The sequence below is a fragment of the Diplotaxodon limnothrissa genome, linkage group LG18 (assembly GCF_057381915.1).
Source record: "Diplotaxodon limnothrissa isolate DT_005_m linkage group LG18, D_limnothrissa_male_GT1.1, whole genome shotgun sequence".
NCBI classification, from domain to species: domain Eukaryota; kingdom Metazoa; phylum Chordata; class Actinopteri; order Cichliformes; family Cichlidae; genus Diplotaxodon; species Diplotaxodon limnothrissa.
Window position 1 is genome coordinate 7,208,345 of NC_140613.1, and position 106,381 is coordinate 7,314,725.

The following is a 106,381-nucleotide window of genomic DNA, read 5'->3' on the forward strand; positions in this document are numbered from 1 at the left end:
TCTCTAAAAGAAGACGCTTTAGTCTTATAAATATGAACCGCTATTTCAAATTAACAAAAACCTCTCGTTCAACTTTAAAGCTAAATTCAAATTTTACGACGTCTTGTTGAGTCAAAAGTAACTAGATTTGATGAAAAGCAGCAGCAGGTGTTCGGTCTCCTGCAGATCAGAACGGAGCAGAACCGAATATTGAAACTCATGAACGGCATCCACTTTAGTGAAAACTGCTCTACCTATTAGCCAAAGTCTAATAGCTTCGTGTTTCTCAGTCTGCTACACGTCTTTCTCCCCTCTGTGAGTTTCCAACCCTTAATAAATTAGATGATCTCACAGAAAATTTCCCCCAAAAGTTCTCTGGGAGACACACGCAGCATAAGAAAATATATATGTCGCTGGATCTCTTCAATTCAACTCAGTTACATTTTATTTAAATTGCACCAAATCACAAAAACTGTTGTCCCAAGGTGCTTGGATCTCACAAAACAACCCTTTCCTGCTGCTTTCTGTGACATCACTAAACCTGATAAGTTTATGGTCTCGGCTGCCAGTTTCAGGCTGTGTTCAGCACAACATAACCTCCTAATTATAACAGCTATCAGTCAAAAAGGATCAACGGGATGCTTTAAGTCAGGCTCACACATGACCATCACTGCCCATCTAGTTTCACAGTCGCGTGCTCCTGATGTTTGGTTTCAAAAAAGCAAGATGGTGACAGCAAAAATGGTAAAGTCAGTTCAACACTAGACTTCTCTAACTAATGAGTGATGGTACGGTGGCTATCTTTTGTATTGGCAGCTCGGCTGAACTGTGGAGCTAAATCCAGTTTTCTCCATGAGATTATCAGTAATGTAATGACCGGCAATCATGAATGTCAGCGATCCCAAGTTAAACCTTTCTGACCTTTGAGATGGGTGACTGGAGTGACTGCTACCGACTGACACGCGAGGGGGCGGTAAATAGATTATGGGGTTTCCTAGGCAACTGAATCTTGCAACCTTCACTTGGGATCAATCATTAGATGTGGCTTCATCCTCCCACAGGTGAAGGCGATCCTGAAACCTGGCTTATTTTCTGTGAGACCAATCGTGATGTGACTCATTGACTTTTATTTTCAGGAAGTGTGAAATGCAGCAGCACAGGTTTAGCGGGCGGTCTTCTTCTCTCGGAGGCCTTTCAAGGACAGATTCAGTCTGAAAAACCATGTTAGAAGGAGTACACGGTGTTCTGTGTCTGAGCAAAGACAATGAAATCTTCAAATAATAAGAGAAAACTTAAACAATCCTCGTGGGCAAACTGAGCCCATTCAGCAGCAAATTAAACAAACCGCAAAAAAGGAAATGTAATTTAAATGATAATGGGTTTAAACGCTGCACCATTTGTATTATAATAATTTCACAAGTTGAGGTAAGAGTACGAGGGATTCATAACGAGCAGCTCCTTTTAAAGACTCAAGATGCTTTTCAGTTCTTATAAGTGGGTGATGCAAGTATTGCCACAGCGGGGCAAAAAGGGGGTTGACACTGAGAGTAAAGCAGGAAAAGATGAAAAGGGAGCTTTGCAAAGAGATGGTGGAGGAGGTGGTGTGGCATCAGTATTAATGTTAATGTCAGACTGATACTGCAATACATGTCATGTTGAAAAAGTCACAAATCTGACTCATGAATGCGCCGAAATGCCACTTTGTACCATTTGAAATCATCTCGATTGTGCGCCGTCTTTTCCGTTTTCTGTGTTTTTTTCTCCTTTTTTAATCTTGTAAAGAAGTAGAAAGCGAGGCTCATGTCAGTGCGACCACGGAACAGAACTCAATTATGAGTTTTTCATTGTGTCAGCAGAAAGCGTCTAAAAAGCTGCTCCGTGCTGAGGGAATCCTGATTTCACAGCCGCCCACATGCTCCGGTTCTGTGGAGCTCACACTCCTCTGGCTCCCAGCGGGGGGCGCGGGATGAATACCGGATTATTACGTTTACGATGATGCAGGATGTCGGCGAGAGCGTGACAGGCAGGAGGAGATATTTTTAATGTAAACTTGTTAAGTCAAGGAGGTGAGAGAAACAGAGGCGGCGTGAGAGGAGCGAGTGCATTATTTATGTATGAGTGCGCTTATTCAAGCTGAGAGAGAAGCGTCTGTTAATGCTGGTAAACATAATATACGTGACTTACCCTACTCATTTCCAGCTCTTTATTTCTGTTGTTGGACTCCACTACAGTAGCTTTGTATGATTCAGTTTACTCTGAGCCTTGCTGCACTCTTTTAGTTTGACGTCTGTGTGAAACAAGCTGCTTTAGCTCCGCTCCCTTTATGCCAACTTTGGTGTTCTGACTGGCCTGTGTCAGGAGGACTAGTTACCATTGGGTCAACCTCCCCCCAACCAAACAAACCCTCACCTAGTTTCACAGCAGCTGCCAGTATCAGGGAATACACGTTTTAGTGACCAGTGGTTGCCAGCCGCTTGCCAACTGGTTTTTAGACCTTTATAAAATAAGAGCAGTTCATTTGACTGACTAGTGTTTCTATCAAAAGCAGCAATAGTTAAGATTCAAGATTCAAGAGCTTTATTGTCAAGACAGCAGTATACACAGTGTACAGTGTACCGAAATGCTGTTTATATTTATAAGTGTATAAAAGATATATCTCCAAGAGATATATAAAACTAGGAATTACAAATAATTAACATGCTAAATTTCGGTAGAATTAAGGGCTAAAAAGGTACTAATTACTAACTATACCGTACTATACAATACTATAATGATAACTATACAATACTAACTGTACAATAAACAAAGACAGGACAGAGACTATACAAAGGGGATTGTGCAGTTGGTATTGAATACCAGGTTCAAGTCTTTACCAGGATATTGTAGACGAGTGAGGACGAAGACATGTGCAAGATGCAAAATGTGCAAATATAGTATAGTTTAGATGTGTGCTCAGTAACTATGTGACTGAGTGTGCAAGTAAGCATATTGTTCCCAGGTCCAGTTTGTAGTGGATTTGTGAAAGTTTTTGTTGTTTTTGAATCTTTTGTAAGGTGTTTGTAAAGGTGTGTATCAGTCCTTTGGTGGGAGTGAGCTGAGGGCTCTGACTGCTTGGGGGAAGAAGCTCTTGCAGTGTCAGGCCGTTATGGTTTTGATGCTGCGAAACCGTCTGCCAGATGGAAGGAGGGAGAACAGCACACGTGAGGGGTGGAAAGTGTCCTTCACTATGTTGTTCGCATGTCGGATGATGTGTTTGTTGTAGAGTTGGGAGATGGGTGGGAGAGGGTGATCCTCTGTGCTGTCCCCACTATCCGCTGCAGAGACTTCTTTTGCAGTTCCCGTACCAGATAGTGATGTAGCAGCAGAGGACGCTCTCGAAACTCCATCCCTGTTATAAACATCCATTCAACATTTTTTTGGGCAGACACTCAAATTTTAACACATTTTCCCCTCGTATTCCTTAATTTCACTACCACCAGGTACAGTGAGAGACCTATAACAGAAAAACAAGGGCTTTAGATTATTATTTAAATATAGTTTTAGTTTATACTGATGGAGAAAACTCTTGAAAACTGAACAAACTTTAACAAAAAGCTTTGAACAAAGTTCACATATTTGCAGCCATAAGTGGTTGATAATTTTGAGACCCATATTTCTGTTACAGACTTGGGTGTCGTGCAGCTTGTTTCACATACACATAAATTCAGATGCAGGCTAATTTATGTTTAGTTAAGTCAACACAAAGGTCTGGACTGAAGCTATGGTTGAGCTATTTCTGATTTTTTTATGGGGGCGAGGTTTTCTTTACTGAATGAATCATAAATCTGTAAATGAACTGAAGCAATTTCTGTGTTTTGAGTGCTTAAAGTACTAAAAGTGACTGTGGACGTCAACCTTGCAGCTTTTCAGCAGCATCACAGCCTAAACTGCTTCATGAGTTAGAGTCAGATTTAATCCCAGAGGATTACATCAATCCAGCTGTGTTCAGGGATCAAAGGAGCCCCAAATTAAATTATTTCTCAGCGGAAACAGTGTGAAGTAGGAAGGCAGCGTGGAAAATCCTATTTTACCCCAAGTGTGTGTGTGAGTGTGTGGAGAGAGCGAGAGAGAGCGAGAGAAAGGAGTCTGTGCTGCATCTGCAGGATTATTAATGTTTGGCGCCACCTAGCGGTTATGCAGATTTTGCGCAACGACTTTCTCGTGAATGACCAAATGCAAGGCATATTTCTGCTTCTTGAAGATTTGAATATTTGTTTACTAATTTAAACAATCAGCAATTGCACAACAACAGAAGGCTCGAGTCTCAAAATCATTTGGGTTTGACTTGATTTGGAGGGCAAAGATGTGCAGATAAGAATCCCAGAGAAATATTGAAAAATACGTATGCATGTACACGTCTTTTCATCTTATGCAACAAAAGCATTTTAAATGTATTTAATTACTTAAAATATAAACACTTTAAGTGAATAGTGTATCAAATTTGAATCATTTTAATAGCCTGCATTTCAAATGAAGAGTTTTCCTGATGAACACGGGTGGTTTACTTGCCCTAAAGAACAAAAAAAAACAACACCCATTTGTAACAACAACAACAACATTTTATGAGAACATACATACCCTCGCCGTTGTTTCCAGTAAACATAGAAGGACAAAGGTTCATTTGACTTCACCTTTATTTACCCAGGGTGGAGAAATCCAACGTGCATTTAAAATGTTTCTCGGGAACGCTCTGCTCCTCGCTCACACTGATGCGCACTGTTGCAGATCAGCCGCAGCCGTGGTTTGTTTGTTTTTGAGCAAATACACAGAAATATTTCGAGGTTAGGTGTCTTTCTCTCTCTCAAGCAACCAGCATCCGACTTCAAAACAGGCCGCTGTAAGACTTTTTTACTTCCTCTGCTGTGCTTTCAAAAAAGACGAATAAAAATCTGAAGTTTCACATTAGTGGAAGTGGAATTGTTCCTTACAGAAAATTAAAAATCAGACAGTTTGGTTTACTGATATTGTCAGTGACATGCGTTGGTGCTGTGTGTGTGAAGTAAGAGGTTTCTGATATTCACAGTAGTAACTTAAAGGTGCTGTGAAATGCTTTAAATTCATAGTGAAAAGCTTGCCAGTGGCAGTGCACTGAAACTGACCACAGTAGCCAGAGGCCAGTTTCAGCCACAGGAACACAGACAAAGTGAGACAAAACCATCAAAGTCACGAGAATGTGTCACAAAAAACGTGAAAGTATATTCAAATTACACAATAAAACTTTCTGACACTGTGTCATGATTACACACTTCCACTGTAATATGTAAACATTTGTTTAAAGGAACAATTCACCCCAAATCACATGAACTTATGTACCAAGCAAAGCAAGCAGCTAGCTACAGTATCATTACTCCAGACAAACACCGGGTGAGTTTCATGTGTTATTCTTTGTACGGGTTTGAATACAGGAGCATTTCAGAGGCAGTGTCTAGTCTGTACGGGACTTTTTTGGGCGGGGAAATTAACGTTCTTCTATCTAGCATCCTGCCCCTCCTCTTCTGCTCTGTGCAGTGTGAAGAAGAGCCGCTGCATCAATAAACAGTGTGGCTCCAACTCAACGATGCAGATTTGAGTAAAAGGCAAATAAAAACTGAAGCACAAACTTTTGTTGGACGGCCGATACCACTTAGTAGATTATTATCAGATAATTGCTTTAAAAACGCTCTAAAAGCACAAATATAGTCTCGAGGTCCAGTTCAGCGACTCCAATTAGCCGAGGTGAGGCCTCGCAGACAGCTGCACATGTTGGCACGTCTGTCAGTCCAAACAGCCACGCCAACTTTAAGCCTTGGCAAACACCCAGACAAGCGAGTTATGCAAAATTTTACTCACCGAATGTATGAAAGTGACTTTTGGGTGAAGTGTCCCTTTAAAACCCTGATTTGGCTGTGTGGAGTGAATTAAGGGTGTAAACGTACACTGAAACCTGTAAATCTATATATTTACTCAAGTCTCTTATTGTAATTGATCTGCTACATTTACAGTGTCAAAACAAATCTCACTGCCACTCGGTGTCGGGCCTTGTATGAGGACCTCTGTCAGTTTTCGGTTGACAAATCTGTAAAACAACAAACCAGCGTTCACCGACTCAGAGATCAGGGGTTAGAACCACCTGATGAATGGCCAGTTCACCCAAATCACGACAAAGATTTCATGATCTTAGTGGTATGATTTCAGATGTCTGCAGGCAACGTAAGTAACGTCTTTTTGTGATTTGAGTGGACTGACCCTTTAAATCTCGGTGAAAAGAGCCTCATGTGTCTGGACGGTCCAGCTGGAAACATCAGATCACGTTTGGCGGCGAATAAGCTGCATGTATGAACAAATAACGGTCACGTATCTCTGAAAGAGAAGTTTTTCACAATAACAGAACTTGAATATGTTAAAGTTGTGAAAACATGAAAGTAAAAAATAAGATTTATTAATTTTCAAGTCTGATGCAAATTTCAGCTGACATCTCAGATGCGACTGGACACGGTCCCCTCGCTCATCTTCAAAAAGAACGACTGCAGATTGCACAGCATGCACTTCTTCTTCTTCTTCTTCTTCTTCATCTTGTTGTTACTTTTCTTGTAAACTCCCTGATATTTTCCCTCTTCGTCGTCCTCCTCCTCCACCCATGGCACCCACGCTCCCCTGTGCTGGCTCGGGTTGGCTCGGGGGTCGTCGGGTGGAAAGTAAACCGGTACGGCTGTTTGGTTGTAGTAGGCGAGCCGGGCCAGCAGCTGCTGGACTACATCTGGCCTCTGGTCTGCCAGGTCGTGCCGCTCGTACGGGTCGCCTGTGATGTTGAACAGCCAGATGTTTTTGTGGACGGAGGATTTCTGGTAAAGTATCGAGCGTTCGAGGTTCCACCAGCGACCGGGTAGAGAGGTGGGAAGCATCTGAGGATCAATGTTTCAAATATTTGTTATAACAATCAATGTGAAACAGAAAAGTAGAATGAAGCTCTCTGAAGCATGCAGCAGTACCTGTGGGGGGACCCAATCTCCGTGGCCTGGATCACCTGTCAGTAGCTTCCAATCTCCAACTCTGATGGCAGCCTGGACTGAAGTGTCCCACACCGGCTGTAGTGACTCCAGCCCGAACTGGAGGGTTGGATGGGATTTGGTCAGTGGTATTCCAGGTTGGGATCTGTTCTGGTATGGGAAAAATGTCTGCTTGGACTTTGATTTTGAATGTAGTTTGAGCATCTTGGATTTTGGCCGGCTTGATTGTGACAAGTTCTGGTTCTGGGACGTGGTCCTCCTGAATTTTGTTTTCAAACGGGTTTGGATCGGAGGCGGAGATTTAGGACGGGATGTTCCAGACCCTGACAAAGTGCCACCGATCTTTGGATGCGGTCTGTGATTGGGCAGAGGCCGGTCCCAAGTGTGGGCTTTGGTCTTCTTAGCTTTAGGTGGGGGTTTTGATTTTAGGCGAGGCTTGAGCTTCTTTTTGAAGAGGGGCTTAGATTTAGGCTTAGAGGCATGATGGGAAAATGTTTGAGGTTTCTTGGTGGTCTTTGTTTTAAAGGCTAACTTTTGTTTTGGTGGCTTCTTCAGAACCTTCTTCTTCTTCTTCACCTTCTTTAAAACTTTGGTTTTTAAAGTTTTCACTGCCAAATCAAAGAAAACAGCGATCAAGATATATTAAAGATAAATTACCTCTTTTGTGCTCATATTTCTCTCTTTCTCTTCTCTCTGTATTTCCTACAATAAACAAACATTTTCCACCCTGGTGGTAAATTTAGTGACATGAGACTTATCATTTATTAAAAGATCATCTCCTACCAGTTTGAAAAGGTCACTGAGTTCAGTACATTCAGTTGAGAGTACTTCCTCTCAACTCATATATATATATATATATATATATATATATATATATATATATATATATATATATATATATATATATATATATATATATATATATATATATATATATATATATATGTATAAAGAAAGAAAAGAAAAGAAAATGAAACATTTGTTTTTCCAGCATTTTCAACACCAGCTTTAAACACCAATAACAACTATTATTCTCAAACTGTTTTTATACATTAATGCAGACTAAAGAAGCGTCCACACCAGCAGCAAGTTGAAACCAGTCAATGTCAATTAAAAGCAGCTGCTTGGTGAAGAGACGTGCAAAGTGGGCAGGGCATGAGATAAGGAACAGGCGCGGTGGTGCGTTGGTCTGATTCAGAGGCTACGTCGAGCTCTGCAGACTGTTGTTTTGTAGCTCTTCCACTAGGGGGCAGAATATGTGGCATGACTGGTTTGTGCTTAACTGTTTGTTGTTATTTTAGGATTTAATTGATTTGTCAGCATGGCTGCTCATTTTAAATCACTCCACAGAAGTCCTGTTATGTTTCCTTGCACTCGTGCGATGTGCTGGATTTTCTCCAGTGTGTCAAAACAGCAATTCTTCAACTTTATTTTCAATGGAGGTGGAATAAATCTGTGGGATTGCCCATCTGGCTAGGGCGTAAGTCCAGCTGGTGAACCAGGACTGTGTTGACGTGGCTAAAAACTAACGTGTTTTCAGCACGCTTTGCGACGATACGTGATGGCCACAGTTCAGGCAGTTTCCCTTAAATGAATCAGGGCGTTACAACAGAAGTCCACACTGGGAAATGGATTCTTGAAAAAAGAAGAGCCTGATCCTGGCCTCTTCACCTGACGTTACTTTGGGATGTTTCCGGCTTGGAAACTTTAGAGGTTTCAGCTGAAAACTGCTCAGCTGTAGCTGTAGATCCAGATCTCATCAATCTTGATTAGTTTGAAACAGAAATTACTGTTTGGTCTTTTTTTGAGTTGAGTTTGAGGTCTGAGGTAAAATCCCAGTTAAAGTAGTCAGACTTTCAGGGAGCGATCTAAAATTAGCAGTTGTGAAAAAAGCTGTCAGGAAATTCCTGAGAAGAGGACCTCGAACTGGAAACCAGCCAAATTTATATGAGGAAGTCTTGTGATTCCTACGTGCCCATTCCTGGACCTTTTTGTTCACACCTCATTAAAAAAAGTCCTTTATGGACTTTTTTTTGCCCCTGTAGTTACCCCAGTTTTCCTCGTCCTGGTTCTTCTTTTCAATTGGAGATTTGTGCAGAGGGTCGATGTTGTGAAGGATCTCCTTACGGGGCGACTCCCTCCCTTCACTGATGGCGGGCCAAACATCAAAACCATCCAGGCCCTGGCTCTGAACGGAAGGCAAACACTTCATTTACAGTAAGAGATTACAGAGCAGGGTAATGACGGGTATGCTGCTAAAAATACCAGAAGCAAGACTCATACATTTACTGGACACAAATAAAGAATAAGTAATTTACTTGTAAAAGACGCCACTGACTTTTTGAATTACTACGTTTCCTGTAGCCAAGAAAGCATTGCTTATCTGCTGGCAGCAATGCAAATCTATCCACAGATCAAGCCAACAAAGCTTTTTGGACACTATACACAGACTGCACGGACTTAGAAATGAAAGTAATTTATATCCGAACAAAAACACAAAGCATGTTTGAGGCCAGTGTTTGGAAATGCTGCACTTATCATAATAGGTCCGGCTGATTTATCCAGATGACAGTAAAAGTAGGGACGGCTTTACAGTAGCACTGTTCAGTCTGAGGCCAACACAGAGATGAATATAGGCAGAGCTCTACTTTCATCTCTAATAATGACAACGAATAAACTTAATCTGAAATTAGGGGGAGACAGTAAGCGAGCTGAGGGACCAGAGATTGAGCTCTTTGGCAAGACGACTGGAAAAACATACAGATCCTGAACGAGTTTACAGTAACAGAAGAGCTCGTATCGGTATCTCTCTCTGTTTTATAGCACAATAAAATGGTCAGTAACACACTGGGAGAGAGTCGTTTTTCCATGCTGCTTAACTTTTATCCTCCCATACTTACTGTCTAAGAAGAAACATCAGAGACAAATGCTAGAAAGTACAAGCAAACGGCTCCCACAGGTTATTGTTCTGATACAGGCCCACTGACCTGGCTGATGTTTCCTCCGGCCAGGCTCACCAGTGTAGGGAACCAGTCTGTGATGTGCATGAGAGCTTTGGAGACTCGTCTCCTGCGCCTGAGCAGAGGGCTGTGCACGAACCCCACGCCGCGGACTCCACCCTCCCAATATGTACCCTGAAACACAGCCAGCACATTTAATTTCATTCTGCTCTCTTTCATTTTGGTTAGCTGAGATTTTTTATATGTTATCTGTAAAACTACTGCAGACGTGTGAAAGGCCTCTGGATACTTCGGTTGTGAGTCGTCTGCACATCGGTCTTGTTCCTGCACATCCTACAGTTCACATTTGGCATCTGCAGAAGTTTAAGGGCCTAGCAAAGAGTTCAGCTCTTTGTTGTGTTCCTCAACCCACCCCTGCGCAGCTTTCTTTAGCACCATTTTTACATATATAAAAAAGACTGAATGGGTTAGCAGAACAACAGGACTAAAGTAGAGCCAGGCACGTGTTTTGGGGTTTTAGCTGGCTCAAAATAGGTCACGGCTGATCCTCATACAGTTAAGAAAAGGAGTCTGCTCTCTGATTTAAAAGAAGTTTGTGTATGTTATTGATATTTTTACCCATTTGTTAAACAAAATATTTATTTTAAGGTTGAGTGAAATAAACCCCACTTATAAAACATTCCTTAAAAATCAGTCCTGGTGATTTTCCAACCTGGATTTGCCAACTGTGCCTACTGTAGATACATTTTAGACAGTCATGTGTAACCACGTGGTGTGCATTACCAAGGGTGGATTGTGGGACATTAATGCTTTGCAGCAGTGATGATGTCATTTGTTACTGGCGCTCACACAGGGGGACAAGTGGACAGTTGGAGCAGATCATCCAACCCTAGTCTGCTTAGGACGCTGCTGCATGTCAATCCACACGAATGGCATAAGTCAATGTGTCCCTGCAGGACACTGCAGAGTAAGGAAGAGATCGATGTTGTTCACGCCACCTACACCTGCAAGTGGTTGTACATTTATAATGTAGGTATTAAATGAAATGATTTAACCAGACTAATAATATTATCACAAAGCTGATAAAAGGACATTTATTGTGTTTCTTCATTTAAAACCAATCTTCTGGACTGTAGCTCTTTCATTACTTCCCATATTAAGCTTGTCAGACTCATCTCGACATAAAAATCTTATGAGGGCAATTTCCTAATTGGTCACAGACTGTATATAAAAGATGACTGCAAGATCCTGATTGTCCATAACCTTAAACTTGCACTGGTTTTAATGGCCACCAGGGGGTGTCTTCTCCAGCTAAAAAAGGCATTACTGACTGTGCCTTATTTTCTGTCACTCTCACATTCAGAACAGCAGTTCACAAAGCAGTGAGAGACATCATTATGACTATGTGGACTTTTTATGAAGCCTTTATGAAGCCTATGCTTCGCCGTGCAGTTATTTTACCTTACGACCCCGCAGCGGCCAGTTGTTCCCGCCTGTGAAAGGCTGAGCGCCGTTGTCAGTGGAGTAGATGATGACGCTGTTTCGGTAGTATCCGTACTTTCTGAGGGCGTAGGTCACGTTTCGGACCGCTTCGTCCACCGTGGAAACCATGCCGGCGAAGTTTCTCCTGGGGACGTTGACCATGTCCCGGAAGGGGTAGATGTAGGACTCTGGAGGATTTAGAGGAGTGTGGACCGCCTGAAGGGAAACGTTACAGGATATTATTACATGTTTTTAAATTCTATCAACCATCCAAAATCAGCCGTAAACAACAAACATCTGGGCGGCGTGTTTTGAATTAAAACCTTTGAGTCTGTTTGAACAAACTGTCTCAAAAAAGCCAAACAAACAAACACTTCAATGTGGACCGTGCACTCTCTGAGCGCTCACACTCAGACATAAACAAACATGACATGCAAACACATCCTGTTGTGAACACTGGCCCCTCTGATCCCCCCTCCACCCCTTTTTTTAAAACTTTTTGATTGGCTTTAACGTAACCCATCTTCTAAAGATGTTTAATGTAACGACCTCAGCGCCGTACCTGGAAGGACAGCAGCAGGAAGAGCGGCCTCTCTGCAGGGTCGTGACTCTCCAGGATCTTGCGAGCTCTCTGTGTGAAGAGCGTGGTCGAGTATTTCCCCTCCTGGCCCCACGCTACGCCCTCATCGTCATGGAGATCGTAGCCACATAAGTCCTTGCCGTCACACGATTCATAACTAGACGCAGATGGAGAAATGTGAGTTACTGGAGTAAACACAGTAAAAAGACAGAGAGCAATCATGAAAACAGGTAATAATAGTAGTTGTGATTTACCTGTAGTAGTCCACACTTCCGGTTAACGAACCAAAGAAAGTGTCAAAACCTTTTCTGGTGGGCAGACATGCTTTCCTAAAGGAAAAAATGATTACTGATTACAGATGTTTGGAGGGTGTGTAATACAAGCCTGACACCCCAACAACCAGTTGAGCAATGTGGACCATTTTATAGAAGAAATGATCACAAATGATGGCCGATGACTTTAACCTCTGGGTGGTCTTGGGTCGATTTGTGCCATTTTTCATTGTTCGTATACACGCCATTTGCACTGTGTTGAACGGAATATAGCCAACTTTCCCAAAAAAAAGTCTGGTTACATATATTTCAAAATTCCAGTCTGACTCCCTTAAATTAGCTTCAGTGGCTGAGCTACAGATAAACTTACACTATTGGTCCTAGTGGTCGATTTGTGCCCCATTGAAACCCATTATAAACGCTATTTCCCATTCCACGGTCATTACAACCAAATAATGGGCCATCTTCCGAATGTTGGTGGTACTCGGGAGTCCGGGCCTTGGAATTGTATCTTTTGGGAAATATTTGATTTCTTTGTTTTTTGGGGCTAAAAAAACAGTGCGGCCATGTGACGAAACCGGGATATAAAGGGTTAAAATCTGCGAAATGTAATTAAAACTTGATATGAATATTTCAAGGAGAAGTAGGTCTAAAAGATTGGCTAATTTAAAGTGGAAAAAAATATTAATATATAGATATTTTATGGCACTTTTCATGGCGTGGTCGATTTGTGGCTCTAAGCCCAATAGTGTATGCATTTTTCTAGGACCCCCCAGAGGTTAAACGTCTTGAAAAATGTCAGGAACCTGATAACTGCTGTTCCCTTTTACTTGATATCCGTCCACTAACTCCAGTAAGTTAGATCATTCAGTGCTCTCTGGCTTGAATAGCCATGTTTCTTTCTCTTCATGCTGTCTATTGTACAGAATAAGCACAGTAGGGAGTGTTCAGCACTATGCCAACTCAGTTCAACGGTAGGAGAGTTTAAAGCTCCAGCGAACTGTAGAATAAAGACCGATTGTGTTGTCTGGCAAGTTTCAGCCTGTGGCCTTCTTCCGGCTGATTATAAAAACATATCACAGATAACATTTTAAACAGTAGAACATTTCTATTGGACAGGTCATTTCTTGTAGGCGCCTCACTGCGTTATATTTAGACGTATATGATTGATTGATTTGTACTGTTTCCACGCTACACTGATCATTTCTTAAAATGCGTCACTCAAAAAATGCATCACCATACACACTTTTAATTTTAAAAAATTATTGGTTTTACTGAGCGGTCTTTATACATGTAAAATGGCTAACAGCAATAGTTAGCTATTAATATATATTGGTTAACTAAACCGTTTTAGGTTCTGACTAATAAAAATAAACCCCCACTGCTTAGGACCACTGTGGGGTCTAGCTGTGAAACCTTTGATTTAAACACCAATTTTGCTCCAACTCCTGTAAATTTCCATAACTTATAATGCTACATACTTCTGCTTGTCATAGCAGGAAAAGCACAGGTGCAGTCAACAGTTACATAAACGACTCTATTATGATGAGTCCAAGTAAACCATAATTGTGAGCCAGCATGCATCATACCAAAGCCCTGAAACCTTTAGCCAGGTGTGTGGAGACAGAAAGGCCGGCAGGGACTGGTCTCTTTTTTAAAAACACAGTATGTCACAGCTGAGATAAACAGAAAGACCGTCCTGCGTCATCTCATATTTTAACTAGTCATGAAAAAAAAGCAGAGTATCTTTTCACGTTTTTAAGAATGTGGACATAATTAAAAAATCTTCTTGTCCTTAGCACTTTTTAAAATCAGGTAAATTCAAAGTCAGCTGAACAACACCACATAATAACATACTACACCATGTTACTATTTACTTACAAGAAACAAAGTCAAATTGCAGAAGTAGTGTGTGAAAAACTAAGTGAACCCTTACTGCTTCCATAAGAATCCATTGGTCCATAAGTCCCAGCAAATTCGCTTTAAGGTGCAGAAACCCCAACAGTTACATCTTAGACTCTACAGGCCTCAGTTAGCATGTTAAATGTCAAAGTAAATGAGAGTACAATTAGAAAAAGACTGAAAAAGTATGGCTTGTTTGGGGTGCAAGGATAAGGCCTCTTCTCTCTAAAAGGAACATGGCAGCACTGCTTAGGTTTGCAAAGCTGCATCTGAACAAACCACAAGACTTCTGGAACAATGTTGTTTAGACAGACAAGACCAAAGTGTAGATGTTTGGTCATTTTGCAGAGCATCACATTTGGTAAAACCAAACACAGCACATCAGCACAAACATCTCATATCAGCTGTCAACCATAGTGGTGGAGGGGTGATGATTTGGGTTGCTCAGAGGATCTAAGCAGCTTGCAGTCATTGAGTTGACCACGAACCCCTCTGTATACCAAAGTACTGTGGAGTCAGATGTGAGGCCATTTCTTCGACTGCTAAAGCTTGGCCCAAATTGTGTCACACAAAAGGACAGCGATCAAAAGCACGGCAGCAGTCAAAGCCCAGACCCCAATCCAAAAGAAATGCCAAGGCATTGTCATGGCAGTGGTACATAAACAAATGCCAGCAAACCCCAACGGACTGGAGCACTCCTGTAAAGAAGAGTGGGCCAAGATTCCTTCACGATGATATGAGAAACTGATAAAGTCATACGGAAAAAGATTACTTCAAGTTAAGTAGTCCAGCTTCTGAATCATGACTGCATCACTGTTTCTCCACCATCTTTGTGTCAGCAGACTTTTCACCAAACAATATTTCTCCAAGTTATACTGAAGGCTCCCTCTCACCTGTAGAAACCCAGGTGCCACTTGCCAACCATATGTGTGGCGTAGCCGGCCTCGCGAAGCCTCTCAGGCAGAGTGTCCATGTGCGAGGGCAGACAGCTGGGCTGTCTGGGTCTGATAATGGAGTGCTGTAATCCCGTGTGGATCTGATATCTGGAAGAAAGAAAAAAAGACCTGTTAGTAGGTTTGTAACAGGCAAGCCGCTCAGGCAGGAGCTTCCGTTTGGCCTCAGAGAAGACGCGGGGAGCTCATTATTAATCCTGGCTGCAGCTCAGGGCCTAATCAATAAACTCATTATTCAAAGCAGCTACCTCATTTGAAACAGGAGCTTCACATGCAGCCATTTCTTCCTCATTTCACACATTTAAAGCCCTCTCTAATTCTTTAACGTGATTCTTGTGCTTCTCTAACATGTGAATTTAACTGCTTAGAGTGAATAATATCCTAAAAAATGAGATTCTTGTAAATAAATGACCCACAATTTAATGTGTTGATTTAAAACTGGCTTAATATGAGTGTGGATTAAAACAATTGGCAGTGAATGAAAAACCGCTTGTTGGAGTTTCAAAATCCAACAGAAAACAGATGCCTTCAAGAAAGATTATTATTGGTTCTACTGGACGTTTCTTCCCGTTAAAAGGGAGTTTTTCCTTCCCACTGTCGTCAAAGCGCTTGCTGAAAAGGGGTCATATGATTGTTGGTATTTTCTCTGTTTTATTTTAAGGCAACTCTTGTTGTGATTTGGTGCTGTACAAAGAGCATTTCATTGAATTGTGCTATCAAAAAGCATTCAATCTAAATGTCAAGCTACAGATGTGGTGAAAATGCAATTAGTACAATGTGTAAACGGGGAGGTATTGCCCACAACAAATAAGAACTGCTGGCTAATAACTGCTGAGCACAAATCCTAAAGGAAAACCTGACACAACAAGCACAGCTGGAAGAAAAATGGAGAAAATGCCAAGACTCAAAGCGCTGACGCGAGAGCAAAGCTTCAAATTAACCCATCAACAGGGTAGCTTAAGTTCTGGAAAGAATGTGGATGCACTTCAAACGCTTTTTAATGTGGTAATGGCTTAATGTTGTAAATCTCTTACCATTAAAATGGAACAATCTGACAGTACATCCAGACAAATAAGACCAGAGGATATGAATTATAGGCAAGGCAAGGCAAGGCAAGGCAAGTTTATTTGCAGTTACATGCTATAAATTAATTAATGAGTCAATATTCGGACAGCTTTGATAATAAGATAATGATTTAAGATCTTTTTAAGTGTTTTTTTTTTAAATACTGAAACAAAGAGAAAACAATATGTATTGGTGTACATGAGACAGTTTATTAAGAGACTGGGCTAAATGTTGTCAAAATTTAATGTAAAGACTTCCGATATTTACTGTAGGAGGTCGGTAAAGGTGTGTTTGTACCTGCCGGTGATGAGCTGACTGCGCGACGGCGTGCAGATCGGCTGAACGTAGTAGTTTTCCAATTTCACGCCCTCTGCTGCCAGTTTGTCCAGAGTGGGAGTCTTGATGGTCGGGTTGTGGTAACCGATATCATTGAAACCCTGCAACAGATTCATGATTGCATCAAAGACTTTGTGTTTTAGAGTGTCACTTTAATTTGCCAAATACATACTCAGTGGTTCCTATACTATACTGTAAGGAAGTAATGGGTCCAGGTGTGTGCAGCCTGCCTTTCCTTGTGTTTGTTTTGTCTGTACTTTCTATGGTACAGTTTTGTTTGTGAGCTGGAAACAGTGTTGCAACAGTTCCAGAGAAGCTCTATCAGAAGCTTCATTACTCAGCCCCACACTGGTTGGTTTTTAAGGCTTGTGAGTCATTTTAAGATTCTGGGTCCTGTTACAATACTGTAGGAAACAATACTTTCTGCTTCTTGAGAAACTTAACAATGACCTATAAATCATTTAACCATCATCAAGGGATGAACCAGTGTTGTGTCTGCACATAACAGACCACTTTAGAAAACAACCTGTTTTAAATAGCTTAGCTTTAGGCACTTTCTTTCTAATAGCCTGTCCCAAAATACATAATTTGTTCCCATTTCGTTAGCAAGGACATTCTCACAGCGCCATTAGCCAAAAACTTGGCACATCGCGCCATGGTGTGCAGTGTGTCCTTAAAAAAAACGAGGTAACATGAGAAGTGGAGAACAAAATAAGAAGTGAATTCAGAATTAAAAATTTAGTTTCAAATTGTCATCAGTATGAAGCAGGTCAGGAGAGATGTGAACAGCAGGTGTCTACACAATACACAATGCAACACTATCAGTGATGGATTGGCCTCCCCAGAGCCCAGACCTCAACTTTAATGAAGCAATGTGGGATAACCTCGACAGATTGCAGAGCCAAAGGCAGCCAACATCCAAAGAAGAAGGCTGGAGCACTTTTCTTGAAGACTACTCGCCTAAGAGAGCTCAGGCTGTGTTGAAGAATGAAGATGGTGATGTCAAATATTGACTTCAAGCTCATCAGATTTGTAGAAACTCTGTTTTTGCCTTACAGACTGTATTTGAGGCTGCATTTCCATGTTTGCACCTTTCAATAAATTGCTGCATTTGTTTCCCATTTTCGTACCAACATTTAAAGAAATTTTGTGCGGCTCAAGACTTATGCACAGCTCTGCACATAAAATGGTTTGTAATAAACTTGATCTAGCTGTTAAGTTGGTCTTAGTAAGGACCAGTCTGCAAAAGCGTAGTCTTAACTTCACCTGGCCTCACCGATGACATGATGCTTGCTTCCTAGCAGCCTGCGCTGTCTTGGTAATGTAGCATTTCTGATTTGCAGCAATTATGCAAAATCAAAGCTAAGCTAGCAAAAAGTCAATTTCACCAACAGTGTAATGAGAAAATTAACAGAGGTGTACAGACAGCAGCAAAACATTTGGTTGCTAAGCAGTCTAAATGTGATCTAAACAAGAAATCACAGGAAGTGAACAAACAGTTACTCCAATATGGAGGTCCTTCACTCAGAAAACAAAAACTGAAAACAAAACAAAGTAATAAAAAACAGTGGAAAGACCTCCTTTCCAGAGACATCTCAAAATCAGCTGCTCGTCAAGAGTAGTATTTGATGTAGGAAGTAGAAGGTCAAGCTGTGTAACTTTTAGGCTGGACCCGTGTCTGCTTGGTTTTAAGTAAGCGTGATGGGACCTGTGGATTCATGTGTCACTGCCAAAAGGCTGCAGCTGTCACCGGGTCTGTGGGTTACTCTTTCTTCTTTGTGTGGTAATCTTGATCCTTAAGCTGAGCTGCTGCGTGGCGAAAACGAAGAAGTCGAACCATACCAAGTACGTAGAAACAATCAAAACTGACCACTGTGCGTGCTTCTAATGCGTGTATAAACATTCAATCGATCTGACTTACGCATAGTGTCCTCACTGTTTGTTGGTTTTTTGGGAGGACTTCACGCGAGCACCTAGCCACACAGTCTTCAATGACACTGCGGTGCAACATACTGAGTTTAAACAAGCACAACAGGAGTGTGTCTCTGTGGTACCTGCAGCTATCGGCGTCCACGACTAAAAATAATCCCCAGTTCGACACAACAACTTATGACCGACTAACCTGAAATCCAAGATTGTGAATATCTTGTCTGTAACATCTGTTTGCATGCGGTGGATACGTGAAACCACATTTGAGACGGACTTGCCAAATTGAAATTCAGGTTTAAATCAGAGAGGTTATACTCAGAGAGGCGTTAAGTCCTCCTATGCTGCTCTCATGCGTGCTGTTTAATTCATTTCACTGCTTATAAACCAGATTTTTCAGCTACTTTCACACATATGGTTGTAAATGTTTTAGGAATGATTTGATTTCTATCCCCAATAATATATATTTATGTAAATACTATGGTGTGTTTCCTCGTTTCAGTGGCACCGTCCAAGCATTTTGATTCAAGAAAACGCACTCGCACGACTCTCACACACACCTGATCGTCGGTGAGGATGAATACGATGTGCGGCTGGTTCTTCTTCTTCTGTGCCGTCTCGTCAGTCTGCTGCTGTATCTGGTTGTTCGGGGGCCGATGAGCCAACAGGCAGTCGAGGGTGAGCAAAACACTCAGCGCAGTCAGAGCCGCAGCTGCAGCAGCAGGGGCAGCCTGCATCCTTACAGCAGGAGCTCTGCGGAAAAGAACGACAACAAGAATATGACAATACGGCGACAACTTCTACGAACAAAACACCAGGGAAGAGTAGCTCAAAAATGTTAGACTCAGCACAAATTCACACAACCCTGCCATCAGTGGGGTGACTGACTGTAGATCACGAAACCACATTTGAGACAGACTTGCCAACTTGGCTGCAAATGTGATCTGAAACACTTCCATCTGGTGGACAGAGAGCTGAAACTCCGCGGAGGGCTTTCAGCTATTTACAATCTCTGGAACTGAGTAGCATGAATAAAAAAAATAAAGAAAAACGATTAGACTATTACCCAGAACCGAGAGAGAGCAGAAACAGGGCATTTGGAAGTGCTGGAAGAGGGTTTTATTACTTTTCTTTGATCATTTGCTGATTTATTTCACATTTTACACCCTAGGAGTGTCAAACGGGGATAAACTCCTCTGTCACTGGGGATATGGTGTTATAACAGCTGGATGATCACGGTCGCGCTTAGGAATGCACCGATGCTTGGAGCACGTTACACGCTTTCTAATGTCACGTATCAGACCTTTCCAGCAAACTCCGGTTAGTGTTTCTCAGATGGTCACAAAGAAAAACTGCCTGAATTAATTCTAATACTTGAAATGCATGGCTATCACAGTCCTGTGTTTGCACTGCTGTATTTCCTCAGAGCAGCCAGATTTTCATGTTCATGTAAACTTCCTCTCTTTCAGTTTAAACCGCTTTTTCAGGAAGTAACCTAACTGATGCCCCGATGGTCCAGAGACAACAGAGATTATGTAAGGCAAGTTGATTGGTCAGCAGCTGATGGTGTTTCCAAAACCACACCCACCCTTCACCCGTAAAACAATCTGAATAAAGTGAACCCTCACTGACTTCTAACTTTTGTTGCTGTCAGTGTTTTCACATTATACGGTGTGATGTTAGTGAAAGAAAGACAGATTTCTCTGTAGTGTGGGAAACACAGCATGTGCATCAGGAGTCAGATTTAGGGCCAAAAAGGGAAGCAAATGAGTGAGTCTCTCTGTACTTTAATCACAATCTAAACCTTGATTAGTTTTATCCCACCACTAAGACAAGCCATCTTTCCACCTTTTACATCGTGACAGAAAAGCTGATGCTCGTTTCATTTGGAACGATCTTAAAATGCGGCAGATTTCATGTAAATGTTGCTCCATGCTCTCAGCATGAATAACTGCAGACAGTACTCCACTACATTTGATCAAAAACGTATCCTGTCTTCCTTCTCTCACCCCAACCGGTCGCAGCAGATGGCCCCGCCCCTCCCTGAGCCTGGTTCTGCTGGAAGTTTCTTCCTGTTAAAAGGGAGGTTTTCCTTCCCACTGTTGCCAAAGTGCTTGCTCATAGAGGGGGTCATATGATTGTTGGGGTTTTCTCTGTATGTATTATTGCAGGGTCTACCTTACAATATAAAGTGCTTTGAGGTGACTGTTGTTGTGATTTGGTGCTGTATAAATAAAGTTGAATTTTCAGATTTAAATCCAAATCTAAATTGAGTAATAACGTATGTGATGCTATTATGGATCATAAGGTATATAAAGTACACAGGATTTCGCTGCATATAAAACTTTTTGGTGCTCACCTAAACAATGTTTTGGCCTTCCGCTAATAAACATAAACATTTTTGCTCACCGAATGCTGAAACACAGCAAGAAAATGCACATACTGGTTTTAAGTAAGGTGAAATAGACTCACTTTGTTAAATAAATGCAGGCCAATGATGTTTGAATGCATATTTACACCCTCAACTTCCCACCAGAGCCAGAAAAAACATGATACAGACACGAAAACTAGCTTGTTTACGCGGGTCAGTGAAGGTCTGAGCTGCAGACGGGGGAACCAGTGGGTAAAATGTTATTTTGTAACCTGGTGACAATTTAATTATAAACTTATAAAGCTGTAAAAAGACTAACTGACCAACATCTTTTAACAATAATTTCTTTTTTTTAAACAAGCCCGCCTTCTTGGCTGGAAAATGGCTTATTGTGAAATACTTGACCACATTCATGGAGTTTCAAACATATTTTAGAACTATGTGTGCCATGTTTCTCTTCAACTGTCCGATGTGTAGCCCATTGTTTACTTTATCTTGGTGAGTGCGTCTCTCTGCTGGCTCACACTGAGGACCGCTGTCAGTCCTGACTGATCTGATGAGTGAGTCACTTGTTAATAGATGTGTAAAATAACCTTTACAAGGCCCGAATGCTCTTTGATACTTCCTCGAATTGCCAGTGTTTAAACAATATTAAATTATCCATGACATTAAATAGTAACAAGGTTCAAAAAGGATCTTTTTAAACTCTCTAATCTTTATTTTCTCAAAGCAAACTGTAACCGAGCGCTCTTTAAGAGGAAGGGTAACCTCAGACTGTTTTATCTGTATCATCTACGACATGTTTATTAACGTGAAAGCCAAGAAGACCATGTAATGTTGATTTTATATGTAAGCTGACGAAAAGCAGCTGTCTCAGCTTGATTGTAGAGTACTGGTTTCCAACTACTGGTGAGATACAGGTACTCATGGGAAAAGAAGCAGAGTAGTCTGAGTGAGTGTCTTAGTTAAGAAGCTCTGACTAACCTTATATAGCCTAGTTTTGCTTTGATGGAGTTAGTATATATTTAAATGCAGTATTTATCAGAAATAATAATAATAATAAAACTGTAATAATACTATATTAAGTCTGGTATCAGAGTATATCCAGGTCGAGAAAACTCAAGTCAGCATCGTTCATCTTATCCTCACCTCTGCTGTGTTATTTCAAAGCCAGGCCTGAATCAATACCTCGATACAAGGATCAATGGGAGTGAACGGCTCTTCTCCCCCCTCCTCTTCTCTCTCCTTCTTCTTCCTTTTCAGTTCATTCCTCACCCTTCGGCTTCTTCTTCTTCTTCTTCAGCTCGGAGAAAGCCTGGTTTGCAGAAAAGTTTGCAAAAGACGCCGCATGTCCTTTGAGTTTCCACCAGAGCCTCCTTCCTCCAGTCTGAAGAGTGCCTTCTCTCCCCGCAGATGAAATATGAGCGAAGGACAGCCGCACACAAACGCGCTCCCACCTCCGGCCTGACTCGCCAAAATAAAATACGCTCGACTCGTCATTTTAAAGTCACACAAGTCATTTTAAACTGCTGCTGTGAATGAAATGAAACCTCCTCCAGTTACCATAGTGACCACTGCAGGGCCGTAAATGAACCGTGATAACGTCAACAGGCTGAACGTGTAAACTGTCACAATAAAGCATTATTAATGAAATACAACTCTGATATCACTTAAACAAATGTTCCTGATAAACAGTGAATTAACTTCCTGTCCTGTAATCAGCATTTTCGTTGCCTCGAGTAGACAGTATATAATAATTAAGTCATATGGTAAGGTGTGTTATGACCTAAATTTAGCTAAATACCACAGATCCTGAATTCAAATCTTTAAAAAAACGTATTTAGTCGGTAGACGTTATAAAGGAGTTTTATCGGAGTTGTTTGTTGATGTATGGCATTTTTATGTCCCAGTGACGAATTGAATTTCATTTTATTTAGATAATAATTTAAAAAAACGCCTAAAGGCTGTCCAGCTGCAGAATAACAGGACTTCAAGGACTGCTCCAGATGAAATATTTGCTAAAAACAAACAAACAAACAAACAAACAAACAAACAAACAAACAAACAAACAAACAAAACAGTCTTCGTTAAGAGCTCTCGTTAAGTTCTGTATTAATTTGGAAATTTCCCAGCTTAACATCCGCTCCTCTTGACTTTATTTCTGTAACTTAACGCTCATGGAAACCGGTAATAAAGCCGCAATAAATGCCGTTTCTTTCAACGGCGTTAAGTCTCTTTAATGTGTTTCTTGTAGTGTCAATACTGACACCGTCACTTTGTTCGTGTCTCCGGGAATAAAGGCAGGACTTCAGCCGAGCAGCCTGCCTGCAGACCGGACTGTTACAGGCAAAAGGAGTCCGCTGGCACTCGCAGGAAGCCTGGAATTTCTTTTAGGGCAACATGCTGTAGAAATGCAAAATAAGGATCAAGTGATCCCAAAATATTCAGGATGAGGCAGGAAAATATGCTAGACTAAAAAAAAAATACCAGCTCCATTCAACCCTTATTAAAAATCAGGAAAAAAAGGATAATACCAAACATCTAAAGACCACGTGTGCAGACAAATATGAGAAAGGTGGCATTTAGAAGTCTGTGTCCAGATGGAGTCTGTTATTTCTAAATGCACCTACATTGTAGACGGTGGGTCTTACAAAACAAGAACACATGTCATCAGTATGAGGTCTTCATAGTGCTTAGTTGCTCGTTTTAATCTTTGTTTCCAGCTTTGGATTGTCACATTTGGAAACGGTTTTCATTTAAAACGCTCAGTTACTTTATTATATAACTGAGACGTTTGTTTGATTTAAATTCAAACCTGGCAAAGTTTTGTAGAGAAGGTTGTTCAGATGTTTTGCTGTGATGTCTTTAGATATTAGACTTTACACTCATAGAGACAATAAGCACAAAACAAGGGCGCCACAGAGGCTGTGTTACTCAAGACATGGAGCTGTTTCATTTGGCCCCTTAATTTATTTTGAAAGTTAAAAGAGAAATCATGTTTCTCCAAGCTGTGCCACTTTTGTCCATGGATGGATGGATGACTGACTGGTTATTCAGAATATCTTAGCAAAATCTAGTGAGACTCTTTTATCTTGGTGGAAGGAGCCTTTCTGAAATCCCTCTTTAAATGATACTGTTTTTTCTGTCTCTGTCCAAATAGTCCCGACTACAGTGGGACCCTCTGCCTGTGCTGCGTCCTGTGCCAAGTTTCCAACAAACACAGCGTTGAAAGAGGCTGTGCGTGATTTATTAAGGCCTGATTCACTGGCAGTGAGCAGTACATGCAGGAATACTACCAGACATTGTTGCTGCTCCCTCAGTTGCTCACCCAGTAAGCCACAGAATTTCTGTCCCTAATGTTCCTAATAAAACAATATCAACACCCAATCTGGGAATTCATGGAGATTATAATGTGCCTATAATGGAATTTATCCATTGCAGCTACTGAAGTCCATTTCTGATATTAAAAAATGTGAGAAGTTAAATGAAACGTCATAGAAATTGTCATCATTTTTATTATTTTCATTAAGTCAGTGTTGACTTTTATTTTTTAAAATAGACGCTGTATCATAGTAAACAAATAGTCAAGCCAACATTGAGCTAAGCTAAAATATTGACTTTCTCTGACGTCCACAGCCCCTTTGATCTTAAGTGGGTCAGCACAGTGAAACTCCTCTTTCTGTTTCTTTACAGAAACTTACATTTAATCAATAAGATTTTTTAAATATAAGAAAAAGAAGCACAATTACAACTGTGCATTTCATGTTTTCTACTTGATAAAGAAACGCTGCTGTAGTAAATTAAAGAAAGCTGTCCACATGTAAGAAGTAAAGTAGTGTAAAGTAATAAAATAACTTAATTACTTGGGTTTAGTATGTATGTTCATGGGGGAGATCATTATCAGTAGGAAAAGCTTTAAAACTTGTCAAGAAACAGTTAAAAATTCAAAGTTCATGTACAGTGGGCCAGATTGGAGTCTTCCCCTGGCCAGTTAATGGTCCCAGGGCCTTATGTTTCACACACCTGCTATAAGCAGTCCATTTATTGACAAAGAAATGTATGTATTGGGTCAGGATTATTAATGAAATTCCACTTCCAGACTCTAAAAACATATTGTAGTTTTGATTCAGCTGACTGAAAAGCTAATACTAGTCACGTGTACGGATTTTAAATTCTGATTTTGACTCACTTTGTATTTTGATTTCTTGAGCAAAATCAGCATCCATGTATTTATTTGTAAAAACAGTTTAAATAGTGTGTTAGGGATTTCATTAGTCTATTAATTAACCTTTACCGATTAACTTTAAATTTGTTCCTTTTTGTTAAAAATGTAAAATGCTGCATTACTTTATTTATATGATAATAACCTTCGTATTGAACAAATAATAGCAGATGGATGAGTGGAAACCTTTCTGTCTAATTAAACAGCTCAGCGTTAACTGAGGACCTTTTCCTGTCAGCTGTATTCTGCTCATTTACAGCTTCAAACTTTTATTAAGTGTGCCTATGCCAAGAGGCACACTTATTCTTCTTGGACTGTATTACTGTAGTTTTGAATAAGTCACATTTATTAGGGATGTGCCCTCTGTGACATCATACAGAGCCAAGAGTAGAAAAAATATCTAAAACAAGTTTGAAGCCTTTTATTGTCTATAAAATAAAAAGTTTCCTAATTTTTAATATCAGTATCCACCACTGTACCACTATATATACAGTACTGTGCAGAAGTCTTGAATCACCCATTTTATTTCTTTATATTTTGCTTCCAAGGAGCCACACTTGTAATTTTTTTAACAAGATCTTTTACAAGTGATCTTGAGCAGTAGCTTTCCAGGCTTTCTGGAGATTTTTCAATGTTTTTCATTCATTTTTACTCCAGTCCTTGTACCATTTTTAGATGAATGTTTTTGTTTGTTTCTTTGTAAAGACACTAAATACTGATCTTTCAATTGTTCCACCGTGAAAAAGCTCCATAATCAAAGCACATAAAAGACTTAATCTAGCAAACAACCAATTTTAAATGATATCTTTAAGCACTTTGTTGCCAGCAGCTTTCCTGAGCTAACTCTACAAAACAGTGTGACTGGTATAAAACAGCATTTTTGCTCCAACAAAAATGGTGATTAACAAAGAGCTAGTAGCTGAAAACCTGTCAGTGTGTCCGTAAAAAAGCAGGAAACTGGACAAGTGGAGGACAAAAGTAGAAGTGGCACAGTACAGTGTCTGAAAATCATGTTCTTAAGAAAGAGAACAAAAACCATTAAAGAACTGACACCAGAGCTGAGAGATGCTTTAGCCCTTCAGTTTATTTATCTACTGTTTGCTGAAACTTCAGAATAAGTCTCAGTGGAAAGGTGGCTGCCAAGAAGCCAATCCTAAGGAAGGGAAACAAGGAGAAAGGGCTGAAGTATGCCAGATTATACAAGAACTGGACTGAAAATCAGTGGCAACAGATCTTTCGAAACCAAATTTGAATATGTTGTTTCAAATAATTGTCAATATGTGTGGAGGAGGTCAGCCATCTGTAACAGACTGTGGGGGATGATTCATTTTTCAGCATAACAATGATCCCAAACACACAGACCCCCCCGAGTCCAGACCACAACATTACTGGAATCATGATGGAATCATCTTGACAGAGAATAAAACAGCAGACAGCCAAAATCTAAAGAAGAGCTTTGAATGTCTTTCAAGAAGAGTGTAGAGAAATGACAAGAAAGCTTCCCCAACAGAGTTCAGGCTGCGTTGAGAAAGAATAAAGAAAGAATTAAGCTTTGTTTTCATGTTTTGGTTACATTTTTCTTTAATAAAACTGGTAAATTTCAAATTATGCTTCGTTTTCTTCCAAAGACACAATTTCCCATGCTGCCTTTCGAGGGGGGCGTCGTCAGCGCACATGTGCGCACGCCGAATAGCGAGCATGTACTGAAGTGTAAATAACCCGTCAATATTATTTGCACTTTTTCCCGGTTTGCCAGTCGGTCCCGTCGGACAGCATGGCCTCAGAGGAGGACGACGTGCTGCTGTTTCTAATCTACCAGCACCTGAAGGTGAACGGCTACCAGAAAGCTGCCCAGGTGCTGGAGAAGCACGTTACCCAGGTAAGAAGTTTGGCTTAAATTTACAGTCTAATATTTAGCGTGCAGTCGGTAGACTGGGTTCTAGCTCGCACACGTTAGTTAAATGTGAGTAAAAAGACAATTTTTTTTTATGTGATTTCATCAGCTGACATGCGCATCTTGCTTGTTATATAACAACTTAAATATAAATGTGATGTGTGTTTGCTTCAGTGTGGCTGTCGGTAAGATGCACTTCAGTCTGTGTGTGTGCGCGACAAAGCGTGTGGCTCCTTGTTCAGGCCTTCTGGAGGAAAAGAACATTATGTTACAGGAGCTGCACAAAGCAGCTCTGCTCCTGCGGCCTATTGCTGCACGCTGTCACCCCATTCAAAACCTCATCACCTTTTCATAGTGTTTAGTGATAACAGTTGACCTTTTTTATCTAAAGCTCCTGGAGCTGCTGTGATAAGTTGATTAATTGATTATTTCATCAATTTAAAAATAATCGGCAGCTTTTTTTCAAATTAAATAGCCAGCTGAGATGAACTTCTACTTACATATTTTTCAAATACGAGACCTGGATGCTTTTCTCTATATTTCGCTGTAATTCACTCGTTTTTAGAATTTGGGGTATTTGGACTGTTGCACATAATCACTGCAGCTCTTGATTATCCAGTAGCTGTGCCGATGACATCTTATGATGCAACCAAACACTGTAAAATAAGCCTTTCTGGTATTTTCTTTTTTAACAGGGGAAATCTAAAAAATAATATTGTCTTATTCTTCCTAAGTCTGTCTGTTAGGAAACATGCGCTTAGGTGTGATGTAAGCTTTTCCTGCAGAGCTTATGAGATAAAAATGTCATTGTCAAAAGTTGCTCATACTTACAGTGGCGGGTGCTCATATTTAACATGATAAAAGAAAATGTAAAAAGTGAGATCAGAGTCGGTACAGGTACAGAGAATCACAAGGGTTCTCTGTTTGCAACAGTTCTTTTCTATTTTGGCTTCACAGGTCTGAATGCAAGTACATAAACTCCGCCCACCTGCAGTTCAGACCTTCTGTTTACAGGGACGGCCAATCTGAAGAAAGTTGGCTTAAAGGGAGAGTGAATTAACTGAGCGGTCTGCTGAAGTTCATTATAAGATATCATTTATCTTTTCTTTCATTTTACTAACCACTTATCCAGCATTGTGTCGCGGTAGCTGGAGCCTGTCCCAGCTGTTACAATGCCAGAGGCAGGGTAAACCCTGGATAGGCTGGTTCCTAACCATTAAAAAGAGGGGGGAAGGGTTTTTCAGACACGGGATGAGCTGTGGGCTCCATCAAAACATAAAAATAAGGAATATTATACTGTCGTAGAGTTCAAACATAAAACGAGAGCTGGAAAGGACATAAAACAACACCTTAAAGTCTGAATGAAGTTACAGCAGCAGTCTTATTAGAATTTACTTACGAGTGTCCTTCACTCCTCTATGTGAACATTGTGTATTCATCATACTCTCTTCTTTGGCATATTTTACATGAATTCACATCTGGAAGCTTGTGGCAGCATTCCTGCAGCACAGGAAATTTGTTATTTCCCTTTGCTATCTGTGTTTTTTTCCTTTCTTCTTTTGTCTATGTAGTTATGGGACGCACAGGAAGTTTAGCTGAAACAGAGACAGAACATTCAGGGAATCAGTGAAAAGGAGAAATTGTATTTTGAAAACACTCTTGAAGAGTCAGTACTGAGCAAGTTTTAGATGCACAGTATTTCTCAGGCTGTTGTGTGTTGTGTTGTAGGTGGAGACACCAGTGGAGAGCTCCTCCACCCTACATGATATCTACACAGGCTGGATGAAGTAAGTCACACCCAGTTACACACTTGTATACATAAATATATAATGCCACAAGTTACCAAAAAGAAAGTAATTATAAGAAAATTGTAAAATTTAACATTCTTTGTGCTGTAATTGTTATATGTGCTGCAAATTTTGTGAAAACTGACTGTGTACAGCAAACTGTACAGGTGAGCATGTGTAGATTAAAAATGTCAGCAGCTGAAAACAGGATGGGGCTCTCTGGCTCCCAAAGAACCTTAAAACAATCATTTAATGGTCTAAAATGAGATTAAGCCCAATGAAGTGCATAAATAGTGGCTTTTTCTCATCATCCTCTGTTTTTCTTTATCTCCACATTTTATGACTTCCTGCTTTTTTGGAGTCACAGCTCAGCAGGTAATGCGATTCAGAGACACACTCAGCTTAGGTGATTTGTAGACTCCACGCTGTCTGTGTGAGCAGGATGCGACTGGTACGGTTTGTGTGAGTGATTTCCTGGCCTTGTGCCCAGTGCATTCTGGGATCACCTTCAAATCCCTGCCTCCCTAATGAGGATTAAATGGGCATCAGATAAATGGCTAAATCAATGACATCAGCTCATTTAAGAGATAAGATAAGATAGAACTTTATTAATCCCTCGGGTGGGTTCCTCTGGGAAATTCGATTTCCAAAAAGCACAGCAGAATCAGAATCAGAATCAGAATGGGTTTATTGCCAGATGTTGAGGTTTACAACATTAGGAAATTGCTGCGGTGCTTCAGTGCAGACAATAAGAATTAAAGTGCTATGTAGAAAGAAAGATATGTGCATGAGATATACATGAGATATATACATGAGAATAAGAATTATGAGTGCTACGTAGAAAGATATATACATGAGTGCAGGTGGTGATCAGTGCCAGACATGAAATGATGCAGTGACACAGCGTAGGGTCATGTGTTAGTGGCGGGGACAGTCATATGGTTATTGTTCATGTGTCCAACAGCAGAGGGGAAGAAACTGTTCTTGTGGCGAGAGGTTCTGGTGCGAATGGACCGGAGCCTCCTGCCTGAGGGGAGCAGGTCAAACAGACTGTGTCCAGGGTGAGAAGGGTCAGCTGAGATCCGGGCTGCACGCCGCAGTGTCCTGGAGGTGTACAGGTCCTGCAGAGATGGGAGTCTGCAGCCAATCACCTTCTCAGCAGAGCGCACAACACGCTGCAGTCTCTGTTTGTCCCTGATAGTGGCTCCAGCGTACCACACGGTGATGGAGGAGGTGAGGATGGACTCGATGATTGCAGTGTAGAACTGCATCATCGTCCGTGTTGGCAGGTTGAATTTCTTCAGCTGCCTCAGGAAGTACATCCTCTGCTGGGCTTTCTTGATGACGGAGGTGATGGTGGGCTCCCACTTCAGGTCCTGGGTGATGGTGGTACCCAGGAAGCGGAATGAGTCCACAGAGGTGATGGGGGTGTCAGTCAGGATGATGGGGGGGAGTGGGGCTGTGTGCTTCCTGAAGTCCACAATAATTTCCACTGTCTTCTGGGCATTCAGCACCAGGTTGTTGTGGCTGCACCAAGACACCAGACGTTCAACCTCCCTCCTGTAGGCAGACTCATCCCCGTCAGAGATGAGCCCAATGACGGTGGTGTCATCTGCGAACTTGATTAGCTTGACAGACTGGTGGGTGGAGGTGCAGCAGTTGGTGTACAGGGAGAAGAGCAGAAGAGAAAGAACACAGCCCTGAGGGGAGCCGGTGCTGATGGTCCGGGAGTCCGAGACATTCTTCCCCAGCCTCACGTGCTGCTTCCTGTCCGTCAGGAAGTCAGTGATCCACCGGCAGATGGGATCAGGCACATTCATCTGGGAAAGCTTGCCTCGGAGATGGTCTGGAAGGATGGTGTTGAAGGCAGAGCTGAAGTCCACAAACAGGATCCTGGCGTAGGTTCCTGGGGAGTCCAGATGCTGCAGGATGAAGTGTAGGGCCATGTTGATGGCGTCGTCTACAGACCTGTTGGCTCTATATGCAAACTGCAGGGGGTCCAGGAGGGGGGCCGTGAGGGTCTTGAGATGGGAGAGAACTAGGCGCTCAAATGACTTCATGACCACAGATGTCAGAGCCACGGGTCTGTAGTCATTTAGTCCAGTGATCCTAGGTTTCTTGGGGACAGGGATTATGGTAGAGGACTTGAAGCAGGCAGGCACATGACATGCCTGCAGTGAGGAGTTGAAGATGCCAGAAAACACTGGGGCCAGCTCGTTTGCACAGTGTCTGAGGGTGGCAGGAGACACACCGTCTGGGCCGGGAGCTTTCCGAGCATTCAGACTCCTAAACTGCTTCCTCACATCTGCTTCATGAATATGAAGAGTTGTGGTCGGAGGAGGTGGTGTGAAATCCTCTTTTGTGTGGGGTGAGGGGGCGGGTGTTGCAGGTGAACAGTTTGAAGGTGGTGATGGCTCTATGGAGGGGGGAGAGGTGGGGGAATGAGTGTCCAAAGTGCCTCTATTGTTGGGGTCGTTGGAGGTGTGAAGGCTGCCTGATGGCTCGTCAAAACGGCAGTAGAAGTCAACGACCGAAGTTACAGTTACAGAATTGTTATATATATACACACACACACACACACACACACACACACACACATATATAAATACAGAGACAAATATAAATAAAATATACAAAGGGGATAAATAGAATAAATAGGAATAAAAAATACAAGTGAATTGCACATTTCAAGTATTGAGTCTATTGCACTGTTGACTATTTACAAAAAGTATTGCACAAGGTATTGTACAGTGAGGTGAAGAGGCACTACAGCTTAGTTGTTCCCCTCTCCTTTGTCCTCCTGTTTCCCCTCCCTCTCCCCTCCAGAGAGGAGTTAAACAGTCTGATGGCGTGTGGGACAAAGGAGTTTTTAAGTCTGTTACGGTAGTTCTTGTCTTGGGGAGAAGCAACCTGTCACTGAACAGACTCTTCTGGTTGTTTATGGCCGTGTGCAGAGGATGCCCAGCATTGTTCATAATGTCCATCAGTTTCTTTAATGTCCTTTTCTCTGCCACTGTCACCAGAGTGTCCAGCTTCATGCCGACCACAGAGCTAGCCCTCCTGATCAGTTTCTCCAGCCTGGATGAGTCCTTCTTTGCTGTGCTGCTCCCCCAGCACACCACAGCATAGTAAAGTACTCCAGCAACCACTGACTGGTAAAACATCCTCAGGAGCTTCCTGCAGATGTTAAAAGACCTCAGCCTCCTGAGGAAGTACAGTCGGCTTTGGGCTTTTTTATACAGGTGCTCTGTGTTGCATGACCAGTCCAGTTTATTGTCCACCCACAGCCCGAGGTACTTGTACTTGTTGACCACCTCCACCTCCTCCCCCTCTATCTGAACCGGCAGTGGACCTTCTCTGGACCTCCCGAAGTCCACAACCAGTTCCTTAGTCTTTGAGGTGTTGAGTTGCAGGTGGTTTGTGTGACTCCATGCGACAAAGTTCCTCACCAGACTTCTGTACTCCTCTTCCTGATCACTTGCCGAAGTGAATCTAACACTAAAATAACAGAAATCTGCAGAAGTCAATGGAAATACATAATTATGTGCCAAATATAAGGCACCTCTGATTATCAGAAAAACACTGTTTTCAAACAGCTGCTCATTAGGGATAAGTACTCATAATGGTACTTAGCCCTATTCTAATTAATGCCACAATGCAAATGATCAAAAACCTGTAGTTCTTAGGCTTCTGAGATTCACAGAAATGTTTTTCTTTTCAAAAGCTGGTGAATTCAATTAAATATTATTTATATAGCGTCAATTTACAACACCTGTTGCTTCAATGTGCTTTATAATGTAGGTAAGAATACACTTAACCTCTCCAAAGTTAGCTGACACTTTGTAAGCGAGCACTTGGCAACCGTGGGAAGGAAAAACTCCCTTTGAACAGGAAGAAAGCTCCGGCAGAACCAGGCTCAGGGACGGGCAGCTAGTTGGGGGTTAAGGTGGGAGAAAAACACAGAATTGAATTACTTCACTGCACTGATAAAGAGTAAAGACATGTAAACAGAACAGTGTAGTCTATAGCTGTGCTAGCTATTTGCTTCCAAGCATAGCTAAATCAAGTCGAATGCTTGTTTACGTTCACGACCATTTAGGCACACCTTCCCAGTACTGGGTTAGACTCCTTTTCTGCTTTGAGAGCTGCCTTAATTCTTTGTGACATAGATTGAAAAATGTGCTGGAAACATTCCTCGGAGATTTTCCATGTTTATAGGATAGCATCACACAGTTCCTGCAGATTTATCCGTGGCTTGAGTCTCCCGCCGCATCCCAAAGGCGCTCTCTTAGATTCAGATCTGGTGCCTGTGGAGGCCATCTGAGTACACTGAACTCGTGTTCAAGAAACCAGTTTGAGATGTTTTGAGCCCGATTGCTTATAAAAAGATGGATGTTGCCACTGCAGCATCACGTATTAGTGCGTGTTGGAACACTAAGGCTCGCCATTTTGGTGTTGGTGAAACCGGATGTAAATGGCCTGTATTTGTATAGCGCTTTACTAGTTTTACTACTTTACTAGAGATATACAGATGTATGTTATGTTATAACAGTTTGGAAACTGGAGAAAAAAGTTAAATTATTAGCCATGTAACTGTTCCAAAATGCTCTAAACACTAAAATGGTCCAGAGTTCATTTCAGACTTTCTGGGCTGAAACTTGGCACGCTGCTATCAACTTAAGCAATCTGTGTTTGTAAATCTGCTAATTAAAGAGGCCACAGTCATAACTTTAAGCATCAGCAAATTCCATTTAAATGATTTATAATAAAGATTAGCCCTGTGTACAATTGTGATGAAGGGAGAAAACATACATGAGGCCAAAAATACTTCTCATACTAGCATGTAAACGTGTTAAATTCATGCCTGAAGTTGGACAATTTAACTCGGGAATCTGTGAGTCTGAGACTCACTTTTAGAGTCAGCCTCAAGTGGTCGCTGGAGGAATTGAGATTTGCATTGACTGCGTTTTTCAGCTCATCAGTTGGTGCTTTACCTAATGTATAAGCATAGCCAGTAAAAGAAATGTAATTCATTTGTGTGTGTGTGTGTGTGTGTGTTACAGACTGTACTCCCTAGCCCAGCATGCCAAACAGGAGACACAAGAGTCCAGTTACTCAAAGAAAAGCATCAAAGCAGAGGCTGCAGACACCAGGCTCTCCAGTGTCACAGGAGGAGATGATGTGGATTCCAACCCTCCACTCGGTAAATTTTATCTTTGATTGCAGTAGTTAGGACAAAATAAAGCCACTAATATGTGCACATCTGTAGCTGAAATGAATTTAATTAATTAAATGTCAAACATTTTCTAATTAATGCTTGTTTAAATCTTGTGGATCTCGATTTCTGGAGAATGATGATTTCCATTTTTATTTTTTCTGATGTTTTATAGATACATAGAGCAACAACTTGGCAATTAATTATTTTAGCAACCTGTCAGTCATACAGCTGATTCATTAGTTTATCTTTGGAAGATGCAAGAAATGAGGAAAACGTAAAACAAACAAAAGCCTCTCTGTAAAAATATGTTTTTGTTTATTTATCTAATGCTAATTTAAAGCTAATTTAGCAGTAAGCTGAAGTTTGTTCCACAATGGGCTCCTGTGCTTTGAGCCCACACTGCAGAAGTTGTAACAGTAATTGATTGTCTGTGATTTAAAAGTAATCAGTGAAAATTTTAATTGGGTTCTGTAGCAAATGGGAAGCCAGTGTAATTCTGCCAGGACTGGAGTAATGTGTGTCGAGTGTTTGTGACTAACCTCACTGCTGTAAATGGTCAGAAGCTCCTCTCCTGCGCAGCTAGCTCACAGTGTAGGAGACGTTTCTCTACTTTTAAGATCAGTCTTCAAACTTCCCTTTTTGATAAAGTTTATTGTTAGATTCTTGCCTTCTTTGTTCAAACTGGACACTTTTTGTTACTTCTCCACATCACCTGGACTTTTTAGGGAATGTAACTACTAGATCGGTTGACTCTGACACGTGCCTCAGTAATGCTGCTGGGTTACGTCTCGTAACTTGTTCATACAGGATCATCTGATTGTTGGGCTGTTATCTCTAATATTGTAGGGTCCTTACCTTACAATGTAAAGCTCTTTGGGGCAACTGTTGTTGTGAAATTGGCGCTACATAAAGAAAACTGAGTTGAACGTTGCATTTTATAAGTTATCCTTTTTTTTCACTCTGTGTTTATTTCTTTTACAAATCTTGGCACCGGTGACTATGAAGCCAGTCTAAAATATATTTGATTTTCTCTTTCAGAGCCTGGGCCTGATGTTGTTGAGCCACTGAAGGCAGAGAGCATCTCTGAGAGTGTCTGTGAGCAGCTGCTGGCTGCTGATAATAAATCCCAAGCAACAAACTCTGACAGCGAGAGCGCCGGCTCCTCTGACAGTGAAGTGGAAGAAGAAAAGATAAAGGAGGAAGAAACAAAAACAGAGCAACAGGTGAACATCTCACATATCATGAAAAATGGGTTTGAGTTTTTCTGTGCTAGCTTTGCCCCCTTTTTCTCAAAGTGAGGAGACAGAATACTTTCAGTTAGCGTAGCCCTGTTGTGTCAGTGCTAATGTGTGCTTCATATGGGAGAGTCAATAAGGACAAACTGAATGTTGAGCGTAAATGTTTGGTATTTAGGATGTGTTGATGAACACGTGCGCCGAGAAAACCAGAAAATATCCTGTAGCCTTCAAATGGTATTAAAATCACAGGAGAAATAACAAGATAAGAAGGAGAATCATTTTTCCCAGCTAAGATGCTAACAGTTTATTTCCTGGCATGACTTAAGCTTTAAAAATGTGTTTTCTTAAATTCAAAAGAGGTTTCTCAACAACAGCAGCTGCAGGAAGGCGTGGTTGTGGTTGGTCCTATGCAAAGTTTTGCAGCACGTCTGCATGCTAATAATCCTTCTCTCTGTCACCAAAGAGTTGCGTAAACAGACACAAAGGCGGCGCCATGTGTTCTGCTTCTGCAGATTAGCTTTTACAGGTAATAATATTGACATTCTGACACCCAAACAGTACACTATTATCTATAAAGACACATCTCCTGGATGCACTGGTACGCATCTTCAGTAATGTATCCTAGGGTCATCAGGTGTTTCGGGTCTCACAACATCATACACCCTCGCCCAGGCGACCCAGCCGGGGGTGATCAGGCCCCGACTTGCGTACCAGTAGCTACCCACGGATCAGCCCTCTTAATCCACAGCCACCTTGTGGCTTTCTCTGCCGCTTCACTCACAGCCTGGATGGCCCTCTTCTTGGTTGCCCCAGCCACGCCCAGCCGGCCTAGGACTTTGCAGAGTGATCGTCCTGCAAAGCCCCTACAACCCACTTCTATGGGCTCATAGAAAGTCTTCCAGCCCCTTCCCCTGCACTCTTGCACTAGTTCCTGGTACTTTCCTCGTTTCCTTTCATTGGCCTCCTCGATCCGCTCTTCCCAGGGCACTGTGAGTTCCAGCATGATCAGCTGTTTTGAGGCCTCAGAAATAATTATCAAGTCTGGCCGGAGTGATGTTTTTACAATGTTCTGAGGGAACTTTAGTTGTTTACCCAGGTCAGCCTGTAGCTGCCAATCAGAGGCTGTGTTGAGAAGGCCAGTTGTCAAATGTGGGCGCACCTGGGGTTTCTCTCCAGCCTTAATAAAAGAGATTGCCTTCCTCGGAGCATGATGGTGCTTGCTGGTGCTGATTGCTAAGGCAATCTTTTCAGCAACTACTCTGAGCACCTGGTCGTGCCGCCAACGATACCGACCATCGGCCAGGGCCCTTGGGCAGCTGCTAAGGAGGTGTTCTAGGGTCCCTCTTCCAGAGCACAGGGGACAGGCAGGTGTCTCGCTCTTTCCCCACAGATGGAGGTTTGCTGGGCTTGGCAGAGTGTCGTATACTGCCTGCACTAGGAATCGGATCCGGTGGAAGTCTGCCTGCATGATGTTTGCCCAGGTGACCTTGCGCTGCAAGGTGCTCTCCCACCTTGTCCATGCTCCCTGCCGCTTAAGGCCTACAGCTCTACTTACTCGCTCCTCCTCCACACCTGCTCGGAGTAGCTGGTGTCTCTCCTTTCCCTGTGCCCTGCTGACCTGGGCCTTTGGGACGTACCCCAAGCCTGCTCCCCCTGTTGCTAAGACCCCCATCAGTGTTTTCTGCCTTAGGCGTGACTCCGCCACCTCAACTGCCTTCTCAGCCTTCCACTTTCTTCCTGTCCTTACCTCAATGCCTGCTGATGCCACCTTGCAGTCTTTAGAATCTCTGTACTGTAAGGCTTCTCGTGTGCGAGCCACCTTGAACTCTTCTGTGAGACCACTGAAGGGTAACTGCACGCTGTTGCTTGTCCCATACAAGGCAGCGCTGGTGAGACTGCGGGGAAGTCCCAGCCACTTACGAAGAAAGCCACTGATCTTTCTTTCAAGGGATTCCACAGTAGTTATCGGAACTGTATAGACAAGCAAGGGCCACAGGATTCGGGGCAGGATGGAATGCTGGTAGATCCAGGCTTTAAATCTTCCAGGCAAGCCGGACTTATCCACCTTAATAAGCCACGCTCCCAGCTCCTCATTTGCCTTCTGAATAGCAGTAGAGTCTTTCAGGCTGGAGTCAAAGAGTTTCCCCAAGCTCTTAACTGGTTGTTCCGTTATGGATGGAATAATGGTTCCTGAAATTGAGAACCGGAACTTGTCCGTCACCTTGCCCTTCTTCAGTACCATCGATCTTGACTTGGAAGGTTTAAAACTCATCCTTGCCCATGAGATGAGTCTCTCAAGACCTTGCAAGATCCACCTACACCCGGGAACTGATGATGTTGTAATGGTGAGGTCATCCATATAGGCTCTGATAGGGGGCTGACGAACACCTGACCTTGTTAACGGCCCTCTGCACTCCACCTCCGCAGCCTTTACCACCATGTTCATTGCCAGGGCAAAGAGCGTAACTGAGATGGTACAGCCTGTTATTATACCTTTCCGGAGTCGGTGCCAGTCTGAAGTAACTGCCCTAGCAGTGACCCTAAGCCTGAAATTGGCATTATAGTCCAGGATTAGGTCCTTGATCTTACTGGGAACATGGTGGAGGTGTAAAGCATGCTCAACCAGTTTGTGTGGGATCGACCCATACGCATTAGTCAGGTCCAGCCACAATACAGCTAGGTCGCCTCTGTTCTCATGGGCTTCTCTTATAAGGTGTGTAACTACACCAGTGTGCTCTAGGCAACCAGGAACTCCTGGGATCCCCCCCTTCTGAACTGATGGATCAATGTAATTGTTTCTAAGGAGAAACTCGGTCAATCTCCGGGAGACAACGCTAAAAAACACCTTCCCCTCCACGCTCAATAGCGAGATGCTCCGAAACTGGTTTATGTTTTTCGAATCCTCCTCTTTGGGAATCCAGACTCCCTCTGCGCACCTCCACTGATCAGCAACTCTCCCTCTCCGCCATATCACCTTTAAGATCTTCCACAGGTGGCGGAGCAGCTCTGGGCAGCGCTTATAGACAAGGTAGGGTACGCCACTGGGACCTGGGGAGGATGCTGAGCGGGCTGCTTTGATGACCTCACACACCTCCTTCAAACTTGGCTCCGTCAACTTGAACTCTACTGATGGTGGGGCAGGGTTGATGAGAGCTTTGTTTGGTCCCAAGTCTTGTTCCCTCAAAGGGTCACTCATGGTCTCATGAAGGAAGTTATTCACCTCCTCTGCTGAGCACTCCAACTGCCCGCTTCGCTTAACCCCCAGCAATTGTTTGGAAAAGCGAAAGGGATCAGCAATAAAAGCTGCACGTTTCCTGGCTCTCTCTCTTCCTCGCCTCCTGTGCCATTCTGCTCTACGGAGGGTAAACAGTACATTTATAATCTGAAATAAGCTATGCCCTGAAGATAACAATCATATTTTCAAATATTAGCATCTTAAAACTAAAGTAGGCGAGGAATCTCCAGCAGACCTTATCTAATTAAAGATGAATCTCTAAATTTGTACGATTAAGCATGAAGTGAACACGAGTTATTTAAGTCTTATCTCATAAAGCAACTCTTGAAATAACTACGAGCAGGGAAAGATAAAGGTGCGACGTGTTAATGATCATTAACCCTTTAAAGCCGGTCTGAGCGGGCACGCTCCATTTTGCATAACTATTTTTAAATCCCGGTAGCTCTGCAACCACGTAAACTAGCGCAATAATTTTTTTTGCATATGAAACCGGAGGAGTTGTACTTACATCTTATGCCATCAGCTTGTCCTCAGTCACGGTTTCCTTCCACATATAGCTTTGCAAAAATTGCATAAAAAGCGCTTGCAGTAACAAAAACATAATATTCCAGAAACACGCTTTGCCGATCCGATCAGCTGTTTGTAACACTTCCTTCGTCCATCAGCACGAACTATCGCATGTCCGCCATGACCTGCCCGAAACCGGAAGTGACGTCATTTGCGAAAATGTAGTTTTTTACCATCAGGGCCTTATGAGCCTATACTGGTGTTTTTAAAAGTTATCTTTGACTTTATGACTTTGTGTCGTTTCTGGGATGCTTAGGACTCATATTGCACTGCTGGAAATAGTTTATTTTCATGCATATGCAGTTTTTTTTGCAAATTTGCATTATAAGATTTATTTTCGTTTTTATTGCAGTATATAAAAATTGGTGTATTTCAAAAATAAAACTATGAAGACACTCAAAATAAATTTCCTGTGGTGGGAAACTATTTTGTGCAACTTTTTTGTATTTACAGTTCTGAGGGATAAGCCTCTTAAATTTCTCTAACTAGAAATATATGTTAAAAAAACAAAAACGATTTTCAATTTTTTTGTAGTTTATTGCACTTTTTTGCAATTTATGTAATTACTATGCACTTAATGCAGACATATTATTAAAATTTGGGCTATAATGGTTGTATTGATGTATAGCAACTTGAAATGCTCCCAAAAATGGCTCCACAGCATGTAAAAATATAATATAAGCTCTGGCGCACTTGGTTCTATGGTAGGTCTTAAAGGGTTTTAATGTAGGAATATTTTTACTTGGGGTTTATGTTTTAAAGGTTTTCATTAAAGTTAAAAGCAAAAAGTAAAAAGCGTTCGAGTAAGTATCGAGTGCTGAGCGTTGTTACAGGAGGAGGAAAGCAGTGCCATCATGAACACACATAGCTGTTGTCCAGCCACTGTAATAATGTGCTGATAGATGGACAGTAGCTGCAGTGTTGTTATACGCTTGTGAAACACATTTCCACTCGTCTCATCTGTCCTGTATTAGTTTCCTCTGTTGTTATTACTGCTGTGTGTGTGTGTGTGTGTGTGTGTGTCTTGTCTGTTCTTTTGTGTTGGCCCAGTGATGCAGCAGATAATGCCGTGTGGACACAGAATTGTGTGCGTGTGACAACGGTAATCTTCAGAGACAAATTGTGTTGCGTGCTCGTTTCTGTGCGAACTATTCGTTGTGGTTTCTGTCGACAGCTGCTGGAAACCCTGATTGCTTTGTGTCTAATGGTAAAAGCACTGCGGCTTTCTTTTTGCTGTACAACAACAACAACATCACATTCTTAACGGCAAAGATGTTTCTACTCAGCAGAATTTCTAGTTTCTTTTAGTTGTAGTTTTCGCCAGCTGGTTGAATTAAATCTGCTCTCTGTGGATTAAAATGGACTTCCTGTGATGTGGAGCGGAGCTAGCAAGTGCTCCAGCGACACTCAGTGGAGTCATATTTTTACTTTTGGATTGCATATAAAGAGATGCTAGCATCTCCTCCTCACGTGCCTTCTTGGCCTGCTTGGACTTGATGGTGTTTTTTGCAGAGGAGTGTGGTTTGTTGGGGGTTGTTGAAGTAGCTCCCTTTTTATGTACTAAATATCATTGGAGGCTGGCACATGCAGCTATCGCTCTCAGGCATATCTGGGTTTGTTGTTGTGCATGCTAGGGGACGTAAACACAGGGTGTCTCTATCTATATAGTCCAAATATATTTGACACAACAAGTTTAGTCTGTGTGCGAGTATTTGAAATTGCTCTGTTGCATTGTTTCCCCCAAACGTAAAAAGCCTGTACACTGTTCTCAGTATAGCACCTCATTTGCAGTGAAATATAGTCTCCAATAAATGGGGTATACAGAGCAGTAAAAAGATCCTCGAGTGTCTTGGATTTGTCTTCCTGAAACTAGCAGATATTCTGAGTAAACAGCAGGATGCAAGTTCTTCTAACTGCCTGTACATATTTTCCAGTCAGCTCCAACTAAAGTGTATGCTGAGGCGTCCAATGAGGCAGAAAGCCTGAGCTCTGCCTCTTCAGACGCTGAGGAAATAACTGCACCCAGCCAGGGTAACAACAACCTGGTGTTACCTGATCAGGCTGAGGACCAATCGCAGGCCCCCGATCCAGCCGAGGCCTCAGTCTCAGGCGGTGACCTTAAAGTGGAGCATCAAGAGGGCAGTGATGATCTGAAGCAGGTTAGCTCATCAATTTCATTTTAAACTTTTGTGTCAGATGTTTATTTTTCTTTTCATCTCATCATATCTCGCAAAACTTTTTCATGCGACTGACACTTGAGCACATATGCATCACTCGTTCTACCTTGATGTCTTTAAAGGCCTAGTGTGCTGTTTAATTTTCCTCCTGGCGCACTGGATCGCTCTGCAATGAGCAGAAATGTTAATCACCTTAAACCACACTCATAAAAAAATGGGAGTAGCTGTTGATTCCTGGCTCAGCAGAGCCTCCTTCTCCTCAGCTCACCTCTGCACAGCTGAAACTTATTTTGCAGTGGACTGTTTGTGTTGTTACGCTTCTAGTAGTCAACACTGCAGACAGCCTTTCTTTGCTGAATTGTGAATTTTCTTTTAAGACTTTACTGGAACGTAAAAGATTGCGATTAAATGTCACCGTATTAGATGTTGCTCTTAATTAGTGCAACAAGTCGGTGCACTTTAAAACTCTGTATTCATGTTTAAATCATCTGAAGCTCCAACAGAAACAGAAACGTCAGATTTAATTGGCATTTGCATTGCTTAAACAAGCAATTTGGTGCCAGTTGTCAACAAGAAAAAGATCAAATAAAAAACATACAGAAATTAAATGTATGATTTTTTATTTTATTTTATTTTATTTTTTTTGGCATAAAGATGATAATTTGTGGTGCCACCTTTTTACCATAATAATAATAATTCTGCAACATTCATCTCTCCAAGTGTCAAAACAGGACTGTTTTGACACGTGCCAGCAATGAATAATTCATGTTATTTGGTCAGTTAAATAGCGTTGTATTTGCAAGATTTATTGCTCACATGTGGAAAGATGGAAGCGCCAGTAATAATAAATCGGACATGAGCAATCAAAAAGCTGTAAACAAAAACCCTGATCAGCCAAATATTAATTAATTGTCGCCCAAACTGTTGTAAACATCTGGCTCTGTTTACAGACTAGTGCAGCATGCTGGTGTGCTATGCATCAAAGATCATTATGCTTGTTCCTCTTATGCTCATATCCATAGATGCTTAGTTTATATCAAGTCTTAGACTATTTTTTTAGTTAAAAAAAAATATCTAAATTTAATTGTCATCTTCCACAAAATCCAGAGCATCTGGAAAAACAATAAATCGGCAGAAATGCAACTTGGGAAACAAATATCAGTCCTCTTGTTGTTATTATTGCCCGCATGCACACATCAACATAGACCTAAAACTAAAGATTATCACCTGCACTGGTATCTAATTTGGAGAAAAGCAACACACAAAAGAAACTGCATTCAGTTTTGTCCCAGCAGTCCCAGCTGTCCTCTTCAGCGAATGCCGCCATGCTTGGCAACCTTCAGAAAATGGTGCCGGCTGAGTTGTAAAGCAGATACTGGCCGGCGCTGGCACCAGCGCCTCCAGGCTGGAAGTGTTTAAACCATTATCCATCTGACTTCTCTTTAGTGATGCAGCCATGTTTCCAAGACTTAACTGTGGCTTCGAGTGCAATTTTAGCTTTTATTGACAAAAATGAGCTGTATTAATTCGCCTTTGTTTTCTTGTAGGATTAAATTGATCTTTCTGCTCTGTTTTTCTCCAGGAAGCAACCACAAACACCTCAGAAGACATAGAAGAAGCTTCGGCGTCACAGCAGACAGATGTTCCCACTCAGGAAGTCAGCGAAGCCGAGTCTCCAGAAGGTGAAGAAGCCACAGCAGGAGAGGTGCAGTACTGCTTCATATTCATATATTAATTGATACGAGTACAGAACCTGTGATTGCTTTTATTATGCATCCCTGAAGTGCCTGCATATTTTGATATTTCCACTACAATTACAAAGTATTTAAATAATTCGGTTAAACTAAGAACTAAATCAGTAAAAACTTGACTCGTCATGTCTGGTGGTGAAAGACCTCTGTTGACCTCTTGCAGATGCCCATCCTGGTTGAACCCACCACCTCTGACCTGACAGCTCTGGAAACCAGTGACCAGCTCGGAGATGATCAAGCCCCGCCCTCTGCAGGTATTAACAGCCAATAGATTTTTAATTACCGGTTTGTTCTTTTCCCCCTAAATGCATGGCATCTTTTCCGTCTCTTTCTCACTGCTCTGACAAGAGTCACAAGCTGTTGTTAAGAAACCGAGGCTTCAGTGCGGCTGCCTCTGCAGCAGGTTTCTTTTAAGTATTATGAAAATCAGTCTGATAACATCTGCCGTCCAGGTTTGTTTCCACAGTTACAAGAGTTTCAAAATTTCACATTTCTGCTCAGGCATGAAAATCACTGCAAGGTTGATTTAAGAAAGAAAGTGAGATTTGTCGTAGGGTTGCATCTGTAATCAGAATGTTTCTCCTGATTGATTGATTGATTTAAACTTATCACTAAATTCGTAGTTATGAGGACCCACACATTCATCTTTCCGTATATACGATTACATAAGACAAAGAGAAGATGCACGTGCTCATGACCGACATAATTAAATGATTGATTATAAGAATATTACACACATTCATGTAATCTCTAAAATTGGTTCATCTTTATAGCGTCTTATCTTTATATGTGAATATTAATGTTGTATGCTCCGCCCCTCCCTGAGCCTGGTTCTGCTGGAGGTTTCTTCCTGTTAAAAGGGAGTTTTTCCTTCCCACTGTCGCCAAAGTGCTTGCTCATAGGGGGTCATATGATTGTTGGGTTTTCTCTGTATGTATTATTGTAGGGTCTACCTTACAATATAAAGGGCCTTGAGGCGGCTGTTGTTGTGATTTGGTGCTGTATAAATAAAGTTGAATTGAATATGTATTTATGATTACTTGGACATCTTTTTCGTCATAAGTCAACAATAGAGAAAAAAAGTATAACATTACTTCTCACTTGGAGCGTGAGCTCAGGCAGCTCGATGCTCGTTTCGTAAGCTGTTGTGCCGCAATGACAAAGAGTTGAGGTTAAGTAGGATGCACTTCCTAACATATGGGCACAAGGTCTTCAGTTTTTCATTCAGCTACACCGCTGAAGGATCTGAAAACTGTGATGCATGAAGAGCTCAAGTCAAGGCAAACGAAAAGACCAGCTGTTCTCAACTGAAGAAGACTAAACGGTCTAAAAACTCATATTTCGTAGCTTCAAGAAGAAAGACACATTTCAACCGGTTGCTTTGCTGAGCAGTTTTCTTTTTTCCCCAAAAGTTTAATTAACCTGGGAAAAAACTAAATATTGTCACACCTGAAGCCCATCTGTAGCTGTGACCTTGGTGTTCGCCATTTCCTCGCAGGACACTCATTTGATTAAATCAACTGTGGTTCGTCTAGCATGACGCACACAAGGTTGTTGTGAGCTTGCAAATCTAGTGAGAATCCAGCCGCCTCTCAACACGTTTCTTGTGGTGATGTGACGACACACCTCGGGAACAGAAGGGGAGATGGATGTTGGCTTTATCTCGACTTGTTGTGGTGGAGGCGTACAGCTGTGAGGCTCGACTCTCTTTTCATTTAATGGCTGCTGATTTGGACGAACTGACCTAAAAGTTATTCACTGATATTAAAAAGCAGTTCCAAAAAGGGAGTTGTTGTTGGAGCGGTTTCCAACAAAGCACAGCTTCGTCGCTGTACTCTGGATTTACTTTTTTCCATTTATTTACAAGGGAGAAAAAAGGCATTCTGTCTTTTCATTTTTCCTTTTATTGACAGCACGTCATCTCCGGCTGTTTAAGCACAGAAGTTTTAGACAAAGTTTGAATATTTTTACCCCGAGGCAGCTGGATTCAGTGCCAAAACTTGTAAAAGAGTTTGACAGATTTCTGCCAAAGCCGGAGAAACAGCAGTTGTTTTTCGACGCCACTCACTTGTGTAACTTCTCAGAGGAGTTTGTAAAGCTTGTCACAGCTTGTTAAGTAAGCCGGAGTTATGACTACTCTGAGAGTTGCAATCATCTGGAAAACAATCGCATCTTTCACCCAAAAATTTGAAAATGATAGATGACGTTTGAATAGAAACGAAGGTTTTTCGCATTCTGACCTGTCAAACACGGAGGCAGTTCTGGATTTTACTAACTGAACTGCACAAATTCCTGGAAAGGAGCCTTTTGTTAATAATATTATTATCGACCTGAACTTCCTGCTATGACAAGTCCAAACATCTGCTGCAGAAAGGCTTCAGAGTTGGATTCCTGTGGGGGGAGAGGGTTCTGATGCTGCTATCAAGAAAAAAAATACACCTGGAGATGCTCGTCAAATAAAAGTGTTAGATATATCACAAACATGTCGTAGTGTGTGCTCTGCTCTCCACTTTAATCCTCAATACATCAGACAGAACCCAGCCTGAGATCCCATCAGGGCAATTTAAAATGTCTCGTTATCTTATTTTTCTTTTCTTTTATGACCAAACAAAAAAACTGCCGTATGACTCATGTCTCTTGCTGTTTTTCCCAGAGTTGCCACTGTAATAGACTGTCGACTGATTTTAAAAAGATGATTTTATTGAGTCTCACGTCATGTACTTAAATCTTAAAGCTCTGATCAGGTATAAAAGACTACAAATGTAATCTAATGTAGGCATTTTATAATGTTTTTCAGACCCTGATGGTGAATCTAAAAATCCAAAAGAGGAGGAGGATGACGTGGAGGAGACAAAGAAATCTGAGGTGATACAACTACTTAACTATTTATGGTGAAGATAGGTCTTTGCCAGAAGCAGATGGGGAATAATAATGAGTACATTTGCACTATCTGTAATGACTTTGTGTATATGCAGCATGTTTTAATTCCTGTATGTATCTCTGCACTCAGACGTCAGAGGTCGCAGATCTTTCCTCGGAGCTGGAGGGAGACACGGAGATGTTGAAAATCCCCGTGGACACCGGGATCCAGAGTGACCTCTCAGCCAGTCCAACTGGTATCAAAGTCACGTTGGTTTCAGAAGAGCGATCGGACCCAGAGGCCTCCATCATCATCAACATCACAGTCAAAGACGACGAAGCAGCTGAGCGAGAGACCAGCCACCTGTCCCCTGAGGAGACTGCCGAGTCCTGTAAAGACCGCAGCACTCCCAGGAAAAAGAAAAGGAAGAGCAAACAGGATTTTGAGACGTCAACAGCAGACGCATCGATCACGGACACACCCAGCAGCATTGATGCATCTACCCCAGATCCACTCAGTGACACTCCTCTTCCTAGGAAATCTGCCAAAAAGGAAAAGAGAGACAAAAAGAGACAAGAAGAGGTGACAGAGGATGGCGGAGATCAGGAGGATGAGGTTGAGGCGTCTCAGTTAGCTCCACCAGACAAGAAAAAGAAGGCTAAGAAGAGGAAAAGGGAAAGAGACGAAGAAGAAGAGAAGGAAGAGGAAACTCACACTGTCACTGAAAACAAAATTAAAAAGAAGAAGAAGAAGAAGAAGGCTAAAGATGTGGAAGAGGAGGAGCGTGAGGCAGGAAGAGCAGTAGAGGAGAAGGCTGAGAATCCTGTGAGTCTGGCAGAGACAATGGAGGAGAAAAAGAAGAAGAAGAAAAAGAAGAGAAAGGAAGGAGGTCAGGAGAACGAGGCGGTGCAATCTGAAGAACAACCAGCAGGGGGCAGTAATGGCACAGAGGAGAAAATGGAAGCCACAGGTAGAGAGAGAGAGAGGAAAAGCCTTTCCAGAAAGTTCCCTGTAATAAGACATTAACTTGTATTTCATGTGGCCTTTACTCTTAATCATTAGTGGTGATAAATCTAGTGTGATTTTTAGATAACTTTAATTGTGCATTTTATTTTCTTTTTGGCCTGCTCCTGCAGAGGGAAAGTCTTCTTTGGACTCCTCGGCCAAAAAGAAAAAGCGTCTCAGGAAGAAGCTCAGCCTGAAGAGGAGATTAAAACTTCATAAGAAGGAGAAGATGGCGATGAGGTTGATGAAGAGCAACAAGTTATCTGCAGATCAGAACCATGTGAGAAGGAAGAAGTGAGTAGTTTCTGCTTATCTTTGGCATATTTCTTCATAAAACTACAAGTGAAACAAAAGCGAAGCCAAACGATTGTAGAACTTGGCGCTGCTATCATTGTTTCAATGTCACCTTGCAGAATTTTGATGCTGTAGAGGTTCGTGCTACCAGTAGTACTTTTTACAAAGAGTATGTGCAGAAGGTTCTTACAAAATCACAGTAAAAGTTAAAGGATTACTTCCATTTTTCAGACAGAAACACCTACAAGAAGAAACAAAGTCAAGCAAAAGACCCAAAGTTGAGCCCATTCGGGAGGACGAAACGCCAAAGAAGAAGAAAAAGATGCAAAAACATGCTGACCTAGAAGAAAATTCGTCAAAGGAAAACCAACCTCCCAAGGCAAAGAAGGAGAAGAAGAGGGAGCTGCAGGCTGAGGATCAGAGCGGTGTGGCAGATGACCAGAGTGCTGCGATTCTTGATGATGCCGATACGTCGGCGCTTTCAAACGGAGGGAAGAAGAAAAGGAAGAAGAAGAAGGCGGTTAAATGCGAGGAAGCTGCCGAAAATGTGAGCCAAGATGTACCTGCTAAGAAAACAAGTAAGACTTTCTTCTTACTAAGTTAGCATTCATGTTGCGCTATATTAAGGGTGTGACAGTTCATGAAGTCTTGACACAAACATCTGCAATATCATCCTGCGGTACCATTGATCTGCAACCAGTGTGGTGAAAGCTATAATGTTTAAAGACTGCTGCGGTAACAGGTTATAACCTGTTACCGCAGCAGTCTTTAAACATTATAATATAGAGTATTATTGTTCGTCGTCATACTGGAGGAAGAAGAAACCATGACCCAGACTGTGAGATATGAACTGAACCATAGTTACAGCACTGCTGGGATAAACACGATGCTTGGAGATCCACCTTTAGCAGCAATAACTTGAAGTAATTGTCTTCTGTTGACTTTATCAGTCTCTCACATTGTTGGTATACACTTTGGTATACTCAGTCAAATGAAGGTGCAAGGAGCTCAGATCCTGTGAATGCAAAACAAGCATAAATCATCACCGTAACTGACAGCTGGTATGAGGCGTTTGTGTGTTACGTGGTGTTACACATGATGGCCAGATGTCTATATGTCGGTCTTTTCTATCCAAAGGACATTATTCCAGGAGTCATGCGATTTATGCAGATGCCGTGCTGCCATGTTCTCTTTAGAGTGAAGAGGCTTTCTGTCATCAATTTTAACATGCTAACTGAGGCCTGTAGAGTCTGAGCTGTAGCTCTTGCGGTTTCTCTGAGCATTGCACCGATGGAACTTATAAGTAACTTGCTGGGATATGTTCACTCATGGGAACATTGTGGCATTGCGTTGATACTCCCGAATGCTCCAGACCGACTGCTTTTGATCAGTTAAGTCAGTTTTATTAGCAACACCTAGCTGCTATTTAGCCTTGTAATTCCTATACAAACAGTAAGAATGTGCATAGTTTTTCAGGACACTACGTCACAACAGTGTGCAGTTCTTTAGACTTTAACTATATCTCACAGCCTGCTTTTGGTTTTTGAGGTTCAGTGACCTGCACAGGCTGAGAAAAGGACATGTCAGGACAGACTCCATAAAACTGTAATAAAGCATTATCATAAAGACGCTGTCTACATAAAATCCACAAAGCTTCCTATCAAAGTAAACGGGCTGGTGAGCTTACCGACAGAGAAAAGCTCTACAGCGCATCCACCTGAAGTTCAAAGGTCAGCTTGTTAACAGTCACAGTGCAAGGCTACACGAACTCAACAACCTCACCACAGGAGAGATGGAGCGATATCACCATGTCTTTAGTTTTTGATGCATTAATGTCTGAGAAGGACAACCTGCTACCCTCTGTAATCTTCCACTGTGGGGCCATCACCTCACATTTGTTGCTGGATGCTACATGAGTAGATTCAAGGTTCAAAATAATCCTTATTAGTAACAAATCGTGCATTAATGTCGCCCCTCGGTTCATACACCGTCTAAAACAAAGACGTAGCTGCTGTAGTTTTCTCTCTCGGCTCAGAGCTGCACATTTGTGCTGTTGCAGGCACAGCTGAGAGTACACTGCCTCTCACTGTAGTCTGTTACATGATATTGAATCATATTTATAACCTCTGAAGAGAAACTGGTGTATTCATATACAGAAGGGGAAGAGACAAGATTTTTAGTTCTGGTTTCTCTTTGTAATCAGAGTTCTAGTGACCAGTTGGAGGTTTTTGTTGCAGACAAAAGGCCCATGTGGAGAGCTAAAAGCATATATTTCCACCTGTAAACAATGACCGTGGCCCAGATGTCTTTTGGCTTTCTCCAGTTTATCTTAAGTACACCTCTGCCTGTGGATAGGGGGAAACTATTGCAAGATGATGCTTGCAATCATCCAGAGAGGTGAAAAAAATGACCGTGCAGGGGTTCCACACACACCACACTACCACAAAGTGCAGCAGTTCCTTTAAATGACTTCATAATGTGCTGATATTCACAGAGAAGAGCAGACTACAGGAGAAACTAGAGGTCGAGCCTGCTGCAGACACACACACTCCTCCAGCTGCTTCTGGGGTAAGAAACTCTCATCCTTCCTTTTAAAATATTCAGAGTTATAGTACGCCGCCGTTTACGTTTCCCCTCGTTAATGAGACTGACTGACAGTTTGAAGAGACAAGAAAAAGAAATCTTCGGTCTTTGCTTAAGTTTTTTTTTATAGATCTGTGAAGAAGTGTTGGCACTCATCTGGCTGCGAGGCATTTTAAAGTAAACTCAAAGTTTCCTCTCCAAATAATTTGCATGGAGAAGCAGTTAAGCAATATTATTATTTTTTCTTATTCCAGAAAAAGAAAAAATCTTCCAAGAAGAAGACAAACTGATTTAAATTTGGGTGAGTAGCTGCTCGAGCTTTCCACTTAAACTTTATTGAAACTAATTTGTGAATTTAAAACGCTGCTTTCAGAGGTTCAGCTTAACTCCTATACGGCCGTCTCCGAGTCACCGTTCAGGATTTTCTATGTGAAATGAAGCGTTGCTCGTGCCTTCACAGGCTCTTCAGAGGCCGTGTTCATGGGTCATCTCACCTGTGATTAAAAAAAGCATGTGCTTTTATTTTTTCATTTCAGAACTCCACTGCAGCCTCAGCGCTGCTTTTTCAGAAAACGTCAAACAAACAGAATCAGAAAATTGTTTCGTGATTGTAGCTTAACGCACAAGTCTGGTTTCTCTCTACAGCAGACGCGGCATCATTGTCTGTTTACTGAGGATTAATTATGACTTTCCCTTTTCTTCCCAGGGCGTACTCGGGAGGATGACTGCAACTTGGACCTGAAAGCCTAAAAATGTCAGCGTCTTTTCTCCCGATTATTCTGTCTGAGGTTCATTTTTCCACGAGAAACAGATTTCTGAGAGGTGCTGGGAGTAACTTCGCACTACCCTTTGTTCCTAAACTGTGAATTTAGCACAATACACACCCTAAACCCCCCTTTATTTAGCAGATTCGACTTTAAAGCTTTGTTGGAGGCAGACCTGCTCTGCCATGGGAAAAAAAAAAAAAAGCATAGTAATTGGTCAATGACTTTATTATGCATTTCATTCAGCGCAGCCTTTTTAACTGGAAGCTTTTCCCATTAAAGTCTCATTAAAGAAATGATTTAAATGAGCTGCCTATCGTTTGAAAGAATTCACGCAAGTGAAACATAAATTTCTATTTAAATCAAAGAATTAGATTACTAACAGGATTGCTGTGAATTTTTTTTTAAATCACAGTTTATCTCTTTAATCATTTGGCGTAAAATGGCCCTCGAGTTAGTCAGCTTGCAGTTAGTTTAAAACTGAGAGAAGATGGGATCTGAGGATGTTTGGAGGCTGTGAAAGATGATTAATACGTTTCTACTGCAGCGCGAGACACATTTCGGCTGCAGAGCAGCTCTGTCTGCAATCTGCATCTCCTCAGAACTGATAAAAACTTATAAAGGGGGAACTTTCACAGTCGTGTGTCTTCTTACAGTCAGAGGGGCTCACAAACCTCCACATCTTTGAGTTTGAGTTAGAAATAAGCTAATAAGCTAAGGTGGCTCGATTTTCTTTTTTGTCGGTTCTTTTCTTTTCATGTGAACTGATTGATAAACCAGCATTTGTGTTTGTTTGAGGTAGAATATGTAGTTTTGTTCTGATGTGCATATGATGCAAACTTTGTCAGCCATCAGCTATGCAAATGATTAAATCCCGCTGCTTTGTACAACTTTAACTGCTTAAATTTGCCGTTCCTAACGACGAGCACGTTTCGAGAACGCCGGTCGTTAATAGCTTTAATTCTGCAGCGGCAGTAATTTTCTTTGTTTTCCTTCCCACACTGTTACACGTGCTGTGTTTCACGGTGAAAGTCAAACTGGGAAACTGATCTAACTTGGGCATGAAATTATAAAGCAAATGGCATCACGTCAACAAAGCAGCGTTTGTTTCTTAGGCGATTAAACCCAGATGTGATGCTGTTTGTAAGGTTTGTGCTGTCGAAGCTCAGCAGGAATCATTTCACCTCTGCATCCATCCCTCGTGACATGAACACTGTTGATATAAGTGCTTCTCACGTCTGTTTCACAGTCGATCGCTGTAATCAAACCCTAAAAACTTCACATTTTTGGAAGAAATGTTTTGGTTGTGATTCAGTTATTTTGTTTTTGATTGCAATTTATTTTATTAAAACTAAATTCAGTCTAAATATAGTTGAAATAAGAACAAATTATACATATTCTGATTGGTTATATTTAGGGTTGGAGTTGTCACTCGGACCTCGCAGGGTCACTTTTTTCCACTTCAGAACTTTTGAATAGAAATCCTCATTGTTGAAATATGCAAGCAGATTAAAAGCTCAGGGAAAGTTTACATGAAATGCATTTTATAAGGTAAAACTTGAATCTCACTAAGATTCCTTATGCAGTATTTCACATTATAATCTCATGGCGATGTAATATTATATTTTATCCCCTTAAAAAAAAATCTGTCAAATCTGAATCTGTAAGCACATAAGTGGTGATTTGATATACCTTTAAAAAAGTAGTGCTGTGATGTGTTTTTGTAAAAAATTGGAGCCAAACGGCTCATTAACCCAGCTTCTCATAATTAGAAATAACTAATCTAATGCTGTTAAACTGAATGATTAGTCTGAAGTCTGCCTACATGCTGTTAACTTCCTCTGTCGCTTTACCTAAAGCGCTCTGAAACTTTGGTGTCTGAACTTGTGAGAGACGCAGCTTGGAGCCGATGCCGACATCGATTCGGAGAACTATGAGGAGAAATTAGGTTTTCCACCCTCGGTGTCTGTGTTTACTCGCCGCTGGTGACGCCGTCTTTCTTTCTTACACAAACAGCTTTTTTCCCTCTGAAACAGAAATCCATCAAGTCAATACGCGGGGCAGTTTGCAAACGCCACATCGTGACGATCAAGAAACCAGAGTTCAAATCTAATTTGTCCTGAATTTAAACAAAGTGACGTCAATTTTCCAAAATCCTGTTGTGATTTATGGATTATTCCTTGGAAAATTTTCTCATAATTTCCTAAACATTGTTGCTGTTTTAAAGAAAAATAACAGGCACTTAAAAAAAAAAAAAGTTCTTTATTCCCTATGAGATAAACAAATCTTAAACTAAGGTCCAGTATAGTAAAATGACTTAAGAACTGACAAGAACATCCATCTGAGTTTAGTGCAAATCTATGAGTTAAAAGATTAAAAAGTGGCTCTACAGTGTGTGCTCTGGACTCGATACATTGTTAATGTATGTCGAGTCATCCTCTGTCTCAACCGGGTCGTTTTAGTTCCTCTTACATTCTTCTGATTGGCTGCCCCTCACAGCAAGGAAAGAATAAAGGAAGGCCAAATTGTGCACTTGGCTTCTTAGCGAAATATCAGCTGTAAAGTCTAAGGAAATTAAGAGAAAAGTTTCCTAGAAGGGTAAAAATAAAGGATGCATTTAAAAAAAGTTGACAGCAGCATGATGAGCGAGCCAGTGTCTCACGAGTGTCGACAGTTCTCAGATTATCAAACAGTTCTGTTCGCGTTTTGTCCTGTAGCGTCTGTCAATAAAACGTTTTCTCACTTAAAATGACTTCTTTTGTTCTTTTTGTTTTTGTTTGTTTTTCAGTATCAGCAGCTGGTTCAGCATGTAACACTGATCGTTGACCTGAGTATAGTCAGAAACATGACTTTACGCGGGGGCGTGCCCTTTGACTGCTTTAATAAAACATACATGAACACGAGGAACATTCAGGTGATGTGTTGGCTGGCTGCGTGCAGCTGAAACTCATTTCCAGGTCCACTTATATTACAGTTATTCATTCATTTTAAAACCACTTCTTGAATTCGTGGTCATGACGATGCTCTAGCCTATCCCAGCTCACAGAAAGGTTCATATTTCTGCCCCATTAAAAACACTCAAATCGACCTGAGCAGTAAGATTATTTGCACTATGTTTAACCAGTATTATTTATTTATAACAAGTATAGCAAAATTGCTTATCACGTGCTGTCTTTTTCTAATATTTGTTAAATGTCTTCATGTTTTGCTTAAGTCTGAAGAATCCTGCATAAGATTTTTCCTCAAAAAGATTTTTACTTTTTAGGGACAAAAGTTGATTTAAACAGAAATTCAAACATTCTTAATACAAATATCCTTTTCATTTGGGATGTGGGGCACAAACAGGGAACCGTGTCCACTGCAATAAAGAAAGCTTCCCTTTTTATTGAGCAACTCTGCTGCTGATCAAAGTAAATACTCGCAAGTATTCATGAAGCACATTTATTCATCTCTTAAACGAGACTCATTGACCCAAACAAATATGGCAGCAAGGAAAGCAACAGCTCCCCACCCTGAGTTTTATTCAGAACAAATAAAGATGCTTAAGTTGGAAGAAATTGTATTTCATAGAATTCTAAAAGTCTGAACCATTTAGGTTATTTGCAGTCTAAATGGACACAATGGTTTTACGGTCGAAAGGGCGAGAATCTGGGAGCGCAGAGAATGATGAGGACGCCAGTTCTCACTAAATTTTGAGTGACAGATGTGTTTTAAAAGAGTTAACAAAGCAAAATCTCTAAAATGAATAAACGTACCTTCAGTCTGTTTGACTCCCGAGTGGATTTCCTGCTTCTCTCCCGTGTAATATGTACTCCCGGAGCCATTTTCCTGCTGGGTGCACTGGTGCGGTTTCTCCTGTGAACAAACGAGGCATCGATCGATAAATGGCTAACAATCACCAACTCTGTAAACACATTGTGTCCTGAAGGTTTTGTGTGTTTTCCAATAGATTTAAACCAAAAGTTTCATCATGACTTTCTCAACAGCTTTTCACATACTTTTGCCTTTCTGTCTTCTCCCTGCATGAGACACCCACACAGACACAGAGAGTGACACCATTACTCAGTGACAGTGTCTGGATTTGATATAGGAATGCTAACAGCAGACAGGATGTTCTTGAGTGTGATTATACATAATTACAGAGCTGATGCAGCAGCTGTGCATGGCCGTCTGCTTTAAAGTGGCCGTAATGACATCTGTGGCATAGTATATTGTTTTTAAACAACCATATTCGCCATCTGGAGGAGGACATTTTCTTTAAGGTATGAGTGTTGGACTGCTGCTTCTTCTCTCTGGACCTCTGAGCTGTATTATGACTACTTGTAAACACTTTTGTTGCTCACTGTAAATAATAATAAAGGCAGTTGTGAACAGGACAGATTATTTAATACAACCCCGATTCCAAAAAAGGACAGCGTGCAAATGCAATTCGTAAATCTTAAACTCATTTTATTTATTTATTTATTTTTTTTAAAAAAAAAGAGGAGCTTTAACAATATATTTAGTTGAATTATTAGTTGTTTATAGGTTTCAGTTGTAGTAAAATACTTTTTTGTGAGTATGCCACACACATTTTGATTTCAGGCATGAAGCAAGCAGCAATTTCCTGTCACAGACTCTATAAAAGATGGATGTACCTTCCAGGTCTCAGAAGTGGGGCCTGGGTAGCCCCAGTCTGGGGGAGCTAACTTGGTCCATGTTTTAATTTTCTTCATAGAAGTCTTTTGGTTCGCTCTTGGGAGACCCCAAAAATGATCCCTGACAACATAGCTCCTGGGATAACTAGGACACACAAAGGCCTCCAGGACGATAATCTGGCAATTCATGGAGTGGTCTCCTTGGTTTTAGGCGTTTCAGGTAGGAGGCCCCGGGGCAGTAGGACACACTGGAGAGATGACATCTCTTGGCTGGTTTGGGAAAGCCTCAGGAAAACATGTCGAGTGGTGTCCAGGGAGAGGGAAGTGTGGACTTCTCTGCTTAGGCTGTATAAATAATTATTTAAATAATTATTTTAGCTGATTAGTTCCATTCCTGTTCATTGAGAAACAGCTTGAGAGTCGCCACTGCTGCTCTCCCGGCTGAACTGCAGCCAATTTTCTGTGCAACAGGATTAGGAAGCAGAATTCATTAGCCTCTTGCTCACTTCCAGCAATGCAACACAAAAAAACCCATAAAGGAAAACCTGATGATATATTTTACATTTCCACTGCTGCACTAAAACGCAAGAGATGTTTTTCCTTTCTATTCAAGGTCGCAAGAAAGTCTGACAGATGGATTGGAAAGTACAAAGATTTTGATCATTTGCACAGCCACGAATATCCTGCCCAACTTTTTTAAAAGCTGCACATCAGCAGGACTTTACCACGCTTCAGTAACCGCTTGAGAAATCCTCCAGCAAATAATTCCCACCCCCCCCTTTTTCCTAATTGTTTCTTTCCTTCAAGGCAGCTGTTGCATCATTTGAAAAAACAAACCTAATGAGGTGCTGAGTCACAGGCAGATGAACTTATTTAGGGAAATATCCAACAGGAAGCAACGGTAACTTTAAATCTATCAAACGCTTCAAAAAGCTTCTACATTTTCAAAGTGACAAGCTAGAAAAATAAACTAGAAAAATAAAGGATACAGTTAAATATGGAGACACTCAGCGTTGTCCAACGATAGTTTGGCTGTTACATCCATCTGTTAATGACTAACTTTCAGGCGTGCTGCTCATTCAGCTTAAAGCTGCGTATACCACCATTCAGCTGTGGCCTGGAGTTAGACACCTGTGGTCTATAGCTAATCAGGACGCAGAACACAATGCACTCAAAATTGCATAAAAAAAAAAAAAAAATCTGTGAAACAGTGAGGCTGCGAAAGGTGAACTGCATTATACCGAGGGACCACTGTATATGTATCTGTAAATATATTCAGTAAATATATGCTGTAAGTCCAATGGAGTGAGTTCATTGTCAAAGTTTATATGGTCAGGTGTTCCAGTCACTTCCATGGTGACAGCGGTATAACTTTAAGCACCTTGGCATGCAGACTGCTTCTACAGACAGTGGCAAACCATTCTACCTTTATGAAGAGGAGCTAGAGGCATACTCTGATGGGTCAAGATAAGTGGCAAACATTTACCCTATTTAAATTTATGCTGGAATTATTGTGTGACAGCAGAAATGTGCATAAACAACACAACCGTTTAACAGAACGGTTTGTCAGATATCACTGAAAAATTATCCTAGCGGCAGCGATGTCTGGTATACCATCCTACAGGTAGGATAATCTTTCAGCTTCGTCTGGTAAACCATCCTACCGGTAGGATAATTTTTCAGCCTACCGGTAGGATAATTTTTCAGCTTCGTCTGGTAAACCATCCTACCGGTAGGGTAATTTTTCATCCTACCGGTAGGGTAATTTTTCAGTTTCGTCTGGTAAACCATCCTACCCGTAGGATAATTTTCCAGCTTCGTCTGGTAAACCATCCTACCGGTAGGGTAATTTTTCATCCTACCGGTAGGATAATTTTTCAGCTTCGTCTGGTAAACCATCCTACCGGTAGGGTAATTTTTCATCCTACCGGTAGGATAATTTTTCAGTTTCGTCTGGTAAACCATCCTACCCGTAGGATAATTTTCCAGCTTCGTCTGGTAAACCATCCTACCGGTAGGGTAATTTTTCAGCTTCGTCTGGTAAACCATCCTACCGGTAGGGTAATTTTTCATCCTACCGGTAGGGTAATTTTTCAGTTTCGTCTGGTAAACCATCCTACCCGTAGGATAATTTTCCAGCTTCGTCTGGTAAACCATCCTACCGGTAGGGTAATTTTTCAGCTTCGTCTGGTAAACCATCCTACCGGTAGGGTAATTTTTCAGCTTCGTCTGGTAAACCAAGGACACATCTAAAACATACAAGACACCGGCCCTCAAGTCCTGGAGTTCGACACCTGTGATTTAGAGGTTTTTTTAAGTTTAATCAGTGAGAGTGTGTGGTTGGGTGCCTCTTTCTGTTACCCCAGTGATGGAGTGGTGACCCGTTTGGAGTATACCCGCCTTGGGTATGTGGGGGGTAAGATTAAGCACACCCATGAGTGGAGGGAGTTTTAATTAACTTTACTGATACAATATGGAATACTTGTATAGAAATGAATTGTATTTTATTTATTTAGATTTAACTAAATCTTAAAAAAGGAACTACTGAAACTACAAAAAAATTTGAGACCATAAAAATTAAATATTGTATCAGTATTTATTTTACTACAAGCGCCAACCTTCTTTATGTCAGTGTGATCGTCATCACAGCGTCATGAATTCCTCAGGCACCCACCATCACAGATAAACCTCCTGAAATTAAATGTATTAATTTTACAAACAGATACTCATTTAGATGCAATTAGCAGTAGGCTCAAATGCCTGTCACAAATTTGTGTGCTTAATGTTCTCCTGCTTATACTTTGCGCGTTGACATTCAATCAACAGTACTTTTTTTTTTTCTAAGCCAAAACCCTCTTTTCGCAGACTTGGTGCGTTAGTAAATCTGGCATTAAGTCTGCGAAAAGAGCTTTACTTACTTTACAATAAGGTGCAAACCAGTCAAAAACAAGAAAGTCAGATTAGACCTTGGCAGAAAACCGATCTACAGAGTTCTGAAGAGAAAAATATGGAGGAGGAGAGACATGATGATGGCAACATTCTGGTAGACGTACATATAATTATTGTTTATTGATGATGGTGTGCAGGGCTGTGCTGTATACAAAAGCTGCAAAACTGCACTTCGGTACTTCAAAGCGCAAATGGACCCAAAGCATACTGCAAAAGCAACCTAATAGTTTCTTAAAGCAAAGAAATGGCACAGTCGCAGCCACCTGACCTGACTCCAGTAGAGTATGCTTTTCAGTGTCCGAAGACAAAACCGATTGCAGAAAGACCCACAAACAAGCAGCAACTGAAGGTGCTGCAGTAAAGGCCAAGCTGAGCATCTCAAGGGAGCAAAGAAAGCATTTGGTGTTATCCATGGGTTCTCAACTACAGTCCTTACATTTATTATGGTAGTTTCTCCAGTCAATTTTGTGATTCATTTCCCGTTGATGTATTTGTTTTTGTCAAAACCCTGAAAAAAAAAAAATCTGCATTTTACTTGCATATTGATCATTTGATTTAAAATCCACAGGGGTGGTAAACACAGGTAAAATATACTGTTTAGTCTCTAAAACTGTAATGAAAATCCATCCAAAACTTTTTAAGCAAACCTGACAAACAAAATCAAATAAAGTGCCACTTTTCTTTTGCAGGCATGTGACTTTTATACCATATTCTCCTGTAATTTAATTTGACACCTATACTGTCAATCTGATCATGTTTGAAAAAAAATAACCCACAAAAACAAACTTTGTTTAACTAATTAAAAAGCCTCAAATTAAACTTGCCCCTCAGTTTTGCTGCATCTTTCTATGTGAATTGTAATAGCCTCTCTTTGTAGTTTTGAAGTGACTGAATATAATCTTTTCCACACAATTGAGTTCTTGGATCCCTCTGACATTCCTAAAAGAATGAAAAAATACTCACTCTCATTGTGATTGATCGGATATGTGATTTTCAGTCATTTGAAAACATTAAAACATTTTGCAGAAGTGCATACAGCCGCCTCTACATAGCATTTAAAATGCAACTCTTCGTAATCTAACATTCATTTTTCTCACTGAGACAAATGAGAAATTATCTGCGTGAATGATTTTTGGTGCGGGAAACCAATTATGTGTAATTACAGGACAAATCTGTGATGAGATTGGGAGAGGGAGAAGCAGAGAAAAATAACCTGCTGTATGAGAGTCAGGAGAGCTTTACCATGGAGCACACACTCAGCTAAAAACAGTGCTAAAGGACAAATACATTAAGAAAGTTATTTTTTCATTTGTTTAAGTACTACAGCCTGAGGTGAAGTTGGTTTTTAGAGAGCAGGAGATTCCTACTGTAATGTCCAGGTAATGAAAATGTGCTCTCATAATGAACCTTTTACCCGAAGCAAACTACAACACAATGAAATTATAAATATGTAGTGTGGGTTGTTTTTGTGCAAATTAGTCCTACAGCAGTTTTCTGCAGTTATTGTAGATATATAAAATGCACCACTCTGCTGATGGGCTTTGTTGGAAGAAAACACATAAGTTTGAATGCTGAATGGATTCAGTGCTTTAAGACTTAAATAGAGACGAGTAAAGCAGCATCTGACAGTACAATGGGCTGATCATAGCCAAACAAGAGTGAAGCTCTGGCAGTGAATCCCAATAAGAGGTTATAACCACAACATTTCATTAAAGACATTTGAGTTTTGCTTTGATTAAGACATTAAAACTCCACATCACCACAGTGGATTTTAAATCCACTAATCAAGATGTGATTGAAATGCAGATTTTCAGCTTTAATTCAAGGGGTTTAACAAAAGTGTCTATTAATTGTTTTGGTATTACTGCTATTTTTATGCACAGTCCTTCATTTTCAGAGGCTTAGATTTAATTGGCAAGTAGTTTCTTGGCCATGTAAGGCCCGCTCCCTCATTAATCCATGACAAACTATCAGATAAACGATCTGGATTTGATTTAAAGAGTTGGATTTGTACTTGGGAGCCAATTCACTGTAATTTTCAATATGAGGCTCAATAAGATGCAAGTGAGGGAGGCCATTACTAGGGTGAAAAAACCCCCCCAAACCAATCAGAGAGTTGGCAAAAAGTTTAGTGGCTAAATCTGCAACCTGTTGCAATCATAAAAAGAAAGAATGAATTTACCAGCAACACCAAAGAGCCTGAAAGACCACAGAACACATTTAAAGTGTATGATCACAGAATTCTTTCCATGATTGGGAAAAACAGCCTCACAACATCCAGTCTGGTTGAGATTGTAAGAATGAACGTGTATCATTGTCAAGATCAAAGGGTTTACAACAAGGTGCAAAACACCACAGGAAGAAGAAAGACCTCTAAAAGAGTTCTGAAAGTGGTATGATTGTTGGTGCCATACAGGCAGTATTTTACAAACCAGCTGATCTACTGGGATTTTCCTCTACAATCATCTATAGCGTCTTTTAAACACCACAGCCTACCAAAGTATCATCACTGACCATGACTGATCCTTTTATAACCACAGTGTATTCATCTTTTAATCACACCATGTCACAAAGCTCAAATAATCTCAAACTGTCATTTTTTGTACCATGACAATACGTAACTGTACTCAAATGTTTTTCCTTCCCCATGTTGCCAAAGTACTTGCTCATAGGGGGTCATATGATTGTTGGGTTTTCCTCCGTATGTATTATTGTAGGGTCTACCTTACAATATAAAGTGCCTTAGACGGAGGGACTGCTCTTGTGATTTGGTGCTATATAAATAAAATTGAATTGAATAGAAATGTATACCTAACAAAGTGGCTGGTGAGTGTATGTTCTGGTGGAGGCACCTACTAATATTCATCGAGGTATAAGATCGATTTTACTGTCAGGATAAACTGAGATGCAGTAGGTGTAGATGAGACGTTACCACACGTCTCAGGAGAAACATGTTGAAGGCAGCGATGAAAGACTGATGAAATTTATAGTGACATGAACTGACTGCACATGTTTTTTTATTTATTTTTATATTTTTAATCTTACGTTTGTCTTTAAAGTCATAAGTTCAGCTGATGCGTTTGAGCCAGACTGCAGCTCTACATGTCAGCTGATAATCTCAAGACGTGCTGAGAGTGTTTGGTGCTGATAACGATATTGATTTAGCAAACTCCTCAGGCTTCCAATACCATCTATTAAGCATCTGATTAAAGTAAGTATTGAACGACAACTGTTGTGTCTTATTCAGTGTGGCACAATTGACGGAGCATCAGAGACAAATTGTTGCTGTCAGTCAGCTGGTAGAGGAAGGTTAAGGCAGGAAATGTTTGAATACTGCAGCAGTTATCTTAAATTAGCATTTTTTTAAATTTTCAAAAGCGTGTAGGCGTTGTTAATTTTCTTAATTCCTGGCAAATTTCTCTTTAGTAAAAAAAATGTAGCGACAATTTAATTAAGCTTTAATTAAGTGTTTGATAAATTTGAATCAGAAGTCATAGGATCCCATCGCTGCCCCCCTATAAAATGTTTGTTTTTCCAGCAAACATAGCTCTAAATTGGTAAAACCAGTATGTCAAGACAAAGGAGCTGTTATTTCTGTTCATCTCATGATGTCTGTACTTAAAATTCACTGGTAAACTCAGAAGGTCAAGCATGTGCTGAAGCGACTGCAAGTACCTAATTTTTATAGTAATTGATGCATCTGCACACATCGAATACAGATGCTTTCAGATGTTCACCTTCAACGACAACAACTTCTTCCTCTCATCTGCAAACAAATCTGTGTTTGCCGGAGTGAAGCAAACAAAGTTAGAGCGGTAATAACAAGCAGTAATTAAAGCTCATTTCACGCTGCTGCAGTTTGTGATGCTGCACACATCAAGACATTTGTCAAAATTTCTTAGGATCCTCAGAGGCACATCGCCCCTGTCAGTAAGTCCCATAACCTTTCCAGACACTGATCAGCCGATGCTCAGGTTTTCACTCACTTCATCCTTAATATGAAATAATAGGACAAATATCAGCTAACTAATCAGGCACTGATAAGCGAAATGAAAAACACTGATTATTGTGGCACCTGTTAGTAGATGGGAATAACTGAACATTTTGTCCTCAAAGCTGATGTGTTTGACGTAAGAAAAAGGATTTAAACAAGTTTCACAAAGGACAGATTGTGATTGCTAGATGACTGGCAAAACTGTTGCTGGTCTGCAGTGGAACAGTGCTGAACCACCGACAGTGCCACGTGCCCAGTGATGCACATGGGGAGTGAAGACTGTCTGTGCTCCCGTGTGGTCCAATCCAACAGGCGAGCTACTGTAGCTCAAATTGCCAAAAAAAATTGGTCCTTATAGAAAGATGTCAGAATAGTCAGTTTGCTGTGTATGCAAGCTGCAGACCAGACAGGGTGCCTATGCTGAACCCTGTGCACCACTCAAAGTGACAATGAGAACACGAGCATCAGGACTGGACCATGGAGCAATGGAAGAAGGCGGCTTGGTCTGATGAATTATGTTTTCATGCACCCTGCTCAGCGTGCATGATTTACCTGGGGAACCTGGCACCAGGATGCATGATGGGAAGAAGGCAAGCAAGTGGTGGCAGTGTGAGGTTTTTGGGCAAAACCTGCTGGAAAAGCATGGGGCATCCATGTGGATGTTACTTTGAGGTGTACCACCTACCTAAACACTGCTGCAGAGCATGCACATCTTTTCATGAGAATGATATTCCCTGATGGCTGTGGCCTCTTTCAGCAGAATAATACACCCTGCCACAAAGAAAAAAAAAAAAGTTCAGGAATGGTTTTAGGAGCACAACAATGATTTTGAGGTTTTGACTTGGCCTCCAAAACCTCCAGATCTCAGTCTAATTGAACAACTGTGGGATGTGCGGGAAAAACAAGTCAGATCCACGGAGGCCTTTACAGCTTAGAGGACTTCAAGGATCTGTTGCTAACATCTTGGTGCCAGATACCACAGCACACCTTCAGGGCTCTATGGAGTCTATGCCTTGATGACTCAGTGTTGTTTGGCAGCAAAAGGGAACCAACACAATGTTAGGTAGGTGGTCATAATGTTATGCCTGACCGGTGTATGCGTGTATAACTAAATCAAATGTTATCACCAACATCTAGATTTTAAATAGAATCACATTCTTAGAAAATTTTCTATCAAAATAATTCCTTCGTGTCTTAAAAGTGGCTTAAATGTTACCACCATTCTAGAAGCGATCTAGCTTCAGGTTCTGAAAAGTGAAGCCACAGTTTAAGTGCCTTAAACCTGTACTACTTTTAAGGGCCAACAGGGGGCAGCCTCTCTAACTGTAAACAGCTTTTTGGTACAGAAATCTTTGAGAAAAAACAGTTTTTGTTTGCTGTGCATTGAGATCTCTGTAAACACTTTGCTGATGAGTTTGAGCTCATTCACCAGTTTCACATCGTGCTGAATAAAATGTTCAGTTTGTAAATTGTGCTCATTGTTAACTTCAGAAAGAAGGATTATCCAGGATTTGCTAATTGGCTCACAACATGTCAATCACAAGTCTCTACCCAGTGATCGTGTGATGTCCACATCCACTCATTGTTCACCACAATGAGTTTCAAAACACCAAGCAGGCAACAGCAACCAGGGGGTGACACCACAGATCTTCAACACTGTATGTGAATGTAATTCTATAAAACTGGTCTCATTCAACACGAGCGGGCTTATGAATATGTAAATTGCTATTTAAAACCTCCCTCTGCTGCTTTTCTTGTTCACATTCTCAGTCTGCTAATACTTTTGCCACTTACAAGTTTTCTTGTTGCATGGAGGGAAACGCAGAAACAGTCCACATGTGGAAATGTGCGCATTAATCAAGTCAAGGAAATTCCAGAAAATGTATTCCATTCATTTGGATACAGAGGAAGTTGTTCAGTGGGTGAAACATTTCATAACTCATCCACTGACTTCTTCAGTCTTAAACTGACTGCAGGTTTTAATCTGTTAAGTGCCAAGAGCATTGCTGTGGATTACACACTGGAGGAAACCAAACCACTGGCTAAGCAGAGGGCACAATACAGAAGAGCCATCTCATCAGGATAGGACTCTGCCACCTACAGATGGTGGCTTCTCCTTTGGTGATAAGGATATGAACATCTAAGATGAGCAGAAAAAAAGAAATGACAATTGATAAACTGAGGCAGGGGCCAAAAGTTTTAATGCTGGAGAGAGGAAAAGGTGCTGAGGTTTGGGAAACCTGCAGTCAGCTAAGACTGAAGAAGACTGGAATGAGTGATTAAACATTTCTCCCATATCAATTAATCAGTCAGTCAACCAGTCAGTTAATCCATCCATCATAGTGGGTTGGTGGGTGGAGCTGCCATAGGGCAACACAGGTTACACCCTGGACAGGTCACAGGTCTGTCACACTGCTAACACAGACAGCCAACCACACTCACATTCACATCTATAACCAATCACCATTTAACCCATTCCCACTAACGGCATGTCTCTGGACTGTGGGAAGAAGCCGAAGTACCCGGAGAGAAGCCACACAGACTCTGGGAGGACACGCAGGCTCCACATAGAAAGACCTCAGCCAGAGAGCTGATTCAAACCCAGGATCTTCTTACTGTGAGGCAACACTGCAAACCTGCATTCACATGAACACAACCAACTTTCTGGCACATGCTAAGGTCTTACTTTTGTATCACAAGATGGAAAAAACCCCAGTGCCCAATGAGTAAACCAGCAGGTCTGGCACAAAAAGGTACCATTTCTCTGGGTCAGGGTGAGAAACTGTGACAGAATGTATAAAAAAGTAAATAAATAATCCCATGCTATACACCAACATAGTGCAATGTGCACTATGCAGAAAAACATTCATAAGAGATTCACACATTACACATATAATACCATCAAAATGTGAAAACTGCATTAAACTCTGGGTGATAAAGGACTATAATGATGCAGCTGGCTACTTTTGCATGCACTGACATTCCAGCTGGAGTTTGTTTCATATTATGGCAAACAAAAAAGAAAAACTATTTTTTCAAGTAATGAACATAAGTGGAGCGGGATAAACTGAACAGCTCAAGGTTAAAAGGTACTACAAGAATATAGGATACTTTGGCTAACTTAAAACATTTCCACTCAGGCTCACTGGGGGTGGGGCAATTTGTTAAAGACAGAAATTGCTGAACAATAATAAAAGCAACAAATATCAAGTAAAAATGAAAAATACAATGGAAATTAAAAACAATACAAAAAGAAAAACAGACATATACACTCTGGTGTCTTCAAACTCAATTAAAGCGGTAAGCCAAATGACAAAAATATATTTTAAGGAGGGATTTAAGTCCAAAGTCGTTGGGCCCGTACTGCAAAGACTCACCTTTAGTGACTAAACAAGCCTTCAGAATCACTAGCCAGAAAATGTCAAGCAGCAGCCAGCCTCATATGGAGCATCTCACAGACAGGCAGCCTGTGTAGGACTTTGAAAACCGACATTAAAATCTTAAAATCAATTCTAAAACTAACAGGTAGCCAGTGAAAGGCTGCAGGGACTCATTCGCCTGCTTTCCAGGCAGCTAGTCTATTCTTTACATCACTTCCTCTTTCTCACGCTGTCAAACTCAGCCTCCGTTCGGTGTGCTTTAAATCTCAGTGCTCTTCTGTCATTCTGCTTTCCAGACTCTGGTGCAAACCGCCTCCTCCCCAACTCTGCCCTATTCCCATCCAAGCCTCCATCTTCATCACCACCAGTGTGTAGACTCTGGGGAGGAGGGGTCCTGTCATAATTTCTGTTCTGCTATGTTGGTTAATCCGAGTTTAATTGTCAAATAGCTTATTAATCAAATTCTATATCTTAATAAATCATATTAAATTCTTGCAAATTATCTCTCCTTATTGAGCTACCTTTGCTCCCCGATTCTGATTCAAGTCAGAGTTGAAATTCAGAGTGTTTAATCCAGGCACCCCCACAGAGCAGACAGATATTGTTCTGAGGTGTAGTCTTCAGCTCCGCGGAGCTGTAATGGGAGTTTTCTGAAGATTTTAGTTTCCCAAATGCAGCAACTAATAAATAAATTGAAATGACATGTTGAAGTCAGTGTAACAGTTGTATTAACCTTTTCTTTTGCACTTTCGCCGATAAGCAAGAGCTATTAGGGAACAAACAGCATTTCAAGATAAGTTGGTTCTCATGAAGCTTCAGGCTGCTCGCTCACCGTTTCTATCATTCCTGCTGCACGGTTTCATTTTGATTTGTTGGTGAAAAACTCATTCAGCCCAACGAACCATAAAAGCTGAATTTCATCCCTGAGTGAGATAACTTAGAGGTATATTGACTGCATGGACATTAGAAGCAGGGGAAAGAGCATCACATAGAATCCACCTGTCTTACATCTCTGCGAGTCTCCTTTTTTCCTCTCCATTCATTCACTATGACCCACTGACCCTCTCACTGGGTGCTGTGAAATGGACAAATCTTTCAGTTTTTCAGTGTAATTGAAGACCCCAGCAGAGTTACAGGTTTTCCAGTAGGGAGCACTGTTAGTATGTGTCAGTGTGTAACAGCAGATGCCTGCCGAGGGTTGTCCCAGTGATTTGTTTGTCCTGCAGAATGAGTTTGCTGCCTGTCATTAAAGCAGCCAAGCAGGGAGAAACAGTCTGTCTGTCACGAGTCCCTCTGTGGCTGTGCCGAGTTCAGCTTTCCCCAGGCTCGCTCCGTCTATATCTGTCTGTGTTTGTCTCTCTGCTCGCCTCGTCCATCATGCTGCAGACACAATCGCTCCATCTACATTTCAAACATTTAGCTGATGCTGTCATCCAGAGCCGATCATAACATCTGCAACTTTACAAGAAGAAAACATTGTTTGCGTCCTATAACAAAGCTTTAACATGAGTAGTTCAATGATAAACAATGTATCACAGTATCTGCACATTTGAAGCCAGAAATTTGACTTTAATAGACTCGATACAGTTTGAGTGCATGTGTACACACTCACCGTCCTCTTTGACCTCATTCATTTATGCTTCAAAGGAGAAGTAGATAGTAGATACAAGTGGAAAGCTTTTTTTGGAAGGCTGTCTTGCTCAGCCTTACACATGGATTGATAAGACTGGTCACCTGGGAGCTGCTGCTTCTCCACATGAGCCAGTTCAGGTGGTTAAGGCGTCTGACTCCTTGTTGTAAGTGACATATTTTGGATATGTTCAACTGAGAGGAGACCCTCTCAGACTGGTGGGGTTAAGATTAAGGAGGAAAGGTGGGGGATGAAGAGAAGAGATAAAAGCATCTGTGTTAAGTTGGAAAGAAAAGCAAAACAAATAAAAGCTTGAAATGAACTGAAGAAAAACTGCATATGTTCTAGATAAATGAAATTATGGGGTGTCACGTACTGTTGTTCTTAGTAAAAAGAAAAAGAAAAAAACCCAGAAAACCCAAAGATGAATGGAGAATAAGTGCTCAGTGCATCATGGGAAGCTACCCAGCAACCAGACCTTATTGCAGCATAACTAAGGGATGGCTCAGGGTCACCTGATCCAGCCCCAAGTATAAGCTTTAATCAAAAAGGAAAGTTTTAAGCCTAATCTTAAAAGCAGAGAGAGTGTCTGTCTCCTGAATCCAAACTGGGAGCTGATTCCATAGTAGAGAGGCCTCATAGCTGAAGGCGATGCCCTCTATTCTGCTTTTAGGAACCACCAGTAAGCCCGCAGTCTAAAAATGTCGTACTCTGTTACTGTGCAGTCTTCACAGAAAGATACTGCAGCACACTGTTGCACTGCTATGGTATTTTGCCAGCAAGTGGTGCGCAATGTGGGATTTTAGTAGGATGAATGAAAGTCACTCACAATGTTGAATATGTGCGAATTAAAAATGATATTTGTACATAACAAAGTGTGCAAGGAAGAGCTTGATGAACACAGTGCAGCAATTACTATTAAAACACTTTAGGAGCACAGCAGTGTGCAGACTTATCTGGTTTTAAACTGATGCTCTCTTTTTGCGAACCTCCCTTTGGTGAAATTGTCAGTTTTACTTATGTTCAACTTGTCTCTGCAGGTTGAGATTACCATTGTTGTGCAGAGGGAGTGCAAACTATAACTCAATCTATGTTTTCTGCTGTATAAATGTGCCGAGGAGGGATCAGTGCAGTCTATTAAAATGATAAGATAGTAAAGTATAAACACGCAGCACTCCCTTGAGTTGTCATAGATTACTCACTATGCTTTGGGAATGTGTTTCATGCATATATAAGCTTTATGTGAATGTGAGTACATATATGTGTGTTCCTACCCTTTATCAGAACCTCCCAGCTCTCCAGAGATTTCATTTACAGTACATATGGATTATTGTCTGACAGCTCAGTCTATATTAAGGCTGTTTATTTCCATCCATTGCTCTCAATAATCCCCGAGGTGCAGCAGTGCTCTCATTTCTGCTGTTGCGGTGTCTCCCTTCTCCCATACATTGCAAATGTAACGGTACTTTCTTTGTTGAATGAGATGAGATCTGGGAGCTTTCCTCCCTGCCTGTGTGGGAAGCTAAGCAACCAATCTGTGTGCCTGGCTTTGCATTGTTATTGTTCAGCAGACACTGGAATCAATTTTAAAATTGCAGCAGGACAGTAAAAGCAGGAGCATCAGTAGCAGACTGCACTGAGCCCAACACCTTCCAAAATTTAATCAATAGCAAAGTCACATGACACCCCTCTTCACTCCATGACGACTGGAAAGAGGGCAGTGTGGAGTGTGATATAGTGGAAGGCTTATCAAAAAATGCAGCTTTGTGCAATCGCATCATAATGGTGACTGTACCTTCCATTCAGATGGTCAGAGATGACTCATCTCTTTCTTTATCACAGACACAAAAAAGTATTTTTATCCTAAACATAGTGAAAATGTTTGCGTAGATCATGTATTTGTCCACAGTTGTAGGATTGTCCTGCGCTCCAAAAATACCCTCGGAGCACGACTCTGAATACAGAGGCTGAAAGCAACGGGGTGTGGATGCTTTCATGCTTTAAAATGATTGGAAGCATTTTCAAATGTGAACGCTATGAGCTTGCGCTGCCAGAAACTGCTCATTTTTTCAGTAAATGTTATCACAGGAAGGCAGAAATTTGAGCACAGGACTTATAAAAGGGGACATGTCACTTGTATTTTAAAGAAGGAAGGCTTAAACAAGGGAAGTCAGGTTCATCCACAGAAACAAAGGCGCTTTTGAAGAGCAGCTTCATTGTAAATTTAGCACTTAGGGTGAATGCTGACCTATAAACTGATCATATATGATGCAGAAACTAACTAGAAGAATTGATTTGTAACCCTAATGTAAATAAAGCTCAGAGACACACTTCTCACTGAATTCATGGGTGTAAGAAAAGTAGTTATAGTAGCAAAGTTGGCAACAATTCAGTTCCTTTTAACAGGAAGAGACCTCCAGCAGAACAAGGCTCAGGAAGCAGTGCGATGTCTGCCGCAATGTTACAAGATAACATGATAGACAATAAATACTTACAAACACACATGGATTATCTCTTCAACAGAAAATTGATGAGACTTTGTTCATTTTACTTGGAGAATTTTGCACTGACAATGTAAAATAATTACATGAAAATGTTGTAATTTCATGTTTTCATTTTGCATTATAATAAAATACAACTTTAGGGAACTGGGGTGTTTGGTGAGATGTCCACACCTAAGACAAAGACTGTGGCACTGTTTTAGCGCACGCTCTGAGCGCCTTTTATAGAGGCACTCAGACTTGCTGTTGATCGATTAACCGAATTCATTTCGTTAACAGCACCTAGGTACTAATTGAACGTGATCCCGTAATTCCTACAGAAGCAGTAAGAATGGACTTTCTTTTCAGAAGAATCTTTGCTATCCTTTGTAAACCTATCCTTTTCACATGCCTGTATGTGATCAAAAATATGGAAAAACCTCAACAGGTCTATCAGATGGAGGATTGAGGTTTTTCTCCACAGCAACATGCATGCTGGACCTCCTGACTCCAAACGTGAACAGATGTTTACTTGTGTTAGGAATAAAACAGGGTAAATTATTCAATTTGGTGTTGTTCTTCTTATCAACTTGTATTAAGTTGTTTCTGTTTAAGTTTTAAAAAGTCTAAAATTAGATTTTAAAAGCGTGCAACATCCCTAAAACTCCAGGGATGGAGGAGACTTGACTGATTGCGAGTTAAATATTCTAGTGTTCCTTGTTTCAACTTGTAGTGAAACACTAGAGTATTGAATTATTGAAGTAATCAGTATGTTATTCTGCGCTGTGACCGGAGGCAGAACTTGGATTTTAGTACAGCGAGCTGAATAATACAAAGCAGACGGAGGAGAGACGATCAGAGGAAGAACGACAGGCCGCAGCTCGCCATGCTCCACCGACACTTTCTGCTTACTGCAATCAGGTAAAGATTTGAAAACGGGAGCACAGGTGCAGTCTGATGTGGAAGCCATCCAACAGGAGATAACAGAGGGCAGAAAGCTGTGCGTGATCACGTGACCTCTCTAAATCAATTATGAATAAACTTAGAAGGTGGCAGCTTTTTTTCCCCCCTGTTACTCAAACACAAAACCCCAAACTCTGGGTTACACCGGAGAGCCCAGGTTCAGTGGGTTTGAGAGAAATCGTCTATGAACTTCTATATAAATAAAGTTGAAATTTTCTAAGACAAGCGTCTTTGGTTTTCCACAGCAAATGTCTTCTTATAAAATTCTAAATTCCTCAGTGACATAATGCCACCCTCACACAAACATTTCACAGGTTTGATCTCAGCTGTAAAAGAGGAATCAGAAGCCATTTACCTGAGTAGACGTTTAGCAGCTTGTTGGCGTTGCTCTTCTTCTTCAGTTTTTATGCTACACACAACATTAAATGTGCACGCTGCCACCTACTGAAGGTAAAAACATTTTTTTTGTTCCACTTTCCTTAAACTTTATTCTAAAACAAAAACCTTTAAACATATTTGCATCTTCTCGGCTCATATTAAACTATTACTTTAAAAAAGTGTTTACATTAATCTCACATATATAATTTATTTACATAATGTCTTTTACAAAAATATTTGACTACATCTCTATAAAAAAACATTGGCTTTAAAAGATCAAAGAGAAAATGGATTTTTCAGTTAAAGCTTTAAATCTGTATTAAAGCTAGATTAAAGCTATTAATGATGTCCCCAAAACAACTGGGATGTTGTATAAAGTGTAAGTTCCAGTAGATTGCAGTGATCAGCAGATCACTCAATACATAGTTTATGGTACACCATCTGGTGCCCCTGGACACATCATTAGTGATGTAACATGGGGTCATTGGGGGTTTCGGGTCTTTCAATAATCAGACCCCCTCTCCCTGCGACCCAGCCAGCTCCAGCTTGTGTCCAGGTAGCGCTGCCCTACATGCCATGCCTCTCCTCTTTTGATCCACAGCCACCTCGATGCTGCTTCTGCTGGGTTGGTGACCAACTTGATAGCTATTCGCTGGTTAACCCCTGTGATGCCTAGCATTTTGTATGCCCTGCAAACAGATTGGCCCATGAATCCTCTACATCCCACTTCAATGGTTTGGCATCTCTGGCTACATTTAATTAAAATAGTACCAACGCATTCTCTGTTCTTTGAACAACAGTGTTTCAGAGTTGAGGAGACCTGCTGGTGCTGCTTTAAAGGTGAAAAGTTTCCCATTCTCACTTGAGCTGCTCAGCACTTTAGGGGCCTCTTTTGTCATAATACCGTGAAGGCTTTGTGCTGGATTATGGAGCAGGATGTGGTTTGACATTGTCTTGCCATCCCTGAATTGATGTTATCTGGATGGCTGCATATGTTGCTTTAAAACCTGCATGTTTTTTTTACTGGAACCAGTTCTATGGAACCAGCTTCCGGTTTGAATTTGGGAGACAAACACTACCTCTACTTTTAAGATCACCTTTCCTTTTTGCTAAAGCATATAGTTAAGGCTGGATCAGGTGACCCTGAATCCTCCCTTAGTTATGCTGCAATAGGTGTAGGCTGCTGGGGGTTTCCCATGATGCACTGAGTATTTCTTCTTCATTCATCTTTCTCACTCACTCACTGTGCATTGAATCATACTTGTTATTAATCTCTGTCTCTCTTCCACAGCATGTCTTTTATCCTGTCTTCCTTCTCTCACCCCAACCAGTTGCAGGAGATAGCCGCCCCTCCCTGAGCCTGGTTCTGCTGGAGGTTTCTTCCTGTTAAAAGGAAGTTTTTCCTTCCCACTGTCACCAAAGTGCTTGCTCATAGGGGGTGATATGATTGTTAGGTGTTTTTCTCTATGTATTATAAAACTGAATTCAAGTTGAATTGAATTGAATTAAAACCCACATGTACTGTTGAATATAACAGGGCATTCGCGGATGCCGAGTTTTGAACTGGGCATTGGTAACAGGTTAGAAAGTCTTTGGCCTTATTCACAATATCCACAAAATAATTTAAAATTTGTATTGGTCAGACCACAGGTTAGTTTCCCACCTAGTTTCAGTCAGATCAGCTATTCTCTCATAGATGAGAAAACATTATAAAACAGTATTATTTATCCTTACCAGTTGTAACCAAATTTCACCCAAAGTCACTATGATTCCCTTCAGAAAATAAACAATTTAAATTTGCTGTTAAACATCAGTTACTTCCTCTCATGGACATCAGGAAAGGCTTTCCTTGCACCAATCATCCCTTCTGTTCATCCTGAACATTCAGTGCAAGTGATAAACACAAAACACACAGTCCTTATTAAATTCCAAAATCGTTTTAAAAGTTTATCTGAAATTAAAACAGGGCTTCAGCAGTCTCAGCTAGACACATCAAATCCTCCTGCTTGTTCCTGCAACTTAAGAAAGAAACATAATAAGAAAATCTGGCACTTAAACAGCTGCAAAGCTGGAAGCTTAATTTATTTAATTAAGACTGCTGTGGGTTCATATTACCTTCGGATAAGCCCTAAAATACTTTTCTTCGCAAAACAGGTGCTGAGAGTTTTGCTTCCCATTACATCATTTGGAGGCACAGGAGGTGGGGATCTCTAAAACACACACTGCTCAGTGTTCGTGTGCTCCCCTCACAGTTACAAGAGAAAACCGTCAGCCTGTTTAAGCTCTGAGAAGAGAAAAAGGGTTACAAACGATAAAATCCACTTTACTGCTACAGTTTCATGTGGTTTTATCTGTCACCAGATGCTGCATTGGTGACATTTCTGACTATTTTTGTACAACTTCCATGGCCAGGTAGCAAACATGTTACCACAAACGGTAATTAGTCATGGCATAGATACATTTTATGTGGCCCAAACAAAACGACATCTGCAATTTGGCCCATATGAGATGGACCTGTGGCTGTTTGAGGCAGCCGGACACAAACCAAATCAGTCTGTCAGTCGAGGTCAAATACCGTCTAGGCAGACAGACATTCATTGCTGTGTGGGCAATGTTCAGCAAATGTTGCCATGTGACCAGGATATTTCAGCTTTGAATAAACTTTTGATTAATTTGTGTCAAATGTTTGGGACGGCTGTATGTATCAATTTAGTTTGTTAAACAGTGTCACTTTGAGTGACAGCAATACCCATAAAAATGTTTATTACGACATCAAGATGGATAGCTTTAAATCAGTGCAAAATATACCACAGTGAGATGTTGCACTGGACATATTATATTTATTTACAGCTCGATATCTTAAATATTGGATTTTTTTAGCGCAGCTTTGGATGATCGACACTCCTAAAATCATTTTTATCTTATACAGGGCCTTTGTGCAGCTGCTTATGATTTAAACAAGCTTCTTTTTCTTGATGGCCAACCTTGCCTCAAGCCGACCTTACTGCATCACCTGCAGGTTGTACTGAATGCAGCACTTCACCTTATATTAGGAAAGAAATGGTAAGATCACATCGCTGGAAGCCCTACACTGGCTTCCAGTCCATGTCAGGATCCACCCAGTTTAAATTTCACAGTTTTCAGCAGTCTTAGCGGTTTGTCACCACCATATAAACTGAACCTTTACAGCCCCATGCTTCTACTAGAGCGCTGAACTCTATGAACCAGCTGCTCTTTGAAATTCCTGGTTCAAGGCTCAAAAGCAGAGGAGATGAAACCTTTTCAGTGGTGGGTCCTACTCTGTGAAGCAATCTACCTTTCTGCATAAGAGCTGCCAAATCACTCCGTCATTTTAAAGCACTGTTAAAAGCCCGTTTTGTCATGCGTGCTTCCAGTTCTAGTTGAGCAGAGTATCCTGTTTTTTCATTGTACAAGCACAGACATATTTCCTTCTGTTACTGTTTAATTTCATGATTTCTTTTTACCAAAAAGTCCCACTGAACGACACAGGAAATCATTCCTGCCTGTGGCCATCTCCCTGTACAACTCCTGCATCCAATACACTGTAAACACTGCAATAGTTACATCCTTTTGCACACACTCTTTTCTGACTCTAATGTTGCTGTCTATTTTCTTGATATTTATTTATAATCACATCTGTCAACCCTGGATATTTATTATTTGGTGATTTGTATATATTGTGCTATTCCATATATCTTAACATATTGTATTGCCAATAGTCTAGTCTAACCCACATAATTTCCCTAGGGATTAATAAAGTATTCTGATTCTGACTTTTCAAATTAAGATTATAAATTTTATATTTTTAATTTATCATTGGGCAGTTTAGTCTATATTTATTTATTGTACTGACTGCTGTGTATAATACAGATTTTGCATAGCCTGCACAACAGGTCTTTAGTTGACTACTGAAGTTGTTTTAAATGCACTGTAGAAATAAACTTGAACGTCTTGACGTCTTTCTTCTGATTGGCTGTCCATCACAAACTTCAATTTCAATTCAATTCAATTTTTAGCCAAAACAGGAGAAATATGCTCTCTCTTTCTAGTCCCTGTCAGTACTCTTGCTGCAGCATTTTGGATTAACTGAAGGCTTGTCAGGGAGTTTTTAGGACATCCTGATAATAATGAATTACAGTAGTTCAGCCTGGAAGTTATAAATGCATGAACTAGTTTTTCAGCGTCACTCTGAGACAGGATATTTCTAACCTTAGAGACGTTGCGCAAATAGAAGAAAGCAGTCTTACATATTTGTTTAATATGTGCATTGAAGGACATGTCCTGGTCAAAAATGACTCCAAGGTTCCTCACAGTGTTACTGGAGGCCAAGGTAATGCCATCCAGAGTAAGAATCTGGTTAGATACCATATTTCTAGGCTTTTCAGGGCCGAGTACAATAACCTCAGTTTTATCTGAATTAAGAAGCAGAAAGTTAGCGGCCATCCAGGTCTTTATGTCTTTAAGACATTCCTGCAGTTTAACTAATTTGTGTGTGTCATCTGGCTTCATGGACAGATAGAGCTGGGTGTCATCTGCATAGCAGTGAAAATTTATGCTATGTCTTCTAATGATGCTGCCTAAAGGAAGCATGTATAATGTAAACAGAATTGGTCCTAGCACTGAACCCTGTGGAACTCCATAATTAACCTCAGTGTGTGAAGAGGACTCTCCATTTACATGCACAAACTGGAGTCTATTAGATAGATATGATACAAACCACTGCAGTGCAGCACCTGTAATACCTACAGCATGTTCTAATCACTCTAATAGGATATTATGGTCAACAGTATCAAACACTGCACTGAGGTCTAGCAGGACAAGCACAGAGATGAGTCCACTGTCAGAGGCCATAAGAAGATCATTTGTAACCTTCACTAAAGCTGTTTCTGTGCTGTGATGAGCTCTGAAACCTGACTGAAACTCTTCAAATAAACCATTCCTCTGCAGATGATCTGTTAGCTGTTTGACAACTACTCTTTCAAGGATGTTTGATATGAAAGGAAGGTTGGAGATTGGCCTATAATTAGCTAAGACTGCTGGGTCTAGAGATGGCTTTTTGAGTAAAGGTTTAAGTACAGCCAGCTTGAAGGCCTGTGGTACATAGCCGATTATTAGAGATAGGTTGATCATATTTAAGATCGAAGAATTAATTAATGGCAGGACTTCTTTGAGCAGTTTTGTAGGAATGGGGTCTAAAAGACACGTTGATGGTTTGGAGGAAGTAATTATTGAAGTTAACTCAGAAAGATCAATTGGAGAAAAAGAGTCTAACTTAACATCAATGGTACTAAGAGTAGCTGTAGATAATATTACATCTGTGGGATGATTTTTGGTAATTTTTTTTCTAATGATAAAAATGTTATTTGTGAAGAAGTTCATGAAGTCATTACTAGTTAACGTTAAAGGGATGGTTGGCTCAAAAGAGCTCTGACTTTTTGTCAGCCTGGCTACAGTGCTGAAGAGAAACCTGGGGTTGTTCTTCTTTTCTTCAATCAGTGATGAATAGTAAGATGTTCTGGCTTTACGGAGGGCTTTCTTATAAAGCAGCAAACTATTTCTCCAGGCTGAATGATGATCCTCTAAATTTGTGACACGCCATTTCCTCTCCAGCTTACGAGTCATCTGCTTTAGGGTACGTGTTTGAGAATTATACCACGGAGTCAGGTACTTCTGATTAGAGACCTTAGTTTTCACAGGAGCTACAGTATCCAGAGTCGTACGTGGTCAGGAGGTAAAATTATTAACAAGATAATCGACCTCTGTTGGGGTAGCGTTCAGACTGAGGGTATCAACTGCAGGTGGGTGGGGCTAAAATGCTCACAGCAAGAGAAGCGTGCCTAAAATTGTATTCATGCAGAGCTCTGACATCATGCAAAGCTAGGAGCAGAAAAAACATGACAGAAACTGCTTAATTGTACTTGTGTGGACCTCATAATTTGAGCATCCACCACAGTAACACTATGAAAATACGTCCACTTTAAATACAAATTTTTCTGAACTGATAGAATGAGGTTTTGACTCCATTGCTCATCATAGCCCTGTAATGGCTCCAGACTCAGCCCTCTGGCCCACTTCCAGCCTTAATCAAATACTCAGCATCATCCTACACCGCTAGCCTCAGACCCCTGCACACACCCTGCCACCCTTCTAACACTTTGCCCGGCTTCCTGCTTCACTTTGAGCTCCGGCTCTTACCCCTAAACTGTCAATCACCTGCTGCTGCAACCGTGGATCCAGTGGACCGGTGGTTCTGTTTTCCACCTCAGGCTGCAAAACCAATTAGTGTCCGACAGTTGGCTGTGGAGCGGCTCCTCAAGTTTCCAAACTCTGTTTTTATTTTCTTCTCTGCGTGACCACAAAACAATCTCATCCTTTGACCCGTGTCAGTGCAGGTCATGCAGAAAGGAGTCTCTGCAGGATGCTTCATTGTTGTGATTCACGTGTCCCCAGACTGTCCAAATCAGATTGTGTTTGTGTTTGCATTTCCAGAAGGGCTGTTTGAATCCTCTAATGTGGTGTATTTTCAACCCTAAAGCATTTTTGCATTTACTCACTAGTATTTTCCACACACAAGAAATCCCACAAAAGATGTAACAATCATCAAAATCACCAGCAGAGTTTATCTGAAGTTCCTAAGCTGAGATGAGACCAGGCACAAATGACCCTTGTGGAAGTGTTAATTTGCTTTAGCAGCGTGTGTCTGTGTTATTTGCATATGAAATCTGTTTTATTGTTCTCTGATGAGACGTTTAGCTTAGTGGCATTTAGAAAACACAAGTTTCCTCATCTGATTCCATTTGGCAAACACAACAGGAGCAGTTAGGGGACATCATGGCTAAATGTTTATCTCATTTTAAGCATACTGCAACATCTCCGTTACAGAAGCGAGGAAGTCTTCTCTGAGTGCCAGAAGCACCAGCCACTGAACTCAGTCTGCATTAGGGATCTGTTCAAGTCCTGGAGAAAGTTTATTGTTCAAAAGGTAGTTGTGTAACAGCAAAAAACACACAAAATTAAACCCAGAAAGCCATAAAACACATGTTTCTCTCTACTTATGTGCTCATTTTAAGTGCATGCAGGCCATGGAGGATGCAAATGTTCTTAAAGTGAAAACAGAACCTTGCTTGTTAAAGACTGTTTGAATGTACTGGGTACCTTTGCTGTACCTTGGGAGTAACACCCACATTTATTTAGTTTTTAGCTACTTTGACGAACGTGTTAGTTTTTATCAACATCTCCTCTAGTTGTTCTAATCTCCACCCAGTTGTTTACTCTTGTTGTCTCTCTGCCGTTTGATGCTCATCAGGTTGTGTGCAGTGTTTCTGAAGCTTTCGTGACAACAAAGAGAATGGTGGGCGGCAAGCTGAAACGTTGAAATGAAAACAGTTAATTTAAAGGTGCTAAAGCTCTACACAGGTTGGTAAGTAGTAGAAAATCTGAAGTCAGTGAAGTCTGAAGTTCACCAGTAAAAGTAATTAGAGATCATCATTAAAAGAGCTCACAGCTGTACTACATAAATCTAAAGCATAAGCTCTGACAGATGCTGAGAGGGGGAACCTGGTAGAGGAGAGGGGCCTGAAAATGAGCAGCTGAAGCAAACTTACACTTCCACAAAAGTCACGCATACTATAAAAACCAAAAGAAGATGCAAAGTGAAGTGAAACCCATTATGGGACAAAATCTGGAATGCAGCAGACACGAAATGATACAAAATACATGCAAGTTTCACAGCTGAAGACACAAAATAACCAGAAATCATACGTATGTGATTTCGATAAAAATATTTTTTAAAAAGATAAAATGTATAACTGGTTTTTAAAGCAGTCAAACTTTTGCACAACAAACTAAGAACACTACTGTACTTTTTTTAGGATGTGATTGTGCAAAGAGGGATTGAAAATGCAAAGCAGCTTTTGCCACAAACGGCTGATTAAAACGATTTCTGCTGCAGTATTTCCCAACATAATATACATAGAAATATAGAGGGCACTGAGGTAAAGCTGTAACAGATATAACAAGGTCATGCTAGTGGAGTCTGAAAACTTTTTGTGTCTGTCGTGTCAGACAGGTGAGTCATAACACCTGGGGAGGTTTGCTCCACTGAGGACAGCCTGTCTCTGACTTCGTATCCACAGCAGGAGTGCAGCAGAAAAAAAGAGAAGCACAAAGGAAAGGAAGGATCTGGCTCCGGGTGTAATCTTACTAAATTCTGGAGATCAGTGTCTGTAGTTGGATCACATGTAAGCAGGAGATGACAACAAAAAGGAAAAAGAGCCAGAAAAGAACAGAAGGGACAGTTGGGAAAGTAGAAAGAGACGCCTGCAGGAAGCATTAACAGAACAGAACAGACACAGTAACACAACCAGACTAACGGTAAAAAGAAAGTTGTCGAGTGTTTCTTTGGATTCCGAATAAATACCAAATGACTGGGACAGAACAGAGAGGTAAAAACACCACCAGGAAATCTCTTATTTGAGGCAGAGAGAAGCAGGTGAGAGGAAGAGAGATAAATGGAGAGCCTCTGGGGAGCTGCACAAAGGAAAAAGGAAAACTGTTACCCTCCTTCACCTTGACAGCTCCCTCCTCCTCTGTGAATTTTCTTTCTTCCTTCATCTGTGACGTCCACCTTCTCACACAGCACTTCTTCTTGCCCATGTTTCTACCATCTTAACCCTTTTGAGGGTTCACCCATTAAATTAAATCGCTGTCACAAAAATAAGACATGGTGTGCATAACTGCATATGTATTACAGCACGTATTTAAAAAGCTTGCAGGTTTATTATGCTTCTTAACAACATTTAAACAATGTTGTTAATATACAACACGGGCTTTTATTTTTAGTAATACAAGTTTATTTCACTAAGTGGATCTTAAAGATAAAATTTTTCACATATGCTTTGTATGTTAGTCTAAAATACATCAGACTAAGACATAAGGGAGGTCTGGCTTAATACATGCATTTGCAGCCATTTTCTAGTTATGTGACAGCTAGAAAAAAACGAGGAAGACTATTTGCTATGCACATAACTATCTGCCATCAGATTTCATCACAGTGCCAGAGAAATCTAAGCCCTGCTATCACCTTTTTTATTTATTTTTAAAAAAAGAGAATATATTACTGCAATTTGTCAAAACAAGACATTAAGTTTCCTCTATGTTGTCACTTTTAGCATCCTATAGAATTATTAAATATGTTTCAGGTAGCCAGCAGACATCTCTGAAAGATTTGACTAAAGTACATGTAATGTGTATTTTTGTAAAATAATGTATATGACATTTTACGTTCCCCGTTTGAACACAATTTGAACTGATGTGTGGCACTTTTCTGCAAATACTTTTCCTTTGCTCCCCACACAGTTTCCTGTTTATGTGCCGCAACCAAAGCCTGCGAAAAATGTAATTAGTCATATCAATATGACAACAAGTGGACTTCAGATGGAGTCCATGTTTAGCTTAGCATGATTTCAAGGAAATAAGCATATATGCAAGTAACAAAATAACAGAGGTACTCTAAAGGCTTACATCCGTTGAAATCATTGCTCCTCGGGTCTCTCATACATATTCTGTATTTATATGCTCTAATCTTTCCAAACTACGGTGTTAAAAAAAAAAAAAAAAAAAAGGTCTGTTTGAGTAGTAACATCAGGCGAACTAATGATCAGGCAAACAGCTTCAGGCTGTTGAACAGCAGCAGCAGCTGGACCGACTCCCACTGGACTCCACCCGAACATCCTCCAGCAGTCCAAACCTCATCAAACATTCAAACACTGATACCAGAACTGGACAGTCAACTGAAATGATTAATGGGACTCTGCTGTTTTCACACGAAAACGTTTCACAGCTGTGATGAAAGCGTCAACGGAGACGATAAAGGAACATAACATATTCTAGGAGTGACTTTAACCATTTACGAAAGAGAAGAAAAGAGTCAGAGTGGCACGGGGGGATAATGTGAGACAAAAGAAAGGGCTGACAGAGGATAGGGTCAGGAGGAAGAGGAGGGAGGCAGCTGACGTGGCTTCAGAGGCTCAGCTGGAAGTTCGTTCATTCGCTTGTCTGCTGATAGAAACATCACAGCTCCATCCTCTCTGACTGAAGGTCTGCTATCAGCGGGCTGCAGCCTGTTATGGGAGACAGAGAAAGAAAAAGGAAAAAAAAAAAATAGAAAGAAAGTGAGGCAGAAAGAAAGACGCAGGCGGGGATCAGCAGCTTAAAGTTCATTATGCAGATTGTGGAGCTAAAATGCTTCCAGTCTGCGAGTCTAATTTCTCTTTCATGGTCTTTGTGAGTGTGGCGTTCCTCCATTACAGGTTAGCAAAGAGCAGCGAGGTCAGAACAATCAGATTAGCAATGCATCCCTCTGAATTCACCATTTGGATTTTTCCATCGGCTTTGAGCAGAAGAACAGTGAGCACAAGTTAGAGAAGGCAGCGTGCAGGTCTCAGAGTTTTTGTTGGGCTTTCTTTAAAAAATGGATATACTGTGATGGAAATAAACATTCACACAAGCTCAAGGTCAAACACTCACACACACAGACTCCCACGCTCAAACAAATAATAAGCTTTTTATCTTCTTCCTTTACTTTTTTCTGCAGTCGACACTAATTTAATTCACTAATTATAATCAGCTTTCGCTTAAGGCGAACAAAGCAGCGCTGTACTGTATATGTGTTATGCTAATATAAGATAGAGAATTTAACTTGCAAAGCTCCTGTCTGAACATTGTTCTGCCTGTTAAAAAACAATAAGGTTGTGCTGTATGGGAAATAAAATATATGGGAAATAAAATATATGAAGTACAAAGAAAGGTCATCTGAAGATCTGAAAACTTTTCCATAACATATTAATCAAATTATAGAAGGTCCACAGTAAGTTATAATAAATAAAGTACAATAATTAATATTCATTTGTATATTTAATGTATTTAGGATAACGTACAAGCCCAATGAGTACTCTTTACCACAATCATACAGTTAGATATTTATCACAAAACCTGCAAATGTAAATAACGCGCTTCTTAATGCATGTCGACTTACTGTCCAATTTGCCAGTGAGTGGGCTGATGGGAAGGAGTGGGAGGAAAACTGATAATTAAAAAAGATTATGTTACATCTGGAGATGATGAGATTTAGGAAATATGCTTCAATTTCTTACAGAGAGAGAAAAAAAGATCAAACTGCTGATTATCTGAGTCTAACTGCTGGAAATGCTGGACCGACTTTGTTCAAAGGTAATAAAATCAGCCCATTTGATAAGTTTTCTACCTGCAGACAGCCCTGCCCCCCAAAAATCAGGTTTGGGGACATTTACTCTTATTCTTTTACCAGTTACATATAAATAAGTTACTGAGTGATATTTTCTTTTAAGAGGAAAAAAGCACCACATTTATAAAAGCCCATAGATGCTATAGTTCACAGTCAGACTTCCATCTCCATTAAATAAGCACCAAAATCACTTTTGCCAACCCTCTGAGGTCTCGGCTTAAACATAGTTGTGAGTTGGTCCTATGTAGAGCCTATGGACAGCACTGTGGGCCGTGGTCTACATGTTGTAGTTGTTTATTCCCACCAGGCTTTACTGTCACAAACACCAGTATGTGGGCTACTCTTGCTAGTGACCTTGAAGCAGCTGTGGAGAAGTGCAGAAATGCACTGAGCTGAAATGGAACCAAGCATTAAAAACAATGGACACTGTCCACTTTGCTGCTGCCTGTGCTTTTGGTGTCCCCACCTTTTTAATTTGATGCTTTTTCGCTCCCTTTGCTATCCTACGCTTCCAGTCAGGATTCAGTCTAAGAAGAGCATCATCCACATACATCTACACATGGGTTGCATACCTCTCTGGGTAGGGTCTGCACAGGCAACTATCTAAAAATGCCAATGTAAAACCTGTGTCATCAGTAATGACTCCAAACCAATTCTTCACTCTAACTGTAATTTTAGTTTTTATGAAACTGTTCTCCCAAATCTCAGCAATCAGGGAACAAAGAAAATAATCATTGTATCTGACAAACATCAGCAGTTATTCACATTTTTCTCCATCTCCATTCTGCTCTTCTCCCAGATGTGGAGTGTCTGTAGTTATCCAGCAGCCCTCCTCCTCTGGGTGGAGACTGGTTGCTCCTCTCTGGCCGGCCACCTGTTGGCAATTATTGCAGCAGCATATAAGACCTGCACGCTCAATTAGTCATTGCCTGAGCATCTGCTAACCCATGTTAGCCGTATCGCTCAGTCTAGATCTTGTGTGAAAATTTACCTGTTTTTTCCTGTCTTCATAGTCGGCTCCTGGAGTGGGGTTCTTGCCTCAGTCATCCCCGCTTCCCTGGACCTCGGTCACCTGCTGCTGGTAAACCATTGCCAATTCTTTTGTCACTCACCTGCTTGCCTCCCTACGCCTCTGCCACGTGCTCACCTGAACCTCGGCTCCACCCGTCCCCTCTTGCTTCCCTCCACCTGTAACCAAATAAGGTGACTCAGTTTGACTTTGGGAACTCAGATTCACCGCTGGACCACTCTGACTGTGCTCTCCTCTCATTTCAGTGGTCATAGTTTCCCCCCGGCCCAGCTGCCACCTCCCCACAGTCACAGCTGTACCACTGTATTCTAGAGCTGCCTAGTTTTCAGTTAAATGCCTTAGCTTTGATAGCACGCCAACTAATATAGTGTCATAGTTTAAATTTGGATTTTGTGTTTACTATGTGGGAAAATAAACTTTTGTTCACTTACTGCTTCTCTTCCGGTTTGGATCCTGCGCTTGTGTCCATCTCATTTTCCTTGGGCCGCTGGGCCATGACATGGAGTTATGGTAGGATACAGATCCAGAGTTACCATCTATCATGAAGTATCATCAAGTAAAATTGTTTGCTATGGTTGAATACTGTATTAAACTAGACCGCAGTGTTTTTGTCAAAACATAACCACAATAGAAAGACTTAAGCCTTGTTAGCTGGCAAATGCTAACACTGTGTCTAATATATTTATGGAGTTTAATGTAAATGAGCGCTACGTGTGTCATGTTATAATTCAGTTTGCCAGAATGTGGCCCTTCACTTACTTTAGCTTCATCAGCTAGCCCACCCCGACCTAGATCTCTGCGAAAGTGTTTTGAGCTGTAGTGAACCAAAGCTAAAGGGTCAGTCTGTTCCTGTTACTTCATGCTGTAGCAAACTGCAGCCTCAGCTTATAATCAGCCTTAAACAGCTCGAAGTCTGTGTTTGCATACTTGTTCTGCACCTTATAAAGTGTTACTCTTGACCAAAGAACTGGCTCATTGTCATGTTAATATCTGTCTAGTCCACCCTAATCACGACATTCTGCACTGGCAGTATGCTTGCCGAGAAAACACTGTGCTGAATTGATGAGGATTACTTCAAGCTGCACGGATTCATTTGTGCCCACAGCTGCTGGAGTAAACACGGAGATCATGAGACTGGAAAGCAGTGATTACATTTTCTCTTGAAATGTAATGTGGGCTTCAAAAGTCAAGACATGAAGCAGACTAGAGATGTCAAGACTAGGCCAAAAAAAACCCCCAACCAAACATAACACACTATTCCAGTTTGTAACAATCCTTTAAGGTTTTAGCATCATCACTTCCTCCTTGAATCCTGAATGCGTCAGACCTGGAAAGAACTTTTTTATAACCATTTTGGCCAGATAGTGAAATAATTAGATCAGCTCCCTGAATTACTGTGAAACAGTTAATTAAGGCTGAGTGGGAGTGGATTTGAGGTCTTGGCAAACATAAGATTAATATTCTTCTGTTTACTCACACACACACTGGATGACAGATTACCCATGAGCCTCTGGGGCCAGGCCAAGGCATGCAGGCAGAGTCGTGGGTGGTCAGTTAGTTGACACAGTAACAAGCTGCTAGCCAGCGGCCTTCTGGGAAGGCGGCATCCATGACAGCCTGCGGGCTGAATGAGAAACAAGCAATGTGAGCATTCAGACTCATGATTAATGGCTGCTGCTGGTTTTACAGCAATGAGGAATATGAAAGTAAATGATAGTGTGGGTGTTAGAACAGAAAAAAATAACAGCATGTATCGAGGCACAGAATCACTCGTTGATCCATACGTTTGGGTATCGGGCTGCAGAATAATGAGAAGGTCTCAGAAACTGAGCAGAAATGACCCAACAAGGAGAGAACTGAGTAGAGGTGAGCCTCCTGGGAAATCAATATAATGAAACCTTCTCACCTGAAAGCACAGACGGACCGGCCGCAGAGCGACTGCCTTTCATCAGGCCGTCTAGCTGACAGTGTGGACAAACACAGAGGCTTCTGACTGAGGATTTAAGCAGCCTGTAAGGACATAACGGTGGCTTTATACACTGTTTGATAGACTTTAACTGCTCTGCTGCTTTAAGCCCTGTGTGGGAGACGGCCTTGTATGGTTCCCATTGAAATGCTAAGGAAAATGGGCATTAAAGGGCTTTTTAAGGAGGCTCTTTAAATGGCAACCTCATCCTCATGTTCATTTAAAGATTTAAAATGATGGTTCTCATGTACTATATTGCCAAAATTATTCACTCATCCATCCAAATTACTGAATGAAGATGTTCCAATCACTTGAATGGGTGTATGAATATCAAGCACCTAGGCATCCAAACATTTGTGAAAGAATGGGTAGTCTAAGGCAGCGGTCCCCAACCTTTTTTGCAAAGCAAGGTGCATAAAGACGTGGATGAGAAAGTTTGGTGTTGAAGAGTCCTTCACACTACACTAAACTTTTGGCAGTATAATGCATGTGGTGTCTTTCTCACTTCAGTCTGGAACAAAGTGTAATTGGGTCAAATATTTGTAATTAAATTACTCAAAAATAGTACATGCAGAGGAAATGAAACAGCAGTTATACCAGGAACTGTATATAAAACATGAACGTAACCACCAAGAAGTAACATGTTGGTTTGATACTGGTTTTTACCAAAAAGTGGAGGGTAGAACCTGAGAACATCTGTGTACAAAAACTTGTCAACCATAATTTACAACATGGATATAATGTGTTGAATATAACTCGAACCTAGCATTTGAGACTCTACATACGCTCATCAGAAAAATACTTGGTAAAGTAATAAATCAAGGGAGAAGTAAGACTTCTATATAATTTGAAGTCAGGGGAGCCAGTCATTGCTAGCCATTACAAAAAACTGCAGGTTTAAGACACTTCCACATGCATGGGCTTCACTTTTTAGACTCAGTGGCTAGATCCATGGTAACTGTTGCCAGTTTGTTGTACAGTGTGGCATATACCTGTGAAAAGTATATCCAGAAAGAATCTATATGCCATTTGCAGGTCAAACTGCAATTGTGGCATGTGATATCATAGATTAGCATGTTATCTCTGTTTTTGCTGGCATCTCTCAGTTGATCATAAGTAACAAGCCATTTATAAACTACTCAGTAGCAGCATATATTTAATTGAAAAGAGGTTTGTGGCAATGGAATATCCTTTTCTGCAGAAGCATTCGTTTAAGGTAGGTGTAGGTGGGGTGATCCAGAGCAGGCTTAAAATTTAATGGACATGTCGTGCAGAGGTCAAACTGGAGCAATGTGTTACAATAAATATAATGAAATCATCCTGAGAGAACGAGGGCCGTCTGCAGCACATAAGCTGACGTCGTTACAGCTTGCCGGACCTTAAGAAGTAAATGAAGGCGAAGAGCTGGAAGGGCTCGGTCTGAGTCGGTGTCAGATTTAAGTGGCTTCTATAAACAAGCAGGCTGGTTCACATCTAATATACAGGTAATGAAAAGAGCTGCCATCTCCAGGAGTGGCCAGTGGGAATAAACAACCAAATGATGCTGAAATGAATATGGGTCAGATCTCATTATAGCTGCACATGTTTTCTTTCAGCCATGTGTGAATTTAATTCCTCTAATTAGTGGTCTGTACGTGCGGTGAAAGTAGAGTCTGGCTAGGTGTTAAATATGTGACACTTTTCATTTGAGCAGAGAAAGTTATTTGGTGTCAGGCGGCCGGTATTCCTGCTGAATGTGATTATAAAATATGTACAGCCAGATCTCTGCCATCTGCTCTGGTGGCTTCACTGGTTTTTATAGATCAGAGGAGGCAGAGATTAAACCACGGATGAAAAATACAGCTGTAGACAGGATGATATGACTGCAGCCACACTCTGCACGCATGTGTGTACAAGACAGCTTCCTGGTATGGTGTTAGTAGTGGTGATATGCTCAGTAGGGTTGTGTGCACATACAGTATGGGAACCACATTAACCATATAATGCTCACCTTTACATTGAAGACATAGTTCAAAGTCAACATCCTTGTTTTGCCTCAAATTGTGCACTTCCGCTTGCTACTTTGTTGCTATCTTGTGTGTTCACACTAACACGCATGGCTACATGCATCTGGGAGAACTCAGCTGTTGGAGGAAATCTAAGATCAGGTACGGTGATGCATTGGACAGCACCAGAACACTACAGGACCCAAAGCTGAAACCACGGGAGAATTTCACCAGTGATTTTCTGCCCACAGATTCTGTAATGAGTTTCTAACTAGTTAGCAGACTAACTTCTGCTAGCTGTACTACATAAAACACTGCATACCATATTTGGGGAAAACCAGTATATGAGAACCCAGATGGTGGCCTAACAGTTAAAAAGTTGAGTATGAAAAGCTGTGGATGCTTAATGGTCTAATAATCAATATACTTAATGGCATATTGACTGAACAGAGGACAAGGTAGCCAACCAGTTTTCAGTTGGTAGGAGGAATGATGGTCTGCACAGATAGCAAAGCTTAAGCTGTCTTAGATTATGCAAACAGTGATGTCAATGTTTTTGCCATCTTCCTGTTTTGAAACAGTTTTCTTCAAAAAAAGTGAAACTACTGATTGAGCCTGTAAAGTCATTAGGGTTTGCAGAGTGAAGGGGAAATCATGGTTTAGTGGTGGTTGGCAATCTTGCGGCAGTGGGGTCCGTCTACCTGAAGAGAGCATCTGTTGTCAGACTGGGGTTGTATACGTGGTACAATCAGCCTGTGGCTGTCTCTGACTTGTGCTGTTGTTGGTCTGTCAGCCAGCTGTGGAGAAGAGTAAAACTATAACATACAGAGTGAAATGGAGTGTTAAAAACAGTGAAAACTGTTCAAGTCTGTTACTGTGTGTACTTTTCTTACTGTATTTTGTAAATCTTTGATAGCTGCTCCATTGTATAAGGATTTATAGATTTGCCTAACAAGTAAAAGATTCCTGGTTTGATCCTACATGGAGTTACAGATTCCTTGTGGGTTGCATTAGGAGGGACATCTGGTGTGACAATCTGCCAAATATGCAGAGTTACCTGCTGTAGAAACTTCTTGTGAATAAAGGAGCAGCTGAAAGTAGCTTTTTGTTAATGTTTGAGTTTTTTTTGTGCTGCTCCCATTTCTGGTGAACCCAACTGTCGCTTCCCTGTTCTGGATCACTTAATTGCATTTTGAATAGTGGAATTGTACAGCGCTTTGAGGGCCCCGAAAAGCGCTATATTTCACTCTCACATTCACACACTGGTGGAGGCAAGCTACAGTTGTAGCCACAGCTGCCCTGGGGCAGACTGACAGAAGCGAGGCATATGGCAACTAACTGGCATTTCTAGCTGGGCCTACGTCCTCATTTAGGTTTGACAGCGTTTTTGTAGGTAAAGGTGAATGGCTTGGGCATGAATTGAGCTGCGGTTTGGGGAAGGCCTCGAAGGGGACTGGCGGCAGCTCCCGGGCCTGGCAGCTCCCTACGTACTAAATAGAAGTGAAGAAGTTAAAGAATTGAAAGGGGTGGGGGAGGGTGGGGCACGTAAATGAGAATGAACAGTTTGTAGCACTGGGGGAACCCATATAGATGAAAACCAGAAGGAGCATGTTTGTAGGCGTGGTCCTGCTCCTGAAATTTCGAAACTTAATCTTCATTGGACCAGCACACAGCGTCATTCACCTCAAGGAATGAGAAGTCTGGATTTTGGAGGACTGCAAAGAAACATGTTTTCAGTAGGTGCTCTGTAGGCATATACACATGCAAAGTGATGCAACCTTATCAACATTTACTAAACGTGAAGAAGCTGAGGGGTAATTCTACCGTGGACTTCGCCTCGCCCCCTAGTGCCTGTTTCTTGTCTTCACTTTTCAGATTTTTTGTACCGTCTATGCTAGCTCACAGCAGCAGTTCTTGGGCACACTGAAATTACAGTAGTTTGGTATTACCTCATGTTTGTGTATGTTAATTTGCCATTCATAACATAAAACAGTGTTATATATGTGTTATACATGCAAAAGGCCTGACAAGCTGTAAATGTTTGCAAAAGGTGTAAATCATGGTCAAAATGGTACAGCTGTCATTGCATGTTCAGTTTGAGACAACACAGTTCTGTCAAACATGTATCACGCCAGTAAGCACTGCACATTGTGTGCTCACAGAAGTACCCAAATTGAGACAGTGTGTGACTCAATACATAAAAGACACTTTCTAAATGTTTGCCAGTTCATAATAGAAATGCATGGTGAGTAATTTTCAACCTATACTGAAGAATAATATTGTTCGCTGTATGAGCACACAGCAACAGAAGAAAAGTGTAGGAGGCATTTCTATTTTTCAGGTTCAATCAGCATCGCTAAAGTAACTCCAAGTGTGTCTTTTAAAAAAAATGTGTTTGCTGCATGAAGCGTGAGAGGGGAGGAAACAGTGCTTACTTGAGCAAAAATAAAAGGCAGTCATTATGTGAAAGGCAGCCAGATATAGAAAGAAGAAAGGAACTAAAGCAGGCAGGTATCTAAGATACAGTGAAGGGGTCGCAAATTTCAGGCTGGCAAGACAAAAAGAGGACAGAAAAATATAAATCAAAGGAAGTTGGAGAAGTTTATAAATGTGAGCAGGGTAGCATTTATTGGAAAATAAGGCTGATGACAAATGAGATGCAGGTATGTGGTGAGGAGACCGACCAGGCGTTGAGGGCACGAAGAATAAAATTCCAGTCACATCTTAAATGTTCAGCGATTCTGGTTTTTATGAACTATAAAGAGTTCGACACATTAATTTGCACTGTTTACTGATAAACTATTTGGAATGTGCTACCGTTTGACATAATGGTCAATGGATCATAGCGTATTTGTCCATTATTCACTTTGTATAACTAGAATTTAAACTGAATCATGAAAGCGGAATGACTTGTGCGGCATAAATATTTGGTAAAAAGTGGCTAAAACCAACAGTCTATAGTTAAAGATGCAATGAAATGAATAAAGAAGTATCTGTTAGTGACAACCCTACAATGACTTATCATCTAAATCTGAGGCTCGTCTTTGCTTCACAGAGCTTTATCGTAAGTTGTAGCTCATTGTTTGGCTGTCCAACCTCTAAATTTATAGTTCTGTTCCACTCTCACTGCTCTCCTATAGTCCTTGGCACGATAGGAACTACTCTCACAGATCAGGGAACCGATAATTGTCTGACGACTTGGCATCTAGGGTTATTGGCTAGTTTTTAGGGGCTTCCAGTATGAAACATTTTGGTAATTTTCACTGCATAAAGTCAAATGAATTTGTGCATTTCTGTGTCCATCCATTGAAAGAAAGGCACAGATGCCTCAAAATCCCTCTCTACAGCACTTCTGTGCAGTTACTGAGAGCTCCCACATCAATGTGGAGGAGCAGCTCATGAATGACTGAGGTCTTCATCCTTTCTAACTGTATCCATGATCTTATTGTTTCAGTTACCAACCAAAGTTTGTGGCCACAGGTGAAGAGTTAATCAACCAGTAAATCAGCAGCTTCACTTTAATGCTCAGCTTTGTCTTCACTACAACCTGTCCAGTCTGTTTCCAGCTCCACTCTTAATCCACTCAACCATTAAAAGCAACCAAATAATTAATACACATAAAGAACCTTTCATATACATATAAACTTCTTGAAGAATCATCCTCAAAAGAAAGATGTTCTTTGAAGAGCCAGGCAGCCTTTAAATAACCAGCATTTTTCTTTCTACTATACACACGACATCCGGTCCAAAACATCTTGCTCTGAATACAGGTAAATTTACAATACAATAAGTAACAAAAACCAAAATGCTCTTGAGTGGATGGTTTTGCGATTGCTATTCAGCCTGTGTGCCTTTCTGTGATCTCCATGGAGACAGTTTACCTGCAGTATATATACCCACAGATGATTCAGATGGGATGGATTAATACTACTTGGACGAATGTGTGATGGCTGCATGCAACCACACAACTGAAATACTCATGTTTACCTTTTTGTCTTATTTTTACATTGTGCTGTAAAGCTTCAAAGTTCATCAATTCTAAATTTTGAGTTGGTTTGTAATACATGACAGCTACAGCTATAGTCCAAATGATGGCATTGAAATAAGTTTTTTTATGGTAATATGTATATATGGTATATTAATTATTTTCTGTTCTCTTTGACTTACCTGGCTGCCGCTCCAGTCCTTCCTGGTTTGGGTGAAAGAGGAGGCTGAGGGTGGAGCTGGTTTAAATGTAGAAGCCAATAAAATGGACTGATCCATCTATTGTGATCATGCAGGGGGTTCTTCTTGAATTATGGTTAGCTGGTATCTCTGTGGTTTTCACCTTTGGTGTATACAATAGTTTATTCATTGCTTTATAACTGGGGCTGTTTCTCATTTGGGAAGTTCGGTTTGTTGAGTTATGTTTTGTTAAGTGGCTTTTGAGTAGAAATTTTTGAAGTTGACCTCCTTTATGGGCCAATTTTGTTCTTAATATACGTTGTTTTTGTCGTTTTGAATTTTTGTAATGATTTTGTCCTTTTTGGGGTATAATAAAACCCATTTTTTAAAGATTTCACCTGTGTCTGTATGTTCTTGGCTGCTTGGTCCCTGATAAAATGGAAACCAGAGAGTTAAATCTTTTGCTTGCCTTTAGATTCTGTGTGCTCAAATGCAGATCTCTATTTATGGAGATTACCCAGAGAGAAAAAAGCTAATCTGTCTGTTAACAACTTCACCAAAAGTGCATGATGTGACTGATGTGAATGCCGCTTTCTATAGCCTGACCTCAATGCTGATGTTTCCACTGCTTCCAAGCTGCACATAGAGAGATTTCAAATTTCACACATGATTAAACCAACTTAACTCTACTCAACCTTAGATCATTTTTATACAAAGGAGTGATAGCAGGTGATGGTGACATAGCTCACTCTCCCTGAGCCTCAGATGTGTGCTGCATGTGGCCGGATTGGTTTGCCATCTGCATCATGATGCAGGCTTCCAGGAGTCCATTCGAGCAGCAGGTGCGCCTTTAAACAGCTGCTTATGTTGCCTAATGGGCCACGCCAGCATCGGTAAAAATCTCCCCGATAAATAAAAGGAGCTGCCTGCTTTTTCAAAGTCACACTGCCATCGAGCTTCAAGACAACCACAGAAACCCAGCAGGTATCTGCTTCTAATGAGGATGGTCTGCTCTGTTTTGTTTTGCAAAACCCAAGGGGTGTGGATTTTGTTGCACCTCTGCAGAAGTTTCCCAGTCTTCTGTACTTTCTAGAAAGCCATCCCTGCATTTTTGATCTTGCAGCCATTTTTCTGTTCATATCAAATTGTTTCTTGGAGCTGCGAAAGCCCCGTGGAGCGTTGAGCTGTGCCAATTCTTATCAAAGCCCCCAAGACTGGGTCTGAAAACAACAGTCAAATCACAGAAGGCCTGTTCAATGAGCAGACAAAGTGGTGGAGGTGGCTGTAACAGGCAGGTGTGTATTTAGAAGAACTGTGACTGAACATGAAAGCCCACAGCAAAGCCAGTTTGTTATTTCCTTACCAGGTGAGTCCCCACAGATCTCCTGCACCTTTCAAACAAAAACAATCCCAAACACATGATTGTGTGGTGCGGAGCAAAGACAGGCACAAACAACAATCAAATTACGTTTGTAGTAAAACCAGCAGGTATTATTAATTATTTAGCAATAAAAAGGAACCAGCACTGCAGAGAATCTCTCAGGGCTCGTGACACTAAATGTGAATAAAACAGGATCTACTCTAAAAAGCTGACATTTTCTCGCAAATTCCCTAAGAGGGAATTCTCCAAGTTCAACTTTATTGTCACTTCAACCATATACAGTTTAAAAATACACAGTGTGTTTGCGCTTTGTGTTGGTTAGTCAGTCCAGTCTCAATGTTTTGAGGTATTTGAGTTAAGCTGAGTGATAATGTTAGTGTATGTGTGTGTGTGCGTGTTTATCAGTCAGTCCCTTTTTGCTGAGGAGACGGATGGCTTGTGGAAAAAAGCTGTTGCACAGTCTGGATGTGTGTGCCCGAATGCTTCGGTACCTTTTTCCAGATGGCAGGAGTGTAAAGAGTGTGTGAGAGGGGTGTGTCCGATCAGCCACAATGCTGGTGGCTTTGCGAATGCAGCGTGTGGTGTAGATGTCCTCAATAGAGGGTAGAGAGACCCCGATGATCTTCTCTGCTGTTCCCACTATCCGCTGTAGGGTCTTGCGGTCTGATATGGCACAGCTCCCAAACCAGACAGTGATGCAGCCGCTCAGGATGCTCTCAATAGTTCCTCTATAGAAGGTGGTCAGGATCGGTGGTGGAAGCCGGGCCTTTCTCAGTCTTCTCAGAAAGAAGAGACGCTGTTGGGCTTTCTTGTGCAGGGAGCTGGTGTTGAGGGACCAGCCGAGGTCCTTCTCCAGGTGTACAATCTGCTGATTTTACACATGAAGCTGAGCTGAGAAGTACATATCAGTCAGAACAGGAATTTAATGTCTTCTGTGGAACTTGATACGGCAAGCAAAAACAATTACAAACCTGAGGTGTGCTGTGTTTGCTGCTTTCACACAGAACCAGAAAAATGCCACTTCAATTTGAGTGTACATCCCTGGTGCAAACCTTGTTGTCACATCAGAAAAATGTCTAAAATTATCTGCTTCTGTTTTGTTAACCAGGTCGTTTGAATAAAATATTGACATAACCACCTGCTGGTTTGTTGAAACCCACAACATAATGGCCATAGTCCTCTGGATTCTTTGGAACCTGAACAAAATATCTGGATGAAAAAGTGAAAGAAAAGAAAGAAGTTAATGCCTACAAGCTGTGCGAGCAAGGTGCAGCCATACTGTACACTGTGTGTGTGTGTGTGTGTGTGTATGCAATGCAGATGCTAATTAGTGCTAAATTACCTACAGTTTGGAGCAAAGTCAGCCATATTATAATTATAGCAACGACAAATATATTCAGGAAGGCCAGTTCAGTAAAGTAGTGGTGAAGCCTACCAGATCTAGCTGCTAAAGCTGCCTGTGATCCCCAACAAAGCATACATTTCTATTCATTCAGAAGTTTACATTTCAGTAATTAACTTATGATTTTCTCTTGGCAGTTGTGATTAAGTGGGGAGTTTATTTATAAAACTAAAACAGCTTTGTGTGTGTGTGAGCCTGTAAAATGTTTATTTCTGTTGTAAAGTGGGGCATTTCAATGTTGAATGCTACGGTGGAAAAATCTTGTGAATATTTATAGAGTCTGTGTGTGAGGGCAAAGGTTTATGTTGTGTCTTACCAAGTAAATCGTGTTAAATTACCTGAGTGAAATGAATTAAAGGCACAGTATTACTGGGCTGCAGTTTTGTGCTGCTGTGAACCAGCTGTGGAGGATTTACAGCTGTTATGATTTAGACTGACAGGAACATTTTTCCCAACTCAGGGATCATCATAATAATTTATATATATATAATTATATATAAAATGTTAAGACAGTTTTAAGAAGGCAGAGTTAGTCAGTCTAAAGCAGGGGTGTCAGACATGAGGTCTGGGGGCCAGAATTTTTGTAAATTAACAAAACTTTGTTTCATAAATACGGGACAGTCTGAACAACAAGCTATACCAGAATTTTTGCCATAATTTTCAGAATACTTTATTAATCCTTGAGGAAATAACTATTGTTTACAATTTAAGTTGTGCTGACAGATTTCTTTCATTTGCTACAGCAGCATTTCTGTATCATGTAGGAAAACTGAGACGTCTAGTTGAAATTGCACTACTTCTCATATTAAGACATCTCAGGGAGTGAATGTGTTGTTAAACTTCTTTACACTGACAGAAAGGGGAATTTCACCAATCTGGCCCACTTAAGATCAAAGTATCTAGCCCTTGATGCAAAATCAGGTTGACATCCTTGGTTTAAAGCTGTCTTGTTAGTCAAACTGGAGTAAAAAGTAAAGATGTTATTGCATCTGTTGTTTTGACTTTGACTGTTCAATTTAAAGTCTTCCTATTCTGAGTGACTTTATGGAAGTCACTGATGAGACCCGATAAAATTTGTAAACACATTACATATTCAGAAGTTGTTTGTTTATTCTTCAGAGATATGCAAATGAATCAAGATCGCTGTAATTGTAAAATATAAGCTAAATGGCTAAAGCTATCCCTCTGTTCCTTCCTCATGGGTAAAATGGCAAGTATCTTTTTTGTTTAATTTTGAATTTAAATGAGGTACAAATTCACCATATTTGAAGATGTGCACTTAAAAGGGGTATAGTTTGCACAAAATTAATCCCAATCACACACAAAAAAGGATTTACGGCAGTTGTCAAGCCTCTTTCAGGTGGGTATGGTTTTAATTTTCTCTAAATGTTTTAGCAATGTATCCCAAACAGCAAAGAATCTCTCCTTCGACCCCTTGACAGCGTACTTTATCTTTTCCAACTGTATAAATTGTGTCAGGTCACTAAACCACAAAGCCGCTTTGGGTGGCTTTTTTGACTTCCAATGCAACAATATCCTTCTGCGTGCAAGCAGTGTAGTGAAAGCGATTATGTTTTTATGACTCTTCCTTAATGTTCTATGTCCACTATCTGCGACACCAAATATACCCATACCTGCATTGGGTTGAAGCTCAACATTCAATGTGTCGGACAATGTTTTGAAAATTGTTGACCAGTAGGCTTTTAAAGTTGGACATGACCAAAACATTTGTGTTAAATCTGCAGAGGGATTTCTACATCTCTCACAGCTTGCATCTATGTTTGGAAATATTTTGGCCAGTCTTGCCTTGGAGCAGGGGTGGGCAATTCCAGGCCCCAAGGGCCAATGTCCTGCAGCTTTTAGATCTCACCTTGGGTCAACACACCTGAATCACATGATTAGTTCGTTACCAGGCCTCTGGAGAACTTCAGGACATGTTGAGGAGCTAATTTAGCCATTTAAAACAGCTGTGTTGGTTCAAGGACACATCTAAAATCTGCAGGGACACCGGCCCTCGAGGCCTGGAGTTGCCCACCCCTGCCTTGGAGTAATGAATGCGGTGTAGAATCTTGAACTGTATGATGTTTAATTTGGCACAAGAAGTGCTGTTGTTTACTCTTAAAAGAGCACTCTCCCAGGTCTCCTCTAAGTCCACCCCAGCTCATTCTCCCAGCCTGCTTTGATCTTTGGCATTGTTATATTCTTAAAGGAGGCTACACAATTACTAATTCTTGAAATAAGGCCTTTAGGCTTAAATGTCAGTTTCAACAGATCTACAGCAGTAAATGGAGTTATATTTGGAAAGTCAGGGTTATGATGCTGAAGGAAGTGGCGAACTTGAAAGTATCTAAATAAGCTGGACCGAGGGAGGTCAAATTTGTGTGACAAATCCTGAACGCTTGCCAAGACACCGTCTGTGTACATGTCAGAAAAGTTATGGAGGCCTTGTCTCTGCCAAAGAGCAAATTCAGAGTAATCTGGCGGGAAGGAAAAGGTGATTGTGTATAGGGATTAAATGGAGAAGATTTTCAAACCCAAAGTTCTTTCGAAATTGAGCCCATATTTTGAGGGTGTTAATAACTAGAAGACTGGTGGTGTGCTGCCGTGAGGAAATTGGAAGGCTGGAGGTGACCAAGGCTCTGAGAAAGGTGGCGATGCAAGACGCCGCTTCAATTTGGCACCCGTCTTCATCAGGGGTATTGAGCCAGCATGATTTCTTTGAACATTTGAGGCCCAATAGGTTTTTAGGCCTCTGTAACAGAGCCAGGCGTATTCTAGGTTTTTTCCCCATCCCATACAAATGAGATCAGAGCTTTATCAATAGATTTAAAGAAAATAATTTTGGAAGGTAAAGTGGGATACACTGAAAAGGATAAAGAAACGTGGGGTGTATATTAATTTTTTTTTATACAGTTTACCCTCCCTGCCAACGATAAATGAAGTGGCTTCCATTTCTTTAAGTCTGATTTGACCTTTTCAAGTAACTCACAGAAATTTTCTTCATAGAGATTATGCAGATCTCTATTTATGCCTAGATATTTAAAGCCGTTTTGAAAGGTAGCAAGTATCTTTTTAACCACATTTGTAAGGGATGAGTAAGACTCACTGGTTTGCATATTTAGTGAAAGGATGGTGAACAGGTTTCCCCCTTGGGACAGTTTCCACTCTTTTTTTGCATCTAGAAAAATGTCCCACCATTTGTTAAATAAATTATGGAGGTGGTACAACAAACAAAGAAAACATACCTATATGATAGCAATTGTCTAGTGCCTTGAGAGCTTATTTATATGCAGACTGCAGAGGCTTTATTACTGCATCAGTGGTGAAATAAACAACAACAACAACAAGCAAATAAATCTCAACAGCTTCAAGTGTTGGGTTATCATGAATAAATTTAGTTTAACTAAGATTTTTTTGCTTTTGTAGGAAGGTGCTAATTTTGTTCTTTAAAAACAAAACAAAAACAAAAAAAAAAAATCAAGGCTTTACTTTATAAAGATACCATGATATTTAAAATTGGACCTACATCACTGACTGAATATCTTTGAGAAAAACAATTTCCTTAAAAAAACAAAAACAAAATACAACTTTAAAACAAATTTTAGCATAAAGGAAAAAAAAAAAAAGAAAAAAAAAAGCTGCAAGCCATACATACAGTTACTTTAAAAACAAACAACAGCATAAATATTCTCCTCACAGACTAAAAACAATTAGGCAATCAAATCAAGAGTTCAGGCAGCAGCTTTGGTTCAGTCCACTGATGCTGACTTCCATGCAGAGCAGCATGGTACCTTCTAGCAATGTTTGACAGCTTTGACAACAGTTACATCAGAATCTGACATACCTCTATGACTGCTGGTTTCCCACCTGGCACGCTTCTCCCTCACAGAAATCTCAGGAGAGCAACTCCATCCTGTCTCATAAGACAGAGGGGCATGGGAGGAATTCTCCGCTCAGTTGGCGTGCAACCTGCTGCAACTATTTCAAGTTGCTTGACACTAACCTCTTCCTTCAGGCAGAGAAAAAGACGACCTCCATTCTGGTGCAGAACCAAAGCGAAGCACAAACATGCAGAGATCTTCTATGATGGAAGATCTGTAGCTTTGACATCTCTGCTGGGCAAATGTGTGACGCAAAGGGCTTGTCAGGAAAAAAAATAAATAAATAAATAAAAAAATAAATAAAAAAAAGTGTAAAAACTGACCCTGTCGAGTCTGATTACATTGTGAAACAGGAAGAAGAGTAAGCTTGGGGCTTTGATGCCCCGTGGTGCCACAAGATGAATTTGAAGAGATGTAGTCTGATATTTTTCTTTCCTGCAAATTCTGAACAATTTTAACTAATTATTCAATTTAAAAGACCAAAATAGGAACGATTAATAATCCTGCTGTGGTCTCAGTACTCAATGTCAAGCATGAGAAAAACAGAGATCCAACAGAAAATATTTCTTGAACAGACAAAGATAGAAAGCCTTTACTGTCATTGCATTAAGGATACAAAAAGACTGGCGCACCAAGGCTAACTTTACGTGCTTGCATTGTGGTTTAAAAAAAAAAAAAAAAAAAAAAAAGATTACATTAAGCACACCATAAAAGGACTACTTAAATAGAAGCATTTTAACATCAAGCACATTGCAAAGAACCACATCCAGACAACATAAAATACTGCAATCAATAAAGTGCCGGCGTCAACTGATTTTGCAAAAGTAACAGTTTTCGCAACATAAAGCATAATAAATAGCATATAAACATTGTGTGTGGACTGTGACTGCTCATCTTGTATGGTGAGAGTGAACAGTCTCAGGCAGAAAGTGCTTGTGTGTGTCTGTAAGTCAGTTTTTAGTAACCTGTAGCATCTCCCTGACCGCAGAAGGTCAAACAGAGTCTCTGAGATGAGAACAGTCTTTTACAACATTTTGGCCTCTGGAAAGGTGACGTATGTTTGCAATGTCTCGAAGGGAGAGATAGGGCAGTCAATTACTATTTGGGCAGTGATGATGACCCTCTGTGGAGCTTTTCTGTCAGCTACAGAGCAACTGGCATAATACACTGTGAGGCAGTATTTGAACATCCTCTCTACTGCGATATAGCCAAACATCACCACAAACTTCTGTTCAGAGGGTGCCGGATGGGCCTAGCTGCAAGGCTGAGTATGCCCACATAAAGCACCGGTGCAGAGCATGTTGCTCTCCAACAACAGATCCACCACAAACACAAAAGGAATGACATTAAGCTACTGATAACTGTCTGATGATAATAATAGAGAACTAGCTTCACCAGGTTACTGTATAACTAGCAAGCTGCACGTAGTGTTCACACAGCCAGCTCGTAGACCTTTTTAAGGCCATGAAAATGCAATACTCAGTGTCAAGAACATACTATAAGATACAGAATCCTAATTTTTCAGCATTTTATTAAAAATCTGATACTAGTGTGTGGCTGATGTTATTTGAGGTTACCTGTTACACATTTCTTTATTTTTATTATTTCACTCTATAGCAAAGTAACTACGCACAATGCAACCGCTCAGTCTATCCACTGTCTGAAATAAGCTGCTCATCTCTTTAAGCCAACTTTCTTCTCATTGGGTGCCCCTCGCTAACGAAACATTTTCAGGTGGGTGGGGCTTCCGTACTCTGACCATATAAGGGGGATCTGCTATTACTGACACCATATTGGTGACATCAGATCATTCTGAAGCCTGTGTTTTTGGCTCACTCAGATTACTTTAGTCACACCAAAAGACCTTTAAAATTCACCGTATTTTTCAATATAAAAGACTAAACGCATGAAGACATTTAATTCATTGGAGTCTTGTAGTCTGTGAAGGAAATAATGTGGAGCACATAGTGATTAAACAAGCATGTGCCCTTATCTTTGAAAGGAAAGCACCCTTATTACAAAGTAAGGAACTGCTGTTGCTGTAACGTTGACATTTAAAAATGATTTATACGGTTTCAATGCCTCAGCTCTGTCTTTTCAAATTACACATAATCAGGCCAGTGCTCTTAGAAAGTCTAGAGCAGAATTTTCACCTCATCTGTATCCAAGCATGAGGTTATACGGAAAAGTTAAAGCAAATTTAAGGCTGTCACCAGCAAAGCTCCAGGAGAAAACCTGCAAAAGGAGTGAGAAGTGTAAGGTCAACACAGTCAGCAGATTGGCTAAAGATTTCCTATTCCATGTCTGCCAGTGTGATTTGTTTGACTCCCATACAGTATCTTCTTCCTTTCTATCTATCAGTATTGTCAACACAAAGATAAAGTCCCATTGGTTTTTTTTCGTACAAGATGATCAAAGTGATTCTGATTGTTGTTCATTGTCTCACTCAGGAGAGCTTAGAGGTCATTTTTCATCCAGCCACTGATGCTTCAGCCCGAAACGCTCCACAGAAAACTTCTTTTCTCCGATTCACTGAAATCTGTCTCTGTCTCATGCAGTTCAAAGCTGTGCAAAGTAATAATCCATCACTGGGCGCTCTGACCTTGGGACATAAGCGGCATCACAACAACAACACAAACGGCACAGAGAGGCGACAACTTTCAACACCTGTTCCGACTGGCTCGCTGCCCATTGCCAATATGGATGAGTAGAAATATGGATCCAGGTGGGATGTGAATATGGATGCGATCACAGCTTTGATTATGGTGGAAACACAGTGAGATGGAGCTGGGAATAGATTGATGGATACATGGAGAGATAGAGAGAACGAAGTTTTATTCGTGTAAAATATTCCGATGTAGTGAATTTAATTATGATGGGGTGGCAATATAGATGGTTTCAATAAAGTTGCTTTAATGCTATCCAGATAAATCCCTTCATATCTGCTGTGCGTGGTAAATTAATGACTCCAAATGTAACTCTCACTGCTCAGAGGCGCTCGTGATTAATTTCTGATCGCAATGTGTAAAAAAAAGAAATCAGCAGGAGAAACGATCATAATGAAGCAAGCCTAAACCTCTCCCCCCCCATTCACAAAAAAAAAAGATGTGAGGGAAAGATACTATGGTCTGTTTATTGAAGACACTGATGTCATTAAGTCCTCAAGCAAAATGCTCATATCAGACATCGTTCTTACAACATAAAATAACCCATCTGAGGGGAACCTGTGCACTTATTCTGGAAACATTTCTACTTTAGACGTGGAATCAGGAGAAGGATGGGTGACACAATGTTCAACCAGGAATAATAACACAGATTGAGTCTTTTCCAACAGTGGTTGCACTCAAGCAAACAGAACTCGTTATGAACATGGAAGGCTCCCTTTAATTATTATTTTAAATGTCATGCTTTTGTTTAACAAATCAATGGTGGTTTCATGGAAATGGTCTTTTTTGCACCATGCAGATATGTAGTTCAAGCTACAGTGTTCAAGTTGTAAGTTAAACCTTTCATAAACTTATTACTGCTGTATATAATCAGGATAAGGAACAACATGTACCACAAGGCGCATTAAGCAAAACAAAACAGTCAGATAAGTCAAACTTCACTCAATTCATTCTTCTTGCTTCATCCATTTCCGTACCATTGACTCATTAATGTTAAGGAGCTGCTCTATTCCCATGTTGTTGCAGTATATTAATGACTAACCTCGTATGGATTATCTCAGTTGTTCTCCTGACTGAAGTTTGGTTCGTTTACAGCATCCTGCCATGCGATTACAATTGTCCCCAACCATCAGGAACCCTCACCTCTACTTTTATCCAGTGGAACAAAGTTAGCGCTCATCCTCCAGCTTCACTGCGTATATGTTATGCTAACATAGCTGTGTCGCTAGTGATCGTGTAACACATCATTATATACCAGCTAGTCCAACTTCAGCAACCCTACAAAAGTCACTGCTGTTTAGTTTTCTGTCTTCATTTATGTTGGAAGTGACAGCAGAGCTGTACGTTTCAATTTATTCAGAACATGCTATATCATGTTCGGGTGGAAACTATCGAGCTAACTCCCTGCTAACTTCTAACTCATTGTTCATTAGACTTTGGGACCTGAAGCAGATGGAGTTTTGGACCCAGATTACTCTGTGAGGCTCTGACTACGGTAGCCGTAATGCTCCGACAATCCATCAAGCGGTGTGGCTTCGTAGCTTACCGAAGTCATAATAAAAGATTTTTTGACAGATTTGTGAGCACCGTGTAGCACATAACATCGGTTCGAGGTCAGTAAGCACAACCAGAATTCATACATAAGGTGCACCGGATTATAAGGCGCACTGTCGATTTTAAGAAAATTAAAGGATTTTAAGTGCGCCTTATAGTGTGGAAAATACAGTATATGTTATTTACATAAAGGTTTGCCCAAACTGAAGAGACATTTCAAACCATCTAATTTTGCAAACAAATGCTTAATGTGATTTGTTGCAAAATACATTTGTTGCAGGAGTGGTACTGATTTTTGGTCTGGATCACCATTTTGCTAATATCTGCAATATAAAGAAATCAACTCTCTAAAACAAAACAAAACAAAAAAAAACTAACTTCATGGGAGCCTCTGCTTCGGCTCCAGCCGGGAGCGAGGAAACTGAAATGTTTTCATTTAATTTCTCTGAAAGCACATCAGTGAGTGTACAAATCCAGCTTTTCTGTGAAGCTTTACACTAAATAATACCAAAAGGATGAGAAAGGAAAAAGATTAACACGACTGATCTCAGCCTCCTCTGGACAGAGCGTTCAATCACAGATGTTTTTCTTTTCTCTCTCTTTGTCACTTTGTACGTGAAGAGGATTTCTCACCAGTGACCACATGACTTCTGAATTTCAATTAGGGACCTGGAGTATATGGACAGCTCTCACTTAGCAAAGATAGGGATCTTTTAAATGTCATATAATCTATATACACTTACCAGTAACTTTGTTAGATACACCTTGCGAGTATTGATTTGGATCACCTTTTGCCTTCAGAACAGCCTTCATTTGTGCATTCATTGGTTTTGAGAGACGCTCTTCTGCAGGGGTGTCGGACTGTGTGTCACTGTCTGTTGAAGAGGAGGTGTCCTCCAACCGTTGCACATTACTAGATGCAGTAAATAAGAAAATTTGAGTTCTGCTGTGGGCAAACTGTCAATTCTTTTCTATGTTCAGCTCTGCACTTGCCCCACGTGGTGGTGAGGATGTACATGGATTTCTTTAAATAACAGTTGAACAGGAGGTACTTGGGGAAGTGGATGGCGACTTTTTGATGCAACATTTCGCAGCCTTGCCTGGTGCGGCATTAAATGCGCTCTGTGTTTTCCTTTAAGTCCAGTCAATTTGATTTGTAATGACTTTAATCAAGGCTGCAGTCTCACAGGGCTTCACGACGCCTACATTTTGAAACAACAAATGAAAACAAGGGTAGCAATGCTTTCTAAATCTAGAATCTGCCTGGTGGGGAAATTAAACTGCAGCTGCCAGTTCTAACAGCTTTCTCTGAGCAAAAATAAGAAAAAATGCAGAAAACCGATGTGAGATTAAATAGATCTATTTAGAAATACATTATTCATGTGCCCTTCAGTAGACATTAAACTGACTTTAAATTATAGCCTGAAAACATTTCTCTTGCCTCGTTGTTGGCTGAATATATTGCCCTTTTAAAGCATCTGCAGGGATGGTTTTGCACTAATGATTCCTGCAACGCTTGACCATAATCCACTTTACTCTGCTGTAGGTTGATAATATAAATCCCACTGTCACAACAGGAAAACATGTTAAGAGATTTGTGGTTATATTTACAGAGTTTATATCCTGTGTACTTTGGCTTAATAAAGCTGTTTTCTGAGCATCTTATCAAGCACCAAAAACACACAACCAATGTCAGCGTAATCCTCATGGTGCCAAGCGACTGTCAAAGCATCTTTGTTCCTCTGCCCGTCACCTGGATAAAAAGTAAACTGATCCTAAATTGAACAATATACGCTGCCACTGCTGGTCCTGTGAGAGTCATTTCGCATTGACTCTGGAAAATCTTTTGAAAAAGCTCTAAAAAAAAGAGAGAAAAGTTGACCAAGTTGAAGATAGCCTGACAATATCTGGGAAAATATAACAGCAAACTGAAGAAGAAGAAAAAAAGAGACAATAATTTGAGGGAGAATGAGATGGAGGCTCCTGCTGAGCAGAAAATAGCTCACCATCTCGGTTTGTGAGATAACAACAAATAGGAGGCTTCTGTAAATGTCATCCTGTGGGCGTGTGTAATGGGAGGTGTGTCACAGGGTAAATGAGAGACTTTAGCTGGAGAGAACCTCATGATATCGACTGTAATGGGACAGCTTAGGTGATACCTGCAGGAAAATGGAGGCTTCTTACTGAGATAATTACCGTAATTGTCGGGCTATAAGCCGCTACTTTTTGCACAAGCTTTGAACCCTGCGGCTTTTAGTCAGGTGCGGCTTTTCTATAGATTGTCCATGATTTTTGTGATATCGTAAGACGATTTGTTTTGTTTGTTCCGCTGTTGTACGGCACTACGTTGCCTGGCGGAAGGATCGGGGTTCAAGAGTGGTATGTTGGTCACATGTCCATCCGCCAGGCAACATAGTGCCGTACAAGTAGCGCGAAAAACAAACTTCAAAGTAGCGCTATGCGTTCAGCGGGAGTCGTGGATGACGAGCGGCGATAAACTTGCGAAAAGCAAGTTGTGCTCAACTCTACCGGTGGATTCTGACAGCGTGGAAAAGTGTGCAAACATCCACGATCACCAACGGATTTCGAAGGGCTGGACTGCTGCATGATGAAGAGGAGGACACCGCCACGGCCCTTCAGAGGGTGTTCGACTCTGACACTGACAATGACAATTATCTTTGGTTTTGAAAGTGACAACGAAGGAGAGAAGCTGAGAGTGGATGACGAAGCCATCCTGAGCCTGTTCGTTTCCGACACTGGAGAAGAGGACTTTGGTGGTTTTAGTGCGCAGGAAGATGGTGGTGAATGACTGACTTTTCTTCTTGTTAAAGCCGTGTCACTGCACCTGAGCCTAAAAGGTAGTCTGAATCTATTTTTCTGGTGTGCTGTAGGTTATTGTTATGTACTACATTTGTTACTCATTTATGAAGCACAGCACATGTGCAAATATGTACCCATAACTTGATTTTCAAAATATTAATAAAAGGGGTGTGTCTCCAAACAGCCATCTCTTTCCTGACAATTCGCTTTGTGCATATTCTCTTACATATGATGAGTCAATATTGAAACACCTGCGGCTTTTGGTCAGGTGCGGCTAATGTATGTACAAAACAGGATTTTCCCCTGATTTTAGCTTGTGCGGCTAATATTCAGGTGCGCTTTGTAGTCCGGGAAATACGGTATATGACTGAAAACATGGGTAATTTTCATCACAATCTTAAAGAATTGAAAATGACTTGGGCTTGTTGAATATCACTTTAGAGTCCAAGTCATTTACGGGCAAACATGAGAAAATTGGCATTTGTGCAGGTGGAAGCTGAATTTCTGAATTACATTATGTTTTAACAGAACAGGCAGCTCATGTTGTAAAATGAGCCGAGGCTGCCGAGAATAAATCTGAGCTTTTTTTTTTTTGCTTTTTTTTTTTTTTTACAGCAGAATGTTTTTAAAGGTTTAGTTTCATTAAAAAATCAAAGAAAAGAAAAGAAAAAGATTTTGCTGTACTAACATGGATTAAAATGTGTCTAACACTATCAAACAGATTATGACATCTAAATTTTTAAGGTAACTTCTATTACCTTAATCTGTTAACGATCCTTAGACTGCATTTAAAAAGATGACATCTTCTCATCTAAAAAGTTAAGCTGCGACTCAAGATCATAGCAAAGTGTGTAATGGACACACTGGTAAACCCTCTGGATGTTCAGCTTTCTCTGTCCTAAGCGTCAAATGGACATGCATGGTTAATTTGCACTACCAGCAGGGGGAGATAATATTTAACGCCAACAAGTCGCTACCACCTGTGGGAGGTATGAAATACATTCCAGGCTCCTTCCATGCCAGGAACTATTAAGACGGTGGCTGATATGTATTTAGAAGTAAATGTGCCAGCAATGTCTCTTTAAATGTTTTCCATTTATTTTTTCATGTTGGCTTGAAATAAAATATCGCCATCTGCTGGTACTGCAACTTACCGCAACTTAAGCAACTTGCGACAGGCAAAGCTTGACATCGTTACACGCATTGCTGTGGCTAGAAGTGCCGCAAATCTGTATTTTTCTGAATGCCCACCAGGGGGCTACTCATCTGGCTGCAAAAATAAATATGATTGTGTAAAAGTGTAACAGAAAAAAGCTATTTTCAGTTCAGATCAGTTCATAATACTACATAATGTTCAGTTTGTAAATTATGGATGCTCTAAGAGTCAGAGT

The 106,381-nt window shown here is 40.9% G+C and overlaps 2 protein-coding genes across 2 annotated transcripts; one reads left to right on the forward strand and one right to left on the reverse strand.

The window, feature by feature from the left end:
* Positions 1-6,473: 6,473 nt before the first annotated feature.
* LOC146613005 (arylsulfatase I-like) lies at positions 6,474-19,217 on the reverse strand. Its single transcript, XM_085377617.1, has 10 exons — positions 19,041-19,217; positions 16,516-16,655; positions 15,094-15,243; positions 12,281-12,355; positions 12,009-12,183; positions 11,426-11,662; positions 9,992-10,138; positions 9,054-9,192; positions 6,987-7,612; positions 6,474-6,899 (listed from the first exon to the last, which is right to left on the reverse strand). The coding sequence occupies exons 1-10, from the start codon at positions 19,215-19,217 to the stop codon at positions 6,474-6,476; spliced, it is 2,292 nt and encodes a 763-aa protein (XP_085233743.1).
* A 7,546-nt stretch (positions 19,218-26,763) lies between these two features.
* LOC146613006 (uncharacterized) lies at positions 26,764-50,693 on the forward strand. The gene is made up of 14 exons (XM_085378177.1): positions 26,764-26,952; positions 28,696-28,754; positions 33,818-33,957; positions 35,011-35,195; positions 40,947-41,171; positions 42,772-42,894; positions 43,104-43,194; positions 45,738-45,805; positions 45,951-46,770; positions 46,937-47,099; positions 47,331-47,677; positions 49,594-49,667; positions 49,937-49,983; positions 50,389-50,693. Exons 1-13 carry the CDS (start codon positions 26,848-26,850, stop codon positions 49,970-49,972), a joined length of 2,436 nt encoding a protein of 811 aa, XP_085234303.1. The 5' UTR covers positions 26,764-26,847; the 3' UTR covers positions 49,973-49,983; positions 50,389-50,693.
* The last annotated feature ends 55,688 nt before the right edge of the window (positions 50,694-106,381 follow it).

Coding starts and splice junctions, on each gene's coding strand:
- LOC146613005 (XM_085377617.1), bottom strand. CDS start 19,217: ATGCAGGCTGCCCCTGCTGCTGCAGCTGCGGCTCTGACTGCGCTGAGT. Junction 12,184..12,280: donor GGAAGTGTGGACTACTACAG/GTAAATCACAAC, acceptor ATCTGCGTCTAG/TTATGAATCGTGTGACGGCA. Junction 10,139..11,425: donor GGCCGCTGCGGGGTCGTAAG/GTAAAATAACTG, acceptor GCTGTGTTTCAG/GGTACATATTGGGAGGGTGG.
- LOC146613006 (XM_085378177.1), top strand. CDS start 26,848: ATGGCCTCAGAGGAGGACGACGTGCTGCTGTTTCTAATCTACCAGCAC. Junction 33,958..35,010: donor GGATTCCAACCCTCCACTCG/GTAAATTTTATC, acceptor TTTCTCTTTCAG/AGCCTGGGCCTGATGTTGTT. Junction 35,196..40,946: donor AAACAAAAACAGAGCAACAG/GTGAACATCTCA, acceptor CATATTTTCCAG/TCAGCTCCAACTAAAGTGTA.